This window comes from Ranitomeya variabilis, chromosome 6, assembly GCF_051348905.1.
Source record: "Ranitomeya variabilis isolate aRanVar5 chromosome 6, aRanVar5.hap1, whole genome shotgun sequence".
Taxonomy (NCBI): domain Eukaryota; kingdom Metazoa; phylum Chordata; class Amphibia; order Anura; family Dendrobatidae; genus Ranitomeya; species Ranitomeya variabilis.
Window position 1 is genome coordinate 488,256,170 of NC_135237.1, and position 144,179 is coordinate 488,400,348.

Here is a 144,179-nt window from a genome sequence, read left to right on the forward strand (position 1 = left end):
CTCGTTAGCATTGCCCTCATTTCCCTAGCAGTGGACTCAAGGGACCCTATAATGGGGGCTACGCTATCCCCTTGTGATCCCTGGTTCCCCCATCCCCCTGTAATAGGCCTGCATATGGATACGAAGAAAACATGGAGTCATAGTTACCAGGTCGTGCGGGAGTCATCCTCCCCCGGCCGCTGTGATCCTGGAATCCCCCCAGCCGTCGTCGTTGCTGTCCGTGTCCATGGAAGAGGGCCATCTTGGTCCTTGCAACAGGTGTCCATCCTCAGCGCCCTCGTCTCCTCATGTTCCTCCTTGGCTCCTGTGGTTGTACTGTGTGGTGGCCTCGCTGTCCCTACCTCTATTCGCCTGCCCGTCTATGCCCTGGATCTCTCGTTGATGGCTCTGGCCCTGCCACCCGACGGGGAACCCTGGCAGCCTGGGGGTGCTCTCAGCCCTGGGCCGTCGCCTTCTGCTATTTCCCGGCCCTGGCTCCCTTGAAGGACTCCTTACTCTGCGCTGTTGCCCCCTTACCAGCATCTCCAGGGACAGCCTTTCGGGGGGTCTAGTCCTGCGTGTCGGTCTCCTCCCCCTCCTCCCCCACGGGCATCTGAATGGACGACCCCAGAGCCTGCATTTTTTCTACAGGTGCCGCGTTGGGCAGCCTGCCTCCTGGGAGCCTTTGAAAAGGACCCCGGAAACAAGATGGCGCCACCCACGTGTCCCGGCTCTCCTGCCCCACCACGGGGGAAATGCTCCCGCCCCGGCCGCTTGTAAACTCGGAACTGCTGCCGGACACCTCTTCGGGGATCCCTGGCCCTGCTGCAGTGCTGCGGGGGGTCTCGCAGTCTCCCTCCTGCGCCCCCCTGCCGACTCCTGACTACGTTCTTCCTGCCTCTCCTGTTCAGCGGATCCTGCAGCATCTGACGCCTGCTCGCCGACACACTCCTCCTGCGGCTGTTAGCAGTGGATCCCCCTGCCCTCCTCCTGCGGGACCCTGCACTGCCTGTTGTGAATTTGCTTTTTGCTCCCTCTAGTGGTTACTAGTTTTTTGACTCTGGTTTTTCTGTCATTCCTTTTATCCGCACCTGGGTCGTTAGTTAGGGGTGTTGCTATATAAGCTCCCTGGACCTTCAGTTCAATGCCTGGCAACGTAGTTATCAGAGCTAGTCTGCTGTGCTCTTGTCTACTGATCCTGGTTCCAGTTATATCAGCTAAGTCTGCCTTTTGCTTTTTGCTATTTGTTTTGGTTTTGTATTTTTGTCCAGCTTGTTCCAAATCTATATCCTGACCTTTGCTGGAAGCTCTAGGGGGCTGGTGTTCTCCCCCCGGACCGTTAGACGGTTCGGGGGTTCTTGAATTTCCAGTGTGGATTTTGATAGGGTTTTTGTTGACCATATAAGTTACCTTTCTTTATTCTGCTATCAGTAAGCGGGCCTCTCTGTGCTAAACCTGATTCATTTCTGTGTTTGTCATTTCCTCTTACCTCACCGTCATTATTTGTGGGGGGCTTCTATCCAGCTTTGGGGTCCCCTTCTCTGGAGGCAAGAAAGGTCTTTGTTTTCCTCTACTAGGGGTAGCTAGATTCTCCGGCTGGCGCGTGTCATCTAGAATCAACGTAGGAATGATCCCCGGCTACTTCTAGTGTTGGCGTTAGGAGTAGATATATGGTCAACCCAGTTACCACTGCCCTATGAGCTGGATTTTGTATTCTGCAGACTTCCACGTTCCTCTGAGACCCTCGCCATTGGGGTCATAACAACTGCCCTCACTCCTGTACCCCGGACCTGCTCCCCCAGCCGCCACATAGGACTCCCTGCTACTACCACCACCGCCCACCCCCAGGATACCTTCCGCAATGCTTTCAAACCATCCCGGGGGGTGAGCGCTGGCGGCCACCTGGAGCCTGGAAATCACATCTATTTCAGGTACGAGGGTGTGGTGAGGGAGCATGGTGCTTGATGCTTGTTGTCCGGCCATCCTGGGAGCGAAAGAGGGTTACGGCTCCTCCCTGCATCCTTTTTATCCCCCTTGACCCCCCTCCTTCTCCCCCGTGCCTAGGTCACTTCCCCTATGTCATTTCCCCCCTTTGTCAATCCTTTACTTCCTCCCCCCCTCCTTCCTTGTCATTCTCCCTGCCTTTTTCCAAAATCCCCAATTACCTGGTCACTGACTACCTGCTCTGGTCATGCCCCCCTCCTTCCGACCCTCCATGCCTCATCCGGGGGTTACTGGATGTATGGATACATCTGAGGAACAAGTTAATACATGGACACAATTATAAATATAACAGTGCTGCAAGGAGCCAAAATCAGCTTCTTGCATTGCCTCTTAGCACCTACTCTATGATGAAGCAAACGGCGGAATTGATTAATTGTGCCATTCATATCATTCAGCGGAAGAGCGTCTAGAAGACTGCACTGCTTGAAAACATCAGATGAGAGATTTTATTTTTTTATTCTGGGGACACAATAGCCTTAGTTTTATCCTTAGGGCACCATGGTTATTTTATTCAGGGAAGTCACAATACCGTCATATTTATATAGAGGCACTGTGACTTTTCCAATGAAGGTATTGTATAAACTTGAATGCTGATTTGATGATTGGATGAAGCAGATCAGGTGATGTATAATGAGGGAGATTGCAGCCTAAGAATAATAAATGCTATTTATCAAGATGTGAAGAATTATTATGTGCTTGTTTTCCTCAGGCAAAATGTACTAAAAGGATATTTAAAGGGAACCTGTCACCATTTTTGTGTCTTACCAGCTAAAAATATAGTCAGCAGGGTAGCAAAAAACATGTTGAGAAAAAAAGATGCACATTAACTACCAAAACTATGTGATGCGACCAGGAAGTTATTATCCTCTAGTCCTGTCATATTCCAAAACTGCAACCTCCCTGGAGGCCCTAGAAGTACAAGGTGTTCAGTGCTCAGAGACATAGCTGAGGTAAGGGAGGCGGAAACCCAACCACCACTGAGCAAGACACAGAAGTACAAGGTGTTCAGTGCTCAGAGACATCGCCGAGGTAAGGGAGGCGGAAACCCAACCAACACTGAGGAAGACACAGAAGTACAAGGTGTTCAGTGCTCAGAGACATGGCCAAGGTAAGGGAGGAGAAAACCCAACCACCACTGAGCAAGACACAGAAGTACAAGGTGTTCAGTGCTTAGAGACATGGCAGAGGTAAGGGAAGTGGAAACCTCATCATCACTGAGCAAGACACAGAAGTACAAGGTGTTCAGTGCTCAGAGACACGGCCAAGGTAAGAGAGGATGAAACCTGACCACCACTGAGCAAGACACAGAAGTACAAGGTGTTCAGTACTCAGAGACATTGTCGAGGTATGGGATGTAGAAACCTGACCACCACTGAGCAAGACACAGAAGTACAAGGTGTTCAGAGACATGGCCAAGGTAATGGAGGGGGAAACCCAACCACCACTGAGCAAGACACAGAAGTACAAGGTGTTCAGTGCTCAGAGACATGGCCGAGGTAAGGGAAGTGGAAACCTGATCACCACTGAGCAAGATACAGAAGTACAAAGTGTTCAGTGCTCAGAGACATGGCCAAGGCAAGAGAGGATGAAACCTGACCACCACTGAGCAAGACACAGAAGTACAAGGTGTTCAGTGCTCAGATACATTGTCGAGATAAATGATATAGAAACCTGACCACCACTGAGCAAGACACAGAAGTACAAGGTGATCAGTGCTCAGAGACACGGCCAAAGTAAGAGAGGATGAAACCTGACCACCACTGAGCAAGACACAGAAGTACAAGGTGTTCAGTGCTTAGAGACATTGTTGAGGTAAGGGATGTGGAAACCTGACCACCACTGAGCAAGACACAGAAGTACAAGGTGTTCAGTGCTCAGAGACATGGCCGAGGTAAGGGAGGATGAAACTCGACCACCACTGAGCAAGACACAGAAGTACAAGGTGTTCAGTGCTCAGAGACATGGCCAAGGAAAGGGAGGATGAAACCCGACCACCACAGAGCAAGACTCAGAAATATAGGGTGTTCAGTGCTCAGAGACACGGCCAAGGTAAGGGATGTGGAAACCTGACCACCACTGAGCAAGACACAGAAGTGCAAATTTGTTCAGTGCTCTGAGACATGGCTGAGGTAAGGGAAGAGGAAACCTGACCACCACCGAACAAGACAGAGAAGTACAACGTGCTCAGTGCTCAGAGACACGGCCAAGGTAAGGGTGGATGAAAGGCGACCACTACTGAGCAAGACACAGATGTACAAGGTGTTCAGTGCTCAAAGACACGGCCAAGGTAAGGGAGGATGAAACCCGATCCCCACTGAGCATGACACAGAAGTACAAGGTGTTCAGTGCTCAGAGACACGGCCAAGATTAGGAGACTGAAATCCGACCACCACTGTGCAAGACATAGAAGGTGAAACATCAAGCTTAGGTCAATAAGTGGCTGAAGGTTTCAAAGGTTTTACATATTGATGAGATGATAGTGACTCTTCACCAACCAGATGGATGGGTTCGTAGGTGGATCATAACAGGCACAGACGTTCACTTTGACTCAAATACCAGCAAGGTCGATGTGGATCTCCCCCAGGCGCAGGGCAATGGGGTACTCGGCACCGGGTCCCTCGGTCTCGGTTCTGGGGATGTCACGGTGGCCCGACCCGGTCCGTGGCCCTGCTGAGGGGCGCCCAATTAAAGGTGTAAGTTTGTCTGGTTTTCGTGACGCCACCTGTGGTATTCGGTCAGGGTGACCGACGCTGATGGGGGTCTGCTGGGGTGATGGAATGGCAGCCAGATGGTATACCTTCCCACAGGTGAAGTATGTCCCCAGGGCTTCCGAAAGTGTGTGGATGATGATAGCGGTCGTTGTAAGGCGCGATGAATAACGAGGACACAAAGGATGCAGTCTCTTTACCTTTTACTGAAGACTTCAGCGTCTGCAGTCCAGAGTACCGCTCACAGGGCTGGCTGAGTCCGGCCAGTCCGAAGGCACATCCAGAGTTCCCTTAGCCAGGAGGAAATCAGTAGCCTTCCTGCTAGCGCCTGTGTGTTGTAGTACCTCCCTGCTGAGCACCACGGGAAAGTCCTCACAACCTTTGTAGATGTTTCTGATGTTCTCTCTCTCTGTCCCCCAGATGATATGGATAGGACAACCCGTATGACGGGGTAGGCCTGGAGTTAATTTATAGGGACCCTAGAGACGCCCCTCTCCCACAGTTGCCTCCGTGTCTTCTTAGGTATTTAGGTTGGGCAGCCAACTTGGAATTGACTGTCCTGCCGTTGTCTGGAGTAATGCGTAGAGTCAGTACTCCCTCGGTGTTCCGGCCACCGGCTACGCGCCTCGGAAGGAGGCTGCCGATCTCGGGGCAGGACTCCTCCTGGTATTATCTCCTTGTGCTGTGACTTCGGTTCTCACTCTCCACAATATACTTCGCTTCGTGTCCTTTCTTAGGATGCTGCTGCAATGATGTGCAGGCGCAGCTCCTTAACATTCTATCTCTTGCTAGGCCTCTGTCAGGATGCCACCCCTGACAGGACCTCTCTGGGTCAAACCCAGGCTGCTTCTCCCTCGATGTTATCTGGTCGAAGCCCAGTCTGCTTCTCTCTCTGACTTCCTATCCAACCCACCAGTTTTACCCGTGTGTGAGGAGTGCCCTAGTAGATAGAAGCTTTGCTCCCCCTGGTGGACTGGAGTGTGAAGTGTAGTGTGTGACTGTGATACCTGGCAAGGTGAACTCCTTTAGTACCATCAGACGTAACATCGCTCCCCCTGGTGGAAGAGCGACATTACTGCAACGACCAGGACTCTGGGGCGCTGCACTCCCCCCCCCTTAAATCCAGTACTCCCGGACTGGGGAAAGAAGAACAACAATACATGTTAGCAAAAAGACATACAAAATTTTTGAAATGTTGTAAGCAAGTAAATATAATAATGCTTCCCTTTATGGGAGGTGAGGACACTTGAACGTTACAAACAAGAACACACTTACATTGTGCTTATGATTTTAAATAACACCTATTAATTAACTAACTATGAATAACCGTTATTACCCATACGGGTATGCTACCTACTAAATACAAAACAGTATCTCTCCTTTAATGGCGTGTACCCACTAAAGGTATACTATAAAACTTCAAAAGTGCAAATCAACATTCTCTTTATTTCTTTCACTTTCACGTATGCAGGACTATCTGTCTACCCCTACGGGCCTACTGCATCTTTCTTTAGCTTCCTCTCATCAATTCTAATAATTACTTTAACTTCGATTTTATTCAAAGAACATCATTAACATTTCTACTTCTAACTACACACTATCACTATGTAAGAACATTATTACTATCTAACTATTTAAGGCAACATTATCACTTTTAGGCGAAGTGCAACAACTAACATTCCCTTTAAGAGGAAACCAAGTCTCTTCTGAGGTAGTGCAACAATCAGTTTGCAAGTCAGTTTAGAGCAAGAACTTTCACGCTGTAGTCAGGAACAGTCTCTTCAAAAAGCTCTTCTTTGTAAAACCAGTAGAAAGCACCCTTAAGAAGGTGCAAACTATGTTCAAATGTTCCTTTAGAAGAAAACAGTGATGAACCGATGCAAAAACTAGAAACAATAGGGATCCCGGGTAAACGAAGGGATCCCTTTAAGAATTAACCCTAGACGGGTTTAAATCAGCACAACAGGAAAACAAACAGTTAACTATTTACAGTTTTCGGTTCTCTGAGGTTTATTCTCATAGTAAGTTGCAAGGCATCAGTCGGTAATGAACACTTCCTGACCGGGAAAGCTTTGGCCCCGTGTTTTCGGCTAATGGGGTGTCCATGTCATTGGTTCATCTCTCAGGTGCGGTCAAGTCACTAGGAGTCTGGATTCGAATGTCAGTTTTGGTAGCCAGTTCAGTAGCGGCAATAATGCACACTGTGGTGGTAGTGTTAGGATTTGTCAGTTCAGAGTTAGTCGCAGTCAGAATGGCAGGTGGCGATACAGTAGGTTCACATCGCTTAACGTTCCGTGCGTACCAACCTTGTGCACCCCGATGGCGAGTGTAGGTCACCTGGTCCCCTCGGCGTAAGATGCGGTTCCGATAACCATTGCGGAATTGAACTTCTACATCATAGCTGGCAACAAAGACCTCAGACGGTAGTCCCGGCTCCTGTATTAAGCCCCAACCCCTTTTTGGGTGAAAGGCTAGTACGGTTCCTTGTTTCACCGGGTTCTTATTACCACATTCGGTCTTTGGCTTTTGTACTCTTGGTGGGTCATTTTGTTCTGTCTCTTTTCTGTTTTTCCAGTGCGAAATTAGGCACTGTTTATACTGCTCCCAGGTGAGCGCAGCAATATAGGTACCTTCTTGTTTGGACCTGTCTGGTCTAGTCTTTGGAGCGTCCCATCTGAAGATCACCCCCTCGGAGCTCACGTCTAGTGGTTCTCCCATAGTTGTCGGTAACGGAGGCACTATCTTCTCCATGGTGTCAGGGGCTACCACAACAAGCTCAGCGGCAGTGGGTCAGTTAAAGTCGGGACGGGGAGTGGTCACGGGAGCAGGATCGGTCGGTAGAGCAGGGGCGCTTTCCATACCTGCGTCTGATGTGGTTCCACCGATGTCGATCTGTTCCATTGATGAGGACACTGGAATCGGCTGCGGCTCTGACCGCAGTTCTTCCACTGCGATCTTCCTGCACAACTCCGACTCCCATCTCTTGCTAGGCCTCTGTCAGGATCCCACCCCTGACAGGACCTCTCTGGGTCAAACCCAGGCTGCTTCTCCCTCGATGTTATCTGGTCGAAGCCCAGTCTGCTTCTCTCTCTGACTTCCTATCCAACCCACCAGTTTTACCCGTGTGTGAGGAGTGCCCTAGTAGATAGAAGCTTTGCTCCCCCTGGTGGACTGGAGTGTGAAGTGTAGTGTGTGACTGTGATACCTGGCAAAGTGAACTCCTTTAGTACCATCAGACGTAACATCACTCCCCCTGGTGGAAGAGCGACATTACTGCAATGACCAGGACTCTGGGGCGCTGCAGATGTTATTCCCTCCAATCTCCACAAGATCCTATGCCATCCATCGTCTCCCTCTAAAACCCACCAAGATCCCCTGCCACCAACTGACTCCTTGTAATCCCCACCAAAAGCCCTATATGTATAATAATAATAATAATAATTACCATGGCGCTCTTAGTGTGCTGCAGTATGTGTCCCTCTTTCTGATCCTTCAAAGTTGGTAGGTATGCAAAAGCCAGGTCAGTGACCTGATATCACCACTGGAAGAAATTATTGCCTCAGTCCTGAGCTCTTACCACTCAGAGCAGTAGCTCAGCAGCCTTGCATTTGTAGCACAAGGGCAGGCTACAGGGCCTTTTCTAATCAACACTCTTGGAACCACCTTTCTCCGCTGCAGCTCTGGTGGTTCTCTCAGTGCCGATGCTCTGGTGGTCCTCTCAGTGCCGATGCTCTGTGGTCCTCTCAGTGCCAATGCTCTGTTGCTCCTCTCAGTGCCATTGCTCTGGAGCTCCTCTCAGTGCCGATGCTCTGGTGGTCCTCTCAGTGCCGATGCTCTGGTGGTCCTCTCAGTGCCGTTACTCTGGTGCTCCTCTCAATGCCGATGCTCTGGTGGTCCTCTCAGTGCCGATGCTCTGGTGGTCCTCTCAGTGCCGCTACTCTGGTGCTCTACTCAGTGCCGATGCTCAGGTGGTCCTCTCAGTGCCGTTACTCTGGTGCTCCTCTCAGTGCCGTTACTCTGGTGCTCCTCTCAGTGCTGATGCTCTGGTGGTCCTCTCAGTGCCGTTACTCTGGTGCTCATCTCAGTGCCGATGCTCTGGTGCTCCTCTCAGTGCCGATGCTCTGGTGCTCCTCTCAGTGCCGATGCTCTGGTGCTCCTCTCAGTGCCGATGCTCTGGTGCTCCTCTCAGTGTCGTTGCTCTGGTGCTCCTCTCAATGCCGATGCTCTGGTGGTCCTCTCAGTGCCGATGCTCTGGTGGTCCTCTCAATGCCGATGCTCTGGTGGTCCTCTCAGTGTCGATGCTCTGGTGCTCCTCTCAGTGCCGATGCTTTGGTGCTCCTCTCAGTGCCGATGCTCTGGTGGTCTTCTCAATGCCGTTACTCTGGTGCTCCTCTCAGTGCCGATGCTCCGGTGCTCCTCTCAGTGCTGATGCTCTGGTGCTCCTCTCAGTGCCGATGCTCTGGTGCCCCTTTCAGTGCCGATGCTCTGGTGCTCCTCTCAGTGCCGATGCTCTGGTGCTCCTCTCAGTGCCATTGCTCTGGTGCTCCTCTCAGTGCTGATGCTCTGGTGGTCCTCTCAGTGCCGATGCTCTGGTGGTCCTCTCAATGCTGATGCTCTGGTGGTCCTCTCAGTGTCGATGCTCTGGTGCTCCTCTCAGTGCCGATGCTTTGGTGCTCCTCTCAGTGCCGATGCTCTGGTGGTCTTCTCAATGCCGTTACTCTGGTGCTCCTCTCAGTGCCGATGCTCTGGTGCTCCTCTCAGTGCCGATGCTCTGGTGCTCCTCTCAGTGCCGATGCTCTGGTGCCCCTTTCAGTGCCGATGCTCTGGTGCTCCTCTCAGTGCCGATGCTCTGGTGCTCCTCTCAGTGCCATTTCTCTGGTGCTCCTCTCAATGCCGATGCTCTGGTGGTCCTCTCAGTGCCGATGCTCTGGTGCTCCTCTCAGTGCCGATGCTCTGGTGGTCCTCTCAATGCCGATGCTCTCGTGGTCCTCTCAGTGCCGATGCTCTGGTGGTCCTCTCAGTGCCGATGCTCTCGTGGTCCTCTCAATGCCGATGCTCTGGTGGTCCTCTCAGTGCCGATGCTCTGGTGGTCCTCTCAGTGCCGATGCTCTGGTGCTCCTCACATCTCCGCTGCCTTTTACCACTTGCCACCACCACTGCACAGAACTCCCATCACCTTTCAACGCAGAATACTGTGTTAGGGGAGATGGAGAAATTGTCACATGGCTCCTGTCACAGATGGGATCTGGGTAGCACAGGGGGCATGTTCAATTCACAGCTAAGGCAGCCACAGTATGAATCTGGGACTGCGGTAATTACAATGTGTAAGTGTCGTGCTCAGACACTTACACACCAGCAAATAAAAATGGCATACCCAGTGGCTACAGAGAAAAATAATAAAAAAAATAAAGTTAAGACAGTACATTTATTTTATTTAAACAATACATTCTTATATTAATAATAAAATAAAAATCCTGACATTCCCTTTAAGGAGCATATCATATTGTGCTATTGGCATGAGAAATTAATTATGCTATATGTCACTATGTCATTAAACAATGTGCGTACATCATTATACCTATATTCATCTTATCAAATTCTTCTTTATTCCCCTCGATTAGTCTTACTTTAAAAGGGTTGTCCACATTTAAGAAGACATGTATCTGTGTCTACAAATTATTTTTCCAATTAGGTTTTGTTACAATTATATTGCACTGTTTGCCTTCTATTTCTACAGCCTTTGTATTTCACTATATTACTGGTTGTAGAATGAGTTAACTGAGAATCTGTCAGTGAGTTTGGTCTGAGGGGCGAGTTTTCTGAGCTTTTCTCAGTTAATTTGAGACCACAACTCACATCAAAGTTGAATATGCATGGAAAAAACATATATGGTTCCAAATTTTTAATGAAACCAAAATGCAAAAATTATTATTAAACCTTAAAAAAATAAATAAATAGATAAATAAATAAGGATGTCGTCCGCCTTTTGGGACCATTCTTATTTAATGTTTGAAGGCAGGATTTCTTTGATTCTCCTGACTTCTATAGTATAGTATGTATGTTAGATGCATGTTATTCACATTGTATCTAACTCTGACCCCTTTTTATTTTACTCTCTAATTTACATGCTTTCCCCCCAAAAAAAAATCGCTGTTTTTCTTTTTTTTTTTTTAAATACTACCAATAAAGTTAATTGAAAAAAGGGAGGATAGAAAAAAAAAGATCAGTAGACAGGCGTGACAAAAGCATCCAAAAAAAAAAAAAAAAAAAGCGAGAATCCAGCAGCTGCTGTCTGTATGGGAAGCACACGGCCACTGCCTGCTAACATCATCACATAATCAGCCAGTCCGGGAAGCTTATTAACCTCCTCGGTGCTGGAGTCGCGGCGCCATCAGGCTAACGATTCCTTCATTAGAAGACACGTGAAGGTAAGCTGTGATAACGGGGGCTGCTCAGATTTGCACTTGCGTCGCCCCTTAATTCTGGCTGGGATCTCTTATAGGATCAGACGTACGTCTGAATGTGCGGAAGGAGAATTTTGCACTCGAGCTGCTCGTCTTCTGCACAAAGCAGTCCGTCCATTATTTCATATATTATGCAATCACTGGCCATCCTCTACTTTACAGGAACACTAGACCCATCCCGTCTCCCCCCACACGTCTCTATGGGGCGCACGCTGTGTCTGCTAGGGTCGCGTGTCCTACAAGCCTCCGCTTACATCCCGGTGATTAATTGCTGCAAACAGTAAGGGGTCCTCTGCTTTAGTGTCCTTAGAAATCGTAAAAACCTCCTGGTAGGTCATTAATTATTGAAATCATACAATGGCCTCCTTTTGTAGCATGTGAACTGGAGGAAAGAAAAAAAAAATCCCGCTAGCCATTGGTTTATAGGATGGGTACCAAGTAGGCCATGTAATGTTGCCAAGCAACAGCATCTGCCTGCTCTTCAATTACCGATGCCGCACAATGAACAGGCACCAAGCAATACCAATAAATGAAAGGGTGGTTTTTTAGGATGGAAGAAAATAAAAGATAGAAAGATTTTAAAAATTGCTCCTTTGATAATTTTAGTGATTTAAAGGCTTGACGCAAATCATACGGCCTAATCTTCTCACTCCAATCACAGATGTCGGGAAATGTATTTGGCAGCCCGAGAGCATATGTTTTGTCAGATTATAGAAATGTCAGGGACAGCTAAGGAGACGGAAAGCACTACAATACCCATAGAAGATATTTATTTTACGCACTTATACAGTGTCATTAATTAAACAGCTCTTTACAGACATTATCATCACTGTCTCCATTGGGGCTCACAATCTAGATTCCCTATCAGTATGTCTTTGGAGTGTGGGAGGAAACCGGAGAACCCTGAGGAAACCCATACAAACATGGGGAGAACATACAGACTTCTTGCAGATGTTGTCCCTGGTGGGATTTGAATCCAGGACCCAAGCACTGAAAGGCTGCAGTGCTAACCATTGAGCCACCGTACAGTGCTAACCACTGAGCCACTGATGGATGGATGACATTCCTGTGCCACATCTGTGTGACACGTACCGGCGCCTGGGAAAAAGCTGTACAGTTTGTGCTGTTGTCACTCGCTGGGAGCTGAAGGCAGCTCGGATCATTGTCACGTGCTTTCCCTGAGATCAGCATGACCAGGCGAAAATCGTGAGTTTTATTGCAAAATAATTTTTAAAAAAATGGTGTGGGCTCCTGCGTAATTTTAGTAACCAGAAGACGGAGAGACCATGACTGGGGGTTGATGTTATTAATCTGGGAAAGGGGACAATATCCCAAAAGGTTCCCAGTGTATTAATAACAGCTCACAGCTGTTTGCTTAGCCTTTACTGGTTAGTAGTTTCCAAGGGACCCTAGAAAAAAAATTAGGTAAGATCCCCCTATAAATTCTAACCAGCAAAGGCTAAACAGACAGCTGTGGGCTGATATTAATAGCCTGGGAAAGGGTCATGGATATTCGCCCTCCTCCTAGGCTACCAACATCAGCTGACCCAGGGTCGTGTTGACCTTAGGTAGACCTGGCGACAATGATCAGACAAGTCTTTAACACCCAGCTCTTGGGAACAGCACAAACTGCTCTGCTTTTTCCTAGGCGCCGGTATATATCACACAGATGCAGCAAACGGACGGCACATGGATGCCACACATATGTAACACACGAACATGGATAGCTCCGGTACTCATTTTTCCAGTCCTGGAAATATCAGGACGTGTGAAGGAGCCCTTATAGATGTTTTGCTTGAGGATATTCCCAAGTTCTCAATAAGATTGAGATCAGGGGAGGATGGTGGCCACGCCATGAGTTTCTCTCCATTTATGCCCATAGCAGCCAATGACTCAGACATATTCTTTGCAGCATAATTTGGTGAATTGTCGTATATGTACATGATTTTGCTAAGAATGGCACATATCTTCTTTTTGTACCATGGAATAGTGATCTGTCGGAAACTCCATATAACTGAATATAACTCGGTTGAGGTCATTTTCATACCTTCAAGGATTCTAAAAGGGTTTACCCACTCTCACCTCATGATTCTGACCCAAAACATGACTTGGCCACCTCCTTGCTGACGTTGCAGCCTTGTTGGTTCATGCTGGCCTTCCACCACTTCATCCACCTGGAAAATCCAGGGTTGCACAGAACTCACCAGTATACAAAACTGTTTTAAAATTAGTCTTCATGTTTATCAGGGCCTACCGCAACTATTTTTGCTTGTGACCATTGTTTAGGCATGGCCGAATTGTAGGTTTATGCACCATTGCAAGCCTTTGGAGGATCTGTGGGACTCTAGAGGCACCAGCAGCTTAAAGGGAACCTGTCACCCCCAAAATCGAAGGTGATCTAAGCCCACCAGCATCAGGGGCTTATCTACAGCATTCTGGAATGCTGTAGATAAGCCCCCAATGTATCCTAAAAGATGAGAAAAAGAGGTTAGATTATACTCACCAGGGGCGGTCCCGGTCCGGTCCGATGGGCGTCGCGGTCCGGTCCGGCGCCTCCTTCATCAGATGACGTCCTCTTTTTGTTTTCACGCTGCGGCTCTGGCGAAGGCGTACTTTTTCTGCCCTGTTGAGGGCAGAGCAAAGTACTGCAGTGCGCAGGCGCCGGGCCTCTCTGACCTTTGCACACTGCAGTACTTTACTCTGCCCTTAACAGGGCAGACAAAATACGCCTGCGCCAGAGCCGCAGCGTGAAGACAAGAAGAGAACATCATCGTAAGAAGATGGGAGGCCCCGGACCGGACCGTGACGCCCATCGGACCGGATCACCCGCCCAGGTGAGTATAATCTAACCTCTTTTTCTCATCTTTTAGGATACATTGGGGGCTTATCTACAGCATTCCATAATGCTGTAGATAAGCCCCTGATGCTGGTGGGCTTAGCTCACCTTCGATTTTGGGGGTGACAGGTTCCCTTTAAAATGTGTGCGAAGAGGTATCTGTCACACAGATAGCTCCGCCCACTGGACCAAAAATCCCCAAAAGAACAGAGGTTTTAATGATTAAAACACAGGTTATACTGCATCTTTTTTTCTCAAAACTATATATTTATCTGCTCAGCTCTTCCTGCTCTATAACATGATGCCTGCAGATTGGATGGCATTTTCAAGGTAAGAGGTTCCCTTTAAACAATAAGTCATTTTCGGGTGATATATATTTCATTTACGATACCAAAAGGAATTGATACAGAAAGCAAATTGGAAAATTTGTATAACTTCATTTTACAAAGAAAATACTTTCTTTACAAAAACTGCAATACCCATTACATGGTATTTCTCTCTATATTTGTGGGTACGTTTCTTTGTCATGGGCTATGTCACCTACACAGTCATGTCTCATAGTCTAGGAAGTATACAATATGTAATATACACTCACCGGCCACTTTATTAGGTACACCATGCTAGTAACGGGTTGGACCCCCTTTTGCCTTCAGAACTGCCTCAATTCTTCGTGGCATAGATTCAACAAGGTGCTGGAAGCATTCCTCAGAGATTTTGGTCCATATTGACATGATGGCATCACACAGTTGCCGCAGATTTGTCGGCTGCACATCCCAAAGATGCTCCATACAAGGCAGGATGGATCTGCAGCACCCCAGAGTCCTGGTTGTTGCAGTACTGTGACTCCGCCACTATGGGGAGCTATGGTACGTCTGATTGCACTAAGGAGTTTCTCTGATCAGGTACACTCACACCACACTTCACACTCCGGCCACCAGGGGGGGTGGTCCTATCTAGTAGGCCACTCCTCACAACTCTGGTAAAACTGGGGGTTGGACAGGAAGACAGTGAGAAGTAGCTGGGAAGAGCTAGTGAGAGGACCTGTCAGGGATGGGATCCTGGCAGACTCCTCAGAGCAGAACTAACCAGTAACCAACGGGAATACAGAAAAGGAGGAATACCAGAAGGGGTCTTGCTGTTAGACCGAGGCAACATCCTTCTGAGGCGCAAACAGTCGGTGGCCGGAACGCCGAGCAAGTAAGAGACTTTAAGTACATTGCAAACCACGGCAGGACAGCTAATTACAGGTTGGCTGTCTCACTTAACACCTAAGCAGACAACGGAGGCAGCTGTGGGAGAGGGGCGACTCTAGGGTCCCGGAAGAACTCCAGGCCTACCCCGTCATATGGGTGCGTCCTACCATATCACCTGGAGGACGGAGAAAGAACAGTAGAGACAGAAAGAAACAGTTGTGAGGACTATCCCGAGAGCTCAGCAGGGAAGAACTACAACACACAGCGCTAGAAGGAAGGCACTGATTCCCACCTGTAAAGAGAACTCCTGATGTGCCTTTGGACCGGCCGGTCTCTGACAACCCAGTTAACAGCGCTCTGGACTGAGGTCTCCAACATCTTCAGTAAAGAGGTAAAGAGACTGCAACCCGGTGTCTTCATTATTTACCGCGACCTGCACCGATACAACATCACTTATTGCACCGGACGTCCCCCACTGACGGACAGGGCCACGGACCGGGTCTAGCCACCGTGACAACCCCGAGACTGAGAACTAGAGGCCCGGCTCCGGGTATCCCCTCGGCCCTGCGGCGGTGTGGGGGCGCTCCAACTTGGCGTCACGAACAGGATTTACTTAAGCCTGAAAAATCAGGTCATGTGTGCCTTGGAACTGTGATTTATTGTGCTTGGACTGTACTTTATTGAAAAGACTGTGCTGTGCCATTTGCCGCCAAAATTCGCCATTGCCGCGCGCGGAGGGAGGAGCCTTAGCTACGTGGGCGGGATCGGCCAAAAGAAGCGCGGAACGGAAAGCGCGGTGAGGCGCCCATCCCGGAAGAGGAACTCCGACCTCCAGCAGGTTAGTGGGAGGAAGGGACGGCCATGTCCGAGTCGGGAGGAGAGGAGGTGGCGGTCGCAGCCGCGGACGCAGGGGCAGCTCCGGTCCCCGCAGCGGGCGAAGCCGCGGCCCTAATACCACCACCGGCTGCCGCAGAACCCGCTGCCCCCATCAGCCAGTCGGACACTGCCGCTAATGCAAAAGCCATAATGCCCTTCTCCATGCCCTACCTGCCCGGAGCGGCCTGGCTCCCACGATACTCTGGGGAGGCGCATACGTTCACTGACTTTAAAGAAGGACTCTGCAGCCTGCTCGAGTTCTATCCCCTAACCGAGCCCCAGAAGGTCCATATGATAACCGGCCAACTCTTTGGGGCGGCTCTGAGAGAATTGAAATCCTGGCCCGCTGAGGATAAAGGAACTGCACAACAGATTTTTGCCAAGCTTAAAGCCACCTTTGATACTCGCACTGCTACAGAAATTAAACTGACTTTTTATGGATGCAAACAAAGGTCACAGGAGAGCTTGCGGGACTATGCTCTTAATCTCCAGGAGGCGATGCGGGCCATTAAGCAGAGTGACCCCGGCAGCATGCAGGATGAAGATAAAATCCTGAAGGAGCGGTTCATTGAGGGGCTCCTGTGCAGTCACCAGCGGGGCCAATTGCACTTCCTGGCCATGCAAAATCCAGACTTGACTTTTGCGCAGTTTAAAGATAAAGCTATCCAGGCATTGCAGGAGCGACAGCCCAGCCGCGCAGTACCACCCAGGCGCCCCGCTCTCACATACCACCAGGAGGTGGCATCGGATACCCCAGTTGCCGCGGAGGCCGACGCCCAGAGCTTCGAGGACGACTCCCCTGCAGGGCTTCGTCTCCAGATGCAAGAGCTAACCAAGAGCGTTGCTGCCCTGGCCCGGACGGTGCAGTCCCTACAGGAGGCCCCCAAAGAGAAGATCCAGTTGGCTTCCAGCCCGGAGGATGTCCCTTGGATGCGACAGAGGAGGACTCCGCCGACCAGGAGCCGGCCCGACGATCGCTTCCACCAGGATGGACGACCCATCTGCCGCCGCTGTCACCAGGTGGGCCATCTTGCAAGGTACTGTCCTTTAAACGAGCAACCCCTGGGGCAAAGGGCCAACCCCCAGGAGTAGGACGGTCAGGCCCGCAGCATTGGAGAACCAAGTATATTGGAGGACGACCAGTTCTCCCTGTAGTGATTGATGGAATCCCCTTGAATGCTTTGCTGGACACCGGTTCTCAGGTGACGACTATACCTTACGTGCTCTACAAACGGTATTGGGAGGACGCTGATATTACTCGTGGCCCTGACGATGATTTCACCATAATCGCCAGTAATGGTCAGCCGTTGCCACAAGTGGGGTATAAGGAGGTCACCATCAAAGTGGGGCGGGTGGAATTGAAAGCCCAAGGGATTGTGATTGTAGATATTGATCGTCGAGAATGTAATCCCATGATGACTCTTGGTACTAATGTTATAGAAAATTGTCTTGCAGAAGTGATTGTTTTGTTGCAACAGGTGGCAGAAAACGCTGGCCACAGCGAGCAACGTGCCCTGCAGAAGGAAATCAGAGCTCTGATGCAGAGACAGCAGGTAGAGCTGACTGGTGGTGAGATTGGTCGTGTCACTGTGAGTGATTCAAACCCCATCGCGATACCCCCCAAAAGTGAAATGTTAATATGGTGTCGAGCAGCCATAGGCCTCAGGGGTAAGGACTACCAGGCCTTGGTAGAACCTGTATATTCAGACAATAGGCCTACTGTTCTGACAGCCCGGGGGGTGGTCGACGTCCGACAGGGGAGAGTGCCCGTACGTGTCCTCAATTGTGGGGAGGAAGAGGTCCACCTAACCAAGTATACCACGCTCGCCAAACTGTTCACTGTCAATAATAGTGTAATACAGACACCTGAACCCTTGGTCCCGTCAAACGTGGCAGAGAACAAAGGTTCTGCAGAGCACTCGAAGGACTGGTGTCGGGAATTGCATGTGGGCACTGACTCTACCCCATCTCATCAAATACAGGGGACGTACAGGGTGGTACACGAGTACGAGCAGGTATTCAGCAAACACCCCTCAGATTTTGGGCAGGTGAAAGGGATCCAACACCACATCCCCACGGGAGATCATCGACCCATAAAAGAGAGATATCGCCCTGTACCCCCAGCTCATTACCAGTGTGCCAAGGACATGTTGCGAGAAATGAAGGAGGCCGGGGTGGTGAGAGACAGCTGTAGCCCCTGGGCGGCTCCGTTAGTCCTTGTTAAAAAGAAAGATGGTACAATGAGGATGTGTGTTGATTACAGACAGTTGAATCGCATTACACATAAGGACGCATACCCACTGCCCAGGATAGAGGAGTCTCTGGCTGCTTTAAAATCTGCTAACTATTTCTCTACCTTAGATCTCACCAGTGGGTACTGGCAGGTTCCTGTGGCGGAGGCGGACAGAGAGAAGACGGCCTTCACGACGCCAATGGGCCTCTGCGAGTTCAACTACATGCCCTTCGGATTGTGCAATGCTCCCGGAACGTTCCAGAGGATGATGGAGAGCTGCCTGGGACACCTGAACTTTGAAACCGTGCTGTTATATCTGGATGACGTCATAGTCTTCTCTAAAACCTACGAAGACCATCTAAAGCACCTGGCTGAGGTGTTTGAAGCCTTGTCCAAATTCGGCCTAAAAGTGAAACCGTCCAAGTGTCATCTGCTGAAACCTAAAGTGCAGTACCTGGGCCATGTGGTGAGCGCTGAAGGAGTGGCCCCAGACCCCGACAAGGTCACAGTGATCAAGGACTGGCCAAAGCCTAGTGACCTCCACGAAGTCCGGCAGTTCCTCGGGTTGGTAGGTTACTATCGGAGATTCATTAAGGATTTCACCAAGAAGGCCGCACCCTTGCAAAATCTGCTGGTGGGCCAACCAAAGAAGACCAAGGGGAGGAAAACCCCCTTTGATTGGAACGAAGAGCTGGAGGAATCCTTCACCTGTTTGAAGTCGGCACTGACGGGAGAAGAGATACTGGCTTACCCCGAATACGATCAACCGTTTGTGCTGTACACAGATGCCAGTAATGTGGGATTAGGAGCCGTGCTGTCCCAGGTTCAGAACGGCAAAGAAAGGGTGATCGCTTACGCCAGCAGGAAACTCCGTCCCACGGAAAGGAACCCTGACAACTATAGTTCCTTTAAGCTGGAATTCCTGGCCCTCGTCTGGGCAGTGACGGAGAGGTTTAAGCACTACCTGGCCTCCGCGAAATTCACCGTCTTCACGGACAACAATCCGCTAACGCATCTGGATACTGCCAAACTCGGGGCTTTGGAACAGCGGTGGATGGCCCGGCTGTCCAACTATGATTTCACCATCAAATATCGGGCAGGGCACCAGAATGCCAATGCCGATGCTCTGTCCCGAATGCCCAATTTACCAGAAGTGGGAGAGGACCCGGAGGCACTTGAAGAGGTGGAGCTGCCTGCCTTCGATCGTCCCAAAGCCACTCAAAACTCTCACCATGTGAAGAACAGGCACAAGAGCCAACCGGATGCCACGCTGAATCCCCTGCCCCACCACGGATGGGCAGAAACCCAGGATAGTGACCCCGCGGTCCGTCAGGTGAAGGAACTCTTGACGCAGGCTGGGTTGCACGCTGGCCCAGATGATCCACAAGAAACCCAACAGCTGTGGAGGGGGAGAAGCAAGCTGTTTATCCATGATGGCAAGCTGTGCAGGAGGAGCATCGACCCACGTACTCATGAATTGGTGTGGCAGATAGTGGTGCCAAGGCGAGATGCGCCCATGGTTCTGGGAGCCTACCATGATGGAGCCGGACACTTCGGATGGAAGAAGCTGGAGAAGCTACTCCGAGGGAGGTTCTATTGGATTGGCATGAAGAGAACCATTGAGAAGTGGTGTCGGGAGTGTGGTCCATGTAGGCTACGCAGAAAGGACTGTGACAGTCAACGGGCTCCCCTGCGGCCTATCATCACCAAACGGCCGCTTGAGCTGGTCGCGCTGGATCATGTGAAGCTGACACCTAGCCGGTCGGGCTATATCTACGCCCTTACCATCGTGGACCACTACTCCAGGTTTTTGGTGGTTGTGCCTGTCAAGGATCTGACAGCTAGGACTGCCGCCAGGGCCTTCCAGCAGCACTTTTGTAGACCCCATGGCTACCCAGAGAAAGTACTGACCGATCAGGGGCCTGCATTCGAAGCGGAAGTGTTCCAAGAATTCTGCCAGTTGTACGGGTGTAAGAAGATCAGAACTACACCGTACCACCCCCAAACCAACGGGATGTGCGAGAAGATGAACCAGGTAGTAATCGATTTATTGAAGACCTTGCCTGTGGAGGAACGGAACCTGTGGCCGACAAAGTTGCCTGACTTGGTGGATATGTACAACCACATCCCAGTAAGTTCCACCAACTGTACTCCAGCGTACCTGATGCGAGGAAGATCTAGTCGGTTACCCGTTGATCTGGACATGGGGGTCCTAGTACCCGAAGATACCTCGCCGGAGGCAGATTGGGATACAGAAAGGCAGCGAAGATACCGCGAAGTACAGGAGTGTGTAGAGAGAAGTCTCGCCCAGGCTAGGCAGAAACAAGAAAAGGACTACAATCAACACGCTCCTGCGATTCCCCTGTCACCTGGTGAGCAAGTGCTTAAACGAAAGAGGAGGTTACACAAGCTTGATGACCAATGGGAAGCGGAACCGTATACCATCTTGCCATCCGACTTCGACAACACTAAGGTCTGTCTCATCAGCAAGGACAGAGGGGAGACCTCGACAGCGGTATCCAGGGATCACCTTAAGGTCTGCCCCGACAAGTTGAAAGAGAGGGGCACGGCCCCAGAAATCTCCCCGCCGGTGGAAAAGGAGAAAATGTTCCATACTGTCCTTGGCGACTTTCCCCAGTCCTGGACTCAGATAAACCAAGCCGTTGTGGTACCTGTTGTGATGTTTGAACAGCCGGACCCGCCGGAAACCATGGTGGTACCAGATCATCTGGCTCCACTACCTCAACAAGCCTTACCTGATGAAGCCCTGCCAATCGTTGAACCGGCAAGTCCGCCCTCTGCTATCAGTGAATCTGCTGTACCCACTGTTGACAGCAGCAGCTCTGAGAGCCCCAACCTGCCAGTGCTACCCAGACTCACTAGAAGTGTAGCTAGAAGACAGTGCACTACACCAGCGGTAGCAAGCATAGCGGGCCCTGTTAGGCCAATAGCAACCCCTGCGCTGCGAAGGTCCACACGCAGCACTCAAAATCAAACTCCTCTCCGCTTCAAACCTTGGAGGTATTGATAAGGGCTGCTATGTAATTGAAAATGTTTGTATGCATATCTTTTTGTTACAGGTTTTTTTAAATGGACACTAGAGTAATGGACGGTGAATTGCTCAAAAACTTCCACAGGGGGACCCCTTTGTTTACCCGGGGTCCCCGCTGTTTCAACCACTGAACTGAGAGTCATAAACTGTGCATGACCTAATTTTCGCAACGTTCAAGAATCCTCACCTCCCGTAAAGGGAAGCATTGTTTTGTTCAATTGTTATGTTATTTCAAAAATTTGTGTGTTTCCTGTTTAACATGTATTATTGTTCTTGTTTTCCCAGTCCCGGAGTACTGGATTTAACCGGGGGGGAGTGCAGCACCCCAGAGTCCTGGTTGTTGCAGTACTGTGACTCCGCCACTATGGGGAGCTATGGTACGTCTGATTGCACTAAGGAGTTTCTCTGATCAGGTACACTCACACCACACTTCACACTCCGGCCACCAGGGGGGGTGGTCCTATCTAGTAGGCCACTCCTCACAACTCTGGTAAAACTGGGGGTTGGACAGGAAGACAGTGAGAAGTAGCTGGGAAGAGCTAGTGAGAGGACCTGTCAGGGATGGGATCCTGGCAGACTCCTCAGAGCAGAACTAACCAGTAACCAACGGGAATACAGAAAAGGAGGAATACCAGAAGGGGTCTTGCTGTTAGACCGAGGCAACATCCTTCTGAGGCGCAAACAGTCGGTGGCCGGAACGCCGAGCAAGTAAGAGACTTTAAGTACATTGCAAACCACGGCAGGACAGCTAATTACAGGTTGGCTGTCTCACTTAACACCTAAGCAGACAACGGAGGCAGCTGTGGGAGAGGGGCGACTCTAGGGTCCCGGAAGAACTCCAGGCCTACCCCGTCATACGGGTGCGTCCTACCATATCACCTGGAGGACGGAGAAAGAACAGTAGAGACAGAAAGAAACAGTTGTGAGGACTATCCCGAGAGCTCAGCAGGGAAGAACTACAACACACAGCGCTAGAAGGAAGGCACTGATTCCCACCTGTAAAGAGAACTCCTGATGTGCCTTTGGACCGGCCGGTCTCTGACAACCCAGTTAACAGCGCTCTGGACTGAGGTCTCCAACATCTTCAGTAAAGAGGTAAAGAGACTGCAACCTGGTGTCTTCATTATTTACCGCGACCTGCACCGATACAACATCACTTATTGCACCGGACGTCCCCCACTGACGGACAGGGCCACGGACCGGGTCTAGCCACCGTGACAACCCCGAGACTGAGAACTAGAGGCCCGGCTCCGGGTATCCCCTCGGCCCTGCGGCGGTGTGGGGGCGCTCCAGATCCATGCTTTCATGTTGTTTACGCCAAATTCTGACCCTACCATCCGAATGTCGCAGCAGAAATCGAGACTCATCAGACCAAGCAACATTTTTCCAATCTTCTACTGTCCAATTTCGATGAGCTTGTACAAATTGTAGCCTCAGTTTCCTGTTCTTAGCTGAAAGGAGTGGTACCCGGTGTGGTCTTCTGCTGCTGTAGCCCATCTGCCTCAAAGTTCGACGCACTGTGCGTTCAGAGATGCTCTTAGGCCTACCTTGGTTGTAACGGGTGGCGATTTGAGTCACTGTTGCCTTTCTATCAGCTCGAACCAGTCTGCCCATTCTCCTCTGACCTCTGGCATCAACAAGGCATTTCCGCCCACAGAACTGCCGCTCACTGGATTTTTTTTCTTTTTCGGACCATTCTCTGTAAACCCTAGAGATGGTTGTGCGTGAAAATCCCAGTAGATCAGCAGTTTCTGAAATACTCAGACCAGCCCTTCTGGCACCAACAACCATGCCACGTTCAAAGGCACTCAAATCACCTTTCTTCCCCATACTGATGCTCGGTTTGAACTGCAGGAGATTGTCTTGACCATGTCTACATGCCTAAATGCACTGAGTTGCCGCCATGTGATTGGCTGATTAGAAATTAAGTGTTAACAAGAAGTTGGACAGGTGTACCTAATAAAGTGGCCGGTGAGTGTATATATATATATATATGTACTCAATAATATGGAAAATTAAACTTGTTCTGATACAATGTATAGGAGGTAGTTGTGTAGGCAAGGTCAATGGATGCTGATGCACCATTAAAGGGAGATGTTAGAACTTATGTCCCTATGTGCTGTAGAAGACAACATTTTGAGTTGGGGGAGAACAAACATTTCTCAGAAATTCTGAGAGGTTGACAGCTCTGAGCTCAGTATACATTGCTTGATCCTTACATCATGCTCTTAATCATTCTTATTTGAGAGATCTGGTTCATTGTGATTAGAGACAGAGTACAGATCTTGAGATTGTGTTTGACTATAGTGCTGAGCTGTTTAGATGAATCTATTCTCGATTTCTTAAGTGTCCCTGCTTCTTACATTCTTACATTCCTGCTCAGTCGCAGCCCTGCAATATAAAATTGAAATGAAGTAGTGTTATGGAACCAAAAACACAACAGCTTCAGAAGGTACTGGCCATAATAACCATCATGACAGTGTAGTCAACCTCACGGCACCATCAGGAATGTAGACATCTGGCTAGTTCTGCTCTGTGCTCATGTGCTCCCTCCACCATCACTACAATTGTAGCAATGAATGCATTTTACATCTGGGCCTTAAACTCTGGACGTATAAAAACACAGAAAGTTTATAAATTGCAAGTGGTAACTGGGTGTCCTGTTACTGATTTTGCTATGGAGACCATGAGATTAAAGCCAAGCTTACACGTTGAATATTTGGTCAGTACTTGTCACGGATGTGTCAGATGCTACAGACAGTCACTCTGCATGTGGCCGCAGAAGGTCTCTGCATTTGGCATTGCAGACGCCTTCTTAATCCTTCTGATTTTTGGGCCCAATGGCAACCTCCCTCCAGCTCTAATTGACAGACCTGGAACTGGGTGAATATATACTCTCAGTCTGCTTCAGGGACTCGCTGGTGATATTCACATTTTTTTCATTCTAAAGGCTTGGTGCTATAGCAGTCGGCTTACTTCCTTTCTGTTGCTGTTGGAGGACATTTGGTGTTACCGCTCTGAGTCTGCTCAAGCTAAGTTGCTTCCCCCTTGTTTGTCTCCCTTCTTCTCTTTAGTGTACTGTACAATGGGGACTAACCAGTACTCATCCCCCCTTCCCTATTCAGGGCCTAGCTCTAGGGATGTACAACAGGGCTTAGGTTCCTACTCGATGATTGGTGTGGAACTAATATAGGGATGGTATGGGGGGCAAGGTCCTATTAAATCTGCCTAGGGGTCTCCACTCTCCCTTTCCCTAGCGTTTTGGCTTCCTTCCCCTCTTCCCCTCATGTTGCACTTAGTCTTCCCATACTGTGCGTGACAGTACTTTACCTCAGTATTTGTAAGCCAAAATCATTAGGGGAACAATCAGAGGAAAAGTATAATAGAAACACGTCACCACTTCTGCATTTTTCACCAACTCCTGGTTTTGGCTTACAAATACTGAGGTAAAATTGTTGTGAACTCTATTTCTGGGCTCCCTCTTGTGGTCACAAGTGGTACTGTGTGAGTGCTGTCTTTCTGCAGGTTTGTGACTGGCATCAGCTGTCTCGTTATCTGTGGGCTGGTTTTCTATTTAAGCTCACTTGGAATCTCAGTCTATGCCTGCTGTCGTTGTGTTCAGTGCTATTCTGTTTGCTCCTGTATACATCCGTTACCAGTCTCTTCAAGAGAAGCTAAGTTCTGTTTGCTTATTCTTGCTCATCTGTGTTCAATATGTTCCTAGAATATTATGAGTTTTGTCCAGCTTGCTAATATGTGATTTCTCTGCTTGCTGGTAGCTCTGGGGTGCTGAGTTGCTCCCCCCACATCGTTAGTTGGTGTGGGGGTTCTCGCATTCTCTGCGTGGATATTTTTGTATAGGGTTTTTTACTGACCGCACAGATCCCTTGCTATTTTCTGCTATCTAGTGTTAGCGGGCCTCATTTGCTTAACCTGTTTCATCTCTGCGTTTGTCTTTTCCTCTTAACTCACCGTTATTATTTGTGGGGGGCTGTTCTATTTCTTTGGGGTTATTTCTCTGAGGCAAGTGAGGTCTTACTTTATCTCTAGGGGTAGTCAGTTTCTCAGGCCGTGAAGAGACGTCTAGGATTTCAGGAAACGTTCCACGGCTACCTTTAGTGTGTTTGGTTAGGATCAGCTTTGCGGTCAGTCCAGTTACCACATCCCCAGAGCTCGTCCTATTGTCTCTGACTTAGCTGGTTAGATTTGTGATCCTAAGCCACTGGGATCATAACAGTACAGCAGGCCTAAAAAGTGTTTAATGCATCGCAGAAGTGGGATAAGAGAAGTCCTGAGTACAATTTTTTTTTTTTTTCCTCTCCCTTTGCTGCAGTCTGTCCAGCTTCTCTCATCCCCTTAATCTCTGGGTGGCTTTGAGTTCAGCTGCAGACACGGATATTCAGAGTCTGACTTCTAGTGTGGATCATCTTGCTGCAAGGGTGCAAAGCATTCAGGATTTTGTTGTTCACAGTCCTATGTCTGAGCCAAAAGTACCTATTCCTGAGTTGTTTTCTGGAGATAGATCTGGGTTTCTGAATTTTAAGAATAATTGTAAATTATTTCTTTCTTTGAGACCTCGTTCCTCTGGTGATTCCGCTCAGCAAGTTAATATTGTTATCTCCTTGTTACGCGGTGACCCTCAAGATTGGGCTTTCTCCCTGGCGCCAGAAGATCCTGCATTGCTGAATGTGGATGCGTTTTTTCTGGCGCTTGGACTGCTTTATGAGGAACCTAATCTTGAGAACCAGGCAGAAAAGGCCTTGCTGGCTCTCTCTCAGGGCCAGGATGAAGCTGAGGTGTATTGTCAAAAATTTCGGAAATGGTCGGTGCTTACTCAATGGAATGAGTGTGCCCTGGCTGCAAATTTCAGAGAAGGTCTTTCTGAAGCCATTAAGAATGTTATGGTGGGGTTCCCTACGCCTGCAAGTTTGAATGACTCAATGGCTTTGGCCATTCAGATTGATCGGCATTTGCGGGAGCGCAAATCTACGCACCATCTGGCGGTGTTTTCTCAACAGAGACCTGAGTCTGTGCAATGTGATCGAATTCTGACCAGAATTGAGCGGCAAAATCATAGACGTCAAAATGGGTTGTGCTTTTACTGTGGTGATTCAACTCATGTTATCTCAGCATGCTCTAAGCGCGTAAAAAAAATCGCTAAATCTGTCACCGTTGGTACTATACAGCCTAAATTCATTTTGTCTGTTACTTTAATTTGTTCTTTGTCATCCTACTCGGTTATGGCTTTTGTGGATTCGGGTGCTGCCCTGAACCTGATGGATGTGTCGTTTGCCAGGCGCTGTGGTTTTGTCCTGGAGCCTTTGGAATTCCCTATTCCACTGAGGGGTATTGATGCTACACCATTGGCTGAGAATAAGCCTCAGTATTGGACTCAAGTGACCATGTGCATGACTCCTGTACATCAGGAGGTGATTCGCTTTCTTGTGCTGCATAATCTGCATGATGTTGTCGTTTTGGGTCTGCCATGGCTGCAGGCCCATAATCCAGTTCTGGATTGGAAAGCTATGTCTGTTTCAAGTTGGGGTTGCCAGGGGATTCATGGCGATGCTCCTGTGGTGTCAATTGCTTCTTCCACTCCTTCTGAGGTCCCTGAGTTTTTGTCGGACTACCAGGATGTATTTGATGAGCCCAGATCCGATGCCCTGCCTCCTCACAGGGATTGTGATTGTGCTATAAATTTGATTCCTGGTAGTAAGTTCCCCAAGGGACGACTTTTTAATTTGTACCAGAACATGCCGCAATGCGGAGTTATATAAAGGAGTCTTTAGAGAAGGGACATATTCGCCCGTCCTCCTCCCCTCTTGGTGCTGGATTCTTTTTTGTGGCCAAGAAGGATGGTTCTCTGAGACCTTGTATAGATTATCGTCTTCTAAATAAAATCACGGTCAAATTTCAGTATCCTTTGCCATTATTATCTGATCTGTTTGCTCGGATTAAGGGGTCCAGTTGGTTCACCAAGATAGATCTTCGTGGTGCGTATAACCTTGTGCGTATTAAGCAGGGGGATGAATGGAAAACAGCATTTAATACGACCGAGGGCCATTTTGAGTACTTGGTGATGCCTTTTGGACTCTCTAATGCTCCTTCTGTGTTCCAGTCCTTCATGCATGACATCTTCCGAGAATATCTGGATAAATTTATGATTGTGTATCTGGATGACATTTTGGTCTTTTCTGAGGACTGGGAGTTCCATGTGAAGCAGGTCAGGATGGTATTTCAGGTCCTGCGTGCTAATGCCTTATTTGTGAAGGGCTCAAAATGTCTCTTCGGAGTACAGAAGGTTTCCTTTTTGGGTTTTATTTTTTCTCCTTCTACTATTGAGATGGACCCAGTCAAGGTCCAGGCTATTCATGACTGGACTCAGCCTACATCTGTTAAGAGTCTTCAGAAGTTCTTGGGTTTTGCTAATTTTTACCGTCGCTTCATTGCTAATTTTTCTGGCGTGGTTAAACCCTTGACGGATTTGACCAAGAAGGGTTCTGATGTGACTAATTGGTCTCCTGCGGCCGTGGAAGCCTTTCGGGAGCTGAAGCGCCGGTTTTCTTCGGCTCCAGTTTTGTGTCAGCCTGATGTCTCTCTTCCTTTTCAGGTCGAGGTTGATGCTTCTGAGATTGGAGCAGGGGCTGTTTTGTCGCAGAGAAGCTCTGATGGCTCTGTGATGAAGCCTTGTGCTTTCTTTTCAAGAAAGTTTTCGCCTGCCGAGCGGAATTATGATGTTGGTAATCGGGAGTTGTTGGCTATGAAGTGGGCATTTGAGGAGTGACGACATTGGCTCGAGGGAGCTAAGCATCGTGTGGTGGTCTTGACTGATCACAAAAATCTGATTTATCTCGAGTCTGCCAAGCGGCTGAATCCTAGACAGGCTCGTTGGTCGTTGTTTTTCTCCCGTTTCGATTTTGTGGTCTCGTACCTGCCTGGTTCGAAGAACGTGAAGGCTGATGCTCTTTCTAGGAGTTTTGTGCCTGACTCTCCGGGAGTTTCAGAGCCGGCTGGTATCCTCAGAGAGGGAGTGATTTTGTCTGCCATTTCCCCAGATTTGCAACGAGTGCTGCAGAAATTTCAGGCGGATAAATCTGACCGTTGCCCACCAGAGAGACTGTTTGTCCCAGATAGATGGACCAGAAGAGTTATTTCCGAGGTTCATTCTTCGGTGTTGGCAGGCCATCCTGGGATTTTTGGTACCAGGGATTTGGTGGCTAGGTTCTTCTGGTGGCCTTCCTTGTCGCGGGATGTGCATTCCTTTGTGCAGTCCTGTGGGATTTGTGCTCGGGCTAAGCCTTGCTATTCTCGTGCCAGCGGTTTGCTTTTGCCTTTGCCTGTCCCGAAGAGGCCTTGGACGCACATTTCCATGGATTTTATTTCGTATCTTCCAGTCTCTCAGAGAATGTCTGTCATCTGGGTGGTGTGTGATCGTTTTTCTAAAATGGTCCATTTGGTGCCCTTGCCTAAGTTGCCTTCCTCCTCCGATTTGGTTCCTCTATTTTTTCAGAATGTGGTTCGCTTGCACGGCATCCCTGAGAATATTGTGTCTGACAGAGGATCCCAGTTTGTGTCCAGATTTTGGCGGATCTTTTGTGCTAAGATGGGCATTGATTTGTCTTTTTCGTCGGCCTTCCATCCTCAGACGAATGGCCAAACCGAGCGAACTAATCAGACCTTGGAAACTTATTTAAGATGTTTTGTTTCTGCTGATCAGGATGATTGGGTGACTTTTTTGCCATTGGCCGAGTTTGCCCTTAATAATCGGGCTAGTTCTGCTACTTTGGTTTCGCCTTTTTTCTGCAATTCTGGTTTTCATCCTCGTTTTTCCTCGGGTCAGGTTGAACCTTCTGACTGTCCTGGGGTGGATTCTGTGGTGGATAGGTTGCAGCGCATTTGGAACCATGTGGTGGACAATTTGAAGTTGTCACAGGAGAAGGCTCAGCGCTTTGCCAACCGCCGTTGCGGTGTGGGTCCCCGACTTCGTGTTGGGGATTTGGTATGGCTGTCTTCTCGGTATGTTCCTATGAAGGTTTCCTCTCCAAAATTCAAGCCTCGCTTCATCGGTCCTTATAAGATTTTGGAAATCCTTAACCCGGTGTCATTTCGTTTGGACCTCCCAGCGTCGTTTTCCATTCATAACGTGTTCCATAGGTCTTTGTTGCGGAGGTATGTGGTGCCTGTGGTTCCTTCTGTTGAGCCCCCTGCCCTGGTGCTGGTGGAGGGCGAATTGGAGTACGTGGTGGAGAAGATCTTGGATTCTCGTATTTCTAGACGGAGGCTTCAGTTTTTGGTTAAGTGGAAGGGCTATGGTCAGGAGGATAATTCCTGGGTTGTCGCCTCTGATGTTCATGCGGCCGATTTGGTTTGTGCCTTCCATGTGGCTCGTCCTGATCACCCTGGGGGTTTTGATGAGGGTTCGGTGACCCCTCCTCAAGGGGGGGGTACTGTTGTGAATTCTATTTCTGGGCTCCCTCTTGTGGTCACAAGTGGTACTGTGTGAGTGCTGTCTTTCTGCAGGTTTGTGACTGGCATCAGCTGTCTCGTTATCTGTGGGCTGGTTTTCTATTTAAGCTCACTTGGAATCTCAGTCTATGCCTGCTGTCGTTGTATTCAGTGCTATTCTGTTTGCTCCTGTATACATCCGTTACCAGTCTCTTCAAGAGAAGCTAAGTTCTGTTTGCTTATTCTTGCTCATCTGTGTTCAATATGTTCCTAGAATATTATGAGTTTTGTCCAGCTTGCTAATATGTGATTTCTCTGCTTGCTGGTAGCTCTGGGGTGCTGAGTTGCTCCCCCCACATCGTAATGGTGGTGTGGGGGTACTCGCATTCTCTGCGTGGATATTTTTGTATAGGGTTTTTTACTGACCGCACAGATCCCTTGCTATTTTCTGCTATCTAGTGTTAGCGGGCCTCATTTGCTTAACCTGTTTCATCTCTGCGTTTGTCTTTTCCTCTTAACTCACTGTTATTATTTGTGGGGGGCTGTTCTATTTCTTTGGGGTTATTTCTCTGAGGCAAGTGAGGTCATACTTTATCTCTAGGGGTAGTCAGTTTCTCAGGCCGTGAAGAGACGTCTAGGATTTCAGGAAACGTTCCACGGCTACCTTTAGTGTGTTTGGTTAGGATCAGCTTTGCGGTCAGTCCAGTTACCACATCCCCAGAGCTCGTCCTATTGTCTCTGACTTAGCTGGTTAGATTTGTGATCCTAAGCCACTGGGATCATAACATAAAATACTGACCAAATACTAAATATGTGACCATGGCCTCAGGTTACATCTCTTACTTTGGCTCATAGCTTATACAGACCATAATCACAAATACTATTACCCTTCTGCCCATTTTAAAATTGTCATCAAACCTACTGGCATCACCACTGCGCCTGCGTTTGCCCCATTACTGTACCTAAAATACTGTGCCTCAATTACTATAATCATCAAGCTAATATTGTACAAGAACACATATACAGATGACAGCGGAGGCAAACTAATTTTTAACTTTTAGAAAATGCAGAATAGGGTAGAGAAGGTAGATAAGGACCCAAATTTAAATCAAATCCAAAACAATACCCCCAAAATAATTAACATCCAATATCAGTCCCCCAGAATTGGTGTCACCACCCTGTGCACCCTGGCAAGAGCTTGGGCCCTGATCAAACAAGAGGACCACTCGCCGTTGGTAGTGGAGTAACTACGGGGGTCGCAGCTCTGACAGCCCGGGCCCGGCAGGAGAGGGGCCCGCTGATGTTAGCTAATGCTTCAGCTGAATGTGTGTCCTTAGATCCATGTGCTGCAATATATGCTGCTGGCCAATGAGACTCCAGCAGCTGATGTAGGTGTGCACGTGATAGGGGCACATGGCAGTGACGTCATGGGGGAGCTGGTGGGAGGTTAGTATTTTTTTATCAGTGAATACACGGTGGTTATGCTATTACATGGCTGATTGTGGACTGTGCATTATACCGTATAGATGACTATGTGGGTGCATTATAATACATGGATGACTATGGGATGTGCATTATACTGTATGGCTGACTATTGGCTGTGCATTATGCTGTATGGATGACTATGGGATGTACATTATACTATATGGATGATTATGGGCTGTGCATTATACTACATGGATGACTATGGGCTGTGCATTATACTGTTTGGATGACTAAGGGCTGAACATTATACTACATGTATGACTATGGGCTGTACATTATGCTATGTGGATGATTATGGGCTGTGAATTATACTACATAGATAACTATGAGCTGTGCATTATACTATGTATATGACTATGAGCTGTGCATTATACTACATGGATGACTATGGGCTGTGCATTATACTGTACTGATGACTATGGGCTGTGCATTACACTGTTTGAATGACAAAGGGCTGTACACTATACTGTATGGATGACTCTGGGCTGTGCATTATACTACATGGATGACTGTGGGCTGTGCATTATACTGTTTGGATGACTAAGGGCTGAGCATTATACTACATGTATGACTATGGGCTGTACATTATACTATGTGGATGATTATGGGCTGTGAGTTATACTACATAGATAACTATGAGCTGTGCATTATACTATGTATATGACTATGAGCTGTGCATTATACTACATGGATGACTATGGGCTGTGCATTATACTGTACTACTGTACTGATGATTATGGGCTGTGCATTACACTGTTTGAATGATGAAGGGCTGTACATTATACTGTATGGATGACTCTGGGCTGTGCATTATACTACATGGATGACTGTGGGTTGTGCATTATACTACATAGATAACTATGAGCTGTGCATTATACTGTACTGATGGGTATGGGCTGTGCATTATTTATGGAGGTGTATAATTTTATATGAAGGACTATGAGCCACAAAACTTGAATGGTTTCCTAGTCCCAGCAAATTGAATTAGATTCATGAAGGTTCATGCACACATTGCTTATTTTTTACTTGCAGATTTGCAGCAGATTTAGATCTGTAAAATATCAATTCTTTCAGCAATTTTGCTGCAGATTTCACCCATACTAATGAGTGGAGAAAATTTTACAATAAAAACGCATGTAAAAGAACAAAACAAAAAAGCTTAAAAAACGGATGTATTTTTACTTTCAGAAATGATGCATACATTTCTGCAGCACATACATAACATGTGCACATACCCTAAAGTCTTATGAAAAGTCAAGCCATTATATAGGTGAATTTTAGATGGAAATTAGAGATGAGTGAAGGATCCTGGTCCTGCAGTCATGTCTATATTCCATGGCCGCTGGACAGGAGCGCTACAAACTGCCTCCTGATACAGTTCGCGGCTCCTCTTTTGAGTATCTTGCTCAGCTCGGTGATGAGTGTGTGTTACGCCGCTAGAATGACATCACGACAGAAGCCATTTGGTTGGAGATAGTTTGCAGGGCTCCTATCCAGCGGCCATGGGATACTGACATTCCCGCTGATCCAGGGCCTAGCAAATCAATTTGTTCATTTCTAGTGGAAATGTATTAAACAGTATACAAATAACATTGCAGTTACTTACTGTGAGGCTAGTTTATTTTAGTGTACTGATATGAATAAACACATATCCATTAAATGTACAAAAGTAAACAATTTTACCTTCAGCCCCTTATTCTCCGGTCCAACATTATAATTTGTCAGGAAGCATTGCAGCTTCCCTATCCAACAGATAAGGCTCTGTATACACAGCTGTATAATGGATCTCTGTACATCTGTAATGTGGGGCCTAAGGTGCTACCTTCCACAGGTGAGGATGGGCACAATGTAAGAAACAGTAATCACTGCAGTTTTACACTGCTTAAAGGGGTGGTCCAATACTTGTATCGATTTTTATCCTAAATGTATCGCTACTTATTTTAATAATGTAATAGTTTTTCTAATATTTAATTAAAAAGTCTCTATCCTTCGCTCTCTAATCTAAATGCTTTATTTTACATATTCATTTTTACCTATTTCCATTTTGATGATGCTTCCTTTGTATGTCTTCCAAAGTATGGAGTGCTGGAAGCATGTCTTTCTCTTGGTGTCAGGGAGTTTTATTTCATGATTCCACAGATGTACTGCGCTATATTGAAAGAACAGATGCCACCATCAAACACTTTTTCCCTGGTGCTTTTATTATATATATATATATATATATATATATATATATATATATTATTTTCTAAGTAAATATATTTCAAAAGGTGCTATTGACATTAAATTCTCACCAGATGTTGGTAAGAACCCACTTACTGAAATGTAATTAATACTTCATACAAAAGCCTTTGTTGGTGATAACAGCTTCAAGATGCCTCCTTTATGGAGAAACTAGACACATGCATTGCTCAGGTGTGATTTTGTCCCATGCTTCTACACAAACCCTCTTCAAATCCTGAAGGTTCCATGGGCTTCTTTTATGAATTGTGAGCTTTAGTTCCTTCCATCCATTTCCTATTAGATTCAGGTCAGGTTATTGGCCAGGCCATTCTAGCAGCTTTATTTTCTTTCTCTGAAACCAATTGAGAGTTTCCTTGGCTGTGTGTTTGGGATCATTGCCTTGCTGAAATGACCACACTCATTTCATCTTCTTCATTCTGATTCAGATTTTTTTTCAAGAATGTCTGTGTACATTTGTCAATTCATCCATTTGCAAGTGCCATATGCTGTAGAAAAACAGCCCCACACCATGATGTTCCCACCTCCAAACTTCATTGTTGGTATGGATGTATGGTAATTTTGGGGTAAATTGTAGGACCATTTGGCCTCTGAACATTGTGTTTATTATGGCATCCAAAGAGGTCAATTTTGGTCTCATCTGACCAGACAATATTCTCCCAGTATTTCATAGGATTGATTAAATGTTGTTGAGCAGACTTGAACAAGCTTTTTGTGCAGCATGCAAACAGGCCATGGTGGTTCAGTGCATTACTTATTATTTTCTTTGAAACAATTGTACCTGCTGTTTTCAGGTCTTTCTGTAGCTCTCCACAGGTCACCCTTGGCTCTTGGACAACTCTTCTGATAATTCTTTTCACTCCTCTGTCTGAAGTCTTTCTGGGAGGACCTGGTTGTGTTCGGTTTGTGGTGATATGCTGTTCTTTCCACTTCCAGCTTATGGCCCCAACAGTGCTAACTGGAACCTTCAGTAGTTTAGAAATGCTTCTGTAACCAATGGCATCAGCATGTGTTGCAACAATAAGGTTGCATAGGACTTTGAAAGCTCACTGATTTTACCCATCATGAGTGTCACGAGTAGTGTTGAGCGATACCTTCCGATATTTGAAAGTATCGTTATCGGATGGTATCGGCCGATATCCGAAAAATATCGGATATCGCCGATACCGATACCCGATACCAATACAAGTCAATGGGACACAAGTATCGGAAGGTATCCTCGATGGTTCCCAGGGTCTGAAGGAGAGGAAACTCTCCTTCAGGCCCTGGGATCCATATTCATGTGTAAAATAAAGAATAAAAATAAAAAATAGGGATATGCTCACCCTCTGACGCGCCCTGGTAGTAATCGCTGTAACCGGCAGCCTCCGTTCCTAAGAATGAGCAAGTGAAAGACCTGCGATGACGTCGCGGCTTGTGACTGGTCGCGTGACCGCTCATGTGACCGCTCACGCGACCAATCACAAGTCGCGACGTCATCGCAGGTCCTTCACTTGCTCATTCTTAGAAACGGAGGCTGCCGGTTGCACGTCTGAGGTCCAGTGTTATGACCCCAATGGCAGAGGGTCTCAAAAGTACATACCAAGTCTGCAAACACAAAAAACCAGCTCATAGGGCAGTGGTAACTGGGCTGACCATATATCTATCCTAGCACCACAAATAGCAGCAGCCGGGGAACGTGCCTACGTTGGTTCTAGACGTCTCACGCCAGCCGGAGAACTAACTAACCCTAGAAGGGAAAAGATAGACCTTTCTTGCCTCCAGAGAAAAGACCCCAAAAGTTGGATACAAGCCCCCAACAAATAATAACGGTGAGGTAAGGAGAAAAGACAAACGTAAGAATGATCTAGATATTTAGCAAAGAGAGGCCCACAGACTAATAGCAGAATATAGTAAGATGACTTATATGGTCAGCAAAAACCCTATCAAAATTTCCACGCTGGATATTCAAGAACCCCCGAACCGTCTAACGGCCCGGGGGGAGAACACCAGCCCCCTAGAGCTTCCAGCAAAATCAGGAATCACATTTAGTACAAGCTGGACAAAAAATAAGAGCAAAGCAAATAACCAAAAAACAAGGAAGCAGGACTTAGCTTAATTTTGCAAGATCCAAGACCAGCAGACAGGAGCAAACAGAAAGGAACTGATTACAACGATGCCAGGCACTGGACTGAGAAACCAGGAAGTTTATATAGCAACACCCCTGGACTAACGACCCAGGTGGGTGCCAAACTGAGGAAAGACAATCCCAGAGTCATATCACTAGTGACCACAAGAGGGAGCCAAAAAAGTCTAATTCACAACAGTACCCCCCCTTTAAGGAGGGGTCACCGAACCCTCACCAAGACCACCAGGGCGATCAGGATGAGCAGCGTGAAAGGCACGAACTAAATCGGCCGCATGCACATCAGAGGCAACCACCCAGGAATTATCCTCCTGACCATAGCCCTTCCACTTGACCAGATACTGAAGCCTCCGCCTGGAGAGACGAGAATCCAAGATCTTCTCTACCACGTACTCCAACTCGCCCTCAAGCAAAACCGGAGCAGGAGGCTCAACAGAAGGAACCACAGGTACAACGTACCACCGCAACAAAGACCTATGGAACACGTTGTGAATGGCAAACGACACCGGAAGATCCAAGCGAAAGGACACAGGATTAAGGATTTCCAATATCTTGTAAGGACCGATGAAGCGAGGCTTAAATTTAGGAGAGGAGACCTTCATAGGAACAAATCGAGAAGACAGCCATACCAAATCCCCAACACGAAGTCGGGGACCCACACCGCGGCGGCGGTTGGCAAAACGCTGAGCCTTCTCCTGTGACAACTTCAAGTTGTCCACCACATGATTCCAGATCCGCTGCAACCTATCCACCACGGAATCTACCCCAGGACAGTCAGAAGGCTCCACATGTCCCGAGGAAAAACGAGGATGGAAACCAGAGTTGCAAAAAAATGGCGAAACCAAAGTAGCGGAACTATTATTAAGGGCAAACTCAGCCAACGGCAAGAAGGTCACCCAATCATCCTGATCTGCAGAAACAAAACACCTCAAATAAGCCTCCAGAGTCTGATTAGTTCGCTCCATTTGTCCATTAGTCTGAGGATGAAAGGCAGACGAAAACGACAAATCAATGCCCATCTTAGCACAAAAGGATCGCCAGAACCTGGAAACAAACTGGGATCCTCTGTCAGACACAATATTCTCAGGAATGCCGTGTAAACGAACCACATTCTGAAAGAACAAAGGAACCAGATCAGAAGAGGAAGGCAGCTTAGGCAAAGATACCAAATGGACCATCTTGGAAAAGCGATCACATACCACCCAGATGACAGACATGCCCTGAGACACCGGAAGATCTGAAATGAAATCCATGGAAATGTGTGTCCAAGGCCTCTTCGGGACAGGCAAGGGCAAGAGCAACCCGCTGGCACGAGAACAGCAAGGCTTAGCTCGAGCACAAGTCCCACAGGACTGCACAAATGACCGCACATCCCGTGACAAGGAAGGCCACCAAAAGGACCTAGCCACCAGATCTCTGGTGCCAAAAATTCCCGGATGCCCTGCCAACACCGAGGAATGAACCTCGGAAATGACTCTGCTGGTCCACTTATCAGGAACAAACAGTCTGTCAGGTGGACAAGAGTCAGGTCTACCAGCCTGAAATCTCTGCAACACACGTCGCAAATCCGGAGAAATGGCTGACAGGATAACTCCCTCTTTGAGAATACCAACTGGTTCTGCGACTCCAGGAGAGTCAGGCACAAAGCTCCTTGAAAGAGCATCAGCCTTCACATTCTTTGAACCTGGTAAATACGAGACCACAAAGTCAAAACGGGAGAAAAACAATGACCAGCGGGCCTGTCTAGGATTCAGGCGTTTAGCAGACTCGAGATACATCAGATTTTTGTGATCAGTCAAGACCACCACACGATGCTTAGCACCCTCGAGCCAATGACGCCACTCCTCAAATGCCCACTTCATGGCTAACAACTCCCGATTGCCAACATCATAATTCCGCTCAGCAGGCGAAAACTTCCTAGAGAAAAAAGCACATGGTCTCATTACAGAGCAACCAGGGCCTCTCTGCGACAAAACGGCCCCTGCCCCAATTTCAGAAGCATCCACTTCAACCTGAAAGGGAAGTGAGACATCAGGCTGGCACAAAACAGGCGCCGAAGTAAACCGGCGCTTCAACTCTTGAAAGGCTTCCACGGCTGCAGGAGCCCAGTTAGCAACATCAGAACCTTTCTTGGTCATATCCGTCAAAGGTTTAACAACGCTAGAAAAATTAGCGATAAAACGACGGTAGAAGTTAGCAAAACCCAAGAACTTCTGAAGACTCTTAACTGACGTGGGTTGAGTCCAATCATGAATAGCTCGGACCTTGACTGGGTCCATCTCCACCGCAGAAGGGGAAAAATTAAAACCCAAAAAGGGAACCTTCTGTACTCCAAAGAGACACTTTGAGCCCTTAACAAACAAAGCATTCTCACGCAAAACCTGAAACACCATCCTGACCTGCTCTACATGCGAGTCCCAATCATCAGAAAAAAACAGAATATCATCCAGATAAACAATCATAAATTTATCCAGATACTTCCGGAAAATATCATGCATAAAGGACTGAAACACTGAAGGAGCATTAGAGAGCCCGAAAGGTATCACCAAGTACTCAAAATGACCGTCGGGCGTATTAAATGCAGTTTTCCATTCATCTCCTTGCTTAATGCGCACAAGGTTGTACGCACCACGAAGATCTATCTTGGTGAACCACTTGGCACCTTTAATCCGGGCAAACAAGTCCGACAACAGAGGCAAAGGATACTGAAATTTAACAGTGATTTTATTCAGAAGCCGATAGTCAATACAAGGTCTCAAAGATCCGTCCTTCTTGGCCACAAAAAAGAATCCCGCATCAAGAGGGGAAGAGGATGGATGGATATGCCCCTTCTCCAGAGATTCCTTGATATACGAACGCATTGCGGTATGCTCAGGTACAGACAGATTAAATAATCTTCCCTTAGGAAATTTACTACCTGGAATCAAATCTATAGCGCAGTCACAGTCCCTATGAGGAGGAAGAGCACTGGACCTGGACTCACTGAATACATCCTGATAATCAGACAAATACTCAGGAACTTCCGAAGGAGTAGAGGAAGCAATAGACACCGGCGGGGAATCACCATGAATTCCCTGACAGCCCCAACTTGACACAGACATTGCCTTCCAATCCAAGACTGGATTATGGGTCTGTAACCATGGCAGACCCAAAACGACCAAATCATGCATTTTATGCAGAACAAGAAAACGAATCACCTCCCGATGTTCAGGAGTCATGCACATGGTTACCTGTGTCCAAAACTGCGGTTTATTTTCCGCCAATGGCGTAGCATCAATACCTCTAAGAGGGATAGGATTTACCAACGGCTCAAGAACAAAACCACAGCGCTTGGCAAACGACAGATCCATAAGACTCAGGGCAGCACCTGAATCCACAAACGCCATAACAGGGTAGGAGGACAATGAGCAAATTAAAGTCACAGACAAAATAAATTTAGGTTGCAAATTACCAATGGCGACAGGACCAACAACCCTAGTTAGGCGTTTAGAGCATGCTGATATAACATGTGTAGAATCACCACAGTAAAAACACAACCCATTCTGACGTCTATGATTTTTCCATTCATTTCTAGTCTGAATTCTACCACATTGCATTAAATCAGGTGTTTGTTCAGACAACACCACCAGAGGATTCGCGGCTTTGCGCTCCCGCAAACGCCGGTCAATTTGAATAGCCAGCGCCATGGAATCATTCAGACCTGTAGGAATGGAGAAACCCACCATCACATTCTTAATGGCTTCAGAAAGGCCATTTCTGAAATTTGCGGCCAGAGCACACTCATTCCACTGAGTAAGCACGGACCATTTCCGAAATTTTTGGCAATACACTTCAGCTTCATCCTGACCCTGAGAAATAGCCAGCAAGGCTTTTTCTGCCTGAATTTCAAGATTGGGTTCCTCGTAAAGCAATCCGAGCGCCAGAAAAAACGCATCAATATTTGCCAATGCCGGATCTCCTGGCGCTAGCGAGAAGGCCCAATCCTGAGGGTCGCCCCGTAAGAAAGAGATAGCAATTTTTACTTGCTGAGCTGAGTCTCCAGATGAACGGGGTCTCAGAGATAGAAACAATTTACAATTATTCCTGAAATTCCTAAACTTAAATCGGTCTCCAGAGAACAGTTCAGGAATAGGTATTTTAGGTTCAGACATTGGACTACTGGTAACAAAATCTTGTATGCCCTGCACACGAGCAGCAAGCTGATCCACACTTGTAATCAAAGTCTGGACATTCATGTCTGCAGCAAGCACAAACCACTCAGAGGTAAAGGGGAGGAAAAAAGAGAGGAAAGAAAAAAAAAAAAAAAACTCAGACTTTCCTTTCTTGTAATCCCACTTCTGCAATGCATTAAACATTCAACCTTGGCCTGGCATACTGTTATGACCCCAATGGCAGAGGGTCTCAAAAGTACATTCCAAGTCTGCAAACACAAAAAACCAGCTCATAGGGCAGTGGTAACTGGGCTGACCATATATCTATCCTAGCACCACAAATAGCAGCAGCCGGGGAACGTGTCTACGTTGGTTCTAGACGTCTCGTGCCAGCCGGAGAACTAACTAACCCTAGAAGGGAAAAGATAGACCTTTCTTGCCTCCAGAGAAAAGACCCCAAAAGTTGGATACAAGCCCCCAACAAATAATAACGGTGAGGTAAGGAGAAAAGACAAACGTAAGAATGAACTAGATATTTAGCAAAGAAAGGCCCACTGACTAATAGCAGAATATAGTAAGATGACTTATATGGTCAGCAAAAACCCTATCAAAATTTCCACGCTGGATATTCAAGAACCCCCGAACCGTCTAACGGCCCGGGGGAAGAACACCAGCCCCCTAGAGCTTCCAGCAAAATCAGGAATCACATTTAGTACAAGCTGGACAAAAAATAAGAGCAAAGCAAATAACCAAAAAACAAGGAAGCAGGACTTAGCTTAATTTTGCAAGATCCAAGTCCAGCAGACAGGAGCAAACAGAAAGGAACTGATTACAATGATGCCAGGCACTGGACTGAGAAACCAGGAAGTTTATATAGCAACACCCCTGGACTAACGACCCAGGTGGGTGCCAAACTGAGGAAAGACAATCCCAGAGTCATATCACTAGTGACCACAAGAGGGAGCCAAAAAAGTCTAATTCACAACAGTCCAGGCTCCGTCGGAGGGGTGAGTATATCCATATTTTTTATTTTTATTCTTTATTTTTACATGAATATGGATCCCAGGGCCTGAAGGAGAGTCTCCTCTCCTCCAGACCCTGGGAACCATACACTGGGAACTTCCAATTCCGATTTCCGATATCACAAAAATATCGGAACTCGGTATCGGAATTCCGATACCGCAAATATCGGCGGATACCCGATACTTGCGGTATCGGAATGCTCAACACTAGTCACGAGTTTACAGGGACAGAAAGGAGCCAGAAGACCACAGCATCTGATTTCTCCTACACCTGCACTGATTAGAAACACTTCATTTGCATATTAAATGGCGTAAATTTCTTTTAGCAGTGCAGGTATTAATCTGCTCAGTTGAGAGCTCCTGAAGCATTAAAACTCTCAGTTGTGCATTGTTAACCACTCCCATCTCCTATATAATCTTGGCCCTGGCTAGCACTCATTGTCAGAGTAGCTTTTGCTGCATTGCTGTAACTGGTGTTTGACGTGGTTATTGGAGAAAGCGTTTGTTATCTCTGACTGTTGTTAGGTTTTCAGTGTGTGATAATTCCCTTTCTTCTTCTACTTTGGGTTAACCCCATCCTCCAGTCCCCGATGCATTCCTCTGTTATATGTGTGAGTATATTTGTGTGTTTGGTATTTTTCGTTACCCCTGTTTGTATTACCTTGTTAGTTTGGCTGGTGTACTACGGTACACTACTACTCCCCTCTTCTCTTGGGGGGGAAGGGTACAGACTGAGGGCAGATTTAGAAACTAAGGCAAGGTATGTGGCCCCAGCATCTTCACCATCAGAAGTAATCCGGGGAGCAGGGCGGGCTAGGACACCCCTAGCGTTAGGGACAGGGATGGAGCCCCTAGTTCTGGGACACCTGACAACAGAGCCATGCCAATTATGTTTTTTGTGCAGCTTCTTGGTAATGAGACACCTTTTTATAGGCAATCAGTTGAACCTGCTGATATTATTTTTCACTAAGTGGCATGATTGCTGTATAAGGATTTCAGCTGGTGTCATGACTTTCCATTGCTTTTTGCACCTCTCTTTCTACATGTGTTCCATACTTTTCCATGTGTCATTTTTGATTATTACAAATAATTTGATTTATGGACATCTATGTATGATGTTTTGCCTGTCTGGATTGCATGGGTTGTTATTGACCTCTGATGAGAATTTCATGTCAATAGCATCTTTAGAAATATTTTTATTTAGAAAATTGGCAATGTATTCAATAATTATTTCACAGCTGTGTATATAGCCATGGCTGAAATTGTTGGTACCCTTGAAATTGTTTCAGAAAATGAAGTTTTTCTGCCAGAAAATTATAGTAATTACACTTTTTTTTATACACATGCTTATTTCCTTTGTGTGTATTGGAACAACACAAAAAACAATGCTGGCCACTTCAGAATTCTTCAGCGCTTTGTTTCCATCCATTTCTGTGAGCTTCTTGAAATATGTTTGGGGTTATTGTCCTGCAGGAATACCCATAACCTAGGACGTAAACCCAGCTTTCTTACATTAGGCACTTCATTGCATCTCAAAATCCATTGGTAATCATCATATTTCATGATACTTTGCACACAGTGTAAGAGGCAGCAAAACAACCCCAAAACATCTTTGAACCTCCACCATATTTGACAGTAGGTACTGTGTTCATTTCTTTGTAGGCTGCATTCCATTTTTGGTAAATAGTAGAATGATGTGCTTTACCAAAAAGCTTTATCTTGGTCTCATTTATCCGCAAGTAATTAGGAAAACACGGCAATTCTGGAATTCTGGTGGTGCACAAGTAGGATAACCAAATCCATCAACTGTGATGTAGAAATACTTGGCACTCGTATAGGTGTGTTCAAGAACATATTTGTTGAGTGAAGAAATTCCAGAAATAAATGAGACGTTTCGGTCAATACCTGACCTTCAGCAGTGTTCAGGCCACTGCTAAGACAGTCAGCGCTTCCTTTCTTAGCAGTGGACACTGCAGACTCCCACACAGAGCACTGCCACACAGATCTCCTTTATCCAGATGACTGATGAAGGTCAGATATTGACCAAAATGTCTCATTTATTTCTGGAATAAGTTATTGAACACACCTATACGAGTGCCAAGTATTTCAACATCTCATCTGTCCACAACACTCTTTCCCAGAAGGATTTTGGCTTACTCATGTACATTTTGGTGAACTGCAGTCTAGCTTTTTGTGCTTCCGTGTCAGCAGTGGGGTCCTCCTGGTCTCCTGCCATAGCGTTTCATTGCAGTTAAATGTCGACGGATAGTCCACACTGATTCTGATGTGCCCTAAACCTGCAGGACAGCTTGAATTTCTTTGAAACTTGATTGGGGCTGCTTTTCCACCTTCCGGACTATCCTGTATTGCAACCTTTCATCAATTTTTCTCTGCCGTCCACATCCAGGGAGATTAGCTATAGTGCCGCGGGTTGTAAACTTCTTGATTATGTTGCGTACAGTAGACAAAGGAACATCAAGATCTCTGGACATGGACTGGTAACTTTGAGATTGTTAATATTTTTCAACAATTTTGGTTCTCAAGTCCTCCATTCTCTTCTCTTCCTGTTCTTCATGCTTAGTGTGGCACACAATGCAAAGGTTGAGACAAATTCTCCCTTTTTAATGTGACTTCAGGTGTGATTTTCATTTTGTCCACACCTGTTACTTGCCAGAGTTCAGTTTGTATCAACATCTCATGCTTGACACAAAGTTGTTTACCCACAATCTTGGAAACATGACAACAATTTTGTTTAGACCATTTTGGGGGTTTTGTGTGAAACGCTGCCCAATTTGATTTTTTTATCTGGTTTTTTGTGTGTTGTTCCAGTGCACACAAAGGAAATAAACATGTATATAACAAATCTTATGTAAAAGCAATAATTTTCTGGAAGAAATACTTCATTTTCTGGAACAATTTCAAGGGTGCCCACAGTTTCGGTCATAACAATACATCTGGTGCTTCACCCCTAGATACACTACCCTTATTTTGCATAGCGCCGTCTCTTATTACATACTGTGCAATGCATTATGTCTAGTGTTGAGCATTCCGATACCGCAAGTATCGGGTATCGGCCGATACTTGCGGTATCGGAATTCCGATACCGAGATCCGATACTTTTGTGGTATCGGGAATCGGTATCGGATCCATATTACTGTGTAAAATAAAGAATTAAAATAAAAAATATTGATATACTCACCTCTCCGGAGGCCCCTGGACATCACCGCTGGTGCCTTCATTCTCAGGCCCTAAACTCCTCATTCTAGGAATTTAGGACCTGAGAATGACGTCGCGGCTTGTGATTGGTCGCGTGGCGGTCACATGAGCGGCACGCGACCAATCAGAAGCCGTGACGTCATGGAAGGCCCTAAACGCGCTCATTTTAAGCAAAGAAGGCTGCCGGTTACCAGCGGTGATGTCCAGGGGCCTCCGGAGAGGTGAGTATATCAATATTTTTTATTTTAATTCTTTATTTTACACAGTAATATGGACCCCAGGGCCTGAAGGAGAGTTTCCTCTCGTTCAGACCCTGGGAACCATCAGGATACCTTCCGATACTTGGTGTCCCATTGACTTGTATTGGTATCGGGTATCGGTATCGGCGATATCCGATACTTTTTGGGTATCGGCCGATACTATCCGATACCGGTACTTTCAAGTATCGGACGGTATCGCTCAACACTAATTATGTCCAATGAAGAGATTATATTGTACAAACCACCCAAGAGAAACAGGATTCTGCCTTATGTACTATGTGAATGGTGTGGCTGTTGCCTCTGCCACATGAAAACATGTGGAGCACCCCTTGAATACTTTTAAAAGTTGCCATTTAAAGAAGCACTCCACCTATCAAAGTTTTAATCATAATATATTGCAATCATCATGTTATATAGCGCTGTGTACTTACAATTGCTCATTTTGTCTTTCTACCCAGCTAATTATTCTCTTTTCCATTAGGTCCATGACATCACGTGATTGATAACTGACAAGCTGAATCCTTCTAAGCTCTGTGTAGAAACAGGAGGTCAATTTTCGATGCAGAAGTTATGAGTCACTGCAAAAATCCCTGGCAGGGGGAGGAGCGGAGCAACTGGGTCAGGAGTTGATAAATGCAGGGACAAGAGTCTTCCTGTTTCTACATAGAGCAGAGAAAAGAGAAGCATTAACTGGATAGAATGGAAAAATGAGCAATTGTAAGTACACAGTGCTATTTAATATGATGACTGCAATATATTAAGAGGATAAAACCTTGGATGGGAGAAGAGCTTCTGTATTGTACATTTGTAATACATTGTCTATGTGTGCAAATCGTTTGTCTACAATAACTATCATATTTGATAGTGCGATGTGCCCACATGAACATACTGTCTAATATTTGCCAACTGATGAGCCAGACATCAGTGTTTGGGTTTAAGTAATTCTGTGTATTCCAACAGTCTGTAACAAATAATATCCAGCAAGACAAAAACACCAAATGGTTCCCAAATTCCAAAGGCAAATCAATCCAAAACAATGACTAAATATTAACACAACAATATTAATATTCATTTTATAAGAGAGCATTCCCCACAGGACATGTTCAATGGTGCCAATCTGAAGATTTCATCAATGGTTTCTTTAGTGGATTTTTTCCTTTGTGTCCTAGTTTTTGAAATGTAGCAATCACTAGTGCCCACAGCAAGGACAGCCTTGGTCACTCAGCTCTGCTCCCTATGGGCTGCGTGTGGTATTGCAGACCACTCTCTTTGACCCACTTTGAATATGACCAGGCAGAGCCTATAGGCAAGATCAAAGCTGATTCAGAAAGAAATAAGGCATGTTTATTAGTATTGGTTGTTATCCAACGGTCTTGTGCATACATTGAATTTTGTCATCTTTTCTCTGTGCAGTTTTGTCACAAAACCTGAAGGATTTCCTAGTCCCAGCAAAGTGAATGAGATCCCTGAAGGTTCAGGCCCATGTTGTTAATTTTTTACTTGCAGATTTGCAGCAAATTTCAATCTGCAGCATATCAATTCTTTCAGCATTTTTGCTGCAGATTTTATCCAAGCTAATGAGTGGAGAAAAATCTGCAATAAAAACACATGTAAAAATGCGTAAATAGCCTCTTTCCCCAAACTAATTCTGCTCAGTATGAGCGCCCTTGTCACTGTGCAATATGTTTCACTAGTGCACAGTGACAGTGCACTCCCTCACCGGCTCTAATTAGAAGTGACAAGCTGTAACAGAGCTCACTGTCAGCGTGGACTTATGGAACTAACCTGACAAGCACAGACCAGCCTTGCATCTGAAATTGACATCTGTTTCTAGGATGAAACTGGTCTCTGCTCGCAATGTTCTTTCATTACACTGCGCACTGACAGTGTGCTCTATTGCTGACTTGATAATTATCATTAGAGTGGGCTAGGGAGCACACTGTCACTGAGCATTAATAAGATTATTGCTACTGAGCATACATCAGAATTGACAGCAGATACATGCACAGTATGGTGGAGATTAGTCCAGCCCCTGAAAAGAACATCAGTGATGACGCTTTGTTTCAGGGTCAAAACGGAGGCTGTGGCAGTGGCTGCAGCCTCTGCACCCTGATGGCATCCTGTTTGAGTATCCCAGCATGCACTGGGGATTATCAAATAGTGTCATGAAAATGAAAGTAGATTAAAAAAAATAAAACATTTAGATAAGAGGGGGAAGAATAGGGAATTTTTAAACCATATAAGAAAATCTATTATATTATGAATATAGATAGGGAGATATTTAGGAAAAAAAAATAATATTATTTTTGGATTAACCCTTTAATTTTATAAATAATGAGTACTTCCATCATCTTCTCTGTATTGGAGATGCTTACTGGTCCAGAAGTCCTGTCGAGCAGTGAGTAGTACTCGCCTTTCTCCACTTCTCTTCTGTTGGCACTTGCACTTCCTTCTAATGCGATCCAGGATCAGGACCAGGACAGGTTGTGCTATACTGTAGTGCTTCAAAGACCCCGAGGCCTAATAGGTAAGACCTGTAGTCATCACCAGAATATACACCTCATTCTGAAGCCGTCGCGAAGACCCAGAGAAATGATAGTGCCCTAAGGAAATACTATGTATTGATGTCTTTTAACACCAAGATACATGATATTTTCATAATAAGTCTAGCGTAGTTTATTACACCACTATATGTGTATCAGCCCATGTTGGAGGAAGATCTGTCACACATTTGCAATATGAGTAACACTAGAATATTTGAGTTGGCCCAAACTTGGTAATTATTTTGAACAGTATGATTGACCATGACCACTGAAAATGTTTTGACAGTGACTAGCTGGACCGTCCTGTGTTTCTGTGAACAGAGACCTTCACTATCACAATTTTTGCTGAATCGAATATGTCACATTAGTGCCCTACGCAGAGAACCACAGGAACTACAGGGAATTATATGAGAGGGCTCATTTATTTCTTACACTGTCCTGGTAAAGAAAAAAAAATCTGAGCTAGGATTGGTTTCAATAGCTGATGAATGAGACACAATGAGGGTCATCCTGTAAAAACCACACAGGGGGTCCATTTTTATGGCTCATCCTATAGTATTCCACGATTTCCTCTGGACATTACTTTGAACCATGGTTACATCTCTACTCTTCTGGTCCTGTACATACAGTATTACATAACCCATTATAATAAGACCCTTCTACACTGGAAATTGGACTAACAGAATAGCAAATATGGCAGATAAAGGCTGGAAAAATAATGAATTACTTCATTGCAGGGTATTATTTATGCATTAAGGTGCATCCACCTTAAAAATGCAGTAGAAATATTTACAAACTAAAGTGCATTAAGGAAAATCCATTTATCCCTACCACACCATTAAGAGATTTATTAGAAAAAAATGTAAGGGTACATTCAGTATCAGGATATTTAAAGGGGCTAGGACAACCTTTTCTCATTCCTCATGTTTGGCACTGTTAAAATAATGACTCTTATACTCATCTTCGGTGCTGGCACCATTCCAGCAATGTCGGCGCTCGCATTCCCGGGGTTCACGTGAGGTTGTTATGACATGTGAGTCGTGCGCCCAATCACCACTGGCATAACTCTCCCCGCCTTCTCAGATATCAAGAGGAAGTCTTGAGGTTCAACATGTCCTAAGGCAGGGCCAGTGACGCTGTTGCTGATTGGGTGTAGGGTTCAGGTGACGTAACAACCTCACATGAGCCCTGAGAACACAAATGCCAGCACCATTGGACCGGTTGTCCTAGCAGTGGACAAACTCTTCAAGCCCTACACCTGGCACAGCCCACAAATTGACTAGAAGAATTCACGTTTAGCTTGGGTTTGCCAAAGTCCCCTTTACTCTTCAGTGCTTGAGATGTTTCAGGAAAATCTACACTGTTTGCAACTATAACAAAAGTAGAATATAACAGACAAGAAAATCCTTCACAGTAAAGTTAGCCTTCATAGAAAAAGTGTTTTCAGAGGTTTTATTGTATGTTAAAAAGCCAGTATCATATTTTCATTAACATTTTTTTTATCAGACATGAGAGTCAAAAAACATGAATGAAGGAATAAATGCAAAAAATAAAATCACATATTACCCAAGTTACAGTTGAATTAACCTCTACCCCGCACCAGGTCATTGCACTTATGTATATCAAGTACAGTGTGAACACATCATTGGGGTCCTGTGGTCCTTTAAGATTGAATTCACATATATTATTCATAACCCAGAAGGAAAGTGGTTTGATTTTGCAGTCAGCATTTGTAAAATATTCCATTCTATTGGTTTTCTACAAGATTTTGGAATGTGTTTGTGGGAATTTTTGCCCCAAGAAGCATTTGTCAGGTCAGACACGGATGTTGGAGGGAGCTTCGGCATCTGCAGTTATGGAGTCAGCAGAGGTTTGGCGACTTTTAGGCACTGTGCACCATACCACTCGGTGACCCCGCTCTGTAACTTTACATGACGTAAGGGGTACACGTGACTCATGACCGCCTTTACTGACTTAAATTGCCTAACCTTAATTACTTACTGCATCCGATCTCTCGTAAACTGCCTTATCGTAAGATCCCCTCCTGAATAACGACATTACACCAGATTTGGATTAAATGACCACAGCAGCCTTTTATTAAACATAAATACAACATGTAAACAATATCCCCCCAGGGAGTGGTGGTCCTCGAAGCCTCAAAAATAACCTTGCAGAAATTCAAATTGTGTACCTTGGCCTCCAGGCTTAGTCTTGTCTCCAGCCGCTAAGCACCAGCTCGGAGGCAGATAATGACCAACCCGGCCAAACCAACCGATTACCAAATCCTTTAATCAGCCCCTCCACGGGCTGATCTACCACAACCACTCGCAATCCACTCCAGGGGAGTCCAGGACCACTAGAGGTGTCCCCCCCCTTAGAATCCGCCATTGCCCTCTTTCCACCAACTTCGAGGACCTCCCTCCCCCGCCTAACTGCCATGACAAAAATTTCTCCTTTCCCTTAAATAAAAACATAACCTTAAAATAAACGCGATTAAACAAAATCTCAACAAGAAAAAGGGAGGGTGGGTGGGGATTTCAGCCACCGCCGGACCAGCAGGTGAGCATGACAGTTGCTGAGGTGAAATTGTCGGTTTCTTATCCAAATCACCCCCTCAGTAAGCTCCCCCTGCTTGCTCCTCTCTGACTCATCCAAACCCCGCCCCCCCCTCTGTCCAAATTCAAAAGTACATAGCCCAAGCAAACTATTTTACCCCGACTTGCCCTTGTCCACCCTGAGGCTCTGCCATTCCCCGTGACCCCGTCATGCTGGCCTCCCTTGAGGGCCAGGGGCCCAGTACGGCCTTTCCTTGTCTGTCACTTTGTGTCTACTCTGATGTAGGTCATGAACAAAAAAATAACCCACAGTTCATGGAATTTTTATTAGATAAAAAATGTCATGAACTGACCTGTTCCATCAGTGGCGTCCTATTACAGGACCTTCTGGTATCAGTGAGAACTTCTGAATGAGCCATTCTGTCACAAATGTTAGAAAAGGAAGGCTGCACGGCGAGCCGCTGGATGCTGTACACCTGCCGAAAAAATCAATAAAAACGTGTGTCCCAATATTTTTGTTCATATATTTTAGCATTATGTAGAAATGGCTAAAGATTTTGAATCGGGGCAGAAAAGTTTTAATCTAGGCCTTTAAAGGGGTTGTCCACCATTTTTTTTTTAATTTTATAAGTGAACCCATAGTGGTCTGAAGATAAATAAAAAAAAAAAAAAAATTCACCTACCGGACCTCTACCATTCCTGAATACTGTTGCCTGTGTTCCCTGACAGTCTCCTTACTGCTCTTCTGGTTGGGGTGTCTCATGAGCACTGCAGGCAATCAGTAACCTCAAAGGGGACCAACGCTTCCCTGCTGTGGCTACTGATTTTCTGCAGTGGTCACATTACATTGATCCAGAAGGGGCAGATTACTAGTGAGGAACATGGGCAGCAATATACAAGAACAGTAGAAGTCTGGTAGGTGAGTACAATTTACTTCTTTTTCAGACCACAATGATCCTATTTTTAAAATAGCAAAAGGGTGGACAACACTTATAAAGGGGGTGATTGGGATTACGATATTCTTGACTTATCCTTAGGGTAAGTCATCAATACGAGTTTTATGGGGGTTTAATACCCACCACCCCCATTTATCAGCTGCTAGCAGGTCCCATAGAGTGTTGGGACAGCACAGCTTTGTATGCATTGTTTTGGCTGTACTCCAGTACTGCAGCTCACCCCACATACGAATGTGATCTGAGCTATAGTACTGGGATTATCCAAAAACCTTATTAATTTTTGAATGATGGGATGAAGCCAGAATATGTTGAGGAAACACAAGAATACATTAGGAGACCATACAAACTGCATGCAGATAACATCCTTGGCCAGTTTACAACCTAAGACCACAGTGCTGTAAAATATTACAAATTTCTGAGCCACCTGCCAGCCCAGCTCATGGATCTCAGAGCCACACGCTGGATAAATTAACTTATCTGCATCTACATTAAAGATTGGACAGTTTTTCTCTACCAGAGCATTAAACTCATTTAGAGACTAAATGAGGATCTACAGAAAAAATATAACATGATATCTGAAGATAACCTCACACAATAACATCTTCTTATGAACCCAGAGCACTGCAGTCTAAATCTGCTTACTCACAAAATGTTTTTTAAATTATGAGATTTTCTAATATTATTTATAGTACTTACGTATATTTAATGATGAAATAATATGATACACTGCAAAGAGAACTCAACCACACAAACTATTTATAATGAAACGTATTTTATGTCTGCATGGAGACAGGCTTTTCCATTTTGGACCATCTTAGACATTTACAGGGTGTGTTACTGTTCTTGGATCTTCGAGAGATTTTTTTTGTAAATCACAACAGCTGATAACACGATCCAGTTGTCACATTCACCCTTGCCTTGCACCAAACAGCAGCTGTTTTTGTCTGTTAATACAGAGTATAAATTCTTATGGCTAATATAATATCTCCTCTATCAAACATGGTGCCGCTTGACACTCATACTTAGCTATGTGAGAGGGTATTGTCCTTAGGAAGTGCAGTAGGATTATAATTTTACCAATAATATTCTCATGACATATCCTAATAATAATACTTGTCGTGGGATAACCGCGACAGAGAGGAGCCAGAAGACCACAGAGTCTGATTTCTCCTACTCCTGCACTGATTAGAAGCACTTCACCTTCATGTTAAATGGTGCTTATTTTCTTTGGGCAGTGCATGAGTTAATCTGCTCTGTTGAGAGCTCCTTGAGCTAAGGCTCTCAGCTGTGCACTCCCATCCCCTATATAAACTGGCTAGCACTCATTGTCAGATATACCTTATGCTGCATGGTTTGAGCTTGTTGATGGTTATTATTGGAGAAGGCATTTGGTGGATTTATCTGTGACTATTGCTAGTTTTATTCGAGTGTGTGATAACTCATAGTTCCCTTTCTTCTCATACTTTGATTTAACCCCATCCTCCAATCTCCAGTGTTGCCTCTGTTGTTTATGTTAGTATATTTTTATGATTGGCATTTTCCTTTATCCCTATTCATATTACCTTGTTAGTCTGGTTGGTGTATTACTTTACACCACTACTTCTTTTCTTCCCTGGGTGGGGCAAGAGAACAGACTGAGGGCGTATTCAGGAGCTAAGGCAAGGTACGTGGCCCCGGCAATTTCACTATCAGAAGTAATCCTAAGGAACAGGGTGAGCTAGGGCACCCCTAGCATTAGGGACAGGGAAGAAGCCCCTGGTCCGGGGACACCCGACAACAGAGTTGTGACAATACCTTGCTATCTCTCCTGATGAGTATTTGTCAGTGGATAGTGCCTGCTAAAAACTGATCTCAGAGTGAATGTTGAACTATTAGCACGATGTTATATTTAGGTCCAAAATTGGCCTTTAATGCATTTTCTAATTTATAGGGCTTTGAAAAAGTATTAATACCCTGTGAACTTTTCCACATTTCCACATCCACAAGCTTAAATGTATATTAGTGGTATTTTATGTGATATTCCAACAAAATGTACCAAGTATTTGTGAATTATAAGGGTATGTGCACACGTTAAAGGGAATCTGTCTCCCCCTGGGACACTTTCAAGCTATTACTATGGACATACAGGTATTAGAATGGTTAAAATAGTCTTATCTGTGTGCCTCATAGCTATGGTGTAGTTGTGGAGAAATAGAGTTTTAATGTTTTATGTTAATGATGTATTCCACTCTCCAGGGCGTGCGGTGCCTGGAAGAAATCCCTGCCTCCTGACTTCATTACAATCCGCCCGCTCCCATGCACGTCACGCTTACTTGTGAGGTGCAGTTGTGGCACCGTAATCCGATGCCTGTGCCCTGCACTCACGCTGTTCTGGGCACCTTATCCGCCCTTATCCATGTCTTCATCCTGCATCTGCGCATGCACCGCGTTTTTTACTTGCAGACTATTCCCCACTCATTAGTATGTGTGAATTCTGCAGCAAAAATGCTGAAAGAATTGACATGTTGCAAATCTGTACCAAATCTGTGAAGGAAAAATATGCAATGTGTGTATGAGACTTTAGGATTCCCATTCACTTTGCTGGCGTCAGGAAACCCTTTAGGTTTTGTGACAAATATACACAGAAAAAAGCTATTAAAATGAGACTAATCTGCAATGCGTGCACAGATTTTAAAGGAAATGATGCATAGTTTTCTAATTATTTTAAAAATTATAACCTATGATGAAAGCAAAATGAGCAAATACCCAGTAGAAAATAAATAACATAGGGTATTTAGTTAACATTGTTTTGATCACAAAAAAAAGTAAAATCCATCCCACCACGACAAGGTGTTCCTTAATGAGGACAATAGCTAACTCTTGTAGTTCACCTCACTATGGGTCAGCAGAAATAAAACTAGACCTGGGTCCTCCTGACTGTTCAGACACCTGCCCATGAAAAGCTATATTCAGTGGCATCTAAAAGATTGGACACCCCTGATCAAAAGTACTGTTATTGTGAACAGTTATCGTAAGCAAGTTAAAGATGAAATTATCTCTAAAAGCCCTAAAGTGAAAGATGACACATTTCCTTTGTATTTGAGGCACAAAAATGTATGTGCATTTTCATGTTTTTAGATTATAAAAATTGCTAAAAGGAAAATGGGCCAATGCAAAAGTTTATGGCTAGTACCTATTAACACCCCCTGTTTTAAAGTATCTCAGCTTGTAAACGCTTTTTGCAACCAGTCAAAGAGTTTTTCATTTCTTGTTTGAAGGATTATCATCCATTCTTCCTTGGAAAATTCTTCCAGTTTTGTGAGATTCCTGGGTCATCTTGCATACACTGCTATTTTGAGGTTTAGCCACAGATTTTCAATGATATTCAGATCAGGGGACTCTGAGGTCCATTGTAAAACCTTCAGCTTGCACCTTTTGAGGTCCTGTATTGTGGACTTTGACATGTGTTTAGGATCATTATACAGTTGTAGAAGCCATCCTCTTTTCAACTCTTTTTTACAGATGGTGTTATGTTTGCATCATGAATTGGTTGAAATTTCATTGAATACATTCTTTTCTCTAGCCGTCAAATGTTCCTTGTGCCATTGGCTGCAACACCACCTCATAGCATGATTGATCCACCCCCATGCTTAATGGCGAGATGTTCTTTTCCTGAAATTATGTGCCCTTTTTTCCCAACACGTACATTTGATCACTGTGGCCAAATAGTTCTATTTTAACCTCATCGGTCCACAGGACTTGTTTTCAAAATGCATCAGGTTTGTTTAGATGTTCTTTTGCATACTTCTGACTCTGAATTTTATGGTGAGGACACAGAAGAGGTTTTTTTCTGATGACTATTTCATAAAGGCCATATTTGTGCATGTGTCTCTGAACAGTTGAACAATGTTCCTCAATTCCAGAGTCTGATAAATCTTTCTGAAGGTCTTTTACAGAGGCAGTGATTTGCCTTTCTAGCAAACCTACGACCAGCTCTCACTGAAATGTTGCTTGGTCTTCCTAAAGCTCACAATTCATAGAAGAAGCCCATGGAACTTTCAGGATTTGAAGAGTATTTGTGTGGAACAATGGGCCAAAATCACTCCTGAGCAATGCATGCAACTAGTTTCTCCATATAGGAGGCATCTTGAAGATGTCATCACCAACAAAGGCTTTTGTATGAAGCATTAATTACATTTCAGTAAGAGTGTTTAATACTTTTTCCAAGTGACATTTCTCATTATTACACATAACTCAAATTATGGACATCTACGGTTTGATTTCTTTGCCTGTGGTTGTTACCGACATATGGTGAGAATTTCATGTCAATAGCACCTTTAAAAATATATTTACTTAGAAAATTTTGGCATGTTCATTACTTATTTAACCCGCTGTATTGACATTTCACATCTGACAATGATGCCTAAAAACAAAACCTGGATGCAAAATGATAAAATGTTAGCAAGAAAACAGAGATTGTGAGCCCCATTGGGGACAGTGATGATGATGTATGTAAAGCGCTGCGGAATAAGATAGCGCTATATAAGCAAAGCATAATAAATAATAAAATAATGGATAAGAGTTACATAGGAATAAATGCAAGAAGTGATTGATACAGAAAGCAGAATTACAGTGTAAATACAGTATATGAGAATGTGTAGAATCTGAGTGAGTTCATGCCGGATCAGAGAAGTGGAGGATTGAATCATCTGGCTGCGAGTACTTTGTAGTTGGTTAAAACACCACTTATGGGGACAGCTGTCACAGCCTTAAGCGAGTGATGACATAGCAAACCATAAATAGACCGGCAGCAATGGATGTTGCAGGGTGTCAGCGTGAGATGTAAATATCACCCTTAGCCTCCGTCACGACGATTCCATAAGCAAGAAATCTATAAGTGAGTAGATTTAGGTATTGGTTGTAGTGAAAGCTGTGCTGCCACTGATCTGCTTGTACTGCTCACTACATATAGATCAATCACATCTACCGTAATATGTAACTACATCACAGACTACGCTCTAATTTCCATTAAATGTTTAATTTGTTTTTTTTTTATATAACATATTATTCATAGTTTATCATCTGGGATAAGTGCTCTGTTCATATATTTGTATATACTTCTGAATGACATTGCTGGGAGCATTTAGGGGCTTGCTTTGATTTTATAATAGCAAAACATGTGGGCATTGGATCATCAGATTTCTAAAATGTAGTTATGATTGTGCATTAAATGTCTATGAGTGGGACTGTATCTGCCTATCATTCTTTGGTAGTTCACAGAAATATTTTAAAATAACAGCAGTCTTGTTAGTGGCATGAAGTATTGTTACAATAGAATAATCTACAGTAAGACTAATAGGATCCTATAGTTATCTATCTATCTATCTATCTAACTATAGATCTAACTGTTATCTATCTACCTAACTATTATCTACCTATCGATCTATCTAGCTATTATCTATCTATACATCTATTTACTTGTCTGTCTGTCTATCTATACATGTCACTAGGGTGTTGCGTCTCCCTAGAAGACCGGGAGTGAGATGGTCACATCGGGTAATGAATCGCAGGTCTTCATAGAGATGGTGTGATTAATGTCCTATGTTACATGGATTTCCTTCAGTGCTGAGGGGCTTAAGGACTCTTTCCATGCTGGCTGTGACCATACAACCTGGTTGTTCTCTGCTGCAACTGCTTATTATCTACTCCTATATATACTGGTGTTTAGTCCTTGCAGGTGAAAGATTTGTCTTCCTGTGCTGTGTGCTAAAGCTAAGTTGTTGGAGTGCAGTGGAGTTGTAGTAGTAGTGATTTGTTGTTTGCTGTAGTATGTAAGAGTGTATCGCCTCATCCCTATTCCCATTTAGTTTATTCCTCCCTGTCCCTATCCTCTTCCCTATTGTTGGTGAGTGCTTTTGTATGATAGTGGTTTTCTGTTATTCCTGTTTTGTCTTTATGTCTTCTTTATCTTACATTTGTGTCCCATGCCTCATGTGGTGGGGGAGGGGACAGATTAGGGTTTAACAGGAGCATAGTAAGGTCAGAGACCCGGGCCTCTTTATCTTCAAGAGTACCCGCTGGCACAGTTTGTTCTCCCACGGATTATATGTCTGTCGGTGCCACCCCTTTTTTACCTGTTTTTTATCAGGATGTGTTGCTGACTTTGGCTGGAATGGCTGCCATGGTTCCTCTCTTTCTCTGGGCTCCGGCTCAGAAAGGCTTTATGATGGTTGGAGGTGGGGTTGCTGCTCTGTATGTGCGCCCTCTTGTGTATAGAGAGCCATATGAGGAATCGCCCGGCTCTGCCCAACAGGCCATATTTGACGTGCTGCGATGGACTTGGAGGAGATATTTGCAGAACTCCAGGTAGAAGACTTTAGTTGGGCTGAGTTCCCACTTTGTCTGGTCTGGTTAGGTCACTGGGTCACAAAAGCAATCATAACATTGTATAAACCTCATGGAAAAGTATAGCTCTAGTCTCCAAATACAAGATCTCACACTGATCTACTAATAGGAAAATGAAAACGTTATGGAGGCTCAGAAAATTGCGACACAAGCCAAACATTTTTTAAACCTTATAAGTTTGGTATCGCCAAAATTGTACTGTCCTTGAGATACATTTTACCAGGTCAATTTTACTATTCACTAACCGTAAAAAGACAAAACCCAAAAATAAAGATGGAAATACTATTTTTCCACATAACAAATTTGGATTTTTTTTTTCATTTTTTAAGTGCAATATAATGTTAAAATGAATTGTAGCATTCAAAACTACTACTTGTCCTACCAACAATAAGCCCCCTCTTCCTTAGAGTTTTGATGGCAGGAGAGTAAAAAATGAATTTGAAAGATTGAAAGGGGTTGTCAACCATTGAGAACATTTTTTTAACTTAAATACATGTATTTGGTGCTAAAAAAACATTATTGCAAATAAGTACATTTAACATTTTGCATCATTCGGCTTTTAGGGGATCTGTGCTTTCTGTACTTTCAACTTTGATGTGGTCTGTGTCCATAAATCAGCAAAAAGAGGCTCAGAAAAAAGGTGCAATCAGACGGCTGTAAAAATCAGGTTGAGATCGGAACGCAGTGCACCGATCGGCCAGGAGGTCTCCCAACCCAAGCGTGACAGCTGCATAGAAATACGTGAAGCTGTGACACTTGGGTTGGGGGACCCACCGGCTATTCTGTGCAATGCGCTCCAATCTCAAGCCGAGTTATATGACTGTGCTCAAAGACAGATGAAAGAGTTGCAAACTCCTCTTTAGACCATCATAACAAGCCTACTGATTGATTCTCAGTTTAACTTATTCTGCAGCCACAGTGCAACACAGAAGCCATACAGTAATTGTATGTAGTACCAAATTGTAAAAATGTTTTAGCCCCAATTACATGGATTTAAGTAGGAAAAAAGAGAATAACCCCAAATAGGCTACAACGAGAGTGCAGAGCAGTAATATACCTAATAAACAGATCACGGAGAAGGGAAGTACGACAGAACCTTGATACTCAGTGGGCTGAAGGTTATCACAGTGAAGATCTCCTTTCTCTGCAATCAGATTAATCCCTTATTTTTTTGACCAGTTCACACAGAATCATTAAGTGTAGGAATATTAGTTCTGGATATCAGGCAGCCATGCTTTATGTGTATATCTGGGTCATGGCAATCAAAAAGTAATAAACTATTTGTTATATTTTGAGACTTTGGCGCAGGAACATGAATTATTGACATATTTATCAATCCAGTGTAGTTTGGGCTCTACAAACTAGTCTTTCTCAATTCTGTACATGTAACACATTTTAAAAGGTGCATTTTCTGTAATTATCGAGTCTCACAAAGTGACTCCTATTGAGCTGTAAAAAGTATGACATGTCCCCGAAGCCTGAAAGCGATCGTACACAAAAGACTCAATTCACATGATGGTATAAAATAGTTTCCGATTTTCATCCATAAAAAAGAGATTTTTCCCTATTATTGTTATCCGTTAATAATATTGACAATACCAAATTCAGGTTCCTATGTTAATAATTGCAGTGTGTCAGTAAAAATTCGATGATTCGTGTGGGATGCCATTATTTTTTTTTTCCGCACCTATAGGCTTGAATAGGCAAGTCTCATCCGGAATAAGTAGAGACTTGTGATTTGGTTCACACGGACATTCAATCATCTGATGAACCCTTTTGGATAACCTTCCTCTCCACATTATGTATGAACTTGTTCAAGTGTTCGTGTTTATCTTAATGGAGAGACGGGTATACTGTAAGCTGATGCCAGCTGCCATCATGGAAGCAAAGACTGGGCATTGTAAATTAGAACATGTAAAAAAACCTCTATCCCTAAACAGTCAGGTCCCAAAAAATATTAGATCGATGGGCATTCTTTTTTAAAGAGGCCCTACACACGTGGTCAAAATTGTTCGTACCCCTCGTTTAATGACAGAAAAGCCCAAAATGGTCACAGAAATAACTTGAATCTGACAACAGTAATAATAAATAACAAAATTTATGAAAGTAAGCAAATGAAAGTTAGACATTGCTCTTCAACCATGATTCCATGGGATTTAAAAAAAATAAAATAAAACTCATGAAATAGGCCTGAACAGAAATGATGGTACCCCTAAAAATAATGTGACAAAAGGAATATGTTAAATCATGGTGTGTCCACTAACTAGCATCACAGGTGTCTACAATCTTGGAATCAGTGAGTGGCCTGTATATAGGGCTACAGATACTCACAGTGCTGTTTGGTGACATGGTGTGTATCATACTCAACATGGACCAGAGGAAGCGAAGGAAAGAGTGGTCTCAGGAGATTCTAAAGAAAATCATAGACAAACATGTTAGAGGTAAAAGTTATAAGACCATCTCCAAGCAGCTTGATGTTCCAGTGACTACAGTTGCACATATTATTGTGAAATTTAAGATCCATGGGACTGTAGCCATGCGGGCTTTCATATGTCTTGCACTGGGGAGAGGCTTCTGTCAGGCCACTCTGCCATAAAGGCCCGACTGGTGGAGGGCTGCAGTGATAGTTGACTTTGTTTAACTTTCTCCCATCTCCTTACTGCATCTCTGGAGCTCAGCCACAGTGATCTTGGGGTTCTTCTTCACCTCTTTTATCAAGGTTCTTCTCTCACGATTGCTCATTTGGCTGGACGGCCAGGTCTAGGAAGACTTCTGGTGGTCCCAAACTTCTTCCATTTGAGGATTATGGAGGCCACTGTGCTCTTAGGAACATTGAGTACTGCAGAAACTCTTTTGTAACCTTGGCCAGATCTGCGTCTTGCCACAATTCTGTCTCTGAGCTCCTTGGCCAGTTCCTTTGACCTCATGATCCTCATTTGGTCTGACATGCACAGTGAGCTGTGAGGTCAGCTGTGAGGTGTGTGCCTTTCCAAATCAAGTCCTATCAGTTTAATTAAACACAGCTGGACTCCAATGAAGGAGTAAAACCACCTCAAGGAGTATCACAAGGAAATGGACAGTGTGTGACTTAAGGTACCGTCACACTAAACGACATCGCTAGCGATCCGTGACGTTGCAGCGTCCTCGCTAGCAATATCGTTTAGTTTGACACGCAGCAGCGATCAGGATCCTGCTGTGATGTCGCTGGTCGCTGAATAAAGTCCAGAACTTTATTTGGTCGTCCGATCGCCGTGTATCATTGTGTTTGACACCAAAAGCAACGATACCAGCGATGTTTTACACTGGTAACCAGGGTAAACATCGGGTTACCAAGCGCAGGGCCGCGCTTAGTAACCCGATGTTTACCCTGGTTACCAGCGTAAAAGTAAAAAAACAAACAGTACATACTCACCCAGCGTCATACCTCCCCCAGCGTCTGCTTCCTGACACTGACTGAGCGCCGGCCCTAAAGTGAAAGCACAGCGGTGACGTCACCGCTCTGCTGTTAGGGCCGGAGCTCAGTCAGTGTCAGGAAGCAGACGCTGGGGGACGCGCAGGTGAGCATGTACTGTTTGTTTTTTTTACTTTTACGCTGGTAACCAGGGTAAACATCGGGTTACTAAGCGCGGCCCTGCGCTTAGCAACCCGATGTTTACCCTGGTTACCCGGGGACCTCGGCATCGTTGGTCGCTGGAGAGCGGTCTGTGTGACAGCTCTCCAGCGATCAAACAGCGACGCTGCAGCGATCGGCATCGTTGTCGCTATCGCTGCAGCGTCGCTTAATGTGACGGTACCTTTAAACATAAGTCTCTGAGCAAAGGGTCTGAATACTTATGACTAGTGTTGAGCGATACCTTCCGATACTTGAAAGTATCGGTATCGGATAGTATCGGCCGATACCCGAAAAATATCGGATATTGCCGATACCGATACCCGATACCAATACAAGTCCATGGGACTCAAATATCGGAAGGTATCCTGGATGGTTCCCAGGGTCTGAAGGAGAGGAAACTCTCCTTCTGGCCCTGGGATCCATATTCATGTAAAAAATAAAGAATTAAAATAAAAAATATGGATATACTCACCCGTCCGGCGGCCCCTGGACCTTACCGCTGTTAACCGGCAGCCTCCGTTCCTAAGAATGAGGAGTTTAGGACCTTAGATGACGTCGCGGCTGAATTCGCGGCTTGTGATTGGTCGCGTGACCACTCATGTGACCGCTCACGTGACCAATCACAAGCCGCAACGTCATCGCAGGTCCTAAACTCCTCATTCTTAGGAACGGAGGCTGCCGGTTACATCGGTAAGGTCCAGGGGCCGCCGGACGGGTGAGTATATCCATATTTTTTATTTTAATTCTTTATTTTTAACATGAATATGGATCCCAGGGCCTGAAGGAGAGTCTCCTCTCCTCCAGACCCTGGGAACCATACACTGGGAACTTCCGATTCCGATTTCCGATATCACAAAAATATCGGAACTCGGTATCGGAATTCCGATACCGCAAGTATCGGCCGATACCCGATACTTGCGGTATCGGAATGCTCAACACTACTTATGACCATGTGATATTTCAGTTTTTCTTTTTTATTAAATTTGCAAAAAATTCTAAATTTCTTTAAAAATTCTACATTTCTGTTTTTTTTTCAGTCAAGACGGGATGCAGAGTGTATATTAATGTGAAAAAATGAACTTTTTTGAATTTACCAAATGGCTGCAATGAAACAAAGTGAAAATTTAAAGGGGTCTGAATACTTTCCGTACCCACTGTACATATTTCCCATCAATTTACAATGCCAGCTAAACACATGCCCATTTGAATTTTGGGCTTTGCCCGCCACTACCACCATGTCCAACGCCATGTCATTATGCGGCCCTGCTGATAATTAGCAGAGGGACAGAGGTGCTGTGAAACCTGCATTTTGTAAGCTCCACAGTTCATTTGGACCAACTCCAAAAGCATTAGAATTAAATTCTGAATAACAACAATGCTGTCTACCTCGACACAGCCGGTGAGCTCAGTGACAGCAGCTGTGATGGGGAGCTGGTACAGGACCTGGGGAGAGGGTGAGAACCCGTTTTGCTCTTTTTATTTGGGCATTTGAGAACATTTGGAGTCTAGTTTCATGAAAATGGAAAACCCTGTTACCTATGAGGAATGGCATACTTGATTCAGAACATAGATTTCTCCATGCAGCGATTCATTTAATAGGATCAACGATTTATTGGATTTAAGTTAGTGGAGATATTTTAATGACTTTTTTTGCAAAAGCCCTGCATTGGGACAAATGATATTTATCAAAATTCTTATTGCTGCCAGATATCACATTGACTAATTACGCAATGCGGGAAGCAGAACAGATTATGCAGAAGGACTCGGCACCTGCTGACGATGTTGAGTCATGGGTATCATGCACAGTCCTAAGCACTAAAGATTTATTTTAGTTTTAAGCAGGTTTATATATTTAGAACATTAATGGAGCAGTGTGCATAAATAGAATTCACTGCTCTCTAGCGTAACACTACTTTTCATAAAAAGTATACTCAGAAAAGATTGTGCTCTGCAACAACTAGGTAAAAGTAATTGTCTTCTCACAATATCAAATTAGTAGAGGGTATATGAGTCGCCCCGCCTGGGTCGTGGGGTACTCAGTACCGGGTCTGGTGCCTCTTAAAGGGGATGTCATGGTGGCTGCGACCGGTCCGTGGCCCTGGGAGCTCAATTAAAGGGGAAAGGTCTTTAAAGGGAAGATAAAGTCTATTGTTCGTGACGCCACCTGTGGTATTCGGTCAGTAGGGACCGACACTGTTTAAAGGGGTCCTCTGGGGTGATGTTGCGGCAAGATGGTAACGCTTCCCACAGGTGAAGCAGGGTCCCCAAGGTGTATGCCGAAAATTAAGTGGAGGACACAGAGTTTGCAGTCTTTTTCCTGGTTTACTGATAGTAGCAGTCCTCAGTCCAGGGTACCAGTAGGGTAGCTGTAGTCCGGCCAGCTTGGAGGCAATAAGAGATCCCACTTCAGGTGAGGTCCGTAAGCCTTTCCTACTTGCGCCAGATGGCGAGGTCCCTGCGGCTTAAAGCTTGCTGACAGGGTCCCCTCTCTACTGTCCTAAGACAGATGTCTGTACGATAGGCATTTTGAGCCTGTTTATAAGATCCGGCTCTTAAGGTTACTGCTTCACCTCAGACTTGTTACAGGCAATTGACATATAGTACTAAGCCATCCGGTTCTGTCGCGCGTCCTGGAGAACAACAAGAACCTCGGGCTCCCGGTACCCAGCTTCTGCGCTCTGGCTCTGAGGGTGTCTTTCCGCTGTTCCCTTGCTGAGCCTCTTCCTCCACTTTGCTCCTTCCCTCTAAGCTCCTCACTATTCAACTTCTTCAAGTTCTCACGCTTTCCAGAGGCCATAGCTCCCACTTGGCTGTGTAGCCCCTCTGTCTGTTCCAGATGTCTCTCTCCTCTCACTCTCTCCTCTAGACTGGCTGACTCCTCCTCCAGACCAGGATGCATACAGCTAAGGGATGCTCCCCTGAATTCGGGTTCAGAGCTCCCCCTCCTGGCCTAAATTCAAATGTGTTGAATGTAAGTGCCTTACCTGATAGAAAGAATCCCCCTTGCCTCCAAGCGTGACATCACCCTCCCCGAAGGGAAGGCAACATCACTGCAGCAACCGGTTACCTGGGGTGATGCATATACATGTACTTTTCATAATTGAACTATGCATTTAAAAAAGCTGACTATACTCTCATAAACCTCCATCACAACTACAGTGCTCTGTAATTCCAGAAAAATAAAACATACTAAGGGCTCATGTACATGGTTGTTTTCATGGCTTACGACATGTCGGACCCTTGTCACTGTATACTCATTTGGAGAGAACCTATCATCATGATTTTTGCCTTTAAATTACATACTGAAATGATCATTAAGGATGCTCATTAAAAGGATATTTCCAAAATCACAAGGTGGTCTTACAAAAATGCATACAGTACATACTATATATTTATTAATTTGTGCCAATACAACCTATTTTGAAATCAATCCCAATTTGCACATATCACCCCCCTGAAGACAACCCTCCAGGTTGTTCTAGCTCATGTTCGATCATGTGCAGTGAAATGTCTCTCAGGTGGCTTCATGCCAGCATAGCTATTCTCTTTGACGTATCTAGAGCAAAGCTCTCAGGATGGACTGTATACAAGAAGCTGAAAAGAGAAATACTGCAGGAGGGGGCTCTGTGTACAGGGGCTGAGAAGATTAATATACTGCCGGATGAGGTTCTGTACAGAGGAGCTGATATTAATTGAGCTATGTTTGCTCCTGCTGCTGAGAGACAAGTGATGTTGAACTGCAAATGCCTACTCTACTGGTGTATATGACAGAGGATTATCTTCTGACATATGCCTCAATAAAGTGCAACAGTCGGTAACAAACACAGATCTACATTGCTATAGTGGAGGTGTTTGGGACAGTTGAGTTCTGATAGAACCAGCTAATGATATAAAACCACACTGCAGCTATATTGATGTAGATGACAGTACAGGTCCTTCTCAAAAAATTAGCATATAGTGTAAAATTTCATTATTTACCATAATGTAATGATTACAATTAAACTTTCATATATTATAGATTCATTATCCACCAACTGAAATTTGTCAGGTCTTTTATTGTTTTAATACTAATGATTTTGGCATACAACTCCTGATAACCCAAAAAACCTGTCTCAATAAATTAGCATATTTCACCCGTCCAATCAAATAAAAGTGTTTTTTAATAACAAACAAAAAAACCATCAAATAATAATGTTCAGTTATGCACTCAATACTTGGTCGGGAATCCTTTGACAGAAATGACTGCTTCAATGCGGCGTGGCATGGAGGCAATCAGCCTGTGACACTGCTGAGATGTTATGGAGGCCCAGGATGCTTCAATAGCGGCCTTAAGCTCATCCAGAGTGTTGGGTCTTGCGTCTCTCAACTTTCTCTTCACAATATCCCACAGATTCTCTATGGGGTTCAGGTCAGGAGAGTTGGCAGGCCAATTGAGCACAGTAACACCATGGTCAGTAAACCATTTACCAGTGGTTTTGGCACTGTGAGCAGGTGCCAGGTCGTGCTGAAAAATGAAATCTTCATCTCCATAAAGCATTTCAGCATTTCCCCAGGTCAAGCCACTTTTGAACTATAAACAGCGGCAGAAGCGCCTGACCTGGGCTACAGAGAAGCAGCACTGGACTGTTGCTAAGTGGTCCCAAGTACTTTTTTCTGATGAAAGCAAATTTTGCATGTCATTCGGAAATCAAGGTGCCAGAGTCTGGAGGAAGACTGGGGAGAAGGAAATGCCAAAATGCCTGAAGTCCAGTGTCAAGTACCCACAGTCAGTGATGGTGTGGGGTGCCATGTCAGCTGCTGGTGTTGGTCCACTGTGTTTCATCAAGGGCAGGGTCAATGCAGCTAGCTATCAGGAGATTTTGGAGCACTTCATGCTTCCATCGGCTGAAATGCTTTATGGAGATGAAGATTTCATTTTCCAGCACGACCTGGCACCTGCTCACAGTGCCAAAACCACTGGTAAATGGTTTACTGACCATGGTATTACTGTGCTCAATTGGCCTGCCAACTCTCCTGACCTGAACCCCATAGAGAATCTGTGGGATATTGTGAAGAGAAAGTTGAGAGACGCAAGACCCAACACTCTGGATGAGCTTAAGGCCGCTATTGAAGCATCCTGGGCCTCCATAACATCTCAGCAGTGTCACAGGCTGATTGCCTCCAGGCCACGCCGCATTGAAGCAGTCATTTCTGCCAAAGGATTCCCGACCAAGTATTGAGTGCATAACTGAACATTATTATTTGATGGGTTTTTTGTTTGTTATTAAAAAACACTTTTATTTGATTGGACGGGTGAAATATGCTAATTTATTGAGACAGGTTTTTTGGGTTATCAGGAGTTGTATGCCAAAATCATCAGTATTAAAACAATAAAAGACCTGACAAATTTCAGTTGGTGGATAATGAATCTATAATATATGAAAGTTTAATTGTAATCATTACATTATGGTAAATAATGAAATTTTACACTATATGCTAATTTTTTGAGAAGGACCTGTAGATGAAATCAATCAAGTAGAGTACTGTACTGGAGCAGATTGTGCACCGATGCATAAGGCCTCTTTCACACTTCAGTCTTTTGGTGTCAGTCTGAAACCGCCATTTTCCTCAAATAGCGGATCCGCCATTTTTTTTGGGCGGATCCGCTATTTTCCCATAGACATGCATTAGCGACGGATTGTGGCGGATGGTCGTCCGTTCCATCCGCCATGCGACGGATCCGTCGAAATTGGGCGGACGTTGTCTAGACATTGACGGACATTATAACGTTTTTTGTCTGCGCCGAAATGGCGGTTTAGAACCGTTTTCTCAACAATTGTGACGGATCCGTCGATCCGTCACTATGTCGGAGCAGACTGACGCCAAACAACTGAAGTGTGAAAGAAGCCTAAGCTGAATGCTACACTTAGATTTCCTTGATAATAGCTCAAAAAGGTGGGGGTTGTCAGGAGCACACAGAAGAGAGGAGGTCTGCAGCATGGAGAAGAAGAAAGTACTATTGGGAAAAATAGTTTTAGCAAACAAGAATCGGACCACCAATTCTACTTCATGTTAGGCCCCCTTCACACGTCCTGATATTACCAGTACTGAAAAATACACTACCGATGCTCTACGTGTCTGTATGTCCCTGTGTATCATACGTGTTGCATCCGTGTGTCACATAAGTGTGACACATACTGCACCAGCACCAGGGAAAAGCAGTACAGTTAGTGCTGTTCCCTGGTGCAGGGTGCTGAATGCAGCTCTCATCTTTTTTTCCTGGTCTCCGTGCGATCAGAGCAACCAAGCGACACTAATGGGAGTTGCAATCAGCACCCGCTGTGTGTATATCATGTATTAAATAAATAAATGAAAAATGGTGTGGGGTCCCCTTTCATTTTCCTAACCGGCTGACGGAAAGCCGACAGCTGGGGGCTGATGTTAATATTCTGGGAAGGGGCCAATAGCCATAAAGGTTCCCTGCGTATTAATAACAGGTCATGGCTGTTTTATAAGCCTTTACTGGTTATTATAAGGGGTACCCCCAAAAAAATTATGTGGGATCCCCTGATATTTAGTATCCTGCAAAGTCTAGACCAGTAATGGCGAACCTATGACACGCGTGTCAGTGCTGACACGCGTAGTCATTTTCAGTGACACGCCGGCCGCCGGCCGCGGCCCCATAGAAATTGCTTCTTTCCCAGGGTCTGAAGGAGAGGAAACTCTCCTTCAGGCCCTGGGAACCATATTAATGTGTAAAATAAAGAATTAAAATAAAAAATATTGCTATACTCACCTCTCCGACGCAGCCTTGACCTCACCGAGGGAACCGGCAGCGTTGTTTGCTTAAAAATCGCGGTTTTCCTTCCTTACGTGAAGTCCCGGCTTGTGATTGGTCGCGTGCCGCCCATGTGGCCGCGACGCGACCAATCACAGCAAGCCGTGACGTAATTTTAGGTCCTTCAGGATTTTAAAATCACGTTCTGGCTTGTGATTGGTCGCGTCGCGGTCACATGGGCGACGCGACCAATCACAAGCCAGAACGTGATTTTAAAATCCTGAAGGACTTAAAATTACATCACGGCTTGCTGTGATTGGTCGCGTCGCGGCCACATGGGCGGCACGCGACCAATCACAAGCCGGGACTTCAGGTAAGGAAGGAAAACCGCGATTTTTAAGCAAACAACGCTGCCGGTTCCCTCGGTGAGGTCAAGGCTGCGTCGGAGAGGTGAGTATAGCAATATTTTTTATTTTAATTCTTTATTTTACACATTAATGTTGTTTCGATACCGATACCCGATACCACAAAAGTATCGGATCTCGGTATCGGAATTCCGATACAGCAAATATCGGCCGATACCCGATACTTGCGGTATCGGAATGCTAAACAATGGCATCCGATCCGATTTTTTATCGGATCGGATGCCATGCAGGAGGTCTGTGGGTCCAAACAACAGAGCTCCGGTGCAGAGCGTCTAGGCCTGGGACTTCCGGTAGGCCAGGCGCAGCTCCCGGAAGTCCCAGGCCTATGCGTCGGATCTGTGTTGTTTGGGCGACATTGCGCTGCTCCCTGCTGCGCCGACCAGAAGTCCCAGGCTGCACTTCTGAGGCCTGAGGAGATAGCTGTCCGGAGGCCCTGTGATTGCTGTCTGCAGCCAGCAACCATCATCCAGTGAACTGTGGGGTGTCATTGGCCAATTTTACTAAGATAAGTGAGGGGGAGGCTGGAAGAGGCCTGTGCTATGGGTGCCGTTTCCCGCCATTAGGAACGCCATCTTGCAGTACAGACTCCATTTCACCACCATTACTGTTTGTGGTGCATCCTTATTAACCCCTATTTCTGCTAATTGCAGGGCTAACTATAAATATTCTCTCATGGAGAAGCCACAAAATAAGAAACCAAAGTTGAGTAAAGGGAGTGGTAGTAGCAGTAGCCGACCCTTTCAAGAGTCATGGACTGAGATGTACGGCATTATAGAAAAAAATGGCAGATCATTTTGCGTTCTATGTAGTGAAACGGTAGTAAGCAGAACGTGGAATGTAAATAGACATTTTGAAACTAATCATTCCCAGCTCTTGAAAAAAAGTGAGGATGAAAGGAAGGAATACATTTCCAGGCAGCTACACCTTCATAAGAGCCAATCTAATTCCATCCTTAAATTTGTAAAAAGCTCTACTAATTTAACATCTGCAAGTCTGAGCATTGCTCACTCCATAGCTCAGCATGGAAAAGCACTCAGTGAGGGAGAATTTATTAAAGATACTCTCTTAAGATGTGCACCAGTTCTGTTTCATGATATGCAGAATAAAGATGCAATTATTAAGAGAATATCTGAGTTACCACTGAGTAGAAATATCATAAAAGACCGAATAATGAGACTGAACGCAAACGTACAACATCAATTAAAGAGAGACATAAGTAATTGTAAATATTTTTCGATCTCTCTTGATGAAACTACTGATGTCACATCACATGCTCAGTTGGCCATTATTGGTCGATATTCTGATGGTCTCACAATGAGAGAAGAGTTGATACAGTTAGTATCAGTGCCAACAAGTACATCAGGAAGTGAAATATGTAAGGTTGTTATGCAAACATTCTGTGACCTAAGCATTCATATTTCTAAAGTTGTGTCAGTGACGACAGATGGGGCACCAAACATGGTGGGGAAAAAAGTCGGATTTGTTAAATTGTTTACGGAAGGTATTGGACATCCGATTGTGCCTTTTCATTGTATTATCCATCAGGAGGCTTTATGTGCCAAAGCAGGATTCACTGACTTAAACGACTTAATGTCAGTTGTTACAAAAATCGTTAATTTAATAGCTGCTCGCCCCCTTCGCAAGCAAGAATTTTCTGCACTTTTACTGGAGGTTGATTCCACCTACAGTGGACTGCTGATGTACAATAATGTAAGATGGCTGAGCCGAGGCAAAGTTCTTGAGCGCTTTGTGGAGTGTTTTGAAGAAATTAAGGTATTTCTTGAGGATAAGGATCTGGGAAACTTTCCTCAGCTCTATGATTCTACGTGGGTCAACAACCTGATGTTTTTTACAGATCTCTCTGTTCATATTAATGAACTGAACTTAAAGCTACAAGGTTTTGGCAAAAGTATTGACGTTATGTTTGGATACATAAAAGCTTTTGAAAGTAAACTTAAAATTTTCAAGCGAGATGTAGAAACTAAAACATAAGTATTTTCCTCGAGTAACAAAGTATTTTGAGAAGGCCAGTGCAGCTGTACAAAATGAAATGGAACCCTTGCATATACAGTACCAGCATGTTTTAGACTCGTTACTTGACCAGTTCAGTGATAGATTTCATCAATTTAGAAGCCTAGAACAGACCATGAAAATAATTAAGTATCCTGATGTAGTAGTCTACAGTAGTTTGGAATTAAATGGTTTCCAGTGGATACAAATTGATGATTTGGAGATGCAACTTGCAGAATTTCAGGACAGCATCTGGGCTCAGGTGTTTGTTGACTTGAGGTCAAAGCTTGAGAATCTAGAAAGGTGCCGCTTGGAGAATCAAGAGGAGTGCCACTATGAACAGGAAATTTGGAGTGCCTGGAATAGGTTACCAGACACTTTTAGCACCCTGAAAAATATAGCAATGGCTTTACTCACTATTTTTCCCTCTACCTACTTTTGTGAGACCTTATTCTCAGCATTAAATAATATCAAAACCAACAAAAGAAACAGATTGACAGATGAACTTAGTAGCGCTTGCTTGGGCTTGAAGTGTACAAAATACCAACCTTCAATTGAACATTTAGCTAGTGAAATTCAGCAACAAAAAAGTCACTAAATTTAGTGATGGCGAACCTGTGGCAGTCCAGCTGTTGCAAAACTACAATTCCCATCATGCCTGGCCATTCCAAGCAAAAGCTTTGGCTGTGAAGACATGATGGGAATTGTAGTTTTGCAACAGCTGGAATGCCACAGGTTCGCCATCGCAAGAATTCCCCCTCCCCCTCACTTATCTTAAGGTACCTTCACACGAAACGACATCGCTAGCGATCCGTGACGTTGCAGCGTCCTGGCTAGCGATATCGTTTCGTTTGACACGCAGCAGCGATCAGGATCCTGCTGTGATGTCGCTGGTTGCTGAATAAAGTCCAGAACTTTATTTGGTCGTCCGATCGCTGTGTATCGTTGTGTTTGAAAGCAAAAGCAACGATACCAGCGATGTTTTACACTGGTAACCAGGGTAAACATCGGGTTACCAAGCGCAGGGCCGCGCTTAGTAACCCAATGTTTACCCTGGTTACCAGCGTAAAAGTAAAAAAAACAAACAGTACATGCTCACCTTCGCGTCCCCCGCCGTCTGCTTCCTGACACTTACTGAGCGCCGGCCCTAAAGTGAAAGTGAAAGCACAGCGGTGACGTCACCGCTGTGCTGTTAGGGCCGGAGCTCAGTCAGTGTCAGGAAGCGGACGCTGGGGGACACGCAGGTGAGCATGTACTGTTTGTTTTTTTTACTTTTACGCTGGTAACCAGGGTAAACATCGGGTTACTAAGCGCGGCCCTGCGCTTAGCAACCCGATGTTTACCCTGGTTACCCGGGGACCTCGGCATCGTTGGTCGCTGGAGAGCGGTCTGTGTGACAGCTCTCCAGCGATCAAACAGCGACGCTGCAGCGATCGGCATCGTTGTCGCTATCGCTGCAGCGTCGCTTCATGTGAAGGTACCTTTAGTTCACGGCACCCCACACAAGTTAAATTATAGCAAGAACAAGACCAACAAAAGAAAACAACTGACAGATGAACAAAGAAGTCACTAAGCAGGTAAGTTAAATAATTATAATTATACATATTTGTTATTTAAACTATACATGTCACAAAATTATGTTTTTTTATCAAGGTGACACACCACCCAAGTTATGCTCGGTTTTTGGCGAATTTTGACACACCAAGCTCAAAAGGTTGCCCATCACTGGTCTAGACAGACCTCTGCAGGCTGATATTAATAACATAGGAAAGGGCCATGGATATTGGCCCCTCCTAGACTATGAATATCAGCTGCCCCAGAAATGGCACATCAATTAGTTGCGCCAATTCTGGCACTTAGCCTCCACTCTCCCCACTTACCCTGATGCGATGGCAAGTGGGGTAACAGTTGTCGAGTTGTTGTCATCTTTATAATGTCAGCTAACATGAAGCCCAGGGGTTAATAATGGAGAGGTATCTATAAGACTCCCTCAGTCATTACTAACCCTATAGTCAAATTTAATAAAGACACAGACAGAGTAAAGTCCTTTAATTGAAATAAACACTCCCCGATTCTGTTTGGCTACGATTACATGATCAAGAACAACCACCACGTCTTAATTGAAACTTCAATTCCTTGCTCTAAAATGCTGGCTCAGACCCTCGTAAAACATGCATGGCCTATTGCTGACTGCTGCTGTTCCATTATTAAATTCCTACTGTGGGTGAATTGATCAGTCAACTGCATGTGTTACTATCCTTAAATTTTTCTACCAATAGCAGTTTACCAAGCTGATAGTTTTGACACCTGAGTGTAGCTGAGCAAAAAGAAGTTTGAGCTGTTGCATGAGGTATCAGTGCTCCCAACACAACAGACCTCTAGACTGGTCCCTCACCCACCTCGTCTTAATTAAAACTTAAATTGAAAGCTGTAAATGCTGGTCCAGACCATGATACCACATGCATTGCCTATTGCTGACTGCTGCTGTGCCATTATAAAATGTTCTACTGTGGGTCAATTGATCAGTCACATACCTGTGTTACTATTCTTACACTTTTCTACTAATAGTACTCTATGAAACTGATGTTTGTGCCACCTGATTGTGGCTAGGAAACTAAAAAAAATTTGAGCTGTTGCATGAAGTATCAGGTCTTCCAGCAACGAAGGGTTACACCGCTCCCTTACCCACCACGTCTTAATTGAAATTCCAATTCAAAGCTGTAAATGCTGGGCCAGACCCTGATACCGCATGCATGGCCCATGGCTGATTTCTGATGTGCCATTACCAAATTTCTACTGTGGGTTAATTGATGCCACTGTTAGAATCTGTTTTGTTTTGACCATCCGCCATCTCGCCATCTTGTTGTGGTTTTCTGGCTGCTGGTCTTTTTCCCCTGGTGGTGGGTTGTCTTGGTCAGGTGATTGTATCACCCTTTATTACCCAGCACCAGCCTCCCATTCCTTACTGGACACCAGCGTTAATCTGCTAGAGTTCTGGCTAGGTGCTTTGACAGCTTTCTGTGTTTGATATTTTGCAGTTCTGGAATCTCTGGTTCTACTATCTTTTGTTTCTGTTTTCAGTTTGTTTCTGCAGCTTTCTCTGTGTTTCCTATTAGGAGGTGACCTGTTTTTTATACCCAGTCCTTAGATCTTTTAGGGACCTCCTTCCCCTTATCTATAGGTCTTCACTGAGTTTAAACTAGGATCGTCGGTGGGTCTATTCGCAAGGAATTGGTTGCCCACTCCATCGTAGGGTTTCAGCCTAGTCAGCTTTCCCCCTGCTCTCCTAGTTCTGTGCTGTAGTTTTGTAACAGCCACTTTTCATGATGTCTGCCCCTAATTTTAGCTGTTTGGGAAGCTTTTTGTTACCCCTTAAGGTATTGTGTATACATTTAGCTTGGCCTCCCATTGAGTTTAATAGGGTTCGGGTAGGTTCAGCGAACGTCTAAGCAAATCAAACCAACCCAAACATTGAATGGTTAGCTCATTTCTAATTGTCACTCATTGTTCCCCATTGGATCTCATAATTTAAAATTCGTAATCATTTGAATTTTGGGTGTCAGAGCAGAGTACTTGGAGGAAACCCATGCAAAGATGGGAAAGAACTTATAAAGTACATGCAGATGTTGCTCTGAGGGGAATTTGGATTATCTGATACTTCAATATAGATGGCCTTTGTTAAATATAATCCATCAATTCCAGATCTGTGCGAGCCTTAAATGATTATCCCGCTCACCTAAAAAAAGACGATTATCCCCCCATTCATAGTATAGGGAAAACAATTCCAACATCAGCATTCTGGAATCCAGAGAATGGGTTTCTTCAGCCCATTCTTTGGTGAAGCGATGCACATGGTGGGGCTCTGCTGTATTGGCAGGTAGACTCCCTGTGATCAACATGTCATCCCCTATCAAAGGGACAGGGGTAAATTTGCTTTGTTCTGAATAAATCTTTAAGGCACCAATACAGATTAGTTAGCGGTCATCAGGTCAATTGTTTAGCCAACTGCTATCTCCCCCTACTCCCACCATATACAGGAATACTCGGGTTGGCTGAGCGTTGCTATACTGCTTACATCACATTCACCAGTAGATTGAAAGGATTCTAGTGGGTTCTGCATCCCCTTCATTTAGAGATGAAAGAATTGACTTGCAGGGCCTTTATCTGGAAGCCACATCAGTATTCTGTGGTCGCCACCTACCTGACAGAATCCACAACACCTCTCCTGATGTGTTGGTCCAATAGCACCATGTCTACTAATCAGAAGAGGCTCTGGGAACGCCAGCAGGCAAGGCATGGCTCACAAGGCTCCCATCAAGCAGCCACGGAATACTGACATGGCCACTGAACCCAGGCACAGCTCCACATTCTGGTTGTGATTGATATTACTGCTCATCTTTTGCTCAGTCTCGTTCAAGTTAATAGCATTGAACTGAAATACCTGACAAGGCCATTGCCAAGAGCACAGATCTGTGGCTGGTGAACAATGAAGGGCATTTGTTAGAGTGATAGAGCTTCACAATGCCTTCAGTTAGTTAATAACATCCATACCAGAAGTTAGATGCCCACTGATCAGATATTGATGGTCTACCTTACATAGAAGCCATCAGTATCTTACACAGATAACCTTTCTCAAGCAGATCAGTCACTGAAGACATTATTCTAAAAATCTCATACTTGGTAAGACTGGTGTACTAACTTTGAAAATCCACATCAGAATCAATGTCCTGTACATATGTATCTCGAAGTCTTATTTTATTCTCAACAATATCTTTGGGTTTAAGGATTTTGCGGAACACACACATAAAATCGGTGGTTTTCTTTTTTGCAGGTACTGCTATGTGGATACTTGGTAGCAATGACTGATGTGGAATCTACATATGCAGATTTCATAGCCTCTGGGAGAACGGGAAGAAGAAATGCTATACATGGTATACTTGTCTCCTCTGCAAGCGGGAACACGAGTGACCTGGCTCTACAGTTATCAGAGCTAGACATAAAGAAGTCAGGTAAGAGAATTACACACAAGTGCAATCTCTGGGAGACCCAACGTCCATGTATGAAGGCGTTAGGTCAGAAAATAACAAATATTTATCACCTATCCACAGTGTAAGGTGACTGGGACCACGGGATATCACGGGAACGTTTCCTGTACATAGGTAATAAATGCTGTGTATGGTCCAACCCTTCTAACACTTTTTATTAAACTAGCACAGAGTCCTTTCTGATGACAGCTTTCACGCAATGTAGGGGATTATAAATACTCTAGAGTTCAGTGTATGTGTTATATGAATGTGTGTAACGCCCAAATCATGTAAAAAAATTATGTACGGACGGTAATACTCTTCTGACCCCTTTCTCTTTAAAGTTCAGTCATTTGTAACCTTAGATCTCTCCTTCCTTCTAATTCACTGTTAGCAGCTCATCACGTCTGCGATTCAACACGCCTAGTACATCAGCCACCCAGTCATTGGCATGAGGTCCGATTCATTACAGCTTTTATACCAGTATTCTGATGAAAAAGGCTTTGAAAAGTCGCCAAATTATGGCTTAAATCAAGACTGCGCTAAAATTTTTTATTTTTGGTATTTTCACAACATTATTCCCCACCTTCTAAACAGTAGGTAGAGCTGAAGTGGGACAAGGGGATGGTGACCGCAGCTTGTTAAATTCATGATGGGCAGCGGATTTCACTATGCCACAAACCTTACTTCAGCATGGAATGCAGTAGGATTTGTGGTGAGATGCACACGGAGGCGCAGACCTCTTGTGCAACACTCCCAATTTATGAATAGGCATGTGCTTATCAACACCAGATTTACATTTTTTTGGCTGCTGCAACATTGCCATACAATCCATTAAGAGACGATCAAAACATCGCTTCTATCCCAAAATGGTGTCAGCTCAGGACAGAAAAAATAAGCCCTCACCCAGATCCCGAAAAATGAAAGCGTAACGGATTCCGGGAAATGGCGACAAAAGCAAAATATTCTTTTTTTTTACAAATTATTTAATTTATTTCTACCACTTACATAAAGAAAAACTCTATCAAATTCAAAGAAGGTTTATTGGCAGGAATGAATGCACATTAATTTTGCCAAAGCAAGTGTACAATAGGGATAGTGACTGTGGGGATGATGGATAGGGACTGCAGGAACGATAGATGATGCACATCCAGGGTTGGGTATATACAAATCCAAGGAATATCATAGTTCTCTTTTTCGCAGCCTGTGGCACACACTCACATACTGCGCTGCAATCTCTACCACGCTCTCTTCTTCCCCCAGCAGGATATATGTTTTCCCTTCCTCCTTCGTGGAGTTGAAATCCAGGAAGAAATCGGAGAGTCTCCCAAAGTGAGTGACCCTGACTGCTGAGTATTTGGTGCAGTATAGCATGGAGTTGGTCTCATACTTTAGGGCAGGGGTGGGGAACCCCTGACCCGCAGGCCACATGTGGCCAGCGGTGACTTTTCATGTGGCCTGCGGGCAGGTCCACTGAGTCCACAATGCTCGGGCGGCAGCCGTATCCTGCCAGCTGCCGGCCCTTTAACCCCCAAGTGCATGCAGCGTTCATTGCAGAACGCTGCCTGCACATAAATCATGAGGTCATTGGGGTGGGCGGGGTTAGCACCAGGGTGAGCGGGGTTAGCACCCAATGCTTTCCCATCCCCCTGTCCCGGAAGAGGAGCTGCTGCCTGCCAGGGATTCCAGAGCGATCTCTGTGCCAGCAGCTCAGTGCCTGTCTGCTGGTGATTTCTGTGCCAGGTGATATTTGCCCCTCAGTTATGTGCCCCCCTGTGATCTCTGTGCCCTCATACTATAGTCCCCCTGTGATCTCTGTGCCTCCCAGCTGTGTGCCCCATGTGATCTCTGTGCCCCTTTTTTTTATCTCTGTGGCCCCTGCTTTGTGCCCTCCCCATGTGATCTCTGTGCCCCCCCGCTATATGCCCCCTGTGATCCCTGTGCCCCCCAGCTATGTGCCCCCTGTGATTTCAGTGCCTCCAGCCATGTGCCCCCCTGTGATCTCTGTTCCCCCTGTGATCTCTGCCCCCCAGCTATATGCCCCCTGTGATCTCTGTGCCCCAGCTATATGTTTCCTATGTTATGTATGTACAGCAGTCCCAGCGTCTCCTATGTGATGTATATACAGCAGTCCCAGCTTCTCCTATGTGATGTATATACAGCAGTCCCAGCATCTCCTGTGTGATATATAAAGCTGTCTCCGTGTCCTCGATGTGATATTGATGCAGCAGTCTCAGCATCTCCTATTTGATGCATAGACAGCAGTCACAGTGTCTCCTATGTGAGGCTTATACAGCAGTCCCATCATCTCCTATGTTGTGTATAAACAGTTGTCTCAGTTTCTCCTATGTGATGTATATACAGTAATCCCAGCGTCTCCTATGTTGTGTATATACAGTTGTCTCAGCGTCTCCTATGTGATCTGTATATACAGTAGTCCCAGTGTCTCCTATGGTGATGTATGATTTACAAAACTTATTATGACAAAACGTTGACTACTCTGGTGGCCGAAACAAACCTAGAAAAGCAGCTGTGAGAAGCAAAATGATCAGTATCACCTAACATCACAGCTGCACCAAAGAGAAGCAGCTCCAGCAGTCACATTAAGGGTGAGTTACCGTAATTAATTGTTTTGACTAAATTTACCGGGGTAATTTGCAAGGTGATAATTTTTGTGTGGCCCCCGAATGATGGTAGAAATCTCCAAATGGCCCTCGGCTGGAAAAAGGCTCCCCACCCCTTCTTTAGGGCCTCCAGGTCACAGTGTGGGGGCAGTCTATCCTCCTTGGGCTTGTTGCTCTATCTATCTATCTATCTATCTATCTATCTATCTATCTATCTATCTATCTATCTATCTATCTATCATCTATCTCTCTCCCACTATCTATATATCTGCTTCTACAGTTCACATCAGCAGGTAGGAAGTAAAGGACTAAAGTAAATCTTGTCTTCTCATGCCTGTATATTTTTATTAGAATTTAGGATATTTAGGTGGTATTTGGATGAAGACTGCAACAGGATGATTTTGATGACAATGCAGTAAGTGGTGACCATTCGCGCATTCTCTATTTAATGGGTAAATGACTGCATTTAAGAAAAAAAGCTAAACTGTGTTACATAAAATAAGTTAACATGTAAAATACTTAGCCCCAACCTTAAAAAATAAATCTTTCAAATATTGTAATGAAATTAAATGGCTTTTTTGAAAATCTAATATAATAAATTAAAACACATCCCAATTGATAGTGATTTATGAAAAAGAAAAAATATAAAAGAATAACAAAAAATTAAAATAAAAAATATATAATTCACACATGAAACACTACTTCTTGGTCACAGTGTCAAGCATGTAATGTCAGCAATTCTCGGCAGAGAGGTGGGTTGCTCCCTCACACACATTTTCTCCTTAATAAGATGTGTAAGATTAGAAACACACATTTTGAAATGTAAGAAAGATTAACCTTCATGATAAGTACGGGGTAAAGTACATAAACAGGTGTCGAGTAAGTTGTTGGAATCGAAGCCCATGGATTAGGAAACACAAATTAATGAAGCAGCATTAGATATCTGCTGGTGAAAGCATGATAGAAGTATGATATCACTATTAAGTATGGACTGCGGAGGAGAGAAGAGGAAGGTACAGGAGGGGCGAAGCAGCTGTTACTGGTTAATTACGTGCAAAATAGAGTATGAAGATTTATACAATGGTACCGATGGGGGTCTCCACTCACACGTTTTACTGGCCACAGCCACATACAGTCCTGTTCACAATTCGACTCACTATTTTATCAGAGGATCTGTTCCTTAAAGGGTTGTCCGGTAAAAACAAATTATCACCCACCAACAGGATAAATAATAACTTATGACCTACACTGATCAACAGATTTAGTTTTATCCCCAGCAGGAAACATTAATCTCCATTCCAAAATGGTGTGGCAGGTTGGACACCCGACCACAGCTCCATTCATTCTCTATGTGGCTGTTGTCAAAAAAAGCAGAACACAGTAGTCAATAGAGAGTGATTGCATCAGTGGTGGAGTGAGCGCACTGTTACTCCATGCTAATGAATATAAAAGTTTGCCATCTTGCCAATCGGTGCAGGTTCCAGTGATGGGTCCCCCATTGAGCAACAATCTATCGCCCACTCTATCCTGTGGATAGGTGCAGAAAGATACATGTACAGTACCAAATGAGTGTCCAACCATGGTTGTGTTATGTTTTCTATCACAAACCCATCTAATAAAGCATATGGAAAGTTGTAGTTCTCATGGGACAATCCCTTTCATTTTTGTTGTTCTAAAATGCTAAATAATCTTCAATTTCATGCACCGTACAGCTAAAAAAGGATTTGTTTGTCTGACACCAAACAATTAGTGAAATGTGTGGTGTGGGACATCTGTATCAAATTCCCAAAATATTTGCATGAAAAGCTATAGATATTTATTGGTTGTGAGTGGTGTTTTAGAAAATCTCATATACCGTATATACTCGAGTATAAGCCGACCCCCCTAATTTTGCCACAAAAAACTGGGAAAACTTATTGACTCGAGTATAAGCCTAGGGTGGAAAATGCAGCAGCTACCGGTGAATTTCAAAATTAAAAATAGATGCTCCATACCGTTCATTATGGCCCCATAGATGCTCGACATAAAGCTGTGCCAGATATAATGCTCTGCACCGTTCATTATGGCCCCATAGATGCTCCACATAAAGCTGTGCCATATATAATGCTCCGCACCTTTGATTATGGCCCCTGTTGTGATCCGCTTTTTGGCTCCCCTGGTGGTGGCTGGTGGTACTGGAGACTTGTGTGTGCTTTTCTTCCTCAGCTCACCTGCTTCCATCAGTTTTGGGAGTTCCCTATTTAGCCTTGCTCTCCAGTCACTTCCTTGCCGGTCATCATTGTAACCTGAGTCATTCAGTTGCATGTTCCTGCTACTAGTCTGCTGATCAGCTAAGTGGACTCTTGTCCTTATTGTTTTGTTTTTCTTGTCCAGTTTACAGTTTTGTCATTTCCTGTTACTGGAAGCTCTTGTGGACTGAAATTGCCACTCCTGTGTCATGAGTTGACACAGGAGTCTTAAAGTAATTTCAGGATGGGTTTTTTGAAAGGGTTTTTCAGCTGACCGTGAAGTCCTCTTTTGTATCCTTCCTCTATCTAGTAAGTGGACCTCGCTTTGCTAAATCTACCTTCATACTGTGTATGTCTTTTCCTCTGAACTCACCGTTAATATATGTGGGGGCTACTATCATCTTAGGGGAATTTCTCTAGAGGTAAGCCAGGTCTGTTCCTTCCTCTTCCAGGCGTAGTTAGTTCTCCGGCTGGCGCATGGCATCTAGGCAGCCGTAGGAATGCTTCCTGGCTACTGTTAGTTGTGTGGTAGATTTAGGTCACGGTCAGCCTGAGTTTCCATCACCCGAGAGCTAGTCTGTTATTTTTGTGTTTCTGATGTTCCCATGCCATTGGGGAATCATGACAGTATGACCGGCCGCTGTTAAAGTAATTGGCAGAAGAAAGGAGAGTAAAAGAAGTCTGTAGATTTTTTTTTTTTTTTTTTTCCTCTCATGTTTGCTACTTAGTTGGCTCAGTTGTATTTCTGCTCTATTTACAGCCTTGCCTTTCTCTCCTTCTAATCCTTGAATGGCTCTGATCTCTCCGGTTTAAGGATGGACTCTCAGAGTTTGGCTGCAGGTTTAAATAATCTTGCTACGAAGGTTCAGAATTTACAAGATTATGTTATACGTACTCCTATTTCTGAACCTAAGATTCCTACACCAGAGGTATTTTCCGGAGATAGATCTCGGTTTCTGAATTTCAAATGTAATTGTAAATTATTCCTTTCTCTCAGACCTCACTCCTCTGGAGATCCTGTTCAGCAGGTTAAGATTGTGATTTCTTTGCTGCGAGGTGACCCTCAAAATTGGGCATTTTCATTGACACCAGGGGATCCTGCGTTGCTCAATGTGGATGCGTTTTTTCTGGCTTTAGGGTTGCTGTATGAGGAGCCTAATTTGGAGATTCAAGCTGAAAAAGCTGTAATAGCCCTGTCTCAAGGGCAAGATGAAGCTGAGATATACTGCCAAAAATTTCGTAAATGGTCTGTGCTTACTCAGTGGAATGAGTGTGCCCTAGCGGCAAATTTCAGAGAGGGCCTTTCTGATGCCGTTAAGGATGTCATGGTGGGGTTTCCTACGCCCACAGGTCTGAATGAGTCCATGACAATGGCGATTCAGATTGATCGGCGTTTGCGGGAGCGCAAACCCGTGCACCATTTGGCAGTATCTTCTGAAGGGACGCCAGAGAAAATGCAATGTGACAGAATTCTGTCAAGAAGCGAGCGGCAGAATTATAGGCGCAAAAATGGCTTGTGCTTCTACTGTGGTGATTCCGCGCATGTTATATCAGCATGCTCTAAACGTACTAGGAAGGTTGACAAGTCTGTTTCTATTGGCACTTTACAGTCTAAATTTCTTCTGTCTGTAACTCTGATTTGTTCATTATCAGTTATTACCGTGGATGCCTATGTGGACTCTGGCGCCGCTTTGAGTCTCATGGATTGGTCCTTCGCCAGGCGCTGTGGGTTTGATTTGGAGCCTCTGGAAGTTCCTATACCTCTGAAGGGTGTTGATTCTACACCTCTGGCTTGTAATAGACCACAGTTCTGGACGCAAGTGACTATGCGTATGACTCCAGACCATCAGGAGATGATTCGCTTCCTCGTGTTGTATAATTTACATGATGTTTTAGTGCTTGGATTACCATGGTTACAATCTCATAACCCAGTACTGGACTGGAAAACTATGTCTGTGTTAAGCTGGGGATGTCGGGGGGCTCATGGGGACATACCTTTGGTTCCTATCTCGTCATCTATTCCCTCTGAGATTCCTGCATTTTTGTCGGATTTTGGGGATATTTTTGAAGAGCCTAAAATTGGTTCTCTCCCTCCCCACAGAGAGTGTGATTGCGCCATAGATCTGATTCCAGGCAGTAAATTTCCAAAGGGTCGTTTGTTTAACCTATCTGTACCTGAGCATGCTGCCATGCGAGAATATGTTAAGGAGTCCCTGGAAAAGGGACATATTCGTCCTTCTTCATCACCTTTAGGAGCTGGGTTTTTCTTTGTCTCTAAACAGGATGGCTCGCTGAGGCCTTGTATTGATTATCGACTCCTGAATAAAATTACTGTCAAATATCAGTATCCGTTGCCGCTGCTTACTGATTTGTTTGCTCGCATAAGGGGGGCTAAGTGGTTCTCCAAGATTGATCTTCGTGGGGCGTATAATTTGGTGCGAATTAAGCAAGGGGATGAGTGGAAAACCGCATTTAATACGCCTGAGGGCCACTTTGAGTATTTAGTAATGCCTTTCGGCCTTTCTAATGCGCCTTCAGTTTTTCAGTCCTTTATGCATGATATTTTCCGTGAATATCTGGATAAATTCATGATTGTGTATTTGGACGATATTTTGATTTTTTCTGAGGACTGGGAGTCTCATATTCAGCAGGTCAGGAGGGTTTTTCAGGTCTTGCGGGAGAATTCTCTGTGTGTAAAGGGTTCTAAGTGTGTTTTTGGGGTTCAAAAGATTTCCTTTTTGGGGTACATTTTTTCCCCTTCTTCTGTTGAGATGGACCCTGTCAAGGTTCGGGCTATTTGTGACTGGACGCAGCCTACTTCTCTAAAGGGTCTTCAGAAGTTCTTGGGCTTTGCTAATTTTTATCGTCGATTTATAACTGGTTTTTCTGGTGTTGCTAAGCCTCTTACGGATTTGACTAAGAAGGGTGCTGATGTTGCCAATTGGTCCTCTGCCGCTGTGGAGGCCTTTCGGGAACTTAAGCGCCGCTTTTCGTCTGCCCCTGTGTTGCGCCAGCCCGATGTCTCTCTCCCCTTTCAGGTTGAGGTCGATGCTTCCGAGATCGGAGCGGGGGCGGTTTTGTCGCAGAAAAGTTCCGATTGCTCAGTGATGAGACCTTGTGCGTTCTTTTCTCGAAAATTTTCTGCCGCCGAAAGAAATTATGATGTCGGTAATCGGGAGCTTTTGGCCATGAAGTGGGCATTTGAGGAGTGGCGTCATTGGCTTGAGGGTGCTAGACATCAGGTGGTGGTTTTGACTGATCACAAGAATCTGATTTATCTTGAGTCTGCCAGGCGCCTGAATCCTAGACAGGCGCGCTGGTCGTTGTTTTTCTCTCGGTTTAATTTTGTGGTCTCATATCTACCAGGTTCTAAGAATGTGAAGGCGGATGCCCTTTCTAGGAGTTTTGAGCCTGATTCCCCTGGTGATTCGGAACCTACAGGTATCCTTAAGGATGGGGTGATATTATCCGCTATTTCCCCAGATCTGCGACGTGCTTTGCAAGAGTTTCAGGCGGATAGACCTGATCGCTGTCCACCTGGTAGACTGTTTGTTCCTGATGATTGGACCAGTAGAGTCATCTCGGAGGTTCATTCTTCTACGCTGGCGGGTCATCCTGGAATTTTTGGTACCAGGGATTTGGTGGCTAGATCCTTCTGGTGGCCATCTCTGTCTCGTGATGTGCGTGCTTTTGTGCAGTCTTGTGATGTGTGTGCTCGGGCCAAGCCTTGTTGTTCTAGGGCTAGTGGGTTGTTGTTGCCCTTGCCTATTCCGAAGAGGCCTTGGACGCACATCTCGATGGACTTTATTTCTGATCTTCCTGTCTCTCAGCGGATGTCTGTTATCTGGGTGGTGTGTGACCGTTTTTCTAAGATGGTTCATTTGGTGCCATTGCCGAAGTTGCCTTCCTCATCTGAGTTGGTTCCTTTGTTTTTTCAAAATGTGGTTCGCTTGCATGGTATTCCTGAAAATATCGTTTCTGATAGGGGTACCCAGTTCGTTTCTAGATTTTGGCGGGCATTCTGTGCCAGGTTGGGCATTGATTTGTCTTTTTCGTCTGCCTTCCATCCTCAGACTAATGGCCAGACGGAGCGAACTAATCAAACTTTGGAGACGTATTTGAGGTGTTTTGTGTCTGCGGATCAGGATGATTGGGTTGCCTTTTTGCCGTTGGCGGAGTTTGCTCTTAATAATCGGGCCAGTTCTGCCACTTTGGTTTCCCCTTTCTTTTGCAATTCGGGGTTTCATCCCCGTTTTTCTTCTGGTCAGGTGGAGTCTTCGGATTGTCCTGGAGTAGATGCTGTGGTGGATCGGTTGTATCGGATTTGGGAACAAGTGGTGGACAATTTGAATTTGTCCCAGGAGAGGACTCAGCGGTTTGCTAACCGCCAGCGTCGGGTTGGTCCTCGCCTTCGTGTTGGGGACTTGGTGTGGTTGTCTTCCCGTTTTGTCCCAATGAGGGTTTCTTCTCCTAAATTTAAGCCTCGGTTCATCGGTCCCTATAGGATTTTGGAGATTATTAACCCTGTTTCCTTTCGTTTGGACCTTCCGGCATCTTTCGCTATCCATGATGTGTTCCATCGGTCATTGTTGCGGAGATACGAGGTGCCGGTGGTTCCTTCTGCTGGGCCTCCTGCTCCTGTGCTGGTTGAGGGTGAATTGGAGTACGTTATAGAGAAGATCTTGGACTCCCGTATTTCCAGGCGGAGACTCCAGTACCTGGTTAAGTGGAAGGGCTATGGTCAGGAAGATAATTCTTGGGTAACTGCCTCTGATGTTCATGCCTCGGATTTGGTTCGTGCCTTTCATAGGGCTCATCCAGGTCGCCCTGGCGGTTCTTGTGAGGGTTCGGTGCCCCCTCCTTAAGGGGGGGGTACTGTTGTGATCCGCTTTTTGGCTCCCCTGGTGGTGGCTGGTGGTACTGGAGACTTGTGTGTGCTTTTCTTCCTCAGCTCACCTGCTTCCATCAGTTTTGGGAGTTCCCTATTTAGCCTTGCTCTCCAGTCACTTCCTTGCCGGTCATCATTGTAACCTGAGTCATTCAGTTGCATGTTCCTGCTACTAGTCTGCTGATCAGCTAAGTGGACTCTTGTCCTTATTGTTTTGTTTTTCTTGTCCAGTTTACAGTTTTGTCATTTCCTGTTACTGGAAGCTCTTGTGGACTGAAATTGCCACTCCTGTGTCATGAGTTGACACAGGAGTCTTAAAGTAATTACAGGATGGGTTTTTTTAAAGGGTTTTTCAGCTGACCGTGAAGTCCTCTTTTGTATCCTTCCTCTATCTAGTAAGTGGACCTCGCTTTGCTAAATCTACCTTCATACTGTGTATGTCTTTTCCTCTGAACTCACCGTTAATATACGTGGGGGCTACTATCATCTTTGGGGAATTTCTCTAGAGGTAAGCCAGGTCTGTTCCTTCCTCTTCCAGGCGTAGTTAGTTCTCCGGCTGGCGCATGGCATCTAGGCAGCCGTAGGAATGCTTCCTGGCTACTGTTAGTTGTGTGGTAGATTTAGGTCACGGTCAGCTTGAGTTTCCATCACCCGAGAGCTAGTCTGTTATTTTTGTGTTTCTGATGTTCCCATGCCATTGGGGAATCATGACAGGCCCCATAGATAGCTGTGCCATATACAATGCCCTGCACCTTTGATTATGGCCCCATAGATAGCTGTGCCATATATAATGCTCTGCACCTTTGATTATGGCCCCATAGATAGCTGTGCCATATATAATGCCCTGCACCTTTGATTATGGCCCCATAGATAGCTGTGCCATATACAATGCTCTGCACCTTTGATTATGGCCCCATAGATAGCTGTGCCATATATAATGCTCTGCACCTTTGATTATGGCCCCATAGATAGCTGTGCCATATATAATGCTCTGCACCTTTGATTATGGCCCCATAGATAGCTGTGCCATATACAATGCTCTGCACCTTTGATTATGGCCCCATAGATAGCTGTGCCATATATAATGCTCTGCACCTTTGATTATGGCCCCATAGATGCTCCATAGAAACCTGTGCCATATAGAATGCTCTGCACCTTTGATTATGGCCCCATAGATAGCTGTGCCATATATAATGCTCTGCACCTTTGATTATGGCCCCATAGATACCTGTGCCATATATAATGCTCTGCACCTTTGATTATGGCCCCATAGATAGCTGTGCCATATATAATGCTCTGCACCTTTGATTATGGCCCCATAGAAAGCTGTGCCATATATAATGCTCTGCACCTTTGATTATGGCCCCATAGATAGCTGTGCCATATATAATGCTCTGCACCTTTGATTATGGCCCCATAGATAGCTGTGCCATATATAATGCTCTGCACCTTTGATTATGGCCCCATAGATAGCTGTGCCATATATAATGCTCTGCACCTTTGACCTTTGATTATGGCCTCATAGATTCTCCACATAAAGCTGTGCCTTATATATAGTGCTCTGCACCGTTGCCCCATAGATGCTCCACATAAAGCTGTGCCTTATATATAGTGCTCTGCACCGTTGCCCCATAGATGCTCCACATAAAGCTGTGCCTTATATATAGTGCTCTGCACCGTTGCCCCATAGATGCTCCACATAAATCTGTGCCATTGCTGCTGCTGCTGCAATAATAAAAAAAAAACACATACTCACCTCTCTTGCTTGCAGCTCCTCAGCGTCCCGTCCCGGCGTCTCTCTGCACTGACTGATCAGGCAGAGGGCGGCGCGCACACTATATGCATCATCGCGCCCTCTGACCTGCACAGTCAGAACAAGAGGACGCGAAGACAGAGCGGCGCCCGGCGGGTGGAACGAGGAAAGGTAAATATGCGATACTTACCTGCTCCCGGCGTCCCGCTCCTTCCCCCGGACAGCTGGTCTTCGGTGCCGCAGCCTCTTCCTCTGTTCAGCGATCACCGGCACCGCTGATTAGAGAAATGAATTATGCGGCTCCGCCCCTATGGGAGGTGGAGCAGCCTATTCGTTTCTCTAATGAGCGGTCCCATGTGACCGCTGAACAGGGGAAGAGCTGCGGCACTGAAGACCGTGGGACGGGCAGGGGGAGCGCCAGGAGCCCCGGAAGCAGGTAAGTATGCCTCAGCGCCCTCTCCCCCTCACCCGCCGACCGTGACTCGAGTATAAGCCGAGGGGGCACTTTCAGCCCAAAAATTTGGGCTGAAAATCTCGGCTTATACTCGAGTATATACGGTAAGTGAAAGTGAGTTATTTTTGTTTTGGTTCAGACATTACCTCTTCCTAAATATGAAATAGTAATTAAATACTCCTGGTGGTCTAGGGTTTAGCATTATAAAGAATCTTTGGCCTCTTGTCTGATCTCATAAACTATGCCTTTATGAAAAAGTGGTATTTTCACATTGCACATTTTTCATGGAGGCTATCCAAAAGCCACTATATTAGACATCCCCTTTAATATACTAATTAAAGGGGTTGGCCGCTTCCTCTTGTCAGCGCAGCATTCCTAGCAAACCAACTTACACTTCTATCCATACAATCGCTTCTGGTGTAGAATCATCTCCACCTCCGCTGTTAGGCAGGGGAACCATAGCACTATTTTTATATCATAATCCAAATTCTTCTCCACTATTGCTCTCTTCTTGCAAGAATATTTTTATGGCAAGTGATATTTTACTAGATGTTATCTCCTATTCTTAAGGGATAGAGCCCTCCTTTTGAGAACTGTCTTGCGATACATTCTTTTTATTACCTTAATGGTTTTATAGTAGGATTTCTAATAAAATATAAGTACAGTATATATATTCTTTATATAGCAACATTGATTCCATGGTGCTGTACATGAGATGGGGTTACATACAAAATACAGATATCACTTACAGCGTTTCGCCTCCTTCTTCGGGCGGCAAAACGCGTGTCGGGGTGAGGTCGCCGAGCGAACACATGTGACCTTGTACTACGGGTAATGTTAATTTTATTTTCACTTTCAAGAGGATAACTAATTTGGGGCATTACAGACCATTTTCTCCATAGTCATTATTGCACTACCACTGCATCTGATTTTGGGTGATATGTACTCTGATTTTGGTACTGTTTTTGGTCCTCCTCCTTTACCGACATGCAGGGATACTCTATGGTGATATAGTGATATAGTTCATATGCAGTCTCATATTGGTAATCATTTGGATTCCTAAAAGCTATTTACATGGAGTGTAGTCCCATAAAGTTGTATATACCGTGGGTATGGAAAGGATTCAGACCCCTTTAAATTTTTCACTCTTTGTTTCATTGCAGCCATTTGGTAAATTCAAAAAAGTTAATTTTTTTCTGATTAATGTACACTCTGCACCCCATCTTGACTGAAGAAAACAGAAATGTAGAAATTTTTGCAAATTTATTAAAAATGAAAAACTGAAATATCACAGTCATAAGTATTCAGACCCTTTGCTCAGTATTGAGTAGAAACACCTTTTGAGCTAGTACAGCCATGAGTCTTCTCGGGAATGATGCAACAAGTTTTTCACACCTGGATTTGGGGATCCTCTGCCATTCCTCCTTGCAGATCCTCTCCAGTTCACTCAGGTTGGATGGTGAACGTTGGTGGACGGCCATTTTCAGGTCTCTCCAGAGATGCTCAATTGAGTTTAGGTCAGGGCTCTGGCTGGGCCAGTCAAGGATGGTCACAGAGTTGTTCTCAAGCCACTCCTTTGTTATTTTAGCTGTGTGCTTAGGGTCATTGTCTTGTTGGAAGGTGAACCTTCGGCCAAGATTGAGGTCCAGAGCACTCTGGAAGAGGTTTTCATCCAGGATATCTCTGTACTTGGAGGCATTCATCATTCCTTTAATGGCAACCAGTCGTCCTGTCCCAGCAGCAGAAAAACACCCCCATAGCATGATGCTGCCACCACCATGTTTCTCTGTTAGGATTGTACTGGGCAGGTGATGAGCATTGCCTGGTTTTCTCCACACATACCACTTAGAATTATCACCAAAAAGGTCTATCTTCATCTCATCAGACCTGAGAATTTTATTTCTCATAGTCTGGGAGTCCTTTATGCGTTTTTAGCAAACTCTATGCAGGCCTTCATACAGTTAGGTCCATATATATTTGGACAGAGACAACATTATTCTAATTTTGGTTCTAGACATTACCACAATAAATTTTAAACAAAACAATTCAGATGCAGTTGAAGTACAGACTTTCAGCTTTCATTTGAGGTATCCACATCAAAATTGGATGAAGGGTTTAGGAGTTTCAGCTCCTTAATATGTGCCACCCTGTTTTTAAAGGGACCAAAAGTAATTGGACAGATTAAATAATTGTAAATAAAATGTTAATTTCTAGTACTTGGTTGAAAACCCTTTGTTGGCAATGACTGCCTGAAGTCTTGAACTCATGGACATCCCCAGACGCTGTGTTTCCTCCTTTTTGATGCTCTGCCAGGCCTTCACTGCAGTGGTTTTCAGTTGCTGTTTGTTTATGGCCTTTCTGTCTGAAGTTTAGTCTATAACAAGTGAAATGCATGCTCAATTGGGTTCAGATCAGGTGACTGACTTGGCCATTCAAGAATATTCCACTTCTTTGCTTTAATAAACTCCTGAGTTGCTTTGGCTTTATGTTTTGGGTCATTGTCCATCTGTAGTATGAAATGACAACCAACCAGTTTGGCTGCATTTGGCTGGATCTGAGCACACAGTGCGGCTCTGAATACCTCAGAATTAATTCTGCTGCTTCTGTCCTGTGTCACATCATCACTAAACACTAGTGACCCAGTGCCACTGGCAGCCATGCATGCCCAAGCCATCACACTGCCTCCGCCGTGTTTTACAGATGATGTGATATGCTTTGGATCATGAGCTGTACCACGCCTTCGCCATACTTTTCTCTTTCCATCATTCTGGTAGAGGTTGATCTTGGTTTCATCTGTCCAAAGAATGTTCTTCCAGAACTGTGCTGGCTTTTTTAGATGTTTTTTAGCAAAGTCCAGTCTAGCCTTTTTATTCTTGATGCTTATGAGTGGCTTGCACCGTGCAGTGAACCCTCTGTAGTTACTTTCATGCAGTCTTCTCTTTATGGTAGATTTGGATATTGATACGCCGACCTCCTGTAGGGTGTTGGTCACTTGGTTGGCTGTTGTGAAGGGGTTTCTCTTCACCATGGAGATTATTCTGCGATCATCCACCGCTGTTGTCTTCCGTGGGCACCCAGGTCTTTTTGCATTGATGAGTTCACCAGTGCTTTCTTTCTTTCTCAGGATGTACCAAACTGTAGATTTTGCCACTCCTAATATTGTAGCAATTTTTCAGATGGGTTTTTTTCTGTTTTCGCAGCTTAAGGATGGCTTGTTTCACCTGCATGGAGAGCTCCTTTGACCGCATGTTTACTTCACCTCAAAACCTTCCAAATGCAAGCACCACACCTCAAATCAACTCCAGGCCTTTATCTGCTTAATTCAGAATGACATAACGAAGGGATTGCCCACACCTGTCCATGAAATAGCCTTGGAGTCGATTGTCCAATTACTTTTGGTCCCTTTAAAAACAGGGTGGCACATGTTAAGGAGCGGAAGCTCCTAAACCCTTCATCCAATTTTAATGTGGATACCCTCAAATGAAAGCTGAAACTCTGAACTTCAACTGCATCTGAATTGTTTTGTTTAAAATTCATTGTGGTAATGTCTATAACCAAAATTAGAAAAAGGTTGTCTCTGTCCAAATATATATGGACCTAACTGTATGTCTTGCACTGAGGAGAGGCTTCCGTCGGGCCAATCTGCCATAAAGGCCCGACATGCAGAGGGCTGCAGTGATAATTAACTTTGTGGAACTTTCTCCCATCTCCCTACTGCTTCTCTGGAGCTCAGCCACAGTGATCTTGGGGTTCTTCTTTACCTCTCTCACCAAGGCTCTTCTCCCAAGATTACTCAGTTTGACTGGACGACCATGTCTAGGAAGACTTCTGGTGGTCCAAAACTTTTTCCATTTAAGGATTATGGAGGCCACTGTGCTCTTAGAAACCTTGAGTAAAGCAGAAATTATTTTGTAACTTTGGCCAGATCTGTGCCTTGCCACAATTCTGTCTCTGAGCTCCTTGGCCAGTTTCTTTGACCTGATGATTCTCATTTGTACTGACATGCACTGTGAGCTGTGAGGTCTTATATAGACAGGTGTGTGCCTTTCCAAATCAAGTCCTATCAGTTTTTATTTAAACACAGCTGTACTCCAATGAAGGAGTAGAAACATCTCAAGGAGGATCACAAGAAAAATGGAAAGCATGTGACTTAAATATGAGTGCCTGAGCAAAGGGTCTGAATACTTATGACCATGTGTTATTTCATTTTTTTCTTTCTTAATAAATTTGCAAAAATGTCTACATTTCAGTTTTTTTAGTCATGATGGGGTGCAGAGTGTACATTAATGAGGAAAAAAATGAACTTTTTTGAATTTAACAAATGGCTGCAATGAAACAAAGAGTGAAAAATGTAAAAGGGTCTGAATACTTTCCGTACCCACTGTTTATATACCGCTTGGTATCTAATATAAATTGGGCTTTTTGACATATGAATTTCATATTTTTTTGATTATTTGTACCTAATTTGATGTGCAATCCCCTTTTTTCCCCTTGGTGTCCCTTGATGGTATTTTGCTTTTTAGATTATCTTTTTAATTGATATTTAATAAGGTTCATTTTTAACACTTATTTGTATTGGATATCTTCATATTCCCATGAGTATTACACATACATGGGAATTTTTGGTTGTCGAATTTTGTTGAAGTGCATTTCTCAATTGTGGACAAATTGTTTTGACATACTAACAATGACAGACTTTTTCCAAAGTGAGAGGACCCTGCCCTTGCGGGTTTACATTCTATCGGATGGTGGGGAAGGAGACAGTAGGTTGGGGGGTTGCCGAAGCTTCACAGTTGGTGACGAGGTAGCTCTGGTAGTGTTGAGGAGGCAGTGGGGTCATTGCAGGCTGTAAGCTTTCTTGATGGGTTTTCAAGTTCCATCAGAAGAAGCCGAATGTGGTTGATAGTCGGACGTATTGGGGCACAGAATTCCAGAGGATGGGGAATATTCAGGAGAAGTCTTGGAGACGATAGGGTGAGGAACGAATAAGTGTGGAGGAGAGAAGGAGGTCTTGGGAGGACCTGAGATTTGGGAGGGAAGATATCAGATTACGGTAGTTAAGAAATATACAGAGGAGAGAGGTTATGGATGGATTTGTAGGTCAGTATTGGTAATTTGAACTGGATACGCTGAGGGAATGGGAGCCAGTGAAGAGATTTGCTGATGGGAGAAGTGGAGGAGTAGCAAGGAGAGACATGAATTAGTCGGGCAGCAGAGTTAAGGATGGTCTGGAGAAGTGTGAGAGTGTTAGCAGGGAGGCCACAGAAGAGGATGTTGTAGTAGTCGAGGCAGGAGGTGATGAGGGCATACACAAGCATTTTAGTAGATTAAGGGTTGAGGAAAGGACAGTTTCTGGAAATATTTTTTGAGCTGGAGGTGACAGGAGGTGGAAAAAGCTTGGATGTGTGGTTTGAAGAACAGGACAGAGTCAAGTGTTACTCCGAGGCAGCAGATTTCCGGTACGGGGAAAGTGTGATGTAATTCATTGTGATAGATAGATTAGGTAGGGAAGATACGTGAGATGGAGGACAGATGATTTGTCCACATTGAGTTTGAGGAAGTGAGAGGAGAAGAAGGAAAATATGGTCGATAGACACTCTGGGATTTTGGACAGTAGAAAGGTGACATCTGAACCCAAGAGGTAGATCTGAGTGTCATCAACATATAGGAGGCACTGGAAGCCATGGGACTTTATGTGTTGTCCCAGGCCAAGGGTATACATTGAAAAGAGTAGGGGTCCTAGGACAGAGCCTTGAGGGACTCCCAACAGATAGAGGGCAGGATAAGCAGGTAGTGTGGGACTGGGAGACACTGAATGTGCAGTTGGAAAGGTATGAGGAGATCCAGGAGGTCTTTGATGCCAAAGGAAGAGAGTATCTATAGTAGGAGGCAGTGGTCAACTGTGTCAAAGACAGAGGATAGATCTAGAAGGTGGAGTACAGAGAATTGTCTATTAGCCTTGGCTGTAAGTAGGTCATTACTAATTTTGGTCAGGGCAATTTCAGTGGAATGATGGGGACGGACACCAGATTGTAGATTGTCAAAGAACAAGTTAGATGAGAGGTGGGAGGAAAGTTCAGAGTGGACGTGCTGCTCCAGGAGTTTGGAAGCAAATGGGAACAGCGATATGGGGCGATAGTTGGACATAGTGGTTGGGTCGAGGAATGGCTTTTAAAGGATAGGCATGATTGTGGTATGTTTAAAAGCAGAAGGGAAGGTACCAGAATTTAGTGATAGGTTGAAGGGATGGGTTAGGGATGAGATAAGTGTAATGGTGAAGTTGGGGAGGAAATGGAATGGGGTCAAGTGCACAAGTGGTGAGGTGTGATTTGGAGAGGAGACGATTAAGCTTCCCTTCAGTGATATTGGAGAGGGAAGTTATGGGGGAAGGGCCTAGGTCTGATATACAAAGGGGTTGTGGTAGTTGAACAATAAAGACTTGCCTTGTTTGGTCAATCCTATTTTTTGAAGTGTGTGGCAAAGTCCTCAGCAGAGATGATGGAGGTTGGAGGGACAGTAGTGGGCAGAAGAGAGAGTTAAAAGTGTTGAATAACTGTTTGGTGTTGTAGGATAGGGAAGATATGAGGGTTGTGAAGTAGGCCTGTTTAGCAGAGGTGAGGGATTTGAAAGTGAGTGCTGCTTGTTTGAATGCAGTGAAATCATCTTATGAATGTGTTTCTTCTAAATCTGGTCCGCCACCCTGGATGCCTTTTAGTGATGTTATTGTGCACTCTGCCATGCATGAGAGGGGTGACCGCGTCAATAGCTGATGCGAGAGTGGCATTGTAAAAAGCAGTGGCACTATTTGTGTCGTGGGGTGAGGATATGGACGCCAGTGGTAGAATGGAGTCAGAGTGTGTGGGTGTCTAGATGTGCGAAGTTTCTGTGGTGGTGCGCAAGTTGCTGGACATAGGTGATGGGTGAGAAGGACAAGGATGAGAAAGTGAGTAGATGGTGATCAGACAGAGGGAGATGGGAGGTTGTGAAGTTAGAGAGGGAGCAGAGACGTATGAAGAACAGGTTTAATGTATGTCCATCTGTGTGGGTGGCTGAGTAGGACCACTAAGTCCAAAAGATGAAGTAAGAGACAGGAGTTTGCAGGCTGTTGACTGAAGGGTATCAGTAGGAATGTTGAAGTCACCCATGATGTAAGTGGGAATGTCAGTGTAAAGAAAATGAAGAAGCAAGGTATAGAACTTATCAATAAAGGCAGTGACCGGGCCAGGAGGTCTGTATATGATGGCCACTTTGAGGTTGGAGGGAGAGTAGATGAGGACAGAGTGGATTTCAGAAAAGGGGAAGGATAAGAGAAGGTAGAGGTGGAATTGGGGTAAAGGTGAAGTTAGTATAAAGGAGAAGACTAGCTCGCTCGGGTAGTCTCCGAGTATTTGTTAGTGCTCGGAGATTTAGTTTTTGTTGACACAGCTGCATAATTTACGGCTGCTAGCAAGCCTGAGTACATGTGGGGGTTGCCTGGTTGCTAGGGAATCCCCCACATGTATTCAAGCTGTCTAGCAGCTGTAAATCATGCAGCTGCGTTGGCAAAAACTAAATCTCCGAGCAATAACAAATACTCGGAGACCACTAGAGCAACGAATATACTCGCTCATCACTAAAGAAGACCCATTCCTCCGCTATGCTTGTTGCCAGGGTGAGGAGTATGGATGAAGTGGAGGCCACCGTAACACAGTGCAGCAGGGGAGGCCATGTCGGAGGGTGTCACCCATATTTCTGTGAGGCCGAGGAAGAAAAGATTGAAAGAGAAAGAGGTCATGAATCACATGGAGTTTTTTGCAGATGTGGCGGCCGAGTGCTCCAGAGTGAGGGAGCAGGGGGGGGCGTCAAGGGCACGGGTTTTACGTTAGAGAGATTGCGGTAGTTCATATTAGATAGGGAACAGTAGGAGGGGAAATTAATAGGAAGTATTACCTGTGGGGGTCCAGGATTGAGAGATATGTCACCAGCAGTGAGAAGCAGAGAGAGGGAGAGCAGGTGGGAGGAGAGTGGCCGGTATGTTTTATGTTTTAGTAAGGGAGATCTGAGGTTGAGAAGCAGGTTTGCAGAAGAGATCAGGGGGGAGGTAAGAGGGAAGGAGAAATGATTATTTGGCTAGAGGGTGCTGGGGTTTGGGAACAGCGAAGGAGAGTATTAGTGGAGCAAAAACTGTGAGAGCATTTGTAAGTATGTTGAAGGAGTAATAGTGGGCTAACAAAAAACCTAGGTCCAAGTAATAAGAAGTACTTACTCTTCCCTTCTGGTTTATTCCTGGTATATTACTGCAGCACACTTATAGAATATATAATATATATTGGTGAGCCAATTTCTATATAATATATACTGGTCAATAACCACATTTATTTGGTGAAATATTTCTGTTGAAAGCAAGCTCAGGCATTCAGTCCACCACTAGTGTGGCCAAACAGTTCAGTGCACCTTTCACTAAATTGTTTTATTTCTGACCTCTTTTGGCTACAGTAAAGCCAAAGCTATCAGTCACAGTGCACTGAACTATTTGGCCCTGCCGTGATGTAACAAGGGCCTGTGCCTGGTTTGGACAGTCATTTTGTGCTGACAGATTTCCTTTAAACTGCTGATTGGGGCTTCAGATCATGCTGTGACTTCTTTCTTATGGAGGGAGCTGTTCTCACAGTCTAGTATTTCACAGCCTTGCTGAAGATATCACACATTAGGAAATACCAGGATAGACATGCCTGTATATATTATATGTATAAGTAACATGTTTTGCTTTTTGTCCAGGCAGAATAGGCTTCTGTTTGGAACCTTTAACAGCTTTAAAGGGAACCTGTCTCTAAGACAACCCTTCCAAGCCGCCTATACGGACACACAGGTCATATTAAGTTGAATAAAATGATACCTTGATATCTGTGATCCGATGTCTTATTCCATAAAAATCCACATTTGTCTTAATATGTAAATGAGCTTTTAAAATCTATAGGTCAGACATAGATCTCACCGAGAATCTGCCTCCAGAGCTAATTTTAAATGAATGGGGTGTTACCAGTGTGAGACATGTAATGACTGACAGTCTGCTCTACTGGTCTACTATATGTCTCACACTGGTAACTCTTCTTTCATTTAAAATAATCTCTGGAAGCAGATTCTCAGGGAGATTTAACAGCTCATTTACATATCAAGATAAACATAGATTTCTATGGATTATAGCACTGGATTACAGATATCAAGGTATCATTTTATTTAACTTTTTTGACCTGCAAGTCCATATAGACACTTAGGAGGGGTGATACTACTGACAGATTCTCTTTAAAGTACTTTTAATAGTAATACGAAAAAAGTTAATGATTTGAATCATTCAATATTGTTCTTCTTAATTCCAGAAGGTGATGAAAATGAACAGACAACTCCTAGCGAGAAACCCACGGACGAGCAAAGTCAAGCGCCAAAGCAGGAGAGCTAATAACTGTGGTGTCTGACACACACACGCTCTAAACCGCAACGCAATATGAAGTTATGTAGTGCGGCAAGAGAAGGAATCGGCCCGGACGTCAGAAATTACTGGAAAAAATCAAAGAAATTGCAAGCAGCAGAGATGGTTGAAGGGCCTATTCCCAATTTCTTCATAAGCAATGGCTGAGATATTTAAGGTGCAGTTAGCTACTTGAGATTTTTAGGAAACACCAGTGGGTAGCCACATAAATACTCATTGTGGTGTTTGAAACCCTCGAAGGATTTCTGTGCTGTTGTAATGGCTTCCATGATTTATAGCTCAACTAATTATCTAGACGTCCCGATCACAGAAAAAGAACGTAAAAATGATGATACATTAAGTTATAAACTTTGTATTAGTGTTTTAATAGCTTTTTATGTTTGAATGTTTTGTATGGCACACTTTAATATTTTATACTGCCCCGTCATAAACGTGCACTTGTGAACGAACTGGTGGCCTCACAAACAAAGGGCTGATTTGTGTTTTTATTCTTTTTTAGGTTTTCGTCTTTTTTTTGTCATTCACATATTAATTACAGTTTCACCCCCAAACTCATAATAACATTTCATTGGTATAATAGCTCTGGTAATGAAAGAGCACCTTGTTTAGTAGCCAATGAAGTCACGGTGTTATGCATTTGTCAGCTCGTAACGCACTAGGACTTGGATTTCATCGATGTCACTACGGCAAATCGAAATTTTCACAATACAAATGTTCACAAGGATAAAAGTTTCATTCACTGAAATTGTATCACTTTTTTATCTTATAAGACTCATTTGAGACATGTTTGTTGTAGCAGGGAGTGGAGCACTACACTAAAGGTTGGAGAATAGGAATGCACTGAGGAAGAGTGTGTCGCTAGCTGGTCACACCAATTCCTTCCAAAATTACTACCTATTTCTAACACTCTTCTGGTTACGGCTGTAATAGTGCACTTTGTAATGTTTGTACCTTTTACTAATTAATTCTGTGGTTGTTTATCAGTTATAACCAATAAAGTTTAACCAAATATCTTGTACTGTGTTTTCTTAGCAAAAAGCAATAATCTGTTGTGAGGGGTAGGGGGCATTGAAAAAACTAAACCATGTAAGTGCACGCTCAGCATAAAGCAGCTTAAAGAAGTGACCTGACCATTCTTCATTCTGGATCCAGGTTCTTTTGCCTTGTCCATGTATGGTTTGTTCCAGTAATCCATTTATCATCAGATTGTTCTGGTTCCTCAACATCTGACATGGACCTTGTTAATCCAGGTGACGTCCGAGCTGGCATGACTCTCTTTGTTCGTGAAACTCTCATGTTTATTAAGGTAGGAACTACAGTGTTAGCGGTCTTCCAACACCAGAGAACATGGAGTACAAAAGACACCAAAAGAATAAAATCAAAACCAGTTTATTGATACAATTACAAATAAAGACAAAAGCAGCCAAATAAAAAGGCTGCAAGAGAAGGGAATGAATAGAGGGAACCTGCTAGTGCAGCAGGAGGAGACGACCAGTGATACAAATAAAGGGACTACGGGTGAGTGAAACCAAGCCCTAATCAGAAAGGATACATGGGGGTAATGAAATCCAAATGGGTGTGGGTGTTAAGCATACATCCCATGGGCACTACCAAAAAGGGCAGGTCCCCAAGCCCCTACATGTCCCGAGGGAAGGCTACAACTCACCCATAATGATAGACGTAAATATGGTCCTCCCGCTGCGACCCCTTGACGCGCGTTTCGTGTGGATGCTTCTTCAAGAAGTGTTAGCGGTCTTGCCCAAGGATCACGACTGGTATATTACCACATTGGTGGTTGTGCACTTTAACCACTAAGCTATACCAGCCACCTAAGGTAGGAATTACAGTGTTAGGAGCCTTGGTATATAATTTACTTAATTTTTTTTTTTCCAGAGGGCAGAGCTGGGATTTGAACCTCGGTCTCCCATCCCGTAGGCTGTGCACTTAACCATTACATTATACCAGCCACTATGGAATATGAGAAGCTGGAGAAATACCAGGGCCTCAAAGGAGAACTGGAGAAGATGTGGAAGGTGAAGACAACAGTGATTCCAGTGGTGATAGGAGCACTTGGAGCAGTGACCTCTAAACTGGGAAAATGGCTACAACAGATCTCAGGAGCAACATCTGAACTCTGTCCAGAAAAGCGCAATGCTGGGAACAACTAAGATTCTGCACAGAACCATCAAACTCCCAGGCCTCTGGTCGAGGACCCAAGAATAAGAATGGACAAAAAGAGACCCCCCTATTGGGGGGTGAAAGGAAGTTTTATATATAATAAAAAAAATTAAGAAAAAAATGCTGGAGGTAAAGCTCCTACAAAAAAATGTCAATGAAGACATTTCTGGGAACAAAAAAAGCTAGAGTTTTCCTGAAGCAACATCTGCTTAAAAAATTATGTAGCTATACGGGCGTCTATGAGACGTCGTGTGCACACATCCTTAGAGTGTGCTCATGTTGAATCCTTTGCTGAGTTTTTGGAGAGGAAAATCCAAGTGAGCTTCAGCAAAGGGGAGACACTAAGCCTGGACCATCGCTGTGGCCTTCTGGCTCAGTGGGATAGGAAATAGTTTGGTGTTGGCCCTCCTCCTTTCAGAGTGGGCTGTGATAGGCTGCATCCTTGTGCACTATTTTTATGGCACCTTCACATTTTTTCAAAGAGCCTGGGTGAAAAGAACATGATCTCTGACTCTGAGGATCCCAAGTGGCGTCAACTTGCCAATGCCCTGGAGTGACAGGTCACTCCCAGCATGCCTCTATTGGGAGAGACCTGCCAGTCATTGGCAGTGGGCAGGAAGAAGCCGCCAGGGACCTGCCTGTTCGACTAGTCTCCTATGCAGCTCAGTCCCCGGTGGCTATTGAACAATGCTACAGCAATTCAGAGTGACGTGTATATGGCTGAAATCATGCAATGTCTGATACATACTGCCCTTGAATCAGGCAGTGTGTATCAGCGGTCAGGATCCCTTTAACCCCTTAACGACTGCCGATGCGCCTTTTAACGGTGGCAGATAAGGGGCCTTAATCCTTGGCATCGCTTTTAATGGTGCTGAGAAACAAGGGTACAGCATCCCCCAGCGGCAGAAAACATGATTCGAGTTGGTTTTTACCCTCCCCTGTTATGTGATTGCCGTTATTCAGGCGATCCCCCCCCCAAAAAAAACAGTTTTTTTACTTCATTTCTCTCTCATCTGATATGATCTAGCATACCACAGAAGAGAGAAATGGGGTCCCCCGTGACCCCCCGGTACCTCTGCTATCCCTGGATCCTCCTGCTCGTTCACCGGCCCTCCACGTCATCTTCCTGGAAGAAAGTGGCAGGCGCATGCACAGTGCACCCGCCGAGATCTACTGTCCGGTACCCGGCAACAATAGATTATTCCTATTGGTTCATTTTGATCACTGTGATAGACCCTATCACAGTGACCAAATTAATAAAAATAGTAAATCAAACCCCCCTTAGTTACATAAAAATAATAAAGTAAAAATATATAATTTTTCCATTATTTGCAGCTAGGATTGGGGTTGGGGATAGAGTTACGGTTGGGGTTAGAGCTGTGGCGCTAGGGTTGTGTTGGGGTTAAGGTTGGGTTGCGGTTAGGGTTGTATTGGAGTTAGGATTGTGTTGGGCTGGCATTACGGTTGTGTTAGGATTAAGGTTGTGGTTAGGGTTGTGGTGATTAGGGTTAGGGTTGTGGTTAGGGTTTGGGGTTAAGGTTGGGATTAAGGTTGGGTTGGGGTTAGGATAGTGTTGGGGTAAGGGTTGTGGTTACGGTTGTGGTTAGGGTTAGGGGGTGTTGCGGTTAGGGTTGGGTATAGGGCTGTGTTAGGGATGGAGTTAGAATTGGGGGGTTTCCACTGTTTAGGCACATCAGGGGGTCTCCAAAAGCGACATGATGCCCGCCATCGATTCTAATCAATTTTGTGTTTAAAAAGTCAAATGGTGCTCCTTCCCTTCTGAGCCCTGTAATGTGCCCAAACAGAGCATTTCCCCCCACATATGTGGTAACAGTATACTCAGGAGAAATTGCACAACAAATTTTGTGGTCCATTTTCTACTGATATCCTTGTGAAAATAAAAATGTTTGGGTCTAAAGTACTTTTTTTGTGAAATAAGTTAAATGTTAATGTTTTCCTTCCACATTCCTTTAGTTCTCGTGAAACACCTGAAGGGTAAATAAACTTCTTGAATATGGTTTTGAGCACCTTTTGAGGGATTAAGTTTTTAGAATAGTATCACTTTTGGGTCTTCCCTGCCATATTATATAGCAAAAACTCAGCACTCAACATAACGTAAGACAGGTGATTTAATGGTGTCCACAAAATAACAGAAACGTTTCGGTCCTACATCCGGACCTTCATCAGTCACAGTTGATAAATGTGAGGGAGCGAGTGGACCCACAGAATTGCTGATTGTGGAATGAAATCACACATATCAGGACATACTGTACGTGCACTGCCCGTGTGGGACGCAGAACCCACCGCTAGAGGTGGATTCCACGTCCCACACAGGCACAGCACTTATATCCTGATATTTTAAGGTATATCGCTTCATTTGGGGCTATACTGCCAACATACAGGCAGCGCTCACACACAAGTGTGATTTCATTCCACAATCAGCAATTCTACGGTGTGGGAACCTACTCTGGCACCTCTTTACGGCTGTGCACACGTCTGCTTTTTCATATTGATTTACCTGCAATATTGACCCCTCAAAGACACTTCAAATGTGAGATGGTCCCTAAAAAAATGGTTTTGTAAATTTTGTTGGAAAAAGTAGAAATCGCTGGTCAACTTTTAACCCTTATAACTTCCTAACAAAAAAAATATATGTTTCCAAAATTGTGCTGATGTAAAGTAAACATGTGGGAAATGTAATTTATTAACTATTTTGTGTGACCTGACTCTTTGATTTAAGGGTATAAAAATTAAAAGTTTGAAAAGTGCAAAATTGTTAACATTTTTGCCAAATTTCCATTTTTTTCATAGTTAAACGCAAGTCTTATCAAAGAAATGATACCACTAACATGAAGTACAATATGTCACAAAAAAACAGTCTCAGAATCAGTGGAATCCATTGACGCGTTTCCCAGCTATAACCTCATAAAGTGACAGTCGTCAGAATTGTAAAATTTGGCTTGGTCACTAAGGGGTTAAACATAAATGTGTTCTTGGCCAACACTGTTCTATGAGTAGAAGTAGCAAAGAAATGGGAGCTGCAAATAGTCATTTTCAATGTAACATTCGTCAGCAGTGCCATCTAGTGGTGAAAGAGAAAAAAGACACATGCAATTTATTGCATTTGATATAAGATTAGTAGAGATGATTGAAAAGATATCATTGTGGTTTGGTCCTGATGAAGAGGTTTGAAAACCTTGAAATGCGTTGACATAATAAACAGCATTCATGCTTCACTTTTGTGTGTGATTGTGACTCGGGCAGTGCGGTTTCTGAACCACCGACTTCCTCATTTATTGCATCAGGTCTCCATTAAGTGGGTTTTCAACTTTCAGGAACGTGAACACCAATTTATAGAGAAAACCAAAATAACAAATAGAGCAGGTACTGATCCTCTCCGAGTCCAACACCAACTCCCCGCCTGTTTTGGCTGCAGCAGTGACATCATATCGACGATGTGAATCATGACACGCTGTGATGGTCTTCGCTAAGGAAGAGGGTCCTCAAATTTTCCCTGAAACTGTGACATAACTATCCCTGTCCTGGGGGTACTCTTAAAGGTAGAGAGGCCCGAGTCTCTGACTTTACTATTCTCCTGTTAATGTCCTAAGCTGTCCCCTCCCCATCCTCCTGGAGGCTTGGGACAATGTCAGTGTATATACACATAAGACAAACGGGGATAACAAAAAGCTCGCACCGCTCCCACTGCTCTCCGATCGCCGCCAACACAACGTCATTGCGAGTGGCCGATCGTTGCCATGGAGAGCTGATGACGTTATTGTTGACATCCGGGTGACGAGGCTCTAGCAATTTACTTATATCATGTGCCCTGTAGAGGGACAAAGTTCAAAGGTAAAAAAAAAAAAAAAGTAAAACAAAAATTGTAATAATAATTTTTTTAAAAAATAATAATAAAAAAAAATTATGTTATACCAATAAATAAATATTTTTATGAAAAAAAAAAGTACACATACTTGGAATTTTCTCATCTGGAACAACCTGACTTATTAGTATTTATTTATATGACACCATTGATTCCATGGTGCTGTACATGAGAAGGGGTTACATACAAATTACAGATATTGGTTACTGTAAGCAAACTAACAGTTACAGACTGGTACAGAGGGGTGAGGACTCTGCCCTTGCGGGCTTACATTCTACAGGATGGTGGGGATGGAGACAACAGGTTGAGGGTTGCAGGAGCTCTGGTGTCGGTGAGGCGGTATAAAACTGTCCCACTAGTTAACCCCCTCAGTGAAAACCGTAAAAAAAATAGATAAAAAGCGAGGCAACATTATGCGTTTTCATGATACCACAAAACTAAAAGTGGAATAAAAAGCGATCAAAAAGATAAATGTAAATAAAAATGGTATCGCTGAAAACTTCATATTGTCCCGCAAAAACAAGCAGCCAATGCAGCTCCATCAGTGGAAAAGTAAAAAAAGTGATAGGTCTCAGAAAAAGAGTAAAGCTGTCTTATGAATTTTAACATATGTGGAATGGCATATAAAACAATTCCTGAATTGCTGTTTTTTGTTCTTTCTGCTTCCCAAAAATCACAATAGAAAGTGATAAAAAAGTTATGTGCCCAAAAATAGAACCAATAAAAACAACAACTCATCCCGCAAGAAACAAGCTCTCACATGACTCTGTCAGCAGAATATGTAAACATTATAGGTCTCAAAATATGGTGATGCAAAAACTTGTTTTTGCAAAAAAAATTAAATAAATAAAAAAAGAGTTTTTTAGTGTTTGACAGCAGCCAAACATAAAAAAATGATATAAATCTGGTATCACTGTAATGGCACCGACCTGAAGAATAAAGTCATCTAATCATTTCTATAGCACAAGGAATGGCATAAAAAATAAATAAAATAAATTCTTCACCTGCTGTTGATTTGTTAATTCTACCTCCCAAAGATCACATTACGGCCGGCGTCACACCTAGCGTAGGAAAATACGGTCCGTTTTTTATGGCCGAGATATGCAGAAAAGTTCCCTAAACAGTGTTCCGCACGTAATCTGTTGGCAAGGTGTGGCAGCGTATTTTTCGCATGTAATCCTCCGTATGTCATCCGTATGGCCTCCATACTGCGTTTTTTTCTCGCAACCTTCCAAAATGGACATTTAATGGTTTTGAGGCCTGAAATTAATTTAAATTGTCATCAGCAACCCTATTGAAGGCCTCTACAACAGGTGGCACCCTCCAATCTGGCCATTTTGTTGCTGTGCTTCTGTTGGTGTGTTGGTGGTTCTTTGGCAACATGTCTGACCTTCTGTATTTCACCCCAACTGAGCGGGTGTTATATAACTGGGTGTTGGTACATCGCTTTGGCCAGCCATACCCAGTGATAGTGGATCCGCGGAGGAGAAGAATGTGGGTACATCCACTTTTGAGGCAACACCTCACTAAAGGCCATTTTCACCGGCTATATACATCTCTGTGGACACATCCCGAAAATTTTTCCAGTACTGTCGCATGAGTATTGCCACATTTGATATTTTGTTGGAGAAAATGCGACCTGGAATTACATATCAGAACACCATGATGCGGAAATGTATATCCGCAGAGGAGCGTCTTCTCCTTACTTTACGGTATGTATTCACCATCCTCACATACTCTGTGTTGATGATATTTTTATAATATAAATGTGTTATTTAGTTTTGCTTAGCAGCTGAAGTAAATTGCTTAATATTTTATGTAAAAATGAAAAGAAACTGTAACATACAATATGTAGTTAATGTTAAATTTCTATAGCCAGAGTAAATTTTGTAAGGTACTGGTATCCTGCCGTTTTAGTTCCACACATAACTTGTGTTGTATATGACTTTCTCCAGCATAATGCGGGCTACGTGTTGAAATTTGGTCTAGACTACATGAACTGGTCATGCCTGTGCCCAAGATGGAAGACTGGATGAAGGGAGCATTGTGATTTCCCAAATTGTATTGGAGCCCTTGATGGGAAACACATCCGTGTGCGTAAGCCGCCGAACTCAGGGTCCCAATTCTATAATTCTAAACAGTTTTTCTCTGTAGTGCTGTTAGCTGTGGTTGACAGTCACTACAGGTTTATAATTGTAGATACTGGGGCCTATGGGAGAACTGGAGACTCTAGAGTCTTCAATTCTTCCATTATGGGTCGGCGGCTGCGTGATAACCAGCTGGACCTACCACCACCACGTCAACTTCCAGGCTTCAATGTAGAAGCTGTGCCGTTTGTCCTTGTGGCAGATGAGGCCTTCCAGTTGACAAGGCATGTCATGAGGCCATATCCCCATCAAAACCTGGATCACCGGAGGCAGATATTTAACTTGAGGTTATCACGGGCACGGCGACTGTTGGAGTGCGCCTTTGGCATTCTGTGTGCCAAATGGTGGGTCTTCCAGTCTGCAATTCAGTTGAGTGAAGCCATTGTCAACAAAGTTATAAAAAGCTTGTGTAGTATTACATACAGTAACTTCGCCAGACTACATGAGTGCTCCTAAGCTGATGGTGCTGAAGGTGTGTTGCCCAATGTGGGTAGGCCTACACCACATGTCATCGCTCAGGGCCGTCCACTTTCTGGACTCAAAGTCTGTGATAATTTTACAAATTATTTTCTTTCACCTCAGGGTGCTACTCCCTGCTCCCTGGCAAGATAATGCTGTCTATATGTTATAATTTGAAAATTTGTATATATATATATATATATATATATATATATATATATATATCTTATGTTAACCCCTTTACCCCCAAGGGTGGTTTGCACGTTAATGACAGGGCCAATTTTTACAATTCTGACCACTGTCCCTTTATGAGGTTATAACTCTGGAACGCTTCAACGGATCCTGGTGATTCTGACAATGTTTTCTCATGACATATTGTACTTCATGATAGTGGTAAAATTTCTTTGATATTACCTGCGTTTATTTGTGAAAAAAATGGAAATTTGGCAAAAATTTTGAAAATTTCGCAATTTTCCAACTTTGAATTTTTATGCAATTAAATCACAGAGATATGTCACACAAAATACTTAATAAGTAACATTTCCCACATGTCTACTTTACATCAGCACAATTTTGGAACCAACATTTTTTTTTTGTTAGGGAGTTATAAGGGTTAAAAGTTGACCAGCAATTTCTCATTTTTACACCACCATTTTTTTTTTAGGGACCACATCTCAATGGAAGTCATTTTGAGGGGTCTATATGATAGAAAATAACCAAGTGTGACACCATTCTAAAAACTGCACCCCTCAAGGTGCTCAAAACTACATTCAAGAAGTTTATTAACCCTTCAGGTGTTTCACAGGAATTTTTGGAATGTTTAAATAAAAATGAACATTTAACTTTTTTTCACAAAAAATTTACTTCAGCTCCAATTTGTTTTATTTTACCAAGGGTAACAGGAGAAAATGGACCCCAAAAGTTGTTGTACAATTTGTCCTGAGTACGCCGATACTGCATATGTGGGGGTAAACCACTGTTTGGGCGCATGGCAGAGCTTGGAAGCGAAGGAGCGCCATTTGACTTTTCAATGTAAAATTGACTGGAATTGAGATGGGATGCCATGTTGCGTTTGGAGAGCCCCTGATGTGCCTAAACATTGAAACCCCCCCACAAGTGACACCATTTTGGAAAGTAGACCCCCTAAGGAACTTATCTAGATGTGTGGTGAGCACTTTGACCCATAAAGTGATTCACAGAAGTTTATAATGCAGAGCCATAAAAATAAAAAATCATATTTTTTCACAAAAATGATCTTTTCGCCCCCAATTTTTTATTTTTCCAAGAGGAAGAGAAGAAATTGGACCACAGAAGTTGTTGTGCAATTTGTCCTGAGTACGCTGAAACCCCATATGTGGGGGTAAACCACTGTTTGGGTGCATGGGAGAGCTCGGAAGGGAAGGAGCACCGTTTGACTTTTCAATGCAAAATTGACTGGAATTGAGATGGGACGCCGTGTTGCATTTGGAGAGCCCCTGATGTGCCTAAACATTGAAACCCCCCACAAGTGACACCATTTTGGAAAGTAGACCCCCTAAGGAACTCATCTAGATGTGTTGTGTGAGCTTTTAACCCCCAAGTGTTTCACTACAGTTTATAACGCAGAGCCGTGAAAATAAACATTCTTTTTTTTTTCCACAAAAATTATTTTTTAGCCCCCAGTTTTGAATTTTTTCAAGGGTAACAATTGAAATTAGACACCAAAATTTGTTGTCCAATTTGTCCTGAGTACGCTGATACCCCATATGTGGGGGGGAGGGGACCGTTTGAGCGCATGGCAGAGCTCGGAAGGGAAGGAGCGTCATTTGGAATGCAGACTTAGATGGATTGGTCTGCAGGTGTCACATTGCGTTTGCAGAGCCCCTAATGTACCTAAACAGTAGAAACCCCCCACAATTGACCCCATATTGGAAACTAAACCCCCCAAGGAACTTATCTAGATGTGTTGTGAGAACTTTGAACCCCCAAGTGTTTCACTACAGTTTATAACGCAGAGCCGTGAAAATAAAAATTCTTTTTTTTTCCACAAAAATTATTTTTTAGCCCCCAGTTTTGTATTTTTTCAAGGGTAACAGTTGAAATTAGACCCCAAAAGTTGTTGTCCAATTTGTTCTGAGTACGCTGATACCCCATATGTGGGGGGGAACCACCGTTTGAGCGCATGGCAGAGCTCGGAAGGGAAGGAGCGTCATTTGGAATGCAGACTTAGATGGATTGGTCTGCAGGCATCACATTGCGTTTGCAGAGCCCCTAATGTACCTAAACAGTAGAAACCCCCCACAAGTGACCCCATATTGGAAACTAGACCCCTCAAGGAACTTATCTAGATGTGTTGTGAGAACTTTTAACCCCCAAGTGTTTCACTACAGTTTATAACGCAGAGCCGTGAAAATAAAAAATCTTTTTTTTCCACAAAAATTATTTTTTAGCCCCCAGTTTTGTATTTTCCCAAGGGCAACAGGAGAAATTGGACCCCAAAAGTTGTTCTCCAATGTGTCCTGAGTACGCTGATACCCCATATGTTGGGGTAAACCCCTGTTTGGGCGCATGGGAGAGCTCGGAAGGGAAGGAGCAATGTTTTAGATTTTCAACGCAGAATTGGCTGGAATTGAGATCTGAAGCCATGTCGCGTTTGGAGAGCCCCTGATGTGCCTAAACAGTGGAAACCCCCCAATTATAACTGAAACCCTAATCCAAACACATCCCTAACCCTAATCCCAACGGTAACCCTAACAACACCCCTAACCCTGACACACCCCTAACCCTAATTCCAACAATATTCACAACCATAAATGTAATCCAAACCCTAACCCTAACTTTAGCCCCAACCCTAACCATAACTTTAGCCCCCAACCCTAACTGTAGCCTTAACCCTAGCCCCAGCCCTAACCCTAACCCTAATGGGAAAATAGAAATAAATATTTTTTTTTAATTTTTCGCTAACTAAGGGGGTGATGAAGGGGAGTTTGATTTACTTTTATACTGTTTTTTTTAGCAGATTTTTATGATTGGCAGCCGTCACACACTGAAAGACGCTTTTTATTGCAAAAAATATTTTTTGCGTTACATTTTGAGAGCTATACTTCTTCCATATTTTGGTCCAGAGTCATGTGAGGTCTTGTTTTTTGCGGGACGAGTTGACGTTTTTATTGGTAAAAAACTGGTAACATTTTTGGGCACGTGACATTTTTTGATCGCTTTTTATTCCGATTTTTGTGATGCAGAATGACCAAAAACCAGCTATTCATGAATTTCTTTGGGGGGGGGGGGGGGGGGGGCGCTTATACCATTCCGCATTTGGTAAAATTGATAAAGTTGATGAAGTTTGATTTTTTGGGGTCAGTACGATTACAGCGATACCTCATTTATATCATTTTTTTATGTTTTGCCGCTTTTATACGATAAGAACTATTTTATAGAAAAAATAATTATTTTGGCATCGCTTTATTCTGAGGACTATAACTTTTTTATTTTTTGTCGCTGATGATGCTGTTTGGCAGCTCATTTTTTGCGGGACAAGATGACATTTTCAGCGGTACCATGGTTATTTATATCCATCTTTTTGATCGCGTGTTATTCCACTTTTTGTTTGGCGGTATGATATTAAAGCGTTGTTTTTTGCCTCGTTTTTTTTTTGCGGTGTTCACTGAAGGGGTTAACTAGTGGGACAGTTTTAAAGGTTGGGTCGTTACGGACGCGGTGATACTGAATATGTGTACTTTTATTGTTTTTTTATTTAGATAAAGAAATGTATTTATAGGAAAAAAAATTTTTTTTTTTTACACATGTGAATATTTTTTTTTTACACTATAGCATTGCCCCAGGGGGGGTGGGTGGGTGGGGGGAATCACGTTATAGTGTAAGATCGCTGATCTGACACTTTGCTGTGCACTGTGTCAGATCGGCGATCTGACGGGCACAGCTCCAGGCTTCCCGGCGCTGTGAAGCCCCCTCCCTGCAGGACCCGGATGCCGTGGCCATTTTGGATCCGGGCCTGCTGCAGCGAGGAGGAGGTAAGAGACCTTCGGAGCAACGTGATCAAATCGCATTGCTCCGGGGGTCTCAGGGAAGCATGTGGGGAGCCCCCTCCCTGCACGATGCTTCCCTATACTGCCGGAACACTGCAATCATGTGTTGGGAGTCGAGTTCCCGCTGCTGCACAGGGGGAATCTCGAACCATGTCTGCTGCGGTCTCTCATTCTGCATCAGCCGCAGTGGAGCCTGCTCAGCGGAGACGTCGGTCCCAGCGTCTTGCTCAGTCTCACTCTGTGCAAAGGGTTACTGCTGCTTTTCCAGCTTCTGCCATTGAAGCCAGTGCTGGGCAGCGGCGAGCAGACGCTTTTGGGACTAAGTCCTGCTTTTCCCCTTCTGAGCATGTCCAGGGCAAGATCTCCCGTTGGAAATCGAGGGTCACATGCTCAGATACTGCAGCAGATCCCATTGGTCCTGCAGGAAGGTCCTGAAGGTGCTCAACTTCTGTGGCAGCCTCCCATTGGTCCTTCTGGGAAGGTCCTGTAAATGCTGCAGCTATAAAAGGTTTGCATGGCCGCACGGCCATGGGCTAGTATACTCTTGTTTATGTGTGTGTGTTGTGAGTGAAAGTCGCTCATTAATTATCCCCTCCCTTGTGTTTGAATGCTCGCATAAGGAGGATGATTGTAATCTAGCGCCCGACTTGTAACCAACACTGGTACACAAACAGCGTCTATTGCTGTGACCGCCAGTGCGGCGCCGTGCACTATCACCGTGCTTTCTTACACCTGAGTCTGGGTGGTTAGTGGCGTCCGCCAGTGCGGCAGCGCATGCACTCTCGTGCTATTAATTATTAGTTTTGTTACGTGCAGGACTGCGGCCCTGTGACGCAACAGGGTTCGCCTATTTCACACAGGGTGAAGCTAACTCGTGTGTATCCTCATTGTACCGCCATATAGTCCGTCATTGCTTAGCAGCAGGTTCCATCTCTGCACGGTGGACCCCAGGCTGCGAACGCACCTTATTTATTTTCTCTAATTATTTGGTGCGTTCCGCTAGCCCTAACATCATGTTTGATCGCAGTGTGCCGGGGGTTAATGTGCCGGGGATGCTCCGTGACCGCTCCTGGCACATAGTGCCGGATGTCAGCTGCGATAGTCAGCTGACACCCGGCCGCGATTGGCTGCGCTCCCCCCGTGAGCGAGGCCGATCGCATATGACGTACTATCCCGTCGGTGGTCATACGGGCCCACCCCACCTCGATGGGATAGTACGTCTAATGTCAGAAAGGGGTTAAGTTACCAATTTGTGTGTTGAATTTACGAATTTAAGAAATGGTTATGAATCTAATAATTATGTATGGTGTATTAATAATTGTTCCAACAAACATAAATTGGATTTTGATTTTTTTTTTATATATGCAAAAGCCAAATACTTATTTTCAAAGACCATATTTATGTCATATGGCTTTTGTGGCCATTTAAATTTGGCCTAACATAAATCAAAATTATTAATATGCTATCACAGCAGAATAACAAATATGTTTAAACCAACAAAATTTTTAACCACAAACAACTTAAAGGTTCTGATAAGTTGGTGAAGGTAATGGCGGCAGTTCAGGTTCTTGGTCTTGCGGCCTTTGTTGCCCCAATTGTCCATCACCCTGTGTGGGTAATCACTGTTGCCCATGCTGTAAATATTGGCCATGCTCATATTGGCCACTTGTCGATTGGCCATAGGGATTTAGATTATGGGCCTCGTGAGGATGATAGTAGCCACAGGACTCATAGCCCCTCCAATATGGCCATGTGGTCTAAACCCAGGTTGGGACCAGCCTCCAACACTTTGTCTGTCCAATTGGCCATATTGGGAAGGTTGCTGGTAGGATGGCATTTGGATAGGTGGTTGCATTGGTTGGTTTTGGAGGGGAAAGGGTTGAGGTGTAGGCACACATGGAGGAGGTGCATCAGATCCCTCTTGAGCATGCACTTGCTGGGTTGTTTGAAGACTCATGAGGTTATGGGGTGACAGCTGCCACCTCTCCAAGTATTCAAATAACTCATAAGGGCTATTGGGGGTGTATGCATCAAGAAGGATCTGAAAGCACCCTCTCACACGTAGCCTCACCTCACGGGGTAGAGGACGGAGGTACCGGGCCAGGCTACGCGAATATGCCTCCTCACCCTCATCTTGAGCAGCCCAGGCAAGATAATTTAGGACACCACTATCCACATGCCTCCTGGTTTCCAATAGCTCTCTCCTTCTGCGGCCATGGTGAGAAATAACAGCAGGCTGTGGGGAGGCCTCCAGTGGGACAGTAGGCCTGCTGCTGTTCCCAGGATCTTCCTGGCTGACTGAAGCTGATGCAGCTGTGGGTGGTGGTGCAGCATCTGGGCCAGTTGTTGGTGGAGCATGTGGTGCAGCAGAAGATGGACCAGGAGGGACGGACCTGGAAGGATCAGAAGATGGGCCAGCCACCTCTTCCCCTTCCCGGACTGGATCAATCACAGCTCTGAGTCGGACCCGGTCTCCCTCTCAGTGAGGTTGGACTGAGTTCTGTTATGAAAGTATGACAATAATAAAATCAAATTTAATATATGAGCACAAAATACATATGTGAAATGTGTTGTGAGGTTTGAACTTACGGTGTAAGATCCATACTGGGATCCAGAAATGACAGCCGGTCGTAATATACAGTGTATATTTCCTCTTGGTAGGAGCAGATGTACTACTCCTGGCCCGCTGCTGTCTTTCTCACCGGTACTGGTCCCTAATGCTGCGCCATTGTCTCATAACATCTTCCACTGCAATGACACAGAAGAAAATAATATATAAGGCCATTGTGCACAGTGGTACAACAAGGTGTCAGTGATTTTACATAATAATGTGGCCTAGTAAGCTGGATTTTTAAAAAAATATCTTCAGTAATAATAATAAGATTACAAACAGCACAATGGGATTTAAGGGGATAGTGTGAAAACCTGTTAGGTACTGCAATTTATAACATGAGTGAACTTACTTATTTGCTGCTGTCCCTCACGTGGCCGATGTTCAAAATCCTCAAAAAGGAGGCCACATATGCTCCTCCATGCCGCCTCTTTTCTGCCCCGGTTGGAATAATGGGCATCTCTCTGATCCCAGATTTCTTGCCTCTCTTGCACCAGGACTAGCATTTCTACATTAATAACGGAAGACATGCTGCAGGAGACTCCGTGGAGGTGTGCCACATACTTCTGGGATGTCTCTCTGGCTTGTTAAGCTAATTAGCATGTATAAGCTTCCTGATTGAAGGCTTGGCACATTTCCTGTCACCTGGAAAAGTCTTTGCATATTTCTCGCAAGTCACATGCATGGTCCGTGTGTAATCCGTATTTTTCTCGCCCCCCCCCCCATGACTTTCATTGGCGGATTTTTTGTGCAATACGCTGACAAACGCAGCATGTTGCGTTTTTCTAAGCCCGTAAAATACAGCCGAGAAATTTACGGCTGATGGAAGCTGCCCCATAGAGAAACATTGGTCCGTTGTTTTTGCGCCTCTCGCTCGTCCGTATTCCTCTCTAGTGTGACCCCGGCCTAAGGTTTGGCTTGGATTTATCCTGCGCTCTAAGCTGAACGCCTACACTGGGGTTTCCGTGTAAATCTCTGAAATACGTGATTTAGATGGAACTTCTGGTGGAATATTCCCTATAATGAGGCAGATGAAAGTACTGTGGATGCTATCTGGCCTATGATCTGGCAGTGTCTGTCTTTTTAGGCATGCATAACAGTGTGGCCCGCTGGGTGTTGTGCACCTCTGAAAAGAACAACGCTGTACAAGGCTAGACGGAGTCCAGATGTCATCTTTGAATTGTCAGGTGACATCAAGTCCTGAGGTTAGTAATGGAAAGGCGTCAATAAGACGTCCCCATTGATAATCCCATAGTGATATTATACAAAAACACACACAGAAAAAGTCCTTTAATTGAAAGAATTTTAATAAGACTCCTTTAATAAATCTTGATTAAAAAATCCTTACGACATCGCCGATTCCACCGACGCCATTGTATTCTGCAAAAGAGTTAAAATTAAAAAAATAACAATATTCCTCACCTTACGCAGAGAGGATAATAATCCAATTGTCCCATGACGGGTCTAGCTCTGCTTCATCTAGATGGCAGGCTGCATGGTTGCATGATGCGACTAACCATACAGCCTGCCATCCAACAGAGACATTGAGCAGCGTCTGTTACCGCTGCCAAGTGTCTCGAGGTGAACTGGTAGGACCTGTCTGACGTCACCGTGAGCATGAGAAAGTTCTCATGACGCCTTTAGAAAGGTCCTGGGAGTTCACAGCCAATGAACTCACTTAACCTTTCTGACAGTAGAGCAAGCGCCGTTAGAAATTTTCCCATGGCGCTCACGCTAACGTCAAATCGGCACCAGAGATGTCAGTGTCTGTGTGTGTAATACATGGGCACACGTGTGGCAACTGTGTGCCACCCATGTGCCGCAACAGTACCACACGGCAGGCGCTAGGGAAGCAGCTGTACAGTAAGCGCTGTTCCCCGGCACCGGGTTCTGAAGATGACTCTCATCATTCTCCCCTGCTCTGCTGGCGATCAGCACAAGCATGGGAGAATGATGAGTTGTATTCAAGTGAGAACAATGACAGCACCTGTTACCGCTAATAACAGTGAGAACAGGAGCGACTGATGGCAGTATTCATCAGATGATTCCTTCACTATAAATGAATGAATGAATGAATGAAAAAAATGGCGTGGGTTCCCCTGTATTTTCTATAAGAAGCCAGGCAAAACTGACAGCTGGGGGCTGCAAGCCTAAGCTGTCAGTGTTAGCAAGGCTGGTCATCAAGAATAGAGGGGTCCCCACGCCATATTTTTTAATTATTCACCATTTTTGACAACCAGTGTTGCTAAAGAAGACAGCAGGGGGCCGGTATTCTCAGGCTGGTAACGGTCGTGGATATCGATCCCTCTGAGCATAAAAATAGCAGCGTGCAGGTACCCAGAAAAGGCACATCTAATAGACTGGGAACGCAGCCTCAGTGACCGGAGGTAACCTCAATGACGTCACCACTAGTCAATGAGGCAGCAGCTCATTCACCAGAGGTTGCCAGCCTGGACTGTTTATCCCCCAGACATGGATTACGGCGTGGGACAGAATAATGGATAGGTGAGGGATATTGTTTTATATGTTTGTTTTCTTAGAGGAGACGAGGTATTCAGTAGAAAAGTGTGTTTTGTTTTATTTATAATAAAAGACTTTATTCATGCTGTGACTTTACTTACCATATAACTATAGGATTAGTAAGGATATATATAGGATAGATGTCTTATAGGCATTTCTCCATTACTAAGCCGTGGGCTTGAAGTCACCAGACAATACAAAGGTGACATCAACCCCACAAATATGAAGCACACTTGCCACCGCTACAGGACAAGTGGGAAGAGCCGGGCAAAGTGCCAGAATTGGCGCATCTAATAGATTTGCCTTTTCTGGGTGGCTGTGGGCTGCTGTTTTAAGGCCGGAGGGTCAATATCCATGGCCCCTTACAAGCCTGAGAGTACCAGCCCCCAGTCGACTGTTTAGGCAAGGCTGGATGTCAGAAATGGGGGGGACCCCACGCGTATTTTTTTATTATTTATTTAAATAATTATAATAATAATAATCTTTATTTTTGTATAGCGCTAACATATTCCGCAGCACTTTACAGTTTGCACACATTATCATCACTGTCCCCGATGGGGCTCACAATCTAAATTCCCTATCAGTATGTCTTTGGAATGTGGGAGGAAACCGGAGTGCCCGGAGGAAACCCACGCAAACACGGAGAGGACATACAAACTCTTTGCAGACTAAAAAATACAGCATGGTGACCCTTCTATTCTTGATAATAAGCCTTGCTAAAGCTGACAGCTGAGGGATGCTCCAATGTGACATGGCACACTCAAACCATTCCAGCAATATCTGAACTTCAACATGGCACTTCTCTTCTGTGCTTTGCACTGTTCCTTAGGCTGCTTTCACACATCAGGTTTTTTTGTTTCAGGCACAATCCGGCAGTTTTTGGAAAAAATTGATCCTTTTTTTTTTACGCCGGATCCGTTTTTTTCCCATACAGTTGTATTAGCGCCGGATTGTGCCTGAAGGACATGCGTTTCATCCGTTTTGTGCCGGATTCGTCCCTTAAGGCTTTTTTGCCGGACACAAAAAACGTCCACTGCAACGTTTTTTCTGTGCGGCGAAAAAGCCTGAAGGGATGTTTCTGGCAATAAACGCATGGAACGGGTGTGTGAATGAACGGTTTCGGCTACCGAATCCGTTTTTTGCACATTTAGCATGCCCAGAAGCTTTGTTTTGGATTCTGGCATGGGAAAATCTCTGTCTCTCATTAGGCTGCTTTCACACATCAGGTTTTTTGTTTCAGGCTAAATCTGGCTCTTTAGAGAAAAACCGGAACCGGAAAAAAGAAAAACCGAAACCGGTTTTTCCCCCATTGACTTGTATTAGCATCGGATCGCGCCGCATGGCCCAGCGTTCCTTCCGTTTTTTCCGGATCCGGCTAAAATTCCGATTCCGGCTTCTGAAAAAAATGTCTACTGCAACGTTTTTTTGTCTCCGGCGAAAAAGGCGGATCCGGCGGCCTGATCCGGTTTTGTAAACTGAGCATGCTCCAAATTTTTTTTTTTAGCCAATACTCTAGATACGCTAGCCGGATCCATCAAAAAAACGGATCCGTCGCATCAGTTTTTCACAATCCGCGCCAGATCCAGTTTTTTCAACACTCGCCAGATTTAGCCTGAAACAAAAAACCTGATGTGTGAAAGCAGCCTAAAGAAAGCCGGATCCAGCTAAAAAATGGATCCAGTGTATCAGTTTTCCACAATTTACGCCGGATCCGTTTTTTTGCAAATTTGCCGGATTTAGCCTGAAACCAAAAACCTGATGTGTGAAAGTAGCCTTACTCTTGTTAAAATAAAAAATTGGGACTAAAAAATATTTTTGTGGGAAAAATTAGATTTCTAATTTTCACAGCTCAGCGTTATACACTTCTGTGAACCACCTGGTAGTTCAAAATGATCACCACACATCTAAATACATTCCTTGAGGGGTCTATTTTCCAAAATGGGATGACTTGTGCATGGGCTTTATTGTTTAGGCACATAAAGGGCTCTCTCCTAATGATTCCAGGCTATTCTGCGTTCAAAAATTCAAACGGTGCTCCTTTCCTTTCAAGCCCTGCCGTTGGCCCAAACAGTAGTTTTCCCCCACATATGGGGTGTCAGCGTACTCAAGAGAAATTTCAGAACATTTTTTACTGTCCATTTTGTCCTGATACCCTTGTGAAAATAAAAAAAATTGGAGCTAAAAAACGTTTTTGTGGAAAAATGAATTTTTTTTTATTTTCACGGCTCAACGTTATACATTTCTTTGCAGCATCAGGTGTTTAAAGTGCTCACCACACATCTAGATAAGTTCCTTGAGGAGACTAGTGTCCAAAATACGGTCAATGGTGGGGGATTTCCACTGTTTAGGCACATTATGGGTTCTCCAAACGTGACAATTCCAGACAATTTTGAGTTAGAAAAGTCAAGCTGTACTCCTCTTCCGATCTCGGACGGGAACCCAAACACTAGTTTTCCCCCACATATGGAGTATTGGCATGCTCAAGAGAAATTGCACAACATTTGGAGTCCATTTTTACCTGTTACCCTTGTAAAAATAAATTTTTGTGAAAAAAAGTTAAATGTTCATATTATCTTCCACATTCTATTAATTCCTGTGAAGCACCTGAAGGGTTAATAAACTTCTTGAATGTGGTTCTGAGCAACTTGACCGGTAGAATCGTGTTACCTGTGAGTATTTTCTGTCATGTAGACTCAAAGTCACTTTAAATGTGATTGTGGTCTCTAAAAAATTTAGGGAAAAAAAATTATATTTAAAAAAATCATGCTGATGTAAAATAGATATGTGTGAACTGTTATATATTAAATATTTTGTGTGAATAAGAATCTGGTTTAAGGGCATAAAAATTAAAAGTTTGAAAATTGCAGCATTTTCAAATTTTTGTTAAATTTCCAATTTTTTCAAATAAACGCAAGTAAGTCACTTTATGACCAGTGTCAGGTGCACCGAATGTCTGTGGAGAAAATCCAATCTGTACGAATATTTCATCCATTACAAGTTTATGCTTAAAACATACAACTCTGCCCTTCACCTCTCCAAACAAACCTATTTTAACACCCTGATCACCTCACTGTCCAATAACCCTAAACGTTTCTTTGACACTTTTCATTCCCTACTCAATCAAAGAGTGCAGGCCCCAACCACGGATCTCTGTGCTGACGATCTGGCCAATCCCTTCATACCATGCACTGTCCTCCCTCCCCCACTGCATCTAACTCACTCTCTGTCTTTGGACCAGTCATGGAAGAAGTGATCAGGCTCCTTGCATCTTCTCGCCCTACTACTTGTACCAATGACCTTATTCCCTCTCACATCTCCTCCAGTCCCTTTCCCCTGCTGTCACTACTCACCTAACAAAAATATTTAACTTTTCTCTCTCTTACGGTATCTTTCCCTCCTCATCTAAACGTGCCATCATACATCCATTACTTAAAAAACCATCCCTCAACCAAAACTGTGCCGCTAACTATAGACCTGTCTCTAATCTTCACTTCATCTCTAAACTCCGGAAATGCTTGGTTCACTCCCATGTAATCCGCTATCTCTCAGATCACTTTCTTCTTGACCCTCTAAATTATCCGGTTTCCGCTCTTTACACTCTACTGAAACTGCCTTCACTAAAGTCTCTAATGATCTACTAACAGCTAAATCTAATGGTCACTACTCCATGCTAATTCTCTTGGATCTCTCTGCAGCATTTGACACTGTGGATCATCAGCTCCTCCTCACTATGCTCCGCTCCATCGGCCTCAAGGTCACCATTCTCTCCTGGTTCTTCCCTATCTCTCTGACCGCTCCTACACTGTATCTTTTGCTGGCTCCTCCTCCTCTCCTCTTCCCCTTACTGTTGGGGTTCCTCAAGGATCGGTCCTAGGCCCCCTCCTCTTCCCCTTGTATACTGCCCCTAATGGACAATCAGTAGATTTGGTTTCCAGTACCATCTCCATGCTGATGACACCCAATTATACATCTCTACTACTGACATCATGCCTGCATTATTACAAAACACCAGTGATTGTCTTACCGCTGTCTCCGACATTATGTCCTCCCTCTATCTGAACCTGAACCTGTCAAAAACTGAACTCCTCATGTTCTCTCCCTCTACTAACCTACCTATTCCCGACATTGCCATTTCCATGTGTTGTTCTACCATTACTCCCCAGTAACATGCCCTCAGAGCTTTCATTCACCCCCCAAATCCGATCATTGGCTCAATCTTGTTATCTCCATCTCAAAAACATTTCTAGAATTTGACCCTTTGTTACTCTTGACTCTTACTGTTGCTCTTAGTTATTTTCCTCTTCACTATTGTAACGCTCTAATAATCGGTCACAATCTTACCAAACTTTCCCCTCTCCAGTCTGTATTGAATGCTGCAGCCAGGATCATAGTACTCACCAACCGTTACACCGATGCCTCTACCTTGTGCCAGTCATTACACTGGATACCCCATACACTCCAGAGTTCAATATAAACTTATCACTCTCATCTACAAAGTGCTCCATGGTTCAGTACCACCCTAGATCTCCTCCCTAGTCTCAGCCTTCTACCCTACCCGTGCCCTCGGTTCTGATATTGACCTAAGGTTAACATCCTTAATAATCAGAACCTCCCACTCCCGTCTCCAAGGCTTCTTGCGTGCTACGCCAATTCTTTGGAATGCACTACCCAGGATAATTTGATTAATCTCAAATACCCCCAGTTTTAAGCGTGCCCTAAAAATGCATTTCTTCAGACTGAAAAAGCACAAAAATTGAGTTTAACTTAAATTGGTACACATGCAGCACACAAATGCATGTTCACATTTGCCAAAAAAACAACAAATAAACCCTCCAAGAGAAAAAATTAGCAAGAACCCTGCTGTAGATAAGTAAAAAGCAAAAAGTGCATCTAAATAACACAGAGTTTTTAGTAATACTGTTTTTGATCAAAAATAGCATAAAAGCCATCCATGTACGTTATTGGGGCACTCAGGAAAAATGGACCTTAGTTTGTTGGAAAAAAATGTCCTATTCTTTACCGCTCAATGGTATAAAATTTTGTGAGGCACATGTGGTGTCAATATGATCACTGCACCTCTAGATTAATTCATTGGGGATTGTATTTTGTAAAAGGAGTCCACATATGGGGGTTTCTGTTATTCTGGCACCTTAGGGGCTCTGCCAGTGTGACATGGCACCCTCAAACCAGTCCAGCAAAATCTGTACTCCAATGTGGCGCCTCTTCCTTTCTGCGTTTTGCACTGTGCCTCAAAAGTAGTAATCACCATATATGAGGTATCGGCGTACTGAGGAGAAATTGCACAACAAATTGTATGGTGCAATTTCTCCTGTTACCCTTATGAAAATGCATAATTTGGGGATAATAATGCTAATAATTAATCATGATTAAGACGTTAGTCGAAACGCTTCGGAAGAACGCTGCCATGTGTGCATGATGCTGTAAGAAATTATAACTTATTTACAAGTAGTGTACCATAGGATACAACCCTTTCCTTTTTTAAAAATGAAGAAATAAATTTACTGATTTTACTACATTCCTGCTGGATTCATCGATTTAACTGAAATTATGTCTTATATTCTAGGTTCTTCAAAGTACCGTATTTTCCGGCGTATAAGACGCCTTTTTAATCCCTGAAAATCTTCTCAAAAGTCAGGGGTCGTCTTATACGCAGGGTACGGCATGTGCGGAGCTCTGAAGTCGCCGCATATGGTGCAGGGAGCGGTCCCGGATGGTTCCCACAGTCTGGAGGAGAGGAGATTCTCCTTCAGGCCCTGGGATCCATATTCGTGTAAAAAAAAAAAAGAATAAAAATGAAAAATATGGATATACTTACCCTCCGCCGGCCGCCGGAGTTCTCTAGGCTGTCCGCGATGCATGCGGCGGCTTCCATTCCCAGGGATGCATTGCGCGCCACGAACGACCTTTGTGGCATAATGATCAGTTGTGTCAAGGGACCAAAGTGAGAGGCCAGGTAAAAGAGTGCCTACCCAAGGCACAAGAGGCAAAATCCAGGGGATATAATCGGTCAGATCGAATAAGACAATTTAAGCCTGTGGATCAGGTACTTGTGTTAGTGCCCAATTAGGAGAGCAAATTCCTTACCCAGTGGCAGAGACCCTATAAGGTAGTGGAAAAGTTGCGAGAGATCAACTATAAAGTACATTGACCAGGGAAAAGGAAGTTGTTTTCAATATATTATGGCAACTTACTGCAACCCTGGAAAGATAGGGATCCACTCGAAACCCCTTGCTTGTTGGCCCAGTCAGCTGCCAACATTGCGAGTGTCAAAGTGACAGAAACTTTGTAGCCTTCCCAAAATTAGCACGGCTGAAAAGTGGTACCCACTTTTTAAGTTACTGGGTCACCCTAGTGTCATTAAGCATGAGCCTTCCGCTCAGGTCAATTTAAAGCCCTGTAGACTGTGTATTGGCAGATGGTGCCCAGCCACTGACTTTGGGCAGAGGGGGAGGGTATGTAGGAAAGAGAAGTAGAACAGGTTTAAAATCTAGCACAGCATGTCCCGCTTACCTGCACATGGTTAGTTATGTCTAGAGCAAGGCCTGTGTTCATTTTGGGTTAGTCAGCTGGGGGAAGCTGAGCAGAGCGAAAAGGATTGGAGCTGGAGAGACGAGCCAGAATCTCTCTATAAGAAGAGACTGTACAGACCATGTGCACCAAGCTGTTTGAACAACACCAATTTTGTATAACCAAACTGGGACTAGCTGAGTCGTGTCTGAAGTAGCCAGGGTCTATTTTGTTTAGTTAGCACCTAGACAAGGCTAGGCATTTTGTGCTTATGGTTTTGTTTTGGTGCTTGCTTTTACACAAGAGTCCAGTGCCTGTGTGAACGCTGCCTACCGCTGAGTGTGAATCCCTATACCAATCTTATAGTAACATTATGGGTCCAAACTTTCCCCCAGAGTCCTGACCATGATACAATAACAAAATTATTCTTCTTGGTTTATCTGGTCTGGTCTTTGTGCCTAACCAAAGGATGCTGTGTACCACGCACTCAGTTGTAGAGGTATAATAAGTATATATCATATAGCCATATATAAAGATCTTCCTGAAAAGGACATGTATGTCCAGAAACAAAAGACCTAACCCCCCCCCCCCCCCGTTCACACATTTTCTGTTCATCACTGGTCAATGATCTTATACAATCATCACCCTAAAAGCAATATACACTGCTCAAAAAAATAATGGGAACACTAAAATCCCACATCCTAGATATCACTGAATGAAATATTCCAGTTGTAAATCTTTATTCATTACATAATGGAATGTGTTCAGAACAATAAAACCTAAAAATGATCAATGTAAATCACAACTAATATCCCATGGAGGTCTGGAGTTAGAATGATGTTCAAAATCAAAGTGGAAAATGAAGTTACAGGCTGATCTAACTTCAGTGAAAATGCCTCAAGACAAGGAAATGATGCTCAGTAGTGTGTGTGCCCTCCATGTACCTGTATGATCTCCCTACCACAGCTCGCATTGATGTGCCATCCTGGATGAGCTGCACTACCTGAGCCACTTGTGTGGGTTGTAGAGCCCGTCTCATGCTACCACGGGTGTGAAAGCACAACTAACATTCAAGTGACCAAAACATCAGCCAGAAAGTATTGGTTCTGAGATGTGATCTGTGTCCCCACCTGCAGAATCACTCCTTTATTGAAGGTGTCTTGATAATTTCCAATAATTTCCATCTGTTGTCTATTCCATTTGCACAACAGCATGTGCAATTGATTGTCAGTGTTGCTTCCTAAGTGGACAGTTTGTTTTCACAGAAGTTAGATTTGCTTGGAGTTATATTCTGTTGTTTAAGTGTTCCCTTTATTTTTTGAGCAGTGTATATAAGCAATCTATGATACAACGAGAGCTCTTTTCGGCTTTGTGCAAATCCAGACATGAACACATTGAGATGATTAGAATACCTGGCTGAACACGTGATTAAAATAAAAAAATACTCAAATTGTTAGCACAGTTTGCTACGTACTACCCAGAGAATAGGTGCGGGCATACCATAAGTGTCTCTGTAGGCAAAATGGCCGACTGCCACCATATAAAGATGAGGCCAGCTCTTCCTACTTTCTACGATTCACTGAAGAAAGTGAAAGGACGGGCTGATTTCAGCTCTGAAGGCCATAGGAATGGGAATGCACCTGTGCAATATAACAGGCTGAATTTCAGGAACAGAAAAAGACAAGCAATGTAATATAGCTATTATAGCTGTGATTAACTTACTTTAAATTAAAAGGGGTTTCCACATTATATCAAAACTTTCCCACAAAGGCGAACCGTGAAGAAAAAAACTAAAAAACGTATACTCACCCATTCAGCCCCCATTCTTACACTGCACTTCTCTGTTCCCCTCTGCTGTCATAACTATAAGTGACTACATGCTGCAGCTGATCACTAGCCTCCATCTTATTTGGCACCTGACCACTGCACCCAGTGATTGGCTGCAGTGGTCATGAGCGGTATTCTGGACATCACAGCAGCAACCAGGCAAACAGATTCAATTGAGCACAATGTGTAATTCTTTGAGGTGTGTGATTGATGAGGGGCTTTTGTCTCTGGGATAACATGGAATCTATGGGGCAGTGCAGATCTGTGGGGGGTTTTTTATATCTATTCGGCATGAGAAATACATCACATCATGCTGCCAGTTGCTGCACAAATTGGATCACAAGCACCCATACAAATCTATGGGTGTGTGGAAAACATCAGAATGCACTCGGATGCCATCTGAGTGCAGTCCAATTTCCGCAGACTCACAGAATGGAGAAATTTTGTTCATCTTCTTCTCGTCCGAGCAAATCGAATCACTATGCTGACGCTCTGACAGATTTGAGTATCATATGCATAATCGGCCTGTCTCGGATTAGATGATCTACAGCCGTCTGCACCTGCCAGGACAGAATGGCTGCTCAAACCCTCAGCGTGGCCAAACATTTAGGAGAACCTTCCCACCTATCTCCACCCTTCTCTCTACAAAGCCAAAGCTGTCAAAGAAAAGGGGGCTAAAAATTGAGGGAAACAAGCAGGTGGGAAGGTGATTGGCCGCCATGATGCCCCGAGTGCCTGGATTTGGTTTGGACAGTCGTTCTGTGCTGACCGAGGCCCTTAAAATTGGAGGGAAGACTGGATAAGAGCAGCAGTTCTATCATAGAGGTGATTGGTCTGTCTAAAGAGCAGATAATAGAAATGTGTTCTACAGGTTGGTAGGAATACGGGAGAGCAAATGGAATTTAATTTCTTTTTTAGGGGTTGAGGTGAGAGTGTAATGAATTTGTTTAATTTCTTTGTAACCAGAATTCATGTGATCACTTCTATAAGGTATGGTAGAGGAAGGGGGGAGCGACTGAGACACCTCAGGGGGTGTTCACATTGCATCTTTTTCCATCATTACATGTGTAAGTGGGGTTGACTAAAGTCATGAAATATCTTATGTATATTTAGTGTTTATTTATGTCCATTGTATGGTTTCTAATATTTATAGGGAGAGCGTAGCACACTAGTTGGCCCACTAGGTGGGGATGGAGTGATACTCAGCTTGTAAATAGTTAAGGGGAGGAGCTAACGGCCGTTAACCTGGAAAACATCTGGAATTTGACTCAGTTGAGTGGGAGCCCTGACAGGGCAGTTGGCTCCGTAACATCGAAGAGCCCAGTCATATAGTGTTCTGGGTCAGGGCTTCATCAGGGAGTAACACCAGGAAAAGTGCTGACGCTGCAGAATAAGTGGGTCTGCAGTTGCCAGAAGACTAAGCAGTACGGGTAGGTCACTCAGAATGTGGACACTTGTTACGTGGGTGGATACACTCAAGACCGGGGCGAAACGGCTTAGAGGTGCCCCTACTGGACTGAGCAGGGATGATGCTGAGAGACTGGAGAACCCGGTCTGTCCCGGAAGCGTGCTTAGTGACAGAGAAGGGAAGACAGGGACAGAGGAGAAATTGCCTAATGTCCACCCTGATGCTGATGATGGAAAGAATACGTATGCGCTGTGTACCAGAAGCAGTAAAGTTAATAGTTCAAGCGTTGAACTGGATTGTGACTGTTTATTCTTCATTGTCTGGGGAGTACGTGCAGAAAGCCCCGAGAGGGAGCTGGAGAACGTGACAGGTGACCGAACGGAGACCTGTGAATTGTATGTGACTGGAGGTCAGGGAGTGCAAGAGACTTTTACCTCAGCCATGACTACCGCAGTTGCCCCCCATAGATATGCATGGAAAATACCACAAAATGCTCGAAAGAAAAACATTTTACGAAAAAATGACCCGCTGTTCACAAGTTCAGGCGTTTGAGCTTCTTTAAACACTTAAGGGTATATGCACACGATCAGTGATCGCTGCGGGTTGGACCCTGTGTAGATGTGCAGCACCCAGATGTTACAGCACAGTGCAGACGCCCATGGATCACCTGTGGAGACGAACATGTGGCGCGTCTCTCCAGACTGCAGCATGTCAATTTCTCTTACCTTGCACTATAAATGTCCCTGTACAATGTATTGGACACGGTGACTCCGCAGGTTCAGTGATCACATGCGGAGTCGCCTGTGGTCAATAGACGGCAGCAAACACGCGCTGTGACCAAAGCGCTGCCACTTCCAGATAGCCCGCACATAAGCTCAGACATTAAGTAGGTGCATACTAAAACCCTATGTGCCAAATTAACCTATACCTATGGTAGATAGTTTAGTCGTATTCATCTATACCTATGCCTATTTTAGATTTTTTTTACTGTTTCATTTTCTTAATTTAGTTTTCCTTTCCACTTCACTCTATTTGAAGCACAGTAACCAATTTATTTACTTATGTATTTATTTGACATGAAGTTGCTATACATGAATGTAGGGGTTCACTTTTTTGGAAACTCAATAACGGTTTTAAGCTCCGTTTTTTTTATTGGAATAAGTTCATATTAGTCCAACAAGGTTATCTTCCAAGTTTCATTAAGATCTTTTTAGGGATTCAGTCTTTATGCGCCATATTCTGCCATACCTATGCCTACTGTGTTATGGATGGAAGCGGAATAACGGTTTTAAGCTCCGTTTTTTTTATTGGAATAAGTTCATATTAGTCCAACAAGGTTATCTGCCAAGTTTCATTAGGATCTTTTTAGGGATTCAGTCTTTATGCGCCATATTCTTCCATACCTATGCCTACTGTGTTATCATGGTTGGAAACGGAATAACGGTTTCAATGCCTATGGTATTTTTTTTTCTAAAGTTGTATTTTTTTAATGTATTTTTCCTTTCCACTTCACTCTATTTAAAAATAAATTAGCGGAGGTTAAACTTTAATTGCGTTTTCAACAAGGCAAACCCATACATTTCAATATAGTGACTTTAAATTATAAATAAACACTGAATCCCTAAGAAGATCTTGATGCAACTTTGAAAATAAGTTTGTCATTAATATGAACTTTTTCCAGCAAGAAAAACAGAGCTTTAAAATGTAATTTTGTTTTCATCAATGTTAATTCATACATTGCTATATAATAACTTTACATTTCAAATACCGTATATACTCGAGTATAAGCCGAGATTTTCAGCCCAAATTTTTGGGCTGAAAGTGCCCCCTCGGCTTATACTCGAGTCACGGTCGGCGGTGGGGTCGGCGGGTGAGGGGGAGAGGGCACTGAGGCATACTTACCTAGTCCCGGCGATCCTGGCGCTGTCCCTGCAGTCCCACGGTCTCCGGGTGCAGCAGCCTCTTCCCCTGAGCGGTCACGTGGGACCGCTCATTAGAGAAATGAATAGGCGGCTCCACCTCCCATAGGGGCGGAGCCGCATAATTCATTTCTCTAATCAGCGGTGCCGGTGACCGCTGACAGAGGAAGAGGCTGCGGCACCCGGAGACCAGCTGTCTGGGAGAAGGAGCGGGACGCCGGGAGCAGGTAAGTATTACATATTCACCTGTCCTCGTTCCACACGCCGGGCGCTGTCTCCATCTTCCCGGCGTCTCTCTCTCTCTCCTCACTGACTGTGCAGGTCAGAGGGCGCGATTACGCATTAGTGTGCGCGCCGCCCTCTGCCTGATCAGTCAGTGCGGAGAGACGCCGGGAAGATGGCGCCGAGGAGCTGCAAGAGAGGTGAGTATGTGTTTTATTATTTTTATTGCAGCAGCACAGCTATGGGGCAATAATGGACGGTGCAGAGCACTATATGGCACAGCTATGGGGCAATAATGGTGCAGAGCACTATATGGTACAGCTATGGGGCAATAATGGTGCAGAGCACTATATGGTACAGCTATGGGGCAATAATGGTGCAGAGCACTATATGGCACAGCTATGGGGCAATAATGGTGCAGAGCACTATATGGTACAGCTATGGGGCAATAATGGTGCAGAGCACTATATGGCACAGCTATGGGGCAATAATGGTGCAGAGCACTGTATGGCACAGCTATGGGGCAATAATGGTGCAGAGCACTGTATGGCACAGCTATGGGGCAATAATGGTGCAGAGCACTATATGGCACAGCTATGGGGCAATAATGGTGCAGAGCACTGTATGGCACAGCTATGGGGCAATAATGGTGCAGAGCACTATATGGCACAGCTATGGGGCAATAATGGACGGTGCAGAGCACTGTATGGCACAGCTATGGGGCAATAATGGTGCAGAGCACTATATGGCACAGCTATGGGGCAATAATGGTGCAGAGCACTGTATGGCACAGCTATGGGGCAATAATGGTGCAGAGCACTATATGGCACAGCTATGGGGCAATAATGGTGCAGAGCACTATATGGCACAGCTATGGGGCAATAATGGTGCAGAGCACTATATGGTACAGCTATGGGGCAATAATGGTGCAGAGCACTATATGGCACAGCTATGGGGCAATAATGGTGCAGAGCACTGTATGGCACAGCTATGGGGCAATAATGGTGCAGAGCACTATATGGCACAGCTATGGGGCAATAATGGACGGTGCAGAGCACTGTATGGCACAGCTATGGGGCAATAATGGTGCAGAGCACTATATGGCACAGCTATGGGGCAATAATGGTGCAGAGCACTGTATGGCACAGCTATGGGGCAATAATGGTGCAGAGCACTATATGGCACAGCTATGGGGCAATAATGGTGCAGAGCACTATATGGCACAGCTATGGGGCAATAATGGTGCAGAGCACTGTATGGCACAGCTATGGGGCAATAATGGTGCAGAGCACTGTATGGCACAGCTATGGGGCAATAATGAATGGTGCAGAGCACTATATGGCACAGCTATGGGGCAATAATGGTGCAGAGCACTGTATGGCACAGCTATGGGGCAATAATGGTGCAGAGCACTGTATGGCACAGCTATGGGGCAATAATGAATGGTGCAGAGCACTATATGGCACAGCTATGGGGCAATAATGGTGCAGAGCACTGTATGGCACAGCTATGGGGCAATAATGGTGCAGAGCACTATATGGCACAGCTATGGGGCAATTATGAACGGTGCAGAGCACTATATGGCACAGCTATGGGGCCATAATGAACGGTATGGAGCATCTATTTTTATTTTTGAAATTCACCGGTAGCTGCTGCATTTTCCACCCTAGGCTTATACTCGAGTATATACGGTAAACAGTGAATCCCTAAGTAGATCTTTATCGAAAAATTTTGCCTTAGGCCGGCCTCACACTAGCGTGTTTTCTGGACGTATGAGAGGTGCTGAAAATATGGATTGCATATGGTACAATGCTTGTCTATGCCCCAGCTCCTATCAGCCATATTTTACTGATCCGTATATTATACGGTCTTCTACGGCCGTAGAAAATCACAGCATGCTGCGTTTGTCACTGTATTGCGCAAAAAATACGTCAATGAAAGTCTATGGGGGCCAGAAAAATACGGATTACACACGGACCATGCGTGTGACTTGCGAGAAATACGCACCGGTGTTATAGAGAAAAGCCGGTAACTCAGTGCGGTGTACAGTAAAATCACACTGACAGGTTACATTAGAATAGCGAAAATAAATTTCTACACATAGTATAGTGGTGTGTATATATATATATATATATATATATATATATATATATATATATATATGATATACATACATATAGTACATATAGTAGATGGTGGCCCGATTCCAACGCATCGGGTATTTTAGAATATGTATGTCCACGTAGTATATTGCACAGCCACGCAGTATGCTGCCAGCCACGTAGTATATTGCCCAGCCACGTAGTATATTGCCCAGCCAAGTAGTATATTGCCCAGCCACGTAGTATATTGCCCAGAGCCACGTAGTATATTGCCCAGCCACGTAGTATATTGCCCAGAGCCACGTAGTATATTGCCCAGCTACGTAGTATATTGCCCAGCCACGTAGTATATTGCCCAGCCACGTAGTATATTGCCCAGAGCCACGTAGTATATTGCCCAGCTACGTAGTATATTGCCCAGCTACGTAGTATATTGCCCAGTGACGTAGTATACAGCACAGAGCCACGTAGTATATTGCCCAGTCACGTAGTATATTGCCCAGCTACGTAATATATTGCCCAGCCAGGTTTGTCACAGTTTAAAAAATAAAAAATAAACATATACTCACCTTTCCGAGGGCCACTTGTAGTCCACGGCAGCTTCTGGTCCCAGGGATGGTATGAGCGCAGGACCTGTGATGATGTCGCGGTCACATGACCGTGACGTCATGGCAGGTCCTTCTCCCATACCATCTTTGCCACCGGAACCTGCAACGGAAGAGGACGGCCGGCGCGAGCGACTACGGAGGGTGAGTATAGCATTTTTTTTTTTTAATTATTGTTTTTAACATTACATGTTTTACTATTGATGCCGCATAGGCAGCGTCAATAGTAAAAAGTTGAGGACACACATGGTTAATAGCGGCGGTAATGGAGTGCGTTACCCGCGGCATAACGCGGTCCGTTACCGCCGGCATTAACCCTGTGTTAGCGGTGACAGGAGGGGAATATACGGGCGACAGGCACTGACTGCAGGGAGTAAGGAGCGGCCATTTTCTTCCTGACTGTGCCCGTCGCTGATTGGTCGCGGCAGCCATGACAGGCAGCTTGCGAGACCAATCAGCAAATGAATAACCGTGACAGACAGACAGACAGACAGAAGTGACCCTTAGACAGTTATATAGTGTATATACTGTATATATGTATATATATATATATATATATATATATATATATATATATATTCAGTGAGACACATATATGTATATATATTAATATTTCATACAGCGCTAGATAGGAGAAAAGCCGGTAATTCAATTGCCGGCTTTTCCTATCTCCTTCCCAAACCCGACATGATATAAGACGTGGTTTACATACAGTAAACCATCTCACATCCCTTTTTTTTGCATATTCCACACTACTAATGTTAGTAGTGTGTTTGTGCAAAATTTGGGCGCTCTAGCTATTAAAGGGTTAAATCACGGAAAAAATTGGCGTGGGCTCCCGCGCAATTTTCACCACCAGAATGGTAAAGCCAGTGACTGAGGGCAGATATTAATAGTCTAGAGAGGGTCCATGGTTATTGCCCCCCCCGGCTAAAAACCTGCCCAAAAACATCTCCCCTGTAGCGGTGGGATATGGGGTTATGAAGGGTTAATGTCACCTTGCTATTGTGAGGTGACATTAAGCCAGATTACTAATGGAGAGGAGGCAATTATGACACCTATCCATTATTAATCCAATAGTATGAAATGGTTAAAAAACACACACATTATTACAAAGTATTTTAATGAAATAAATACACAGGTTTTTGTAATATTTTATTATACTGGTAATCCACCTGAAGACCCTCGGTCTGTAAAAAAGGTAAAATAACAAAACAACATCCCATACCTTCCGTCATTCTGTCACGTCCCATGATGTAAATCCATCTGAAGGGGTTAACTAATTTTATAAGCAGAAGCTCTGCTAATGCAGCTGTGCTCCTGCCTGCAAAACCCCGGGGAATGAATGGAATGTAGGTCAATGACCTGTAGTTACCTTCAGTCGCGGTGATGCGCCCTCTGCTGGATGTCCTCATATGAACTCGAGCGTTGGAAAATATTCAGAAACGTTCCCAGGCTCGAGTTCATATGAGGACATCCAGCAGAGGGCGTCCTGGATAGCGATATTGTTGAGTTTGACACGCAGCAGCGATCAGGATCCTGCTGTGCCATCGTTGGTCGGAGCAGAAAGTCCAGAACTTTATTTCGTCGCTGGACTCCCGCAGACATCGCTGAATCGGTGTGTGTGACGCCGATTCAGCGATGTCTTCACTGGTAACCAGGGTAAACATCGGATTACTAAGCGCAGGGCCGCGCTTAGTAACCCGATGTTTACCCTGGTTACCAGTGTAAATGTAAAAAAACCACTACATACTTACATTCCGGTGTCTGTCCCCCGGTGCTGTGCTTTCCTGCACTGTCAGCGCCGGCCAGCCGTAAAGCAGATTACAGCGGTGACGTCACCCCTCTGCTTTCCGGCCGGCGCTCACAGTAAGTGCAGGAAAGCACAGCGCCGGGGGACAGACACTGGAATGTAAGTATGTAGTGTTTGTTTTTTTTTACATTAGCACTGGTAACCAGCCCTGCGCTTAGCAACCTGATGTTTACCCTGGTTACCCGGGGACCGGCATCGTTGGTTGCTGGAGAGCTGTCTGTGTGACAGCTCTCCAGTGACCACACAACGACAAAACAGCGACGCTGCAGTGATTGGCATCATTGTCTAGATCGCTGCAGCGTCGCTAAATGTGACGGTACCTTAAGGCTGGTTTCACACTTGCGTTTTTATCTGCATGCGTTTTTAAAAAAAAAACAAAAAAACGCATGTGTGAAAAACGCATGTAAACGCGGTAAAACGCATGCGTTTTTTAGACGCATGCGTTTTTATAGAAAAACACAAGAAAACACAAGAAAACACAAGAAAACCCTAACCCTATCCCTACCCCTACCCCTAACCCTAAACGTGACTGAAATACGTGGCACTGAAATACGTGGCACTGAAATACGTGCAACTGAAATACGTGCAACTGAAATATGTGGCACTTAAATACGTGGCACTTAAATACGTGGCACGTGGCACGTAAATACGTGGCACGTAAATACGTGGCACGTGGCATACGTGGCACTGAAATACGTGATACGTGGCACTTAAATACGTGGCAATGTGACTGTCAGAAAATGTTCATTAAACGGTTAGGGGTGAGGTTAGGGGTAGAGTTAGGGTTAGGGTTTGGATCCCTTTATCACCTTGATGGTGGTGGGTGGCTTTTCAGTGTGTTTTATGTTTTTTTTCTATAAAAACGCATGTGTTTTTAGCGCAAACAAACGCATGTGCTTAAAAACGCATGCGTTTACATAGACAGCAATGCATCTTTTTGCCGCGAAAAAACGCATGCGTTTTTTTCGCGGCAAAAAAACGCGCAAGAAAATACTGCAGGTAGCATTTTTGAAAATGAACGCATGCAGACAAAAAACGCATGCGTTTGAAAACGCGACCAAACGCATGTGCAAAAAAACGCATGCGTTTTCAATGTTAAATATAGGGGGAAAAAACGCATGCGTTTTTTGTGCAAAAAACGCTGCAGACAAAAACGCAAGTGTGAAACCAGCCTAAGTCATGTTTCTCTGGCCTTATATAGTGATTTGCACTATGTTACATTTGGTTTCACCCTGCCCTTCAAGTGGCCAGCTTTCAAGATAGGATGAGACCAAGATATCAGTCATGCTTCATACAATGGGCCATAAACACATAGATACATAATAGCCCACAAGGGTTAGATAAACCCACCACAATCATAGGGTAAATAAACCTTGTTTTACAATAACAAACAAACTTAAAAACTGTTTGTAAACTCAAAGGTCTTCAGACAATAAATAAAAAGGTCTCAAGATTGTGTTACAATGAGCATTGTCTGTCTGTAAATGTATGACAAGAAATGCTGCTCTGTAATAGTCTGTATACGTTCAATATATTTCAATATGGACTCAAAGTAGCCATTTTTATATTCACATTACACACAAAGACTGAATCCCTAAAAAGATCTTAACGAGACTTGGCAGCAGGGGCGTAACAACAGTCCTGCGGGCCCCCCCAAGCTGAACAATAGCACCATGCAGGGCCCCCCACCCCCCCAGCTAAACAATGGCACCATGCAGGGCCCCCCGCCGCCCCCCGCTGAACAATGGCACCATGCAGGGCCCCCCGCCGCCCCCCGCTGAACAATGGCACCATGCAGGGCCCCCCGCCGCCCCCCGCTGAACAATGGCACCATGCAGGGCCCCCCGCAGCTGAACAATGGCAGTGCCATTGTTCAGCTGCGGGGGGCCCTGCGTGGTGCCATTGTTCAGCTGGGGGGGGGCCTGCATGGTGGGGGCCCTGCATGGTGCTATTCAGCTGGGGGGGGCGGGGGGCCCTGCATGGTGCCATTATGGCACCATGCAGGGCCCCCCCCCCAGCTGAATAGCACCATGCAGGGCCCCCCACCATGCAGGGCCCCCCCCAGCTGACCAATAGCACCATGCAGGGCCCCCCACCTGACCAATAGCACCATGCAGGGCACCCCCCCCCTAGCTGACCAATAGCACTATGCAGGGCACCCCCCCCCCCAGCTAAACGATAATGGCACCGCCGGCTCCTGCCGCCCGGACATACCTGGGCCGGGGGCCCGGCGATCGGCATCGCCAGGCAGCCCGGGACCTGGGAAGAGCATGGCGCACCCACATGTCGCACCCCCCACATGTCCCACATGTTGCTGCTGCACGTACCTTGGCTTCACCGCTCGAAGTCCCCCAGGCAGCGCGCGCGCGCCTGGCAGCCCCGCGAAAAGGAGGAGGAGGAGCCGAAGAACGTGACGCCGCACGGCCTGCCCCCACAGTGACCGGCCGCTCAGCCTGCAATTCATCCTGGCGGCGGCCCGGTAAGCTGCGCCCACGGCGGACTACCGAGGTCGCAGCAGAGGTCGCGGCGGCACCGGGCCCTCTTTTGGGCCCGGGCCCTGGTGCAGCCGCGACCTCTGCGACCCCGGTAGTTCCGCCCCTGCTTGGCAGATAACCTTGTTGGACTAATATGAACTTATTCCAATAAAAAAAAAACGGAGCTTAAAACCGTTATTGAGTTTCCAAAAAAGTGAACCCCTACATTCATGTATAGCAACTTCATGTCAAATAAATACATAAGTAAATAAATTGGTTACTCTGCTTCAAATAGACTGAAGTGGAAAGGAAAACTAAATTAAGAAAATGAAACGGTAAAAAAAATCTAAAATAGGCATAGGTATAGATGAATACGACTAAACTATCTACCATAGGCATAGGTATAGGTTAATTTGGCACATAGGGTTTTAGTATTTTCCCATTAAGTAGATGTCGAGCAGTTAAGAGCCCTGAAGGCACATTAGTCAGGAGACTTCTGCTGGGATGACGAACAATGGCAGAGACATCTGGAGCCGCCACTAGGGTTGAGCGACTTTCATTTTTTTAAGATCGAGTAGGGTTTTGGGAAACCCGATTTTGTCCAGAGTCGAGTCGAGTGCAGTCGGCCGATTATCGCTAAAAGTCGGGGATCGACCGAAACACGAAACCCAATGCAAGTCAATGGGGAAGCATAGTCGGCAGTGAGTGGAGGCCAGGAAAACACCTACAGTGCCCATTTTAATGCCAAAAACATCCATTCTTGTTTCTGAAGCTTGCCAATCTTAATTAACTGTATAATAATAGTTGGGCATAGGGAATTGGGGGAAAGTTGTGGGGGGAGTAGGGCTGGCTCAAGTTTTTCGTGGGCCCAGGAAATGCGGACTACGTCACGGCGGTGTTGCAGGGAAAGGTAAGTATTTAAAAGTTGCAAGTGCTGTGATCCTGAGCAAGCAGGGGGGGCCCACTCGTTCGCATTGCCACTGGCACAGGGCCCCTCAAAGTACGGCGGTGTGTTTGCATGGCGGGGGCGCCTCCCACCAGCAGCGACACTTTTGCGTACTCTGAGGGGCCCTGTGCCAGTGACGTCGCCAACGAGTATGCCCCCCCACCTGATGAAGGAACCTGCACTTTCATCTGCACCTTCCTCTTTGTCCCTGTGTAAGGTGGTATAACATGCGGGAAGGGGAACCTTACTTTCAGCAGGGACAGATTCTGGCTGTGTAGAGTACAAGGGGAATGTAGTGGTCTAGGTCAATGTACCAGCAGACTCATTTAGCAGTGGCTGGGCAATGGGCAGGATGAGGAGGAAACAGATATAGGGCCAAAGAATAAAGTAGGCTACATGCAGTTCAAAATTGGTAACAGGACTAAACAGGCGGCATTGCTTTGTTCAGTGGAGTAGCAAACCCAAGAGCAGCAGACACTGTTTCAAGGGCCTAACCACACTAGTAGGCCAAATGCAGTTTAATATCTGATAGTATAGGGCGAAAGCCAGAATGTGGAAGCTCAGCTTTGTTCAGTTGAGGACAACACCAGGGAGGGGCAGACACCTTTAGTAGGCCGGAAAAGCCTATTGCATTTTTTAAAATGGTAATTTGGAGCAGAAGGTTGAAGCTCAGCTTTATTTAGTTGAGGGCAACACCAGGGAGGGGCAGAAGCCGTTAGTAGGCCCTAACCACCATTTTTTTTTTTTTTAAAACCACTTAATGAGAGCCGGAAGGTTGAAGCTCAGCTTTATTTAGTTGAGGACAACACCAGGGAGGGGCAGAAGCCGTTAGTAGGCCCTAACCACCATTTTTTTTTTAAAACCACATAATGAGAGCCGGAAGGTTGAAGCTCAGCTTTATTTAGTTGAGGGCAACACCAGGCAGGGGCACACAGACAGACACCTTTAGTAGGCCGGAAAAGCCTATTGCATTTTTTAAAATGGTAATTTGGAGCAGAAGGTTGAAGCTCAGCTTTATTTAGTTGAGGACAACACCAGGCAGGGGAACACAGACAGACACCTTTAGTAGGCCGGAAAAGCCTATTGCATTTTTTAAAATGGTAATTTGGAGCAGAAGGTTGAAGCTCAGCTTTATTTAGTTGAGGACAACACCAGGCAGGGGCACACAGACAGACACCTTTAGTAGGCCGGAAAAGCCTATTGCATTTTTTAAAATGGTAATTTGGAGCAGAAGGTTGAAGCTCAGCTTTATTTAGTTGAGGACAACACCAGGCAGGGGCACACAGACAGACACCTTTAGTAGGCCGGAAAAGCCTATTGCATTTTTTAAAATGGTAATTTGGAGCAGAAGGTTGAAGCTCAGCTTTATTTACTTGAGGGCAACACCAGGGAGGGGCAGAAGCCGTTAGTAGGCCCTAACCACCTTTTTTTTTTTTTAAACCACATAATGAGAGCCGGAAGGTTGAAGCTCAGCTTTATTTAGTTGAGGACAACACCAGGGAGGGGCACACAGACAGACACCTTTAGTAGGCCTGAAAAGCCTATTGCATTTTTCAAAATGGTAATTTGGAGCAGAAGGTTGAAGCTCAGCTTTATTTAGTTGAGGGCAACACCAGGGAGGGGCAGAAGCCGTTAGTAGGCCCTAACCACCATTTTTTTTTTAAAACCACTTAATGAGAGCCGGAAGGTTGAAGCTCAGCTTTATTTAGTTGAGGACAACACCAGGGAGGGGCAGAAGCCGTTAGTAGGCCCTAACCACCATTTTTTTTTTTTAAACCACATAATGAGAGCCGGAAGGTTGAAGCTCAGCTTTATTTAGTTGAGGACAACACCAGGGAGGGGCAGAAGCCGTTAGTAGGCCCTAACCACCATTTTTTTTTTTAAAACCACATAATGAGAGCCGGAAGGTTGAAGCTCAGCTTTATTTAGTTGAGGACAACACCAGGGAGGGGCAGAAGCCGTTAGTAGGCCCTAACCACCATTTTTTTTTTAAAACCACTTAATGAGAGCCGGAAGGTTGAAGCTCAGCTTTATTTAGTTGAGGACAACACCAGGGAGGGGCAGAAGCCGTTAGTAGGCCCTAACCACCATTTTTTTTTTTTAAACCACATAATGAGAGCCGGAAGGTTGAAGCTCAGCTTTATTTAGTTGAGGACAACACCAGGGAGGGGCAGAAGCCGTTAGTAGGCCCTAACCACCATTTTTTTTTTTAAAACCACATAATGAGAGCCGGAAGGTTGAAGCTCAGCTTTATTTAGTTGAGGACAACACCAGGGAGGGGCAGAAGCCGTTAGTAGGCCCTAACCACCATTTTTTTTTTTTAAACCACATAATGAGAGCCGGAAGGTTGAAGCTCAGCTTTATTTAGTTGAGGACAACACCAGGGAGGGGCAGAAGCCGTTAGTAGGCCCTAACCACCATTTTTTTTTTTAAAACCACATAATGAGAGCCGGAAGGTTGAAGCTCAGCTTTATTTAGTTGAGGACAACACCAGGGAGGGGCAGAAGCCGTTAGTAGGCCCTAACCACCTTTTTTTTTTTAAAACCACTTAATGAGAGCCGGAAGGTTGAAGCTCAGCTTTATTTAGTTGAGGACAACACCAGGGAGGGGCAGAAGCCGTTAGTAGGCCCTAACCACCATTTTTTTTTTTTAAACCACATAATGAGAGCCGGAAGGTTGAAGCTCAGCTTTATTTAGTTGAGGACAACACCAGGGAGGGGCAGAAGCCGTTAGTAGGCCCTAACCACCATTTTTTTTTTTAAAACCACATAATGAGAGCCGGAAGGTTGAAGCTCAGCTTTATTTAGTTGAGGGCAACACCAGGGAGGGGCAGAAGCCGTTAGTAGGCCCTAACCAAAGTTGAAGGCCAAATGCAGTTTAATTTCTGATACTATAGGCCGAAAGCCAGAAGGTGGAAGTTCCGATTTAGACAGTGGAGGACAATTTGAATTAGGGACTGCAGACAGACTTAGTAGGCTGTCCCCTGTGGACCATGCATCCACCACATTAACCCATTGCGCCGTAATGGACACGTAATCTTCCGTGGCCATGCCTACAGGTCCATGCGTCTGTTGTCAGGTGCACCTTTGTACTCACAGATTGCCAGAGTGCATGGACAATGCGGTCTTCTACATGCTGGTGGAGGGTTGGGATGGCTTTTCTCGCAAAAGAAGTGTCGACTGGTTAGCTTGTAGCGTGGTACAGCGTAGTCCATCATGGCCTTATTAATAGTAAATAAAATATATAACTAGGCTCTATGAACTTTTAAATAGGTTCCAGGGGTACACGGGCAGCATTGGTGTGGTCAGTGGAGGAGTATTGCAAGTAGGGGCTGCAGACAGGCTATCAAAGGCCTAAAATAACAAACAGTAGGCAGTCATGGCAGTTTTACATCGGTTACATGGATACACAGGCAGGCACTCCAGGCAGCATTGTGGTCAGTGGAGGAGTATTGCAAGTAGGGGCCGCAGACAGGCTATCAAAGGCCTAAAATAACAAACAGTAGGCAGTCATGGCAGTTTTACATCGGTTACATGGATACACAGGCAGCTAGGTGGTGAGTGGAGGAGTATTTAAAGTAAGGACCGCAGACAGGCTATCAAAGGCCTAACATAACAAACAATAGGCTCATGGCAGTTTTACAGCGGTTACATGGATACACGGGCAGGCAGCTTGGTGGTGAGTGGAGGAGTATTTAAAGTATGGACCGCAGACAGGCTTCGAAGGCCTAACACAATAAAATGGGCTGGCTGTAGGCACTTTAAAATTGGTTCCAGGGGTACACGGGCAGCAGTGGTCTGGTCAGTGGAGGCCTAGTGGAAGTATGGACCGCAGACAGGCTTCGAAGGCCTAACACAATAAAATGGGCTGGCTGTAGGCACTTTAAAATTGGTTCCAGGGGTACACGGGCAGCAGTGGTCTGGTCAGTGGAGGACTAGTGGAAGTATGGACCGCAGACAGGCTTCGAAGGCCTAACACAATAAAATGGGCTGGCTGTAGGCACTTTAAAATTGGTTCCAGGGGTACACGGGCAGCAGTGGTCTGGTCAGTGGAGGCCTAGTGGAAGTATGGACCGCAGACAGGCTTCGAAGGCCTAACACAATAAAATGGGCTGACTGTAGGCACTTTAAAATTGGTTCCAGGGGTACACGGGCAGCAGTGGTCTGGTCAGTGGAGGACTAGTGGAAGTATGGACCGCAGACAGGCTTCGAAGGCCTAACACAATAAAATGGGCTGGCTGTAGGCACTTTAAAATTGGTTCCAGGGGTACACGGGCAGCAGTGGTCTGGTCAGTGGAGGACTAGTGGAAGGAGGGAGCGCAGAAAGGCTTCAAAGGCCTAACATAACAAACAATAGGCTCATGGCAGTTTTACAGCGGTTACATGGATACACGGGCAGGCAGCTTGGTGGTGGTGAGTGGAGGAGTATTTAAAGTAGGGACCGCAGACAGGCTATCAAAGGCCTAACATAAAAAAACAATAGGCTCATGGCAGTTTCACAGCGGTTACATGGATACACGGGCAGGCAGCTTGGTGGTGGTGAGTGGAGGAGTATTTAAAGTAGGGACCGCAGACAGGCTATCAAAGGCCTAACATAACAAACAATAGGCTCATGGCAGTTTTACAGCGGTTACATGGATACACGGGCAGGCAGCTTGGTGCTGAGTGGAGGAGTATTTAAAGTATGGACCGCAGACAGGCTTCGAAGGCCTAACACAATAAAATGGGCTGGCTGTAGGCACTTTAAAATTGGTTCCAGGGGTACACGGGCAGCAGTGGTCTGGTCAGTGGAGGCCTAGTGGAAGGAGGGACCGCAGACAGGCTTCGAAGGCCTAACACAATAAAATGGGCTGGCTGTAGGCACTTTAAAATTGGTTCCAGGGGTACACGGGCAGCAGTGGTCTGGTCAGTGGAGGCCTAGTGGAAGGAGGGACCGCAGACAGGCTTCGAAGGCCTAACACAATAAAATGGGCTGGCTGTAGGCACTTTAAAATTGGTTCCAGGGGTACACGGGCAGCAGTGGTCTGGTCAGTGGAGGACTAGTGGAAGTATGGACCGCAGACAGGCTTCGAAGGCCTAACACAATAAAATGGGCTGGCTGTAGGCACTTTAAAATTGGTTCCAGGGGTACACGGGCAGCAGTGGTCTGGTCAGTGGAGGCCTAGTGGAAGGAGGGACCGCAGACAGGCTTCGAAGGCCTAACACAATAAAATGGGCTGGCTGTAGGCACTTTAAAATTGGTTCCAGGGGTACACGGGCAGCAGTGGTCTGGTCAGTGGAGGACTAGTGGAAGTATGGACCGCAGACAGGCTTCGAAGGCCTAACACAATAAAATGGGCTGGCTGTAGGCACTTTAAAATTGGTTCCAGGGGTACACGGGCAGCAGTGGTCTGGTCAGTGGAGGCCTAGTGGAAGTATGGACCGCAGACAGGCTTCGAAGGCCTAACACAATAAAATGGGCTGGCTGTAGGCACTTTAAAATTGGTTCCAGGGGTACACGGGCAGCAGTGGTCTGGTCAGTGGAGGCCTAGTGGAAGGAGGGACCGCAGACAGGCTTCGAAGGCCTAACACAATAAAATGGGCTGGCTGTAGGCACTTTAAAATTGGTTCCAGGGGTACACGGGCAGCAGTGGTCTGGTCAGTGGAGGACTAGTGGAAGTATGGACCGCAGACAGGCTTCGAAGGCCTAACACAATAAAATGGGCTGGCTGTAGGCACTTTAAAATTGGTTCCAGGGGTACACGGGCAGCAGTGGTCTGGTCAGTGGAGGCCTAGTGGAAGGAGGGACCGCAGACAGGCTTCGAAGGCCTAACACAATAAAATGGGCTGGCTGTAGGCACTTTAAAATTGGTTCCAGGGGTACACGGGCAGCAGTGGTCTGGTCAGTGGAGGACTAGTGGAAGGAGGGAGCGCAGAAAGGCTTCAAAGGCCTAAAATAACAAACAATAGGCTCATGGCAGTTTTACAGCGGTTACATGGATACACGGGCAGGCAGCTTGGTGGTCAGTGGAGGAGTAGGGACCGCAGACAGGCTATCAAAGGCCTAAAATAACAAACAATAGGCTCATGGCAGTTTTACAGCGGTTACATGGATACACGGGCAGGCAGCTTGGTGCTGAGTGGAGGAGTAGTGCAAGGAGTGTCTGTCCCAGTACTCCCAAAATATAAATAGATGTTAATGTCTCGCAAAACAACCAAAACAAAAAAAAAGATGGCATACTTAGGTACAGGGGTGGGCTCATCTGCTGTGTTTCTGACATAGTAATTTGGCAGTAACTATTTAATGGTGCCAATATAGGACACAGACACAGACTACTTTAAGTTGCATCATAGATGTCTACAAATTTGTATTGTCAGTGCCAGACATTGAATGATGTCAGCGAATAGACTAAAGATTGGTGGAGCTGTGCGACATAATTTTGCACGTAGTAGAGCCCAGTTTGAGCTGGGGTAGGGGGGAACTCTCTTGAGGCCGGCGGGACCGCCCCAGGGCCACTCATGTTACAACGGTGTGTCTGACGTTGGGTGCGCACCACCACCGCCAGAGACACTACATTGTACTATGAGGGACCCAGTAGCAATGCCGTCAACCAAAAGCGAGCACACCCACCTCTTCAGACAAACAGCAGTCTCACGGGTGCTTGCGCCAAGTCGCGATACCACGGCCCCGTGTGGGGAGTTTGGCCATTTAGGGAGGTGTAAACATGTCGTATGCTGTACAATCTGCAGCAGCAAATTAGACATTAGAAAAGTAATTCACAGGCAAGAGCTTTTCATAGGAAAGCTAGGTGTCGGCCGGGCAAGGTGGGGCAAAAGATTTTGAAATCCAGTTGTGGTTCATTTTAATGAATGTTAGATCGTCAACATTTTGGGTAGCCAGACGAGTCCTTTTTTCGGTTAATATTGACCCTGCAGCACTGAATACTCTTTCTGATAGGACACTTGCTGCCGGGCAAGCAAGCTCCTGCAATGCATATTCTGCCAATTCTGGCCAGGTGTCTAATTTGGAGGCCCAGTAATCAAATGGGAATGACGGTTGAGGGAGAACATCGATAAGGGATGAAAAATAGTTAGTAACCATACTGGACAAATGTTGTCTCCTGTCACTTTCAATTGATGCAGCAGTACCTGTCCTGTCTGCGGTCATAGCAAAATCACTCCACAACCTGGTCAGAAAACCCCTCTGTCCAACGCCACTTCTGATGTGTGCACCCCTAACACTCCTAGTCTGCTGCCCCCTGGAGCTCGTGTGAGAACGATCACGTGCGCTGTGTGCTGGGAATGCCTGAAGCAAACGGTCAACAAGAGTTGATTGTTTGGTTGCTAATATTAGTTCCAAGTTCTCATGTGGCATAATATTTTGCAATTTGCCTTTATAGCGTGGATCAAGGAGGCAGGCCAACCAGTAATCGTCATCGTTCATCATTTTCGTAATGCGTGTGTCCCTTTGTAGGATACGTAAGGCATAATCCGCCATGTGGGCCAAAGTTCCACTTGTCAAATCTCCGGTTGTGATTGGTTGAGGGGCAGTTGCAGGCAAATCTACGTCACTTGTGTCCCTCAAAAAACCAGAACCCGGCCGTGACACGCAACCAATTTCCTGTGCCCCCGTGAAAGTTTCCGCATTAAAAATATACTCATCCCCATCATCCTCCTCGTCCTCCACCTCCTCTTCGCCCGCTACCTCGTCCTGTACACTGCCCTGACCAGACAATGGCTGACTGTCATCAAGGCTTCCCTCTTCCTCTGGTGCAGACGCCTGCTCCTTTATGTGCGTCAAACTTTGCATCAGCAGACGCATTAGGGGGATGCTCATGCTTATTACGGCGTTGTCTGCACTAACCAGCCGTGTGCATTCCTCAAAACACTGAAGGACTTGACACATGTCTTGTATCTTCGACCACTGCACACCTGACAACTCCATGTCTGCCATCCTACTGCCTGCCCGTGTATCCTCCCACAAATAAATAACAGCACGCCTCTGTTCGCACAGTCTCTGAAGCATGTGCAGTGTTGAGTTCCACCTTGTTGCAACGTCTATGATTAGGCGATGCTGGGGAAGGTTCAAAGACCGCTGATAGGTCTGCATACGGCTGGCGTGTACAGGCGAACGTCGGATATGTGAGCAAAGTGCACGCACTTTGAGGAGCAGGTCGGAGAACCCAGGATAAGTTTTCAATAAGCACTGCACCACCAGGTTTAAGGTGTGAGCCAGGCAAGGAATGTGTTTCAGTTGGGAAAGGGAGATGGCAGCCATGAAATTCCTTCCGTTATCACTCACTACCTTGCCTGCCTCAAGATCTACTGTGCCCAGCCACGACTGCGTTTCTTGTTGCAAGAACTCGGACAGAACTTCCGCGGTGTGTCTGTTGTCGCCCAAACACTTCATAGCCAATACAGCCTGCTGACGCTTGGCAGTAGCTGGCCCATAATGGGACAACTGGTGTGCAACAGTGTCATCTGCCGATGGAGTGGTTGGCCGACTGCGTTCTGTGGAAGAGCTGTAGCTTCTGCAGGAGGACGAGGAGGAGGAGGAGGGGGTGCGAACGCCTACAGCCAACTGTTTCCTAGACCGTGGGCTAGGCACAACTGTCCCTAAATTGATGTCGCCTGTGGACCCTGCATCCACCACATTCACCCAGTGTGCCGTGATGGACACATAACGTCCCTGGCCATGCCTACTGGTCCATGCATCTGTAGTCAGGTGCACCTTTGTACTCACAGATTGCCTGAGTGCATGGACGATGCGCTGTTTAACATGCTGGTGCAGGGCTGGGATGGCTTTTCTGGAAAAAAAGTGTCGACTGGGTAGCTCGTATCGTGGTTCAGCGTACTCCATCAGGGCTTTGAAAGCTTCGCTTTCAACTAACCGGTAGGGCATCATCTCTAACGAGATTAGTCTAGCTATGTGGGCGTTAAAACCCTGTGTACGCGGATGCGAGGATAAGTACTTCCTTTTTCTAACCAGAGTCTCATGTAGGGTGAGCTGGACTGGAGAGCTGTAGATCGTGGAACTTTCGGGTGTGCCGGTGGACATGGCAGACTGAGAGACGGTTGGAGACGGTATTGTTTCCGCCGGTGCCCTACATGCAATATTTCCTCCTACAAAACTGGTGATTCCCTGACCCTGACTGCTTTTGGCTGGCAAAGAAACCTGCACAGATACTGCCGGTGGTGCGGAAAATGGTGGCCTTACAGTGACGGAAGGGATGTTGCGTTGCTGACTAGCTTCATTGGCCGAGGGTGCTACAACCTTGAGGGACGTTTGGTAGTTAGTCCAGGCTTGAGAATGCATGGTGGTTAAGTGTCTATGCATGCAACTAGTATTTAGACTTTTCAGATTCTGACCTCTGCTTAAGCTAGTTGAACATTTTTGACAGATGACTTTGCGCTGATCAGTTGGATGTTGTTTAAAAAAATGCCAGACTGCACTCTTCCTAGACTCTGATCCCTTTTCAGGGATTGCAGACTGAGCTTTAACCGGATGGCAACGCTGTGCTCCAACAGGTTTTGGCTTTGACACGCGTTTTGGTCCAGATACGGGCCCGGCAGATGGAACCTGTTGCGATGTTGATGCCTGCTGCGGCCCCTCCTCCACCTCCGCTTCTGAACTACTGCCGCCTGCACCCTGTTCCCCCAATGGCTGCCAATCGGGGTCAATAACTGGGTCATCTATTACCTCCTCTTCGAGCTCGTGTGCAACTTCGTCTGTGTCACTGTGTCGGTCGGTGGTATAGCGTTCGTGGCGGGGCAACATAGTCTCATCAGGGTCTGATTGTGGATCTGTACCCTGAGAGGGCAATGTGGTGGTCTGAGTCAAAGGAGCAGCATAGTACTCTGGCTGTGGCTGTGCATCAGTGCACTCCATGTCAGAATATACTTGTAATGGGCATGGCCTGTTAAATGTTTCACTTTCTAAGCCAGGGACGGTATGTGTAAAGAGCTCCATGGAGTGACCCGTTGTGTCGCCTGCTGCATCCTTCTCTCTTGTTGTAGTTTTTGCTGAGGAGGACAAGGAAGCGACTTGTCCCTGACCGTGAACATCCACAAGCGACGCGCTGCTTTTACATTTACCAGTTTCGGAAGAGGAGGCAAAAGAGCTAGAGGCTGAGTCTGCAATGTAAGCCAAAACTTGCTGTTGCTGCTCCGCCTTTAAAAGCGGTTTTCCTACTCCCAGAAAAGAGAGCGTTCGAGGCCTTGTGTAGCCTGACGACGAAACTGGCTCCACAGCTCCAGACTTAGGTGGAATATTTTTATCCCCACGACCACCTGATGCTCCACTACCACTACCATCATTACCAGCTGACAATGAACGCCCACGACGACCTCTTGCACCAGACTTCCTCATTGTTTTAAAATCTTAACCAAAGTAACTTTATTTGTTGCTATCAAACAACTTACACGGTGAGCTATAACTTCAGTATGATTTCAATATCCCTTAACAGGTTGGTGAGACCACAAGGAAAATCAGGCACAATGTTACACACTCTGTTTTCTGTGGCACAAAATCACAGAGATGACACACACGCAGGACTGTCAC

General features: G+C 44.9%; 1 protein-coding gene across 4 annotated transcripts; it reads left to right on the forward strand.

Annotated features, from left to right (window-relative positions):
• The first annotated feature begins 10,777 nt into the window (after positions 1–10,777).
• On the forward strand, positions 10,778–96,983 carry PKIA (cAMP-dependent protein kinase inhibitor alpha). 4 transcript variants are annotated; one of them, XM_077270696.1, is made up of 4 exons: positions 10,778–11,119; positions 44,772–45,007; positions 74,365–74,542; positions 95,861–96,983. In XM_077270696.1, the coding sequence occupies exons 3-4, from the start codon at positions 74,392–74,394 to the stop codon at positions 95,938–95,940; spliced, it is 231 nt and encodes a 76-aa protein (XP_077126811.1). In that variant the 5' UTR covers positions 10,778–11,119; positions 44,772–45,007; positions 74,365–74,391; the 3' UTR covers positions 95,941–96,983. The 4 variants fall into 4 exon arrangements, with proteins under 4 accessions (XP_077126811.1, XP_077126809.1, XP_077126812.1 ...); XM_077270694.1 differs by lacking the exon at positions 44,772–45,007 and having other exon boundaries at positions 10,785–11,119; XM_077270697.1 differs by lacking the exons at positions 10,778–11,119; positions 44,772–45,007 and adding an exon at positions 55,120–55,220.
• The last annotated feature ends 47,196 nt before the right edge of the window (positions 96,984–144,179 follow it).

What these genes read in the sequence shown, in the direction of transcription:
- PKIA (XM_077270693.1), top strand. Translation starts at nt 71,087, where the DNA reads ATGAACAAAGAAGTCACTAAGCAG. An exon ending in ACAAAGAAGTCACTAAGCAG is followed by an intron (nt 71,111 to 74,364) that starts GTAAGTTAAATA and finishes TCTTTTTTGCAG; the next exon opens with GTACTGCTATGTGGATACTT. An exon ending in GCTAGACATAAAGAAGTCAG is followed by an intron (nt 74,543 to 95,863) that starts GTAAGAGAATTA and finishes TAATTCCAGAAG; the next exon opens with GTGATGAAAATGAACAGACA.